Below are 144,179 nucleotides of genomic sequence, written 5' to 3'. Positions count from 1 at the left end.
TCGTTTGATTTTTTTCTGATATTGTTATTTCTACTTGAATTCCAAGTAACACGTTGAATGTGTTGCAAGGGATGAGGGGAATAATAACAAAGGACTACATATTAGAGCTTTTTGTTACCGGGAATGAATGGTTTTGTCCTTGACTTGAGATTGTGATAGTTGAAAAGAATAACAAAGTTTATATTCATTGTCATCAAGGTTACAGCTATAATGCTGCTTCAAGCAGCGTTTTTTTAGGTCTTTCTGATCAATTTTGTTGCTTCCTATTGAAACTTGATGAATGAAATTAATGTTAAACAGTGTCTAGAACTGGTAAAATAGAATTGGAAATGATTTGATGGATGAAGGGAACAACAAGATGTTTATGTTTCTTTGGATATGAAGGCACTTTGGTTTGTGTTGGAGGTGATGGGAAGGATCAATGATTAAATGTTTCTGTGAAAAATATAATTTGATAAAAAAATTAAAAAATATATGGAAACTGTGAACAAGGTGTTGACAAGCTCCAAGAGTTGACCACTTTAGTTCTTATAATGATGTGGTGGTACCTGAATGTTATCTTCAACGAAGTTGGCTTGGTACAGGAAAATTACAATGTCTTGCGAGTGGAAGAATGTGTTCATTTTACTCTTTTTTAATATAATTTTATCTTTACATTACGCAATTTGTGTGTATATGTCGAAATTAGATTAAGACTTCAGAATTGATGCTATGTTGTCCCTCGTGTCAGTGAAATAGGTTTACATAATTCAAACTACATTGGCTAATGATATAATTAAGAATTTTGTCTGATATTTACAGAGCATTCATATGCAAATAATGGTTTAACTTATAGGGCCAAAGCATCAAGTAGTTTGTTCTGTTGGTTTCGTGAACTTAGAATTTTGAAATCATATTTTAATTGCTTGGGAATTTCGTCTTGTTGAATGTTTATCCATTCATGGCATGCAGTTCCTTGGGTTGGAAGGATGCCATCAGAATCAGATAAATGGGGGTGGAAGCATGTTAGTGTGTTTGGTGGGTTTGATAAGGGAAGCGGTACAAAAAGATGGAAATGCAATCACTGCAATGTAAGATACAACGGATCTTATTCTCGTGTCAGAGCCCATCTTCTTGGTTTTTCTGGTGTTGGAGTCAAAAGCTGTCCAGCTATAGATAGGTCTTTAAAAGAATCATTTCAAATCCTAGAAGAAGAGAGGGTTGCTCGGAAAAAGAAACCATATTTTGGAACTGGAAAGAATGGCAAGCGTGTTTGGACTTCTCGATCAAGTGTCACTCGTCTCTCCAAAGATGATGTAGACGAAAAGCTAGCAAGATTCTTCTTTGCTGATGGATTGCATGCTAATACCATTAACTCACCTTACTTCCAGGAGATGATAAAAGCAGTTGCAGCTTTTGGCCCAGGCTATGAACCCTTTTCAATGCATGATTTGTGTGGCTCCTTTTTGAACAAAGAGAAAGAAAGAATTGATAAATATATGACTCTTGTTAAGGAGTCTTGGCCACATACTGGATGCACATTACTTTGTATTGGGCGCTTACAGGGTATGCTGGGTACTTTTCAGGTTAATATATTTGTGTCAAGTCCTAGAGGACTATCTTTCTTGAAAGCAGTAATTGTGGACAATATTGATGGAGCAAGCAATTCTGTTCTTAGTATCCTTGGAAACACAGTCATGGAAGTTGGGCCTACTAACGTGGTTCAGATAATTTCACGTCTAGGCCACGCTAGTGCATATTCAGAATCCTGTACATTGCCGGAGTTTCCTCATATATTCTGGTCTCCGTGCTCTTCACATTCTGTTCACATTTTAATGGAAGATATAGCCAAATTGGATTGGATAAGACCTGTTGTTTTGTGTGCTAAAGAAATTGAGAAATGTATAACCGCATTTCAGAATTTATTTCCCCGTGTCTTCACTCAAAATGTGAAAGGGACTTCTGACTCACTGTTTGCTAGAATTGCTCCTTCCTGTTACATAGTCCAAAAGATACATGAACTGAAGCAAGCATTTCAAGAAGTTGTTGTGAAGGAAGAGTGGAAGCGGTGGAAGCTTAGTATTGCTCAGGATATTGGAAGTGTTGAGGCAGCCATATTAGGGGAAGATTTCTGGAGCAGGGCTCTTGTGTTGTTGCAAATATATGAACCTTTCATCAATTTGCTTGCTGCACTTAATATTGACACAGACAGATGTGTCATGGGGGATGTCCATGATTGGCGCGTTCAAGCTATTGACGAGGTGAAGAGTACAGGAATAGATGCTAGTGTATTGAATCAACTAGAAAGGTTGATAGAAAACAGGTGGGATGAGCTGTTTTCACCTCTTCATTCGGCAGGTTATATACTAAACCCAAAATATTTTGGCAAAGGCCAATCTAAGGATAAAACCATAATGAAGGGTTGGAAGACCACGTTAGAGAGATATGAGTGTGAAAGTGCAGTAAGAAGAGTTCTCAGAGAGCAGCTCAGTTCTTACTGGCGGCTTGAAGGATCCTTGGGAGAGGAAGATGCTGTGGATTGTAGAGATAAAATGGACCCAGTTGCATGGTGGGAGAATTTTGGTTTTGAGATTCCCCACTTGCAAACATTAGCCATAAAAGTTCTGAGTCAAGTTTCAAGTGTTGCAATGTGTGAACAGATATGGCAACATAATGGTAATCCATGTGAAGACACAACTTCTGGATTGGGGTTAGGAAAGTGGGAAGACCTTGTTTATGTCCAAAACAATCTTAGAATTCAATGTCATAAACGGGATTTTCAGGCCAATCAGCTGCTTAGAGACATGGTGCTGAGCTCTCCCGCAGAATTGAAGACAAAAACTGTGCTTTGTAGTTCTGACAGATTATGCTAATTTATATTGACTTGGTGGAGTTCATGTGCAGCAATTTTTTTTGTATTTGTGTTAATTCAGAAAATGTACATGCTAGCTGATTCTGATTGCTCAAGTGCTCCCTCAATTTTATTTTTAAATCTACTACACATTCATGATTCTGTGCAACTGAGCAACGGACTTTAAAAATCAAAAATAAAAATGTTTGAGTCCTCAGAAGGGGCATTCCGAGAATTGAACTCGGGACCTCTCGCACCCTAAGCGAGAATCATACCACTAGACCAAATGCCCTATGTTAAGATTTTAAAAAAACGTTTTATTTATTTCTTTTGTACGTTGCACATGAAAAAAGAAATAGTTGAAAATGGAAAAATAATCTATATTCTATTGTAGTTCATTTCTTTGGTGATTTATCAACTAAAATTATAATTGTTGGATCTTTACCATTTTTGTGGTCCTTCTTTTTATGATTTTCATTTGTTTGTGTCAACACAATCAATTTTAGGTAGAGAATGTGTTTTCAATTCAAATAGTGGAACAAAAAAATTTATTCCATATAATTGTGTCACTCTATGTTGTTTGCTAGGTTTTGAGTAACTTAACATTCATATTAGTAACTTTATGAATAACATCAATATTTAAAAGTAATTTTTTTATCAACAAAGTTTTTTTTTTTAATCTATTGTATTTTAATACAAGGAAAAGTTTTATCATTGATAAAAATTTATAAATTATGCATGACTTTAGTAAATGTATTGTCATATATAATGTCATTATTGTTGTGTATTATTCTCATCAATGAAACATTTTACTAATTTTAGTAAATATATATGCTCCTACGTGATGCATGGTTGTTGTGTATTATTTTCAATAATGAAACATTTTAATAACTTTAGTAAATATATGTTCCTATGTATATTTATAAATTCCCCACTCTTAAATTCACATGACAAATGTTGAATAGACCCACTATTGATTATTTGTCACATCATCAAAGTTATTAACATATCTAACTCAGGGAACTAAAATAAGCATTTTGCAAAATTCAATAACTAAAAAATAAAATAAAAATTGGAAGACCAAAATAAATAATACCCTTAATTTAGTTTGCTAAAAACCTTTTATAAGTGATATTTTGACAATTTAGTTTGATTTAATATATAATGGATTTGTTCATTTTCTAGTTAAAATTTACCCACAATACTCCTAGAATAGTTAATCCTAACACTTAAGTTTTTACATGTATATCACACTTAATTAATTTTGAAAACCCTTATAATCATATGTCTAAATTTTGACGATATGTAATATTTAAGTGGAATCTCAAATAACATGTAATATTTACACTTTGTTCATGATTAATAATGTCACAAACAATTTCCTTAATTCTAATTGGTTTCGTGATGAAATTTTATTGATAATTAACATTGTTTTAAAAAAAATGATTTTGTAAAACAGAATATTTGAAAGAATGACTAACCATTTCGATTGGTTAAATTAATTAACAACAAATTATAATGATTTTATATGACAACAACTTTTTTATTCATATAGATTATATTCTTTATTTTAAGTTTATTGTTCGCACTTTATTAGATTAGGTGGAAGTTCACACTAATAATAGATAAAACTTAACTTTAAAATTTAGTTAAAGATAATTACTCTATCAAAGATAAATAATATATATTTACATTTTCTAAATTATTTTAATTATTAAAATTTATATATAGTAATGTATTTATTGTAATTCAGTGTTTCCCTAAAATTTCATATCAATTCAAAGTTATTATAATAATAATATAATAATATTTTCACAAAACAAAATATCTGCATTAGGTTCTTATAATTTTTTTTATCATAGATTATATATGTTAAAGATATCGAAAATACACTACATTAGCATTTTTATATATAATCTTTTAAAATTCAATGAATTATGGACATGTCTTAAGAAGACTCAAAATTATGTCTATTATTGCTATAATTTAATAAATATAAATATCTTATATATTAAAGAGAAAAGCCTGAATATATTTTTATATATTCATTTGCTATCCCACTTAATTTGTTATTTCAAAATCATAAACATATGTACCTAAATATATATATTACAATTAGTAAATATATATATATAATTGAAAAATTATTATAAATTTATAGTATAATAATATTATATAAAAAATATTTAAGGAATGTAGAGATACGGTGAAAAGACATGTATTTTTGCTAGTGTGAATAATAATTATAATATTATTATTATTTAATATTGGATGGAGATAAATCGACATATATTTCGATTTTGTAGTGGTTATAGATAGTTTTTTTTTTCTAAATAATTTTTATTTATGATTTCTAACAAAATTACATACGCATTAGTATGTATCTCCGCATTTTTATTAAGTTATTTTATGTTATCGAGTTAAAATTACTTGTCGTAATAATTTTTATTATTTTTTATTAATATGTATAATAATTTAAATTCTATAACTTCTTAATACATGTTTACTCATTTTTATGATATTTTGTTTAAATTTGAAATTAAAGAAATTTAAAGAAGACAAACAAAATAAAGATAGTAGAGAAGTTGAAAATTATTAAAAACAAACATAATGAAACCTTCGAATAACTTATAATAAGTGATAGCAAGTGAAGGAAATGAAAATAAAAAATATGAAAAGTGATATTATTTAAAAGGGTGAATATTACATAAGTTTATTTATCGTTAATAATTTTAATTTATTTATTAATCAAATAATTTTCTAATTTATTACTATTAAATAAAAATTATAAATATAAATGAATTATTTGTGACATTATTGTTTGCTTATAGTTTGGAAAGTATGTTTTACAGAAAAGATAAAAAAAATTGGAAAATAAAATAAAATTACAAATAATTATTATAATCAATTATTTCATTACATAGTAATCATCAATGTTTTAATAATATTTATATTACATAATTGATTATATATAGTAATTTTTCTTATCTATATAAATATCATCATATTATATTTTATTGATTGTTATATTTTTTATTATAATAGTATTTTTTGTAAATATTAAAAATAAAATAAAATCATTAATCTTACTTTTGACTATTTTATATTTAATTTAAATAATCTAATATTTTATTTTCACTCTTGTTTTCGATATTTTTCTTTTATTTTCCTTTTCACACTTTCCCTCACTTACTTTAAACAAAGGTTAACATCCCAATTTCTGAAACCCTAGGCAGCAACAAAGAGAAGAAGTAAAACGGCATCTGAACTGTGTGGTTGCGGCAATGGCGGAGCATCTGGCATCGATTTTCGGGACGGAGAAGGACAGGGTGAATTGCCCGTTCTACTTCAAGATCGGCGCGTGTAGGCACGGAGATCGGTGCTCCCGCCTCCACACGAAGCCCAGCATAAGCCCCACCATTCTGCTCTCCAACATGTACCAGCGCCCCGACATGATAACCCCCGGCGTCGACGCCCACGGCCACCCCATCGACCCTCGCAAGATCCAGGACCACTTCGAGGAGTTCTATGAGGATCTCTTCGAGGAGCTCTCCAAGTACGGCGAAATCGAAAGCCTCAATGTCTGCGACAACCTTGCTGATCACATGGTATGTTCTCTCACCCTAACCCTAATCCCAACCCCTCGCTTTGTCCATTTTTGTTAGAATTGGACGCTGTCGTTTTCAGGTGGGGAATGTGTACGTTCAGTTCGGAGAGGAGGAGCATGTTGCCAATGCTGTTAGGAACCTCACTGGAAGGTTTTATGCTGGTTAGTTATCTCCTTTTCTTTTGGCTCTCTGCAATTTCTCGTTCATTCTGTATTTATGAGCTTCGTCAAATTCACGTCATTCTTTCTCCTTAATTTAAATATTGAGCTGCTTTTGTGGTTTGCATGGGTGCAGGTAGGCCAATTATCGTGGATTTTTCGCCGGTGACGGATTTTCGAGAAGCTACATGCAGGCAGTATGAGGAGAATACTTGCAACCGCGGTGGTTATTGCAACTTCATGCATTTGAAGAGAATTAGCAGGTAAAACTTTGGTTTTGGTGTTTAGGTTCTTTTTTTTCCTTGAAGGTGGTGGTATTTGTTGCTTAAATGTGTTTAGAGGAGCCTTCACAGTTCGGATGGCTCTTATTCTGAAAACAGGGTAGTAGAAAAAGTCAGTATAAAAATCCAATTCAAAAGCCAAGTTGCTTCATCTCAAAACGAATTATAGACTGGATCAATTCTTGAACATGCGAACATTATCCTATGCTCATGGTAGCGAATATTTCAATTTGATTCTGGACCATCTTGTGTGAATCCAAACATGCTATAAAATTTAAAGCTTATATTTGTCTGATCCATGTTATATACAGGGATTTGAGACTCCAGTTATTTGGAAAGCACAGCAGAAGCAGAAGCAGGAGTCCTTACAGGCATCGGAGCCATGAGGATCGGTCCCATCGTAGTCATAGCAGAAAGTATGATGACAGGGACCACCATCATGAGAGTCGCAGCAGGAGACACAGGAGCACGAGCCCTGAACATAGGAGAGGAAGAAGTCCTGGACGGAGGAGACACCGCAGTCCAGTTAGAGATGGCAGTGAGGAGAGGCGCGCCAGAATTGAGCAGTGGAACAGGGAGAAGGAAGAGCAAGATCCTGGAAACAAGACTAAAGCTGAGGACATCGACAAGGTAACAGTGGGTACTCTCTAAATGCTAGCAGATCTCATGGGCATTAGCATCAAGAGCAGGAACAGCAATCTCCAAATGAGGGATATTGATTTGTTCTGTTGTTATGGTTTGTGTTTTCTTCTCTCCCTTTCGTTTGCCTATTCATTTAGTTCTAGGCAGGATATTTTATTCTAGAGTAGACCACCCACATGGATAAATACATCTCACCACCCATTTTCCACTGTGCAGGTGGTGCCGTTGCACTTCTCTAATAGATGGAATGTGTTACCTTCTTCCTCCCTCCTTCTTTTACTTTTTAGATTTTCCATTTTTTTTATAGACATGATCTTTGATTGCGTGTGGATGTTTGTGCAACTTGTGTAGGTTATTCATAACATTTCACTGTTTTGAGCTATGTTTTCATCAATCTTTCTGCATTATTTGATCACTCTTCATGATAGAATGTACTAGAAGCACTGATCAGCTGAGCCCTTTTCTTGTTTCTACTGTATGTACGAAGGTCAGCTAAAAACCTGTGAATATGTTCTTTTTCCTGCTCTGTGTTATTCTATTCCTATATAAGTGTCTAATAATCCTCTAGCCAAGAAATTTTTGTAGGTTCTATTTTCCAACAAGAAAATTATGCTTTGTTAATTATTAACTTTCATAGGGAATTTTGATTAATATCCTACCAGTTTCAACTCTTTCACATTTTTTTTTATTTCAATGAGTTTTCTTTCATTTTCCCACTTGAAATTGGATGATGTTACATTGTTATGAGTTTTGTAGGTTTAGGTATTCATTCCTGCTTTCTAAAGAAATGAGCCCTTTAGTTAATTGAAGTTCGCCTTAGTCATGGTACTACACTATTGGAGTACGTTTTAATGGATCTTTAAATATTTTTTCTTTACTAAGTTTGTTAGTTTTTATAATAAATATTTTTAAATTAAAATAGTACAATTTACAAGAAAAAATTAAAAAACTTTACCTTAATATTGAAAACAAAGAAAATAATGACATTTTCAATCTATTATCTGAAATCTGAAAGGGGTAAAAATGCTTAAAAAACCCATGTGCAGGAGATATCAAGTCTTTCCCTTAACTCCACTTGGGCAAACCTCCAACTTGTTGAGGTTTATACTTTGAAATTAATTTTATTTAACTAGTTTTCGATATTTCACAGAACTGCCTCAAAAGAAACGACCCTTTACCATCCTGGCACAACAAATCTCCTTCTCACAAATCCTCGCCGACGATGCAGTAAGCTAACCCTAACTCCATTTCCTTCTCCTTCCTTTTTATGATTTTCTGTAGTCCATGCCTCGAATTAAACTTAGTGTTTTTCAGTTGGAGAATGTGTGTGTTCAGTTCAGAGAGGAACGGGAAACTCACCGAAAGGTTTTAATTTGGTTAGTTATGTCTTTTGCTCTGTTTTGCTTGGTTCTCTGCAACTTGTCATTCGTATTGAAACTTTGATAATAGCAAGCTAGTTTAGATGGAATAAAAATCATTTTTAAATAGATCTCAATAGTTAGAAGTATTGGTTATTGATTTATTGTGCTAACATTCAAGAAAAAGATTGATAATTGATGAAAACTTTCTAGATTGTCCACACTTTCAGTAAAATATATATATATATATATATATATATATATATATATATATATTCGAATGTGATGTGAGAATTATTATGTATTATTCCCAATGACGAAAAGTTTAGTAATCTGAAGGGTGGGCGTGGCGTTCAGCGATCAAAAATCAATATTGGGGCTCCCTCTTGCGACTAGCTATCCTGGTTGCTTTTAAGGTTGAGAAACCCATTTGATTCCATGCCCTCTCCCTAGTCGATACTTGGCATCCCGAGGGACTTCCAATTTTCTCCAATTCCTGCATTTCACCTTTATGTCTTCTGATTCCATGCATTCCCTTTTCTGAAAAGTTTGAGCTGGTTATCAAAAACACATTATAGTTGGTACTACTACTCATAAGCGTTGTACACTTTACCAACAAATTAATTTTGAAGTTTTTTTATGTGCGTAATGTTATTCTAGTGTGTAAAGTTATCAATTCATTTTAATCCCTGATCAGTCTTTAAAATTGTAAAATAAAACTAACATGATTTAAATTTGATTATTCTTAGTAAAAGGATGTAGTTATAATTCTGATGCATTACATCCTATTTTCTTTATACTTGTGGGTGATTTGTAGCCCAGAGAACAAGGCATGGTTCTTAAGCAGATGTCCTGTGGGTAAATTGAATGATACAGATGATACGAGTTACAAATGGTGGTGGTATTGTGCTTTTGAATACTACTGTACTAGTTACCGTATTTTTGTCATTTTATGTTTATATTTTCTAATTTTATTTTATATATATACATACATTTTTAAAGGCTGTGAACTGATAGAAATTTGTAGATGTAAACTAACAGAGATGGTGAATTAAGATGAATAATGATTTTATAAAGGTGAATCACTTCCTCCCTCACACAAGAATGCATTCTTCAAAATTATGTTGAATCCTAAAGTATTATTGTAAAAATGTGATATTCCTTAAAACAATTTGCAAAATGTCTGATACCAAAAGGTAGACTTCTATAATATCTGACGACAAAAAATTTAAATTCCAAATGTAGATGATAATGCTTTAAATTGCTTCAAGATGATCCTGCATGTTAGTTAAGATTTGAGTGCATATATTGATGAGAAATGAAATTAAAATCTCTAAGTCCATAACTCATGCAAAATTTTGACAAAAAATACATTTTCAAGCTATGTATCTATATATGTTAATATATGTTAATGAGTAATAGAAACATAATTAGCTTACCTTATTGTAGGTCACGTACTGATTATTAAAATCCTTGGAATAAACTACCTTTTTGGTAGATGTTGATGATTATTGACTTTTTTAGAAGTGTACTATTGTCATCAATACTTTTAAAATAAGTGTCTCATACATGCGAATCTGTATAACGAAGCACAGTACTGGTTTCATTCGAAGGAAACAAAATTTAATAACTAGAATTGTAAAATTTTAAAGCCAAAGATCATAATATTTTTGGTACTTTTAAGTTGAAAAATGTCGGATTGGATAAAAATCTTTAATATAGATATCGTTGGAATTGGAATTTACTATTTCACTCTTTTGTTATATTAAGTTTATTAAATATTTTTTTTTCTCTTCACTATCATCAATACTTAACATGAATAGTTATATTCTAATATCTTAGAGCATATCCTATTTCATTGAATAACAATAATTTGTTAAAAATGATCAACTTTCATTAACTGTTTAAATATGATAAATCAAGTGTTTTTTTGTCTCAAAAAGTAAAAGTATATTAGACAATTTAGTAATTACATATAATTCTAACAAAAGAGAATTTAACTACTCTTGATGTTGAATGGTATAGAAACAAAACAAGAAGATGAAGAGGCAGTAAAGATTGAAGCGATGGTGGAAATTCTTTAATGTATGAATGACCTATTCTTTCTTTCTTCATATTTGGTTTTCCTCCAAAATGTTCTTCCAAATACCAGATTTCAAAATGGAAAATCATAACATGAGTTGATCATGAGACGAGATTTGTACACATTTATTTATGTTATCTACCTACAGAGCTCACCACGTAAGACCTAATACTTTAGGAATGTTGTTTTTAGTCTATAATTGACTACGCAAGAGAAAAAGGTTGTGTTGGCTGAGGAAGAAATCAAGTTAGTTGGGTTAAATATATTTTTTCCACGTTTTCATGTTTTATTTTTGTATAAAATTTGGCTAAGCCAAAATAGAAGTTTGGCTAAGATGAGGTTTGCATAAATATCCTTGCTTTCTTTGATTTCTTGTTCCTTAGTTTTGCTAACTTTTCTTCACCAAACTGTTCCAAAAAAATATAATTGATCTTCATTTTTCTATAATCGTAAATATCTAAATAGAAAACTAAAAAGTGTTTAAAAGAAATGGTTGAAGATCTCAACTAGATATGATGAAATTATAATATAGTGTAAATCTTATATTATAAGTCGACTTGAATTTGTGAGATTTAGTTATATTTAAATTTTATTTTTTAATATGTATTAGAACCTGTCATAGTTCATCCTAGTTAAGTTTATTGGACCAATTATGTCACTTACTATTGGGTGTTGTAAATCGAATGCGAGAAACAAAAGATATTGCAACAGCCAAAGATGTTGTCAAAGATACAAAATGAGACGTTGGAGAGAATCTTGGATGTTGCAGAAATCCCGCGAAAGTTATGAAAATCTTGTGTTGTAACATCTCATCTCCAGATTCAAATTTGTTGGAGATCTTCACGGCTAAGGGATGGGTTTTTCAGTGGATCTCCTCCCCGTTTTCCTTGGAAGGTTGAGCTGTTGGAAACCCTTGAATCATAAATGGAGCAACGACAATTGTTTTTTTCTCCCTCTCTAAATAAGGGGTCTCCTGTGTCTCTTCATCTCATCTCACTCAAGGCTTCCTCTCTTCTTTTTATTTCTTGCTTTCTTTATTTTACTTTCTAATATTTTTTATGTTTTGGGTTCTTACCCTACAATAGTTTACTTACTAGTTTTGATCATCAAGATATCTGAGAAGTTCCTTTTATATATCCTAAGAGACTTGCACAATACACCGCAGATAAGTTATTACAGACAATGATCACTCACGCCTCAAGAAATTAATCTTTTCGTGTTTTCAACTTAATTTTTACATTGGGTTCTCTCTAGTTCTGTGTTTGAGATGTGCAGACCTCAACGTGACGATGTGTGTTGGAGATCTCATATCGACTAAAGATATGACCATATTATATTATTTAAGTGGGTGAACTTTGTGAGTTTGAATTAGACTTAAATTTCACTTTCTTAAGATGATATCACAGTCATTCGAAGTCTTTCCTAGTCAAGTTTGTTGGGTCTATTGAGTCACCCGATATCGAGTTCCCTCCCACAAATTATAGTATGCAAACCTCACCTTACAAGCCGATTTTGTGAGGTTGAGTTAAAATTAAATTTCGCTTTCTTAGGATAATATCAAAGTCTATCCTAGTCAAATGTGTTGGGCTTATCATGTAACTTGTTATCAGGTTCCCTAGTTCCACACTCAAGATGTCCAATATTCAACGTGAGGGGATATGTTGGAGATCTCACATTAACTAAAAATATAGTTAATATAGTATATAAGTGTGTACAAACTCCACCTTACAAAACTAATTTATTGTGTATTTTGTAATTGAACTTGTTAAAGATTAAGACATTAAGACTATATTTAGATTGTTTACTTTGTTGTGTATATGTCATTTAAAATTTAAACTATTGTTAATATTTACTATTGAATATTAAGACAAACAATTTAAAAAGTTGTGGTATTAAAACAATTTTAAGTTTGGTATGTTTTGGTGTGATAAATTTTAGTTTAACAAAAAAAAGCATGTAATTTTATAAAAGATATTTTTTTTCTCAAAAAAAAAATTATAAATTGCATTGGACTAAAGTTTTGGTTGTTAAGGACAATGTGAATGATATATATATATATATGTATGAAGATATTCTTGTGGCAATGAAGGTTTGATCATATAAGTGAAAAAAAAAGTTTAATTGCTTAGCTAAAAAGGATGTTGCTTTTAGGATTGAAGAGTGTATGGTTGGAAAAATGTTTTCATTGCATAACTAGTAAACAAACTAAAGTATCCTTTACGAAACATCCTTCCTCAAGGAAGTCAGATATTTTTAAATTAGTGCATTCTCGTGTTTGTGACCCATTGAGGGTAAATTTGTTTAGTGGTGTGCACTTTACTTTGTTACTTTTATTGATTGATAATTGTTTCAGGAAGCTATGGATGTATATACTACAATAGAGAAAAAATCAAGTAGTTCAAAAATTCAAGAATTTCATGCATTGGGTTAAAGACAATTAGGCCAAAAGTTTAAATATATTTGTGATGATAATGGTGGTGGGCATTGTGAATCATTTGATTTTTATTGCAAGTAGTATGGTATTTGACATGAAAAGACTCCTCCTAAAATTCCTCAATTGAATGGCCTAGCAGAGAGGATCAACATCACCTTGGTTGAAAGAGTTAGATGTATGCAATCTGAAAAATAAGTTGTCTAAATTTTTTTGGGGAGAGGCATTGTTTGTAGTTGTGCATGTTATTAATATTAGCCCTCCAGTTGCATTGAATACTGAGGTGTTAGACAAAATTTGGTTTGACAAGAATGTTAGCTATGATCATTTGCGTATCTTTGATTGCAAGACATTTGTTTATGTTCAAAGGATAAAAGATCAAAGTTAGATGCACAAACAAGATAGTATATTTGTATTGGTTATGGTTATGATGAATTTGACTACAAATTGTATGATCCTATTGAAAAGAAGCTAATCAAAAATCCTGGTGTGCACTTCATAAAGGACCACACCATTGAAGATATTAACAACGTGAAAGAGACTACACTCGAAAAAGATAATAACATAACTTATGATAATATGAGAAGACTTATGATAACATGAGAAGTTGAGATCGATTCTAAAAATGAAGAACATCATGGTAATGTTGACACGAAGCGTGTTGTGTTAAACGAAACATTTAGTTTTTTTGTCCTTTAGAATTTGTTAAACAAAGTGTGTCAAATGAATATTTTAATATATTTGTTTTTTAGAGTTCGTAAGATGAATTTCTGAATTCATTTGTCTTTTAGAATTTGTGTGACGAAATTCTTGATATTTAAATATTTGATTATGCTTAAAATCAAATGTGTATAATAAAATATTTGAATGATATATCTTATTTAATATATATATATATATTATTTTATAAATTTGGATATGTTATTTCAATATTATTATTAACTATTAGTATTATTAGTATACTTTTTTTTTCAATAGGTAATATGGTGAATTCATTATTATTCATTCTTACTGAAAAATAATTTAACAATGATTATACCAGTACTTGCTATGGTAATATAAACACATAAAAAGCACATGAAACTGAAAATATAAGATACTAAGAATACAGAAGAGAGAATTGTAGTTGGAAATTATCATGTATTTGAATTGACTGGAAGGACACCCAAACACAACCTTCACTTTTATTCGAAATTAAATTTAAAGAAGTATCTAGAAAGATTCTTCTATAAGCCTTCTACCCATTACTACAAATCCCCAATTTCTGAAACCCTAGGCAGCAACAAAGAGAAGAAGTAAAACGGCATCTGAACCGTGTGGTTGCGGCAATGGCGGAGCATCTGGCATCGATATTCGGGACGGAGAAGGACAGGGTGAATTGCCCGTTCTACTTCAAGATCGGCGCGTGTAGGCACGGAGATCGCTGCTCTCGCCTCCACACGAAGCCCAGCATAAGCCCCACCATTCTGCTCGCCAACATGTACCAGCGCCCCGACATGATAACCCCCGGCGTCGACGCCCACGGCCACCCCATCGACCCTCGCAAGATCCAGGACCACTTTCAGGAGTTCTATGAGGATCTCTTCGAGGAGCTCTCCAAGTACGGCGAAATCGAAAGCCTCAATGTCTGCGACAACCTCGCCGATCACATGGTATGTGCCCTCACCCTAACCCTAATCCCAACCCCTCGCTTTGTCCATTTTTGTTAGAATTGAACGCTGTCGTTTTCAGGTGGGGAATGTGTACGTTCAGTTCAGAGAGGAGGAGCATGCTGCCAATGCTGTTAGGAACCTCGCTGGAAGGTTTTATGCCGGTTAGTTATCTCCTTAACTTTTGGTTCTCTGCAATTTCTCATTCATTCTGTATTTATGAGCTTCATCAATGCACGACGTTCTTTCTCCTTAATTTAAATATTGAGGTGTTTTAGTGGTTTGTATGGGTGCAGGTAGGCCAATTATCGTGGATTTTTCGCCGGTGACGGATTTTCGAGAAGCTACATGCAGGCAGTACGAGGAGAATACTTGCAACCGCGGTGGTTATTGTAACTTCATGCATTTGAAAAGAATTAGCAGGTAAAACTTTGGCTTTGGTGTTTAGTTTTTTTTGTTTTTTTTTTTTTCTTGAAGGTGGTGGTGTTTGTTGCTTACATGTGTTAGTAGAAAAACTCAGTATAAAAATCCAATTCAAAAGCCATTTAAGTTGCTTCAACCCAAAACGAATTATAGACTGGATCAATTCTTGAATATCAAATTGAACATGCGAACATTTGCCTTTGATCATGGTAGCGAATATTTCAATGTGATTCTGGACCATCTTGTGTGAATCCAAACATGCTATAAAATTTAAAGCTTATATTTGTCTGATCCATGTTATATACAGGGATTTGAGACTCCAGTTATTTGGAAAGCACAGCAGAAGCAGAAGCAGGAGTCCTTACAGGCATCGGAGCCATGAGGATCGGTCCCATCGTAGTCATAGCAGAAAGTATGATGACAGGGACCACCATCATGAGAGTCGCAGCAGGAGACACAAGAGCACGAGCCCTGAACATAGGAGAGGAAGAAGTCCTGGACGGAGGAGGCACCGCAGTCCAGTTAGAGATGGCAGTGAGGAGAGGCGCGCCAGAATTGAGCAGTGGAACAGGGAGAAGGAAGAGCAAGATCCTGGAAAGAAGACTAAAGCAGAGGACATCGACATTGGTAACAGTGGCCGGTCTCGGAATGCTAGCAGATTTCATGGGCAGGAACAGCAATCTCCAAATGAGGAATATTGATCTGTTTTTGTTGTTACGGTTTGTGTTCTATCCCTTTTGTTTGCGTATTCATTTAGAACTAGGCAGGATATTTTATTCTAGAGCAGTGGAACAGGGAGAAGACCACAGCTCACCACCCATTTTCCACTGTGCAGGTGGTGCAGGTGCACTTCTCTAATATATGGAATGTGTTCCATTCTTCCTCCCTCCCTTTCTTTTACTTTTTGGATTTTCCATTTTTTAATAGACATGTGGATGTTTTTCCAATTTATCTAGGTTATTCATAACGTTTCACTGTTTGTGCAACTTACGTAGGTTATTCACAGCATTTCATTGTTTTTAACAATCTTTCTGCATTATTTGATCACTCTTCAGTATAGAATGTACTAAAAATACTGATCAGCTGAACCCTTTTGTTGTTTCTACTATATGTACGAAGGTCAGCTAAAAACTTGTGCATATTTGCTTTTTCCTTCTTTGTTGTTCCTACAAGTGTCTTATAATTCCCCTAGCCAAGAATTTTTTTTTGGATCTATGAAAATAGTTGTTTTGCTGTCATTCAATCCATCCCTGTTTCACAGATTTCAAAATAGCCTTACGGCATTCTAGCTAATATAGTCCTTTAAAATATAGCCTCCTCTTGTTGAGTAGAGTTTTGTAACTTTTTCCATGGTCCTCTTCTGTCATTAGAAAATGGACGTCCTTTTTCTCAAGTGCTTAATTGTTCAAATTCATCGGGTCTCACTCTTGTTTAATGTATGCATCACTTTACAGTCAGGTACACTAACCAACATCATAAACGAAGACTAATGAACGACCAGTTTCAACTCTTTCATAGGGTTTATTTTATTTTATTTCAATTAGTTCTTTTTTTTGTTTTGCCTCATAGAAAATTGAAAAATTTAAACAGTATGATGTTACGTTGTTATGAGTTTTGCAGGTTCAGGTATCCCTGCATCTAAAGAAACAAGCACTTTTGTTAATTCCAGTTTACCATGGAATGTGTACAGGTTCATTCTTCTTGGTATGCTCTTTGGAGGATGTTTTAATGGGTCTTGAGCTGGCAACTAATCGTGTAGGAGTAGGATGAATTTGTAAGAGAGAACTTCTCTCATTTGCAGGCTGAGGAAGATGCTTTTCTTTTCTTTTTTGGCAGATTAGTATGTGTTTATCCTTTAGATATCTGGTACCCACCTTTCAACTTAATTTTCCGCCGTTTGTAAATTGTTTCTTTTATGATACAGCTCTCAGACACCAAAACACTATCGCCGAACAGAATGAGGAAAATTGCTTTATTATATATCTATATCTTTTATGCAAGGGAGTAAAATTGATTAGTCCTTTTAAAAGAAATAATTTTTTACAACTATGAAATGATAAATGACTAATGCAGGAATCATTTTTCAATCAATTTAATTGGTGTATATAATTTAATGTTTTTTAATTTAGAATTAGATAGTGGCAAAAAAAATTGTTGAATTTTTCTAATCACAAAATATGGTGTTCAAATCATTACAATGAAGTGTGGGAGGTTTTACGAAATGTAAATCGTCGGTACGAGTTTTGAGGAAAATATCATCGTTACGCCTTGCTTTTACATGAAATTTTTTTTATGCTTCTCGCTTTTTATTATTCCAAGAAATTAAATTTAGAGTAAAATATTGAAAGCACAACCTTTGGGCCTCTTATGAAATTTTTTAAAAATAAATTGATTTTTAATATTTAAACAACATGAAGTGTTTTTAATAATCTTTAATATTTTTTTTCAGAAGCCCTTTGAACATTAGATATTAATAATATCAATACTTGATGAAAGTACTTATACATTGACGTGAAATCTATCGGTAATTCAACATTAACACGAATCAATTAGTGAATTTAACGTTTATAAGTTATTATTGAGTGTTGCAACATATGATTGACTACATAGACAAAAACAAGTTTTATTTTTAACGAGAAGATTGATGTATAATTTCGGTTCAATAATTAATTATAGTTGAATATTAAGTGAGCATTTTTTCTTTAATACGTCCGTGTTCCAATTACAACATCTAAGGGGACTAACAGAAGTAAGTCAAACTTCTAAAATGACGAATAATCATTGTAAATTCTATTTTTGACAAGTTTAATAATATTTTCGTCACCTTGAAATACATATGCGACATTTACTACCTTTGAAATACCACAACTTTATACGAATTGAATTTGAAGCTACAAGATGAATTTTCAAATTCCATATTCCTTAACTAGAGAAGCAAATTATATTTACAAATTCAAATTTGACCTAAACATCAAAATTAACTACTATCACTATCATGACGCAATAATACCCTAAACCATTTTATGCTTAACATAAAACTTAATCCATAATATGACATTTCTGCAATAATATATTACAAATATTAATTTAGTTACCAAGTTATTCTAAAATATTATCGTCTTCAAGCCCTCAAAATTTTCCTTTGATATTAAGAAATTTAAAATAACTATAAATAATGAACGAAAATAATAAACACTTTTAATGTTATTAACCAAACAAATTTTTTAATCCTGATAAATTTTAGTAGGTACTATGTAACCAAACACTTTAAAGAATGTAATATGTAACCCCAGTGGCATAAATTATAGAAAGTATCTAAGAGGAAGCTGCAAAAGATCTAAGCGCAACAATTTAGACATTAGGAAAGGTTCTCATAACATATCAAACAAAACTTCCAAAACATGCATTCACCATGACACTTCAAGGGTTACTAGGCCAAAAACCAAGGACATAATCCTAACGTCCTTAAAATACTCTATTACAAATAGCGAAAAAATAAAGAAGAATAAGCTAACAAACTGCAAAAATATCACTGGCCACCGTGCTTTGCCTTGTTATGTTGTTGCAGACCACTATCGGAGTTGAAAGACCTGGTGCACAAACAAAATATTTAAATTAGGTCACGATGAATTTATTTAATAAAGCTAAGCTTTTGGGATTTTGTAAAAAGATCATACTTGCTGCAGCTTTTGCAACTAAGTCCTCCGGACTTGGGACTCTTGGCTTCACTGTTGGGAGTCTTTCCACCTTTCTTCGCAGAGTGTGGAGTTCCTACATTTCCAGTTTTCTTACCATCTAAATCACAAATTAAAGCAAAGGTTATTCATGATATTCATTAACTGCAGTAGGAAATATAAAACACATTCACTAACAAAGAACAGATGTAAAAAGGGCATTTACAAAGATTTAGCAAGAAATCATTAAATATAAGCTATGTGTGTTTACATATACACGCATGTTCTCACCATTCTTTTCTGGAGTAGCATTTTTTGCTTTCTTGGAGGAAACAGGAGTTTTTGATGCAGACTCATTTGGTCTCTTCTTTCCTAAATCTGCCTATAAAACATACAGTCAATTACAACTTAATTGCCAAGTCATCTCAACCCACCAAAGCCGACAACACTATCATGGAAATAAAAATTAAATACAAATACCTTTTTAGGAGGAGGGGTTTCTTCATCATCATCTTCATCACTGCCAGACTCCTCGTCACTGTCATCACTGTCAGCATCATCCATCTAAAAAGTTAAACAGAAAAAATGTTATGATAAAATATCGCAACCAAAGTGTAAAGATGAACACTTGCATTGTTAATTGTTACAATGTTGCAAGAATGTTATTAAGAGCAAGGTACTAGTACTTGGATAAAAACTTAAGATTCATCTAATATAAGTAGGATTTCAAAACACAAAGGATGCATGTAGATGAAATACTTGCAGGGTGGTACGGAGCTGAGAGAACTGTTTCATGCAAGTTGAAATTTAGTTGTAAGCAATTTGACCTCCAAAACATAAGAACAAAAGAACTAAGAACCAGTTACTACAGGTAAACAAAGGGTCAACTGGCCACCACATGTAAGGAACAAAATGATTAGTTTACACTAACATTTTTTTTGTAGAGCCACTTCAGTGACAAGAAATATCAACACGTTCTCTTTTTACAAAACCAGATTAAAATTTTAAATACATGAAATTTTTTTACAGAACATAATAAAAATCAATGCTTTAAAAACCAGATAACAGCTGGCCTAAAAAATGTTACAGCAAGATTGGCTATAAAACAATAACCACTATTTTAAAAAAAAAATCTTAGTAAAGTATACTATCTGAATATATAAAAATCATTAAAATTTATTAAAATTAATGACATCTATTATTATAATTAAAAACAAAGAGTCATGTTTGTCCTAAACAAAAGTAAACACCAGCAAAAGTCAAATACAAGTTTCCTAGATGAAAACCATCAGTAATCTCTTCTAAATCCAAGTCTACTTTATCATTTAAATGTTGTTGCATTTATAAAATAGCACATAGCTACAGCTTCCCCTTAGATGTCAGGTGCTGCTCCACACCATAATGGCAGCAAACAATTTTAACAAAAATATTTCATCCAAACAAATTGTGTATAATCTTAAAAAATAGAATAAAAATATTTCAGAGTAAGAGCAATTCAAAAGAAAAGCAAACCAGTACCTCTTCATCAGAAATTCCAAAAGCTTCATCTTCATCAGAATCATCATCAGAGTCCTCTTTGTCTTTCTCTGGCTCAACAACCTTGACTTTCTTTGATGGAGCAGCAGCTTTGGCATCTGGCTTTTTAGATCCAACTGCCTTCACTTCTTCAGATTTTTTTTCAGGTTTTCCTAGCATAAGATAAACATCATTTAATTAACTGTGTAGTGGCATACACTACCAATAATAAAATTAGCATTAAGAAAAGGCAGGTACCATTCTCTGTGTTAACCAATGGAATATCCTCATCGCTATCTATACAATTACAAAAATGCATGTCAGACCAAGCAACTCAATCCAAATGCAATAACTGTTTTCAGAGGTGAATGTTTGAGCCTTACCAGTAAATTCATCCTCCTCACTAGTGCGAACCAAAACACAATAAAAGTCAAGGAAAAAACGAAAATGGCAATGACAAAAATAAAGCTAACTAACAATATGCTTAGATAATAGCCTAACAAATATCTGTTCACAATCATACATTTGGATAAAACAGCTGTGCACATAAACTTCAAACATTAAGATATTAGTTTATAAACAACAATTTAAAAAGTTAAAAATAGACTAGTAATGTCAAGGATATTCATCTCCAGAGTAATAAGCCTTGTATCCACAGAAATGAACGGTTGCATTCTTTGAACTGTGGGATAATTCAAACTCTTTCTCCAGAACCAATTCTAGAGAAATTTGAGGGATTTTCTCCCTGGAGAGGGTTCCCAAGACAAATTTCTGCTCACCAACCTTCAAGAAGACAACCACAGGCTCATTTGGTTTCTCCTTCTTTGCCTCACCAAGAGCAGCCTACACAACAAAAGGTCAGAAATTTTGTCTACACATGCAAAAACATACACCAAAACATAGCATCCACGCAAAACCCTAACCTGAGAAAGGTGTATGCATGCCTCAAATTCAGTTGGGTCTACCTTAACAGACTCCCCAACCTTAACCTCAGCACCTACATAGACAAAACCCAAAATATCAGATGTCACTAATAGCAGTAATAGCCATCATTGATGACACAGGTTAAAGAAAGAAAGAAAAACCATGGCAAAATAAAAACCAGTACAGCAAATACATATAAGAATCAGTTTTGGCAAAATTAAAAAAAGAAATGGAAGTTTAACATTAGTTCAGAGAGCAAATTTACTCTGGTCAGAGAAACAACAAAACAGAAAAACCCTAAACAAAAAGAAGAAAGCAAAATCATTACCCCAAAACTCCATTTCAAATGAAGAAGAAGAAAAGTAGGGTTGGAAGAGTAAGAGGAATAGAAGAGTGGCGGGGAAGAAGAGTAGGGTTCAAGGAGTAAGAGAAATGGAAGGATTTAAGGTTTTAAGGGTTTTATGAATATTTATAGTGCTTTGGACTCTAATTTTATTGTGTCGCGGCAACTAGGGTTTTTGATGTCTGAGACTCTATGTGCTTTTTTTCTCTCTCCCATCCTATATCTATTTTTTGGCTGCTTCTTCCTCCACTCCTACATTTTTCTTCCTGCACCCCTACAATTTTCTAAATCTCGAAATTGGCTTTATTTTATTTGAAAAAGGACACCGTGGTTACTAGAAATAGGAATGTGGGAGTGTGCTATGGATTCAGCAATCCGGAACTGAATATTTTTTTTTTTCTGGATGAGGGGTGTTCCAGAAGCAATTTTTGCATAAATTATTGATTTCCAGATTGCTGAATCCAGAAGTCTAATTTTATTACGGATTCATGGATATGGAATACTTTTTTTTTAAATTACGAATTCTTGAATCCATAATGTATATTTCTGTTACGGATTGGTGGATCCAGAATGCTTTTTTGAATGATGCATATTTTGAATTACGGATTGGTGGATCCGAAATTTTTCCGGATTCCATAATCCCTAATGCAAAAAATAAATACAGTTCAAGTGCATTTTAGGATTTTTAAAGAATAATAGGGACAATTTGGTCTTTACATAACATTGTGGGGGTGCAGGAAGAAACTGTTTTTTTTTTTGTTGTTGTTCGTTATGTTCTTTTGGATCGTTTTCAATTTGGCAATTGCTTCCTACACCATTTCAATGCACCCAACTTCACTATGAAAAGACGAAAAGGCCCTTAAATTAAAATGGGGTACACATAAGATCACATTTTGGACTTTTTTTTTCGGAATATGTTTCCAGATTTTTTTTTCAACGGATTTTCTAATTCAGAATGTGATTTTTTTATTTCTGGAATACAATAATATCTTCTGAATATACTTATCTAAAATGTATTATTTTTAATTCTGGATTTTCATTTCTAAAATGAAGGGCATTTTTGGAAATTGAAAATTGTGTTGGTGTAAGAAGAATTTACCTTTTAATTTTTGTCCACTTAATGTACGCTATTTCCATTTGCACCTCATTGTTTAAAGCTGCACCGCATGGAATTGTAAAAATGTTTAATTTGTTCCTATTTTCTCCATTTCATCCTCTTCTTTCTCCTTCCACTCATACTTTTTCTTTATTCACTTCTATGAAAGTATTGGAAAATTTTAAAAAGAGATTGAAAGAAAAATTGTTATATGTACTGGAAGAAATATTTCGCATTTATGTTTTCAATTTTATAATTTGGTACACAAAATTTATATTTTAAGTTGTATAATTTAAATTATATTTTCTATTTTATATTCTATGATGTATAATCTTGAATACAACATTCCAAAATACATTTTTAAATTTTATTTTAATATTTTAAAATATAAAACTATTGATGTTTCATGTCTCCCAACAGAATCCAAAACTGAAATGAAGATTTTAAATAAGAGAGTAAATTGAAATTTTAAAATGTATGAGATGTAAAAATACAATGGGGTCTATGGTGCATTAGCCCTTAATGGCAAATTCTTTGTCCATACCATCTTTTTCTGTTGTACCCCATACTTCTTAAAATATATATTGGATTTTTTTTTTAATTTTAAAATGTAGAATTTAAAAATTTATTGAATTATAAAATCTGAAAATTAACATTTGTGATTTTGTGAAATATGGATTACACAATACATCATACAAATTCTACAAATTCATATTTTGGATTGTATAGTTTATAATACAAAATTTGTATTTCAAGTTATATAACCTGAATTACAAAATGGTTTATCTTAAATTACAACATCTAAAATGCAAAAATTTATACTCTAGATAAGATAAATTATTCTAAATTGTACCATGTGAATTTCATATTGTGTTCAAAATTGGGTCAACACATTCTAACTCATTTTGGGATATTTTTTAGAATATTCACCAGAAAAACATATGCTCATTAACAAAATATTTGAAAATGAATATGCTGAAGTGCTAATGGAACAATGTCTCATTAGTGAATATTTATTACCAAAATGTTCTAACTCATAAAGTGTGTAAGTTTTATGCATAATATGCGCGGTTGCAATTGAGCAGATGAAGAGAGAATGTTGTAGGGTTTATCTATTTATTTTATTAAGGTTTAAAATGGCAATTTCACCATCCTGTAAAGGTGCAAGATGAAACCATACGGGTGCAGAGAGTATTTGCCACCTTCAATTTATCCTGCAATTTGGGCCGTGTGTTTCAATTGGGACTATTTCTTCTTGTACCTCTACATATTCTTCTAGCACCCAATACAAAACACGAAAAATACTTTTTGTGTCACTCTCATATTTCAGATTACATAATCCGAAAGTTACTCTTTGATTCAGAAATAACTTATGGGATTGCACGACAACCAGAGACAGAGGAAAAAATACGGGGTACTTTATTACTTAGTATGGCTTTCCAGAGTATATTTTTAAATAATGGTATTCCGGATTATATAATTCATAAGTATGGATTTGAGAGTAGCTTCTGAATTTTGTAATCCGGATACGCATTTGAAAAAAAGTTTCTAGATTACATAATCAAAAGGTTAATCTCATATTAGAAAAGACTTTTGGATTATGTAATTCGGAAACTAATCATGCTTTTGAAAAAATATTTCAAATTATATAATCCAGAAGTTAATTATGAATTTGAAAAAAAACTTCCAGAGCCTAATTCAAAATATTACATAAAGGATATTTTAAAAAATAGCACCAAAAATTATAGAGTGAGAGAATAACATAAAAGTGCTAGAAAAATCAGTCTTCAATTGGTCTTGCATCAAGGCGACCCATTTTACAAATTTTAGGTGCTGCCTCTGGTGTGGGTAAAATAGAGTCTTTTTAGATAAGTACTAAATAAACGTCTTATTAGATAACACGAGATTAATAAGTGGAAATATGATAATAAGAAGCACTTGTTGTTGTTTCTGAATAATGATAAAAACAATTGATGGTATTTTATTCATGAAAATAACATGATGATATTAAAACAGAAAAAAAATACAATTTTCTTATTGAAATGAATATTCTTTTGAAAAATGGTTGAATGAGAATAATTGATGGAATAAAAGCAAGTGAGTTGTGGGCCTTCCCATGCACTTTTTTTCTATGTTAATGTCAATTATTATGAATGAAAACTTATAAAGTGCATTAAAGGAATGTGTAATAAGTTGTTTTATTAAGACACGATTGCAAGTTTGTTGTGATAAATTGTCCCATTAGATTAATTGTATCATACTCATGGACCCAACTAAACACTTTTTCAATGGAAAAGGGAAAAAGCTGTGAACAATCTTCTCCAAGCTAAGATAAGAAGATAAATCTTCTCCAAGCCAAGATAAGAAAAGCATCTTCTAGTGTAAGAAATTAATTTGATTCACCCTTCATTTTAAAGATGTGATGTATATCTTCATCATCGCCCATCTCCATCAACGATTGATAAACAACTTATAATGGTACACCTTAAAGTTCATAGATGGCTATGAACTTCTATTTTTTTTTAATTTAAATAATGTATGTAAAAAGGGCCATGTAGTTATTTCTCTTATTAATTGTTATTTTGATTGTGGGTTGTTTCTTCTTGTTTAATAAATGGTAAAAAGACACCAATATTTTTAGTTGTTGGGAGTTTATCTTTTTGTTGTTATATGAAGGGTACTATGGAAATATAATCTTAACTACTCAAAACTCATTATAAATTTTGAAATTATACTATCGTTGAGTCTATTGTAGCTGACATTTTATTAACATTTTGACATTTTAATATGTGATACATGACATCAGAGAAAAATCTAAAAATGTTATTAATGAATAATGTACTAAGTTATCCATAAAATATGATTAAGATGTGATTAAACTTCTTTTGGATCTAACATGCATATCTGTACCATCAAATGTCAGAGATCATTGTATAAATAAATAGGGAAGCATCCCAAAGTCAAAAAAATACGTAAAATCTAACCTAGTAGTTGCAAATTGTACTCAACCTAACTTAAGTTTTGGAATATATTTATAAGCATATCACACACATTACAACTTAAAGATCGAAGACCAAAATATGGAATAACAAAAACAAACAAAAGAATAAGACATTTACATATAAATTCAACAGAAGAGAAACATTAGTATTTTATTACTAATGTAAGAAGTAATTTTAGAAGAAAAAAAACACATGCTACTCAAGTAATTTTACTAATTGATTATTTTAATCTTATATAAAGCATATAAGAGAAAGTAATATAATTTAGATAAAATTTCTAAATTAATATAAGATGTGTGTAAAAAGTCATTTTTACAACTGTCAGAAGTGGTTTCAAGGTCTAGAAATAGATCTCTAACATAACTCCTTCACCTGCTCTTATTTCATTCCATGGAATTGATAGAGATAATACAAATTTTATATATACTAGTGGAAACACATGCGCGTAAATTCGCCTATGTATTTGTATTTTTCTCTTTTACTCAATTTTTATGATAATAGAAATTTAATATACATATAGAAATAATTTTAGATGAGTTAAAATTAAAAAACAAAGTGTAAAGAATGATTAAAAATGGAGGTTATTTTATTTGATATGTGAGATTTTGTGTCAAAATGTGTCAGAGTATGCTCTCTCTTTCTCCTTGTTGTTGCTTTAAAAATTAAGAAAATGGTGGGAGTCATATAAAAACTATACATTAATATTAATTTTAAAAAAAAATTAAAATAATTCATATGAAATGATAAACACTCAATTGTATTAATAAAATGAGATATATTAAATAAGGGTAAAATTGGAAAAAATTTATGGAGATAAAAAAAGGGGTTATAATGGAAAATCCTTTTTAGATAGGTGTAGATATTGAGTTTGGATTTACTCATTCAATTGAGTAGAACGTTGAAAATAATTAATATTAAAATGTTCTCTTTCTAGTGCATACTTGTATGAAATTTTTGTCATCCTTGTATATTTTTCTATATCTTCTCTTTCTTTTTAGGATAAATGTTACGTCACATATAAAAATTAATCGTATTTTAGATGGATAATCCTAGTAATATCAACAAAATTAAAATTAAAATGCCCACTGGAAAAAACAATTATAAATTATTATTATCATTTAACTTCGACTAGAATATGTGTTCTAATATGTCAAAAGCTCATATTACGAAATTTCGAAATAAAAATATGTTTATAGATTTTTTTTTCTGATTTTTTTTTTAATTAAAGAGAATAACACCATGATGCATAATATCCTAAATGTAATTACCCCAATAATAGTAATACTCTTTGAGGTAGAAACATTATAAAATTAAACTTTCATACAGTGTCAGGTAAAAAGTTTTATGCATAGAATTTATACAATTATAAACTTCACCGTTCCAGGTATGAACGGGTTATCATTACCCTATATGCAATTTTACAATTTTGGTTTTCTTGCACTCCAAAGCCTTTTTTTTACAATCAACGGCCCAATAGTCTTGGACAAAAAAAACAAACAAACAAAGAAAGAAACAATAACTACCCAACCAATCACATCATGAACTGCATGAGTTTGTACCACGCAATGCCACCACCACCACTACCACACTTTTCCCTCAATTTTTCCATTTCTTTGGCACAGGACGTAAACGGCGTCGTTACGCTACCTTCCAGTGTCGTGCAAGGGTTTCGCGGACACAGAAAGAAGTTCCTAGATCCAAGATCCACCAGATTCTTCTTCCTATCCAAACCTGAAACAACGCAGAATCATGAAATTAGTTTATCAACATAAGCCACGCAGTTTTATAAATTTTCATTTCAATAATTAGCGTAAATGAAACATCAAATTATTTTGAAGAATTGCATGTAATTGTTGAGACCTACTTTCTAGACTAAACTGTGAATAATGGAGGTCGAATTCGGAGGCTGTGTTGGCCGGCAAGATTGGGCGGCGACTTTCCTTCACGTACTGTCGCAGCGCCGCCACTATCAGGTCGCCGACGGTGGATTCCGGCGTCATCAGCAACTGCACGGGCGAGAGGCTTCTCTGCACGGCTACCTTCAGCAGCACCTTCGGCGGCTTTCTCCGTGGACAATCCGGCGCCGATCCGGCTACGCTTCTAAGGGATGGGAGATCGGGAACTGTTTGCGGACGGCGGAGCTGAGCGACGGACACGGCGGCCTGGGTGTGGAACGAGGACGATCTTCCCCGCCGGTGACCCTCATACTGCGCGTTACGGCTGCTCTTGGGGGTTGCCATGGAACAAACCTCACCGGATAGCAGCTCAGGAAAAAAAAAAGAGTAAAATAAAATACAGAGAGAAACGAAGGGCAGAGTGGGAATTTGAGATGCTCGTTATGGTTGCCACCGCGTCTGGCTGCGCTGCGCTACGCTGTGTTTTTTGGGTTTGTTGTTAACCTCAATCGGCGGTGGACGCCGACCGGGAGCTATCATAACGAGAAAGGTGTAACAATGAGGCAAAGAAGGGAGATAGAAAAGAGGGATTTGAAGAGTGAGGTTGAGTTTCTTTCATGCCAATTTATACTTCAACCAAACGGAATATAAGGGCTTTTTATAAGAAAGACTTCACTGGGTGTAGCCTGTTAAGGAAGTTTTCTTAGTGTATGGCGGAGAACCGTGGTTTGAGGGCTGCAGCTTAAGACCCAATTTTTCAGCGACACGTGGCGGTATACGTTGCCGTTCAAAAGGATAAAATTTAAATGAAATTTTAGTGGAAAAAGTTGTTAGCGCTGCAACTGAAAGAAACGTGGGAATATTAGGAAGCTTCGTTTCGAAATTTAAGGCATAGATTTTTTATTCATTTACTTAGAGGCTCTTTCTATGCATACAAGATAAATTAACTTATTAGGAGAAATCGAGTACAGTACCTTAATGATAGAACATTTACACCACACTACCTTTCCAATTATTATAATTTTTTATTATTTTATCAGAGAGACCTTGTTTGTACCATTATAAATATATTAAAACAGTGAAGATATTGATGTGCAGTTGTGCATGCATTCAATACACTGGTGGCAATTTTGAGTGGAATTTCTTGATTAGAATGGTCAAAGTGCTTGGTAGCAGTGGTGCAGAAAATCTTGTTGTTACTGTGTGCTCAAAGTGTGAGAGATGGTTTCTTGTTAGAGTTATTTATTTTTCTGTGCTTGAAGAAGAACAATAAAAAAAAAGGTAAAATCATTTGATGCCATGACTCTTTCTTTATTGTTTTTATTAGAATCAATTTTTCTTTATAGAATCATTTAAATTTTTCATGTAAACAACAAAATCTATTCAGATGCTTGTTTAACGACCATAATCGATTTTAAAAAAATTTCAGAAATGATGCAGGTTGATTTTAGACAATTAATTATATAACTTTTAAAACTAGAACAAATTGATTTTGGTTTTTCTATAACTACATACAAAATCAATTTTGTTAACTTATAATATTTTCGGTTGTGTTTTTTTTTTTTCAGATTGGATGTTGGATATTGTGGTTGCAAAATCTGGTGATTCTTTGTTTGTGTTGATCATACTTCTTCTTATTCACCAGTATCCTTCACGTAAACTCATCGGTCTTTTCTTATTTTTATAAATGTATTTAGACTTTTCTTTATTAGGTTTTAATTTTTAAAAATATTTACATGTTTTTTCTATATGTTAATAGTTTTTATTTTCAATAAATGTATTTTTATATTTTTTATATGTGTTTATTGTTTAATTTTTTTTATGTATTTTATCGTTTTTAATTTTTATAATGTATTTACATTTTATTTTTATTTTTATGTGTTTACTGTTTTATATTTTTTATTATCATGTCTTACTGTTTAGTTTTTTATTTTATGATTTTACTGTTTATATATATATATTTATTATTATGTGTTATGTGTTTATTTTTTTTAAAAAATTTAGTAATTGTATTTAATTTTTTTAGGTGTTTACTGTTTACTGTTTTTTTTTTTTTTTTTTTTTTAATTGTTATAAATGCATTTATATTTGTTATGTCTTTATTGTTTTTATTTTTTATAAATTTATTTACAATATTCTTATTCTTATGTGTTTACTATTTTTATATGTTTTTATTATTATGTATTTACTGTTTAATTTTTTATTTTATGTGTTTATTGTTTTTAATTTATATATATATATATTTTGTTATTATGTGTTTATTGTTTTTAATTTTTATTATTAACAAGAAACTGTTTAATTTTTTTTTATATGTTCACTGTTTCTAATTTTAATAATCTGAGTTTTTTTTTAGGTTTTTACTGTTTTATTATGTATTTATTATTTTTAATTTTTATAAATATATTTACATTTTTTAAGTGTTTATTATTTTTAATTTTTATAAATGTGTTGGAGATCTATATCTACTTTGTAATAAAATGTATTTAATTTTTTTATGTTATGTGTTTACTTTTTTACATTTTTATTATTTGTTTATTGTTTTTAATTTTTTAATATGTCTTTACTGTTTAATTTTTTACTTTATATGTTTACTGTTTTTAATTTTTATAAATATGTGTTTTTTTTTTCTTGTGTGTTTATGATGTTTACTGTTTTTACATTTTTTGTTATTATCTGTTTATTATTTTTAATTTTAATAATTGCGTTTACATTTTTTTAGGTGTTTACTGTTTTATTTATTTTTTATGTATTTATTGTTTTTAATTTTTATAAACATTTTTACATTTTACTATCTTTTATAAGTGTTTACTGTTTTTAATCTCTTAATATTTATTTACTGTTTCTATATTTATTATTATTATTATTTATTATTATTATTATTATTATTATTATTTGTTTACTGTTTAGTTTTTATATAAATGCATATGCAATTCATACTCAAAACAAGAAACTATAATTTACAATATTTCAATTTTTTTTTATTTGAATTTATTTTAAAAAACTAATTCAAAAATATTTACAATATAGATTAGTAAAAACAAATTAAAACATAATATATTAATCAAAGTCGAACGAATCACGTCACTCAACATCGGTGACAAACCAAATGAACTAGTTACATTAAATATCAAAATAAAGAGACATGCGACAAATTAAGTAATTTTCTAAAAATTCGAATAACACTCTATAAATCTGATAACTATGAGATAAATCAACTAATATTGTTTTATTAAAAATATGCACCTGTATAACCCATAAGCAAGATAGTCTACTATTAATATTATAAATAGACATTGCTACACAAGAGTAAGTTACATTTTTTTATCAATACATCAATCACTCTTATAGAGAGCACTTACTCGATCGTCGGATAATCTTTTGCAGGTTAACTCCCGACCGAATATTAAAGAGTGAGTACGAAAAAGAACGAGCGACTGAACACCGAGGACTAAATACAAAAAGGAATGACCAAAAAGATTAGAGACAAATGTTACAAGTCCGTACAAGGTACTATCTAAACCCTTTCAATCTCTAGAAGTACACCTAATAAAAAAAAATCTTTTAATTCAAAGTAATATATGTTAAATGCAAAGTACTTTATTTTAATTATTTAATTATTTTTTTTAAAAAGATTTACATTACATCACAACTGATAAAAATATGTTTAAGGAAGATAGTTATGAAAGAGATAATAAATATATTTTTGTTTATTAAAAATACATTGTGAATATTTTTTTTAAAAAACTTGCAAATAAAATATTTTGTTTTCACTTATTATGTTACTTTGATTAAACACATCTTTAGCAACTATATATATTTTGAAGGTTTTATTTTTTATAATTAATTGTTTTAGACAAAATTTATTACGTATGCAATGTGTTTATCTTATCGTCTACTACATACTATAGTTAAACAAAAAAACTATTACGCCATTCAAATTACAAATAAAACATTCATTTTAAATTTTGTTAAACAATTAACAAAGTCTTATTAAATGAACACGTAGATGTTTAGAGATTATGCTATATACTGCAATAACAGAAATCATTGTCAGAATATAAATCATCTACATTATCTTTATTATTTACTCCTCACATTATCTTTATCTTTTGATCAGACTCTCTAATAGATCATAAATCATTTAATTGTTGAGATTAGACATCAAAAAGCTTTTATCACGACCATTTTTAACTTGTCACTACTTGTGGTTATATGCATGACTCTTTCAATAGCATCTAATCTTTGCCTTTCAGAAAAATAATTGCATAAAATCTGCACGTAAGGATTAATATTAATAATATGTTGAGCGTTTTTTCATTTAGTCAATTTAGTTTACATTCAAGTTTGCTACTTTGCACAAACATTGTGAGTTTAAAATTGACAAATTTGCGTAAACACTTAATTTAGTAAGCATCCTCCATTAAGGATTGTCGATAAATTTACATACAAAATATAAGTAACAAACGAGGTTAAAAATAATATAATTATATTAATTTAAAATATTCTTTATCCTGTTAGTTGTGTCATTACTAAACTAAGTACAGTTATTGACAAAACTAAAAAAAAGTCATTCCAAAAATAACAAAAGCTTTTACAAAGACTAAAATAAAAAGTCATTACTACTTACTTAGAAAAGACAAAAAAAGAAGTCAAATGAAAAAATTGTTACATTTAAAAGAACAAAAACGTAAATTGAAAACTATACTTTATGGACAAACTTCCATTAAACCTTACGCCTCTAAATATGATGGACCAAATGAAAATATCTATAATGTATAGAGTAAAGGAAAAACATTCAAGTCCTCTAACGATGAAACTGATATTCCTTCTCAAGAATATTACTGGTTATATATCTTTTACCCGAGAGTGATTGCATGGAAAACAACAGCCAAAATATTGAATAAGAGAATCTGCTAACATGGAGGTAGAGTTTATGAACATATTCTTGGGGCTCATATATCTGACACTTTCAAGTCTTGATTATAATGATTAGAGATCACCTCAATCCCTCATACCCAAATCAATTTACAAGGTATAATGCTTCATACAACAATCAACCTCAGATTCTTTACCATGAAGTTGTGACAATTTACCGATGAACTTATTATTCCAGCAGGTCTTGCTCATTTTCCAAATCCCATACAACAATTCTTCCATCCAATCCTATTCAATGTGTAGGCATTAGCAAAAGCAGCCTTTTCGAGACTAACATTATCAGCACAAAACAATAACAAAAATTCATATGACCATCATTCTCCACTAACCTGACGTGCTGAAACGCCTTATCATTGTGTCATGATCCCCAAGAGGCATAATACAACTACAGAGTCCAAAAATCAAGCCAGTCGTTAGCATTTTATATGAACTAAGTTGCCTGAACCCCACTGTCACTGTTGCAGGTAGTACAGGCATAAAAATTGAACAGAACAATGGAAACCGCTACAATATTGTAGAATTGAAAAAGCTAGCATTTTACAAAGAAAATACGTAACAACCAATCACATTTGGAGAAAGTACGGATCCTGAAGGAGACATACTTTATACAGTTCTCATGAACAGTTCCACGAGTTCTTGAAGTTTCAACTGCATCGTTGTTCACTCCAAGCTTTGATTGGCCATAAAACTTACCAAATGCTTCAGAGAACTGATTAAAAGACATAATTTAACAAATGAAGAAAATAGTAAAACACCAGTTAATAACATATATAGAAATACTACAAGAATAAGCGAAATATCTACAAGCCTACAACTTATGACCTTGTGCGAACCTATCAAGCTTGATTCAGCTGTCATAGTTCACATTACAATGAGGTTTAGATAATAAGGAAAATATTTAATTACATTTTTCGTCTCTTGATAAACAAATGTGTAAATTATGTCCCTCACTATTTTTTTTTGTTCCAGTAAAATATTAAAGAGTTAAGTTGATGCATTGATACGAGGAGTAGATGACAGAAAACCAGTTAAGGTGGGTTGGATGGACACGTGCAAAATAGCCAGCGGTAGCACCAATGCAGAAAGTAGATCACATTGTGGTAGCTAGGCAGGTGTAGGGGTGCTTTAGTCAACGATGGATCAGTTAGTTTTATATTGGACAATTTCTTTATAACCAGCGTCTTTGCTTTTAAAAGACTAACCTTTCACAGCTATCTTGTGTTGCAATTTACTATAACAACATTCTAATATTCTGATTTTAGCAGTAGGTTAACCCGTCCTAAAGGATATACATCATCTGCTAATTGTACTTTCCCGTTTTCTCTAAAATAAAATTTCATTTTTATTAAAATATGTCAACTTTCTTATGCATGTTTCTGGGTAGGTAAAAACAACTTTCTTTTATTAATTTGTGGAGTTCAGCTAAATGCTGGCACGATGAGAGTATCTTCATTAGACATCAAAATAGAAGTTATGATCCCCTCAAGCTGACAGCATTATTTGTTGCTGACATTTCTTTTTTTTATCTTTCCAGTTTGACAAAATCTAAATGTGTTAGGAACTTAGGAAGATCAGGAATTTTCAAGTTCGCCATTACTATTAATGAAATTAATTTCCAGCAGGAGATTCATGTTTCTCATAGCTGAATACTGAATAATCTTTTGCAAGAAATTCAGTTACCTGTGAGCCATATCTTGATCCAGAAGATACTGCTTTCCGTTCCCCCAGATATCTGACAAAACTCCTATAGAATAAAAAAAAAAACACATCCAAAGATTCAAAAAAATAAATGAGGAACCAAAACAAACACTTTTTTCCACCTAGAAAAATAATTAAAAGCATCATTATGTGCAGATGAAAAAACACAATAATTCTATCTCTATTAGAAAATAGAAATATAGCATACAAATTGGCCTAAGTCACGTTGATAAGGAAAATCTTAAAAGCACAAATATCTGAATTTACACGTACCAAATTCCCCTTTCATCTGCCGCAAAAACCATTGGGTTGCAATCAAATCCTACACCTATCACTTTTCTCTCAGAAACAAATAGTACCTGAAAACATGTCATACACCAGTTCCAAAAAAAAATCAGTAAATATGCAAAAAAGACAATGGGAAACTAAAAATAGATAGACAGGGTGGATGCTGACCCACATCACGGAGGGGCAAATCACGGAACACAACATTTTGGGCCAAAGGAGAAGGACCAACATCATCAACAAAATATATCATAGAATTATGACCTGTACAATATTAACAAATACAGTTGGTCTGTTAGAATCTTGTAAATATACTAATGGTGGACATTAAGATTAATTAAATTGAGTCTATATCTATGTTATTAGCTTAAAATAGTGTAACTAAATATTTTGTAATTATGTCAAAATTTTGTAAATATGCTCTTCCCCCATAAATTCAATAGCTCCATTGTAGTCTAAGGACACGGAATTTATCCTATGCTCTCTTGTTTCTCTCTGTCTCAACATAGCCAAAAGTAAAAGACACAAAGAGACTTGATAAAATACAATAATTTCATAAGATTCCGTTATTTTATATAAAAGCCCAATATTTTATTTTAATATAATTAGTCGACAAATGCATTTGTGCGTCATGAAAACCTAAAATACCTGATGATATCAAATAATTTATACATAATATTCTTCTTTTATAAAAGATGATAACTCAACCTCAGCAGAAGCATCTAACTTGCAGCTATAATCTTAAGCTAGCACAGGGTAACCATCCAGAGGAAAGAATTTCCTCACCTACATATGCTAGAGTATTGCCACTTGGCGACCACTTGACTCCAAATGTCCAAGACGACGAGAGATCAAGCTGAACAATCAGCTGTGGACAACAAAAACAGTATTAGCAGAAGATACACTTGGCCAACATGTCTTTTCATTTCATATATGTCAACTTTCTTCTGTTTTCTAGGAGATAGAAGAAAAAAATGTTAACTGGAAAACTAATTATCAGTTCATTATTATAATCTTATACAAATCATTTTTTTTCAGCAGCATTCAGTCACCGATCAGATGCTAAAATATATAATTCCAGACATCAAACCTTTACCAAGTCTTCTTTTAAAATAATATCATTTCAACTTTACAATCAACAACAGGTAAATAGTATATCCATAGGATATTTAACAGGCTTCACAAGCAATGTATTTATTGCAACATGTATGCAAATTATCTTACATCAAGCTGATCATAAATATAAAAGATTCACATGTGGAATAAGAGTTAAAATTGAACCTCTCCAAATTTTGAATCTGATGAAGTACCCTTTTTTGAATCCCTGTGCCAATTCAACATTTAAACTTGAATGATATAAAAACATAAACAGAAAAAGTCGGCCCCAATCAAAGATCCTTTTATCATACTTTGCATCAACGCCTTTAATAAGAGTGGAGAATACTCGGCATTTCCCATCTGTAGATGTTGTTGCGAGAAGAATCTGCAGTTCAAAGAAAAACAAAGATGTTGTGCATTGGATTTTTTTCACATCACATAACAAATATATTTCAGAACACAGTTATCAATGTTATATAGAAAACACAATTATCTGAATTTTGACCCCAAAACTAATAATTTAACAGGCCAAGACGTTAGCTGGGTAAAACATTAGAGGAAAAAGGAATTAAACAGAAATACAGGAGATAAATAGATATCATATCATATATTTAAAATATATTATTACATATAAATCATAATAGCAAACAACAAATATGGCCATATGAAAAAAAAGCCTAATTAAAGAATTTTTTAGCAAGCAAAGCAAGTGCAACCTAACTTAGAGCTGACTTGGTATACAAAAAAGGCTTTCAATAACTACTATAAAATAAATAAAAACACATGTATATTTATTGAATATATATATATATATATATATATATATATATATGCATGTACATGAGAAAGACAGGCTAACATTATCTGGATGCCAAGAAACACTAGTCACTGAAGACTCATGTCTTTTCCTGATAAGTTTGCTGACCCACCTGCAAAGTAGATACATAAAATGAAGAAATAAACAATGAAAAGAAAAGAAAGTTCCTATAACTATTCTGAAATCTAATGTTCCAATTATCTTAACTATGTGTCCACAGGAAGGACCGGGCCGGGTCATGAAAGCGGTGGATTGGATTGAGTCAATTAAGGTTTGGGAAATACTATTTTCCTCCAACCAGATCCAAATTCAACCCACTCATGAGTGAACTAGTGGGTCTGTCACATAATAAGAAAATTTTCACATGACAATTGCTAAAATAATACCAAGATACAAATGGAGAATTCATTACAATAACAACTCTAACAAACGTCAACTTAAATCCCAAATTAACTAGAAAGTAGCATACCTCCTCAATTTGAATTATTAAAGGCAAGATTTATGAACAAGTTAAGGACATGACCAAGCCATTCTATGAAGCACAGACACAGCTCTTCAATTCAATGCTGTCCCCATGTTTGACGCTAACACACATACAACATCTATACATTCTGTCAGACAATGTTGAAGGGTCAAATTTAAAAAACGTTTTTTTGTGGGTCTCACTACCTTAGTGATGACAGACACGGAGAAAGTACCTATTAGTCATGGTGGAGTTACTAGGGGAAAGTCAAAATGCAGGTAACACATTTAACGAGGTTAAAACCACCGAAATGACAAAAACAACCACGTTAGATACATTTCCTTTTCTTGTAGCCAAGATGCTAAAGGACCCGGGAATTAAAGTGCAAGGAAACAAAGACAAACCAGTTGTTCTCCTGCTCATAGTAGCATATACAAATAGTTTTGGCTCCACTCCCCACTGCAAATTTGTTTTCTGCAAAAACAAAATTTGGAAATGCATCATAACCTTAACTTATAACTTTAACAACAATTTACAAAATAGTTAACAAAAAAGGTTTAGACAATTATTCTAGGAAAACCACAAAAAAGGGATATTACAAAGAAGGTGAAAGCACCTGAGTAAGAAAGAACAAAAGTGGCACCTTGAAGGATCAAACCTCCGAACATTAACATTACACCCAAGACTTGGGCGGGTAAAAATTTGATTGAATATAAAATTGCACCAGACATGCACGACAAGGGCATAACTGAAGTTGGCTTATGATAGCCTCTTAGTCATTACATCTTCCAATAACTGCAAGCTAATTGTGCAAAGGGTGGTGAAGGAAGCAATGCTTTCACTCCTACATATTTTAAATTATGGGATGACTTGAAACAAAAATTTCCTTATCTAACTCTAGAAGGTGGACAACTCATAACTTTCGGAGTAATTATTTTCCCTGCATGAACTTTCATGAATATATAAACATACCTCTACTTAAGAAGAGAAGCATAGAGAAAATGAACCATAGCAACATGCTTAATACCTTTTGGACTCCATTGAACACAAAGAGCAGCACGGTTTAGTCTAAGGATAACAAGAGTTGGCACCCATTCTGATTCTTCAAGGTTCCAGACATATCTACAAAGAACACGTGGTTTTAAATCTAAACTTGTTATTATGTATTGTGTATATATAAAAAATGCAATGTTAAAAAGTCACCAAGACCTAGGGTGACAGGTCTAATGTTCTAAATCACAAGGGCACTCACGAATTCCGATCATGGGATGCAGTAACTATTCTATTTGATCTTGCACTCCAGTCTATCCCAGAAATTACCTGGTCATGCTGAGAAAAAAGGCCAAGAAATGAAACTATTCACTAAATCTCCAACCAAATTAGTTAATCCATTATAAACAGAATTGGATTAGAAAAAGAAAGTCAATCATTATATTATTGGCATCAGAGTTGACTTCATGGACAAAGAATCAAATGATATTAAAGACACATATAGTAGTTCATAGAACAATATGATATACACTAAAAATATAGTACAACTCATTGCTTGAAAATTGCATTCATTCTTACTGCCAGTCCAATCATTTCTGACAATCAAACTTAACTTTTTAATCACTAAGCATAAAAAATATCAGTTTTACACATCTTCTACCGTGATCAAATCCAGAAGCAAGAGTACACAATTAATAACGTTATTTTAATTAAAAAAAGGAGGAATATTAGCATACTACCTTTTGAAGTACGTACACCTTTTCCCATTTGTCTTCAACCAACCTATAGATGTGCACTTCATTACTGTTTGGGCATAAAGCGACCACTACAATGGGAGATAAACATATTATAAATATAATACTTTAAAAAAAACAAAAGCAGTAATAATATGCCTTAAAGACAATAAAAAGTAGATTTGTTAATCTTAGAATATAATACGATACAAGAAATGTTAAAATGTTTGCATATCATATTAAAGAAATAGTAAAACTGTCAATATTATATTTGCATGAGAAAAGAAAATGTTGAAGCATCTTAAATTATTTCCACCGTTTGATAAGCTTTATAACAATTGTCTTGAGACAAAATCACCAGTTTGGTCCAAAACAACAACTTAAAATAAATTTCCTAATATTAATGCATTAGCAACTAGCAACTAAATATCAGAAAATATGCACACTATAAATCTGCTAATTGAGATCAAACTTCCAAGTTCAAACATATTTTGATTACACATTTCATGATCATAGCTGTCAACCGTGAAAGGCGCTATAAAAGGATGGTAGATAACGTGATGGCAACTATACCCCTTACCAAATAGTAATAAAAAAAGGATATTCAAAATCAAAGTCATATCCATATTTAATACATCACGGTCAAAAAGAATAAGACAGTGGGGGATTGAGTGACAAAATGTGTTCGGGTCACCAGAGAATGAGTGGATGGCCATAGGAAACGCATGATTGAGAAAACACAAGACTTGGTAACCAGAAATACTAGTAAATGCTGACAATGACCATAGAACTGCCAGCAATCGATGGACTTGAGCTCATGAGGGTAGATGAGACAAGCATGGGTTGTCAAACAGAAATGATTGCACAGGAAGAAAGGAGGGTATTCCACATTCTAAAGCCAAGTGGAATATGATAAATATTGGAGACTTCACATTGACTAGTGTTATGACTATGATCAAATATATTAGTGACTTGCAAGCTTCAAATTTCAAGTTAATCTTGTAAGTTGTGTTTACGTTGAAAATCCTATATCAACTAGTGGTATGAATAAATAGAGGGATGCAATCATTTCTTACAAACCAGTTTTATGAGATTAAATTAACCTAAAACTCTTTTTGAGATTAAAAATATCATAATAATAAGGTTGGAAAGGTCCAAAAATGGGGCTTTACCCTCCATGTGCAAAATAGCAATACGTATAGTAGCAATTTTAGTTGAATATTGCAATGTAACACGCGTGATATTAAAGAGCTCCAAAACCTTCCATTTTATGAACATTTTAGCATTGGATTGAGCGCTTACCACTGGGTCAAAAGTTATAACTGATAGTTAGGACAACTCATTCTACTTAAAAAGTGTAATTGCCCAAGCACAACAATTCGATTATAACTTGACTCACCCGATTTATACAATGGGACAATTGATGTCACCTATAACAACTCTCCCCTTGGGCAATTGTTCCACTAGGAATCAAACTCCTCGATTGTGACTTGACCCTCTTGACCTACTCCATAGAACAATTGTGCAACTTGTAATAATCTCCCCCTTGAACAATTGACCCACTGATGAAAATCGAACTCGTGGCCTTGGCTCTAATATCAATTGATGGATCGAGTGCTTATCATTTGGCCAAAAACTATAACTCGATTGAGACTTGTCCCACCTGGCCTCTGTCACGGGACAATTGATGTCACTTGCAACATTTAGGTCACACAAATCTGGACGATTTCAACCATCCAAACAAAACTTATTGCTCAACCTCCTAACTCCTCCCCTTCCCATGTCAACAAATTCCACATTGCACACTACAACTTCTAGTACCTCTCACTCAAGTTCTTCAAACATCCTATGCTCTGCTTTGGGTCCACAACTTAGTGCCTCTCTCTAAAGTTTACAATAATATAACCGAGTGAATTTTCCTTTTTTTTTTTTTTTTTTTTTTGATCAGCATGAATTTTCCTTCTTAAACAATAACATTCTCCCACCATCACAAAGCAGACTAGCCTGTGCAAAACTCAAATAAATTCAAATCACAAACGAAATTACTCAAGCTGATCCTCAAAAACGATCAAACAAGCTACACAACTTCCCTAGGCACTTAAACACACTAAAATGAACAATTTTCCAACTTTCAGGAACCAAACGCTTCCTAAATAAAGTTAAAGAAAACATCAACACTCGACACGTAGTGATTATCAGCTTCGCCATCGAACAATGTTCGTGCAGAACGTTTCCATTTTCGACTAACCACAGCCTCCGTTCGATTTCAAATGAAAAGCTCAAAAGAAAATTAAAAAAATCAGATCCAATCAAAATCGCATCTACAAAATCAGAAAACTCCACGTTCCATCGACGAACAGAACATATCAAATTCAAACCACCGCCGAATCGGATTTCCTAAAATTAGTAGAAGAAAAAGCGAAAGGCGAACTCTGTTCTCCCTCGAAACAGAAAATTTCTGTTGGAATCCAAAACGAAAAAAAATAAAGAATCGGAATAGAGAGAGAGAAGGAGGATAATTACTAGATTGATCGGCGCTCCAGGCGTGGCAAGTGATGCATTGCGCGAATTGGTGAACCGCCATGACCACCATTATTTCTCTTTCTATCTTGTGCAATGAGTGAAACAGAACGAGATCTGGCGGTGAAGTGGAGTGAACAGGGTGAGTTAGGGGTTGTTTGTGTATGAACTAGGTTTTTAATCCGTGTAATGCACGGAAAATAAGTATTATTAATATCAGGGAAACACAAGGCCCACTTCCGTTTGTGTGTCTTTTACGATCATAAATTGATTAATTATTATTTTTCTTCTTGTTCGAATTTTTTTTGAAGTTTTTTTTCTTTTTTTATTGATGTTCTGAAATTTTCATTGATGTTCTGGTATTGGAGAGTGTGATGATTTTTTTCTTTCGTTGATGATTTTGGGATTAGAGGATGTGATGATGTTCACGTTGTTAAAATGAAGTGGAGATGGTGATTGGAAACAGAGGTTGAAGAAAGATAGTTTTACCAAAAAAAATATAGTTGTTTTAAAATAAAGTGGAGATGGTGATTAGAAATATAAGTTATTTTATTTAATATGTGAGATTTGAATTTGATGTGGGAGCGGAATGTATTCTCTCTTTCTTTCATTCTCTTTCTTGTTGTCTTAAAATAAGGAAATAGTGAAAAGTTAGTTTGTATATAAAAAAATGTTAATATTAATTTAAAAATAATTTTATTTTTTAAGTAATTCATATGAAATGAAAAAAATACTTCATTATACTAATAAAATGAAATATATTAAATAAAGATAGAATCAGAAAAAAAATTATGTAAAAAAAAGATAAATCTCTTTATATATTGGTATAGATATTAATAAATAAATAAATTACAAAGTAAATATTAATATATGAAAAAAAAATCAGCATATACAAATAAAGAAACCAAACATACTAAAATTAATATAAACAATGCATAAACATAGATATAGATAGATACGTAAATTAATAAATTATTCAAATATAAAAAAATGACACAAATTTTGTCTATTAACGTCTTCTTAAAAAATAATCATATATTCTTTTTTGAAGTTTTTTAACATAATGAAATTCTTCCATGCCGTTCGAAGGTTTGTTGGTTTACATTACGCGTTTTCTTTTCTTATAAAAATATAATTTATATATATATATATTAATTTATTTTTTTTATTTAAGTAAAACATTAAATAATTTAGGTTTTGTATTTATTTAGGATTTTAAAAATTTTAGAAATTTTATTTCTTTGAGATTACTATTTAAGTAGAAAATAAAATAATCTAGGTTTGTATTTATTTAGAATTTTGTAAAACTTAAAAAAAAAATCTAAAAACAACATTAAATAATTTAGGATATGAATTTATTTAGAATTTTGATTAATTTAGGAATTTTATTGATTTTTTATTTTTATTTAAGAATAATATTACAAATTTTTGGATTTCTATTTATTTAGGATTTTGAAAAACTTATAAATGTTATTTATTTTATATTTTTATTTAAGTAGTAAATAAAATAATTTTGGATTTTGTATATATTTTAGATTTTTAAAAACTTTTAGGATTTGTGTTTATTTAAGAATTTAGATATTTTAGAATTTTTATATATTTCAAATTTTTATTAAGTATAATATTAAATAATCTAAAATTATTGTTTATTAATATTTTGAATAATTTAATAATTTTATTTATTTTAGATATTTTATTTAACTATAACATTAAATAATTTAGGAATTTTATTCGTTGTAAAATTTTATTTAAGTATAACATTCCGGATTTAAGATTCGTATTTATTTATAATTTTAAATAATTTAGATATTTTATTTATTGTAAATTTTTATTTAAGTATGACATTCAATAATTTAAGATTTATATTTATTTTTAATTTTAAATAATTTAAGTATTTTATTTATTGTAAATTTTTATTTAAGTATAACATTAATTTAGGATTTGTATTTGTTTAGAATTTTAAATAATTTGAAAAAAAATTATTTTCATTTAATTATGATATTAAATAATTTAGATTTTATATTTATTTAGGATTTTAAATTTTTTAAAAATATTATTTATTTTAGATTATTATTTAAATAAAAAATAAAAAAATTTAGGGTTCGTATTTATTTAGAACTTTGAAAAACATATAAATTTAATTAATTTATATTTTTATTTAAGAATAAGATTAAATAATTTTGGAATTTTATTGATTTTAATTTTTTTTAAGAATGTTATTAAACGTATACTTATTTAGGATTTAGAAAAACTTATAACTCATTTTCAAATTTAACATTTGACTTTCTCAAATATAATTGAAAATAATTTCTATTTAATTTGAATAGAAATGGTGAGTCTGTACTTCTCATAAAATTATTCATACTTTGAGAGGAATTAGAGAAAAGCACTCCTTAAAATTAAATTAAATACTACTTAAGGCTAACATCATTTTTTTATTATGCCAAAGGTTTTACTTTACGTTTGGATTAAGAATTTTAATGTTTACAGTATACTCAGATACATTAAATTTAAATTGATTTTATTTTAAATTATTTATTTTTCACATGTTTTATTTGAATAAGGTAATTGATAATTTGAATTTAGTGAATTTGAATTTCACATTTATAAATAAATAATTTCAATTACTGTATAAAAAACCTCGATTTTTATTTCTACCAATTTTAAAATTTATTACACTTTTTTTTTCAAATCCATTTACTCACAACGCTTTATTTGTTTATGATTTTTAACTTATTATTCAACAATTAGTTACCTATCAACTTACATCTTTCCTTTTCAAATTATATTTATATTTCCATATTTTGCTGTTACTTCACTTTTCCTTGAAATTTATTTTTCGTATAACTTTTTACATTTTTTTTGCCATTTTCTTGTTAAATTTTTTTTCTTTTCCATTAATTATTTTTCGTTAATTGTTTTTTTTTAACGTTCTTCTTGAACCTTTTTCCTTATATCTCAATATTAATTTTCTTGTGAACATGCTTTGTAATACTGGGTAAATATCTCAAGTTATTATATATAAATTTAATTTATAATATATAAGTGAGACAATTCTTATTTTATAAAAGAAAATAGATTTAAATATGTTTTTTGACATAATATTAAAATTTATATTAACAATTTTTATTTATCCGATGATTATGGGATCGGTCTATCAATTAATATTTAATCATACATATAAAATATTTATCTTTATATCTCAACTTGAAAAAATTGTATTAAATCATACTTTATAAATCAATTTTGTAATAATAAATTAGAGTCAAAGTGACTTTCTAATAATTTAGTAGAAACAAAAACATAGCAAGTTAAAATAACAATGTCTATGAAAAATCAGCAAAATGATTTCCCTACAAAGTTTAATTAATCGGTTCCTACCCTTATATTGCGTTTTTATTCAGTCACCTTATATGTTATTTGTGTTAGGTTTTCTCGAAAATGTATATAAACAAATTTACATAAAAAATAAATTATCATTTTAAATTAATAAATTTATAATTTTTGTATATAAATATTGTTTTTATCTTCGTAGACAGAATTTCCAACACACTTCATTTATGTTTGAGTCAATAAATTACTATTATAATAGATTTTAAATAACTTTAATATTATATTAAAAAATAAAATATAATTTAAATTTAATAATTCATAAAATGAAATTTTATATCTATTTATATATTATGAAAATGAAATTTTGTATCTATTTAATCAACTACATCAGCAAATAAAAAACCCACTGTAAGACAAAAAAGAACACGTGAAAGAAATGGGACAAGGACAACTCATGTAATTGTCATCATCTGTGACAAAAGGTCAAAACGTGGTCACAGAAATGATTCTGATTCGTGGGTTGTGAATTAGTTTGTTTAAACTTAAAAAAATTTAATTAAAATGTATTATTTTTTGATAGATTTGTGTAAAGTCATCTTTAATATTTGGAAAAAGTCTTGTTAACACTGCTCAATAACACTATTCAACAACCCTATATAATAATATAAAATATGATAATATTTTTAATTAAAAATTCAAATAAATATAGTTAAAATATTAATTTCTTTATTTGTTAGGAGTGTGTTTTTACTATATACAAGTGTCAGTGATATAAGGATCTTAATATTTTTAGTTGCTTTTAGAAGGTCATGTCCAGAAAGTATAGAGTTTGAATTAGAAACTAAAACTAAATTTGCTTGTAGATTTTGGATGGGTTAAGTTAAATGTATAAATTAAGGAGAAAACAAATAATTGGAATATTGTGCTATGATATTCAATTGCTAAAGGTAAGACAATTATGTTAATCTTTATTTTATTGTAAAGTGTTTTTGGCTTATCTTACCTTCTCATTACAAAACAAAAATTTCAACTTCATCTAAACTTTTAGATTACTTTATATAACTAGTCAGTGTGTTCGAGTAAGCTTTTATTTCCCCCAGTTAACATAAAAAACTTTTATAAATCAATTTATGAAAATATTTTTTATTTTAGAAAACGATTTCATAATAAAGGCAGCGAATAATTTCTGAATCAAAGTTTTAAGCCGTTTGAATTATTTTCTTATGAATAGTTTATCATGTGTGGTTAAAGATTGCATCATGTTAATAGTGTAAGAAAGTGAAATTGGATGAACATTGAAAAGTAAATGCAAACAGCATTCTACAATTCTATATCACTGGGTGCTTTTGAGATTTAGAACGACATACATATAAAATACATCAACAATTTTTATGTCTCTTCCCTCCCAAAAAATGCTAAGTGTGCTTCTTTTTGGTACAGAAAGGGCAACAATACAAAAAGGCCTTCAAAACTTGTATTTCAAGTAAAACTCTCTTATTTGGGAAAAATGGACAGAATACGATCATCAAACAATCTCTCTACGTTGTTCAAAATTATACAAAGATGAATGCAAAGACAGTATGCTGTCTAAATCCCTCTCAGGTGCTGCATGCAACCACACGTCACTGCTCGATCTTGGCCTCTGTAAGTTGCTTATGGAATTTGCAGAAGATGATAAATGTGATCGAGTCTGAGAGTGCACTTCAAGAATTTTCCCCCTTAAAGAGCTTCTTGCCTTGAGTTTCCCCACAGTCTTCAAGCTACCCTTCTGGCTGGTCAGAGAACGGAAACTGACTGAGCAAACTGTTTTCATTTTAGAGCGATCAATGCTCGGAGGGGGACCTGATTCTAGTTTCGATCTTCCCATGTTCCAGAACGAAAATGATTGTTGCAGCTTGGATGGAACCTGATAAACCAACCGAGAGAGAAAAATATTCATGAACTTGCCTGTCTTCAATTCAAACTCCTAAAACAAACAAGTTTCTCCCCTAAACATTGAAATGAAGTAAGAGTTAAGATGACCAATAGCACAAATGTACTGTGGCTCTCAGACAAGGTGGTGCAACTACATTAGCAATACACCATTACTAGCTGTAATTACCGCTAATCCCAAGGGAGCTCAGTGTAGTTATCCCATATTCCTTATCATACTTTATCTGATTATTCAAAACTGTGAAACTATGAGAAATATTTACAAGAGTATGGTTGCCAGATTTTTCAATACTTGGGTAGTTCTAATATTCTTATTTTCCACACAACCAGGGAAAAAAATGCGTTCAAGCAAGAATGCCAAATGAACTCATTGAAATGTATATGGTGGTATATCTCAGAAGAGATAAGTCAAATATAATCAGTTAACTTGTTCAATCAAAGAATAATTGACTGAAGCATAAAACTGTTTTATAAATCCATTAAAAATGCTTAATGATGTTTAAAAGGAGAAAATTATAATTGATGTTGCGTGATGAACAATGCAGCTCCCTGATTATTCAGTGGAACCAGGATATACATAAGAGAGGATATAATTTGAATACAAGAATCGGTTCCAAAATATAAGACGCAGTCATGCATAAATACTTGCATTGAATAAAATTTGGGAATAACTCACAGTAGAGATAAGGCTGCTACGAGCAAATGCAAGTGACAATGTAGAAAATGGAGATTTCCCAGGTTTTCCCTTCCACTGATCTGTTGTCTGTCCCTGCTCAACAGACCCGAAACTTGATTGTGCACTACCATCATCGTCTCCGTCATCTCCATCATCATCATCTTCCTCTTCCACCTCTGCAGGAGCTTCCTCTTCCACCTTTACAGGAGCTTCTTCATCTTGTTTGGGTACAGAAGCCGTATCATCATCACCATCTTCTTCATCTTCATCCAGCAAACCCATCTCTGCCTTCTTTTCTTCCTCTTTCTCTTTTATGCGCAGTAACCTTTCCATATCCTCAACAGCCTCTTCTAGTCCAATTTCAGCTTCCAGCAGTTCAAGATCTTCATCAATTTTTTTCTTTTCCTCTTCCTTAATTTTTTTCTGCTCTTCAGTCCATTTATCCAACTTATCAACCCACGGCTTGCAAGCATTTTCAATTGCAAGTATAATACGCAACAATATGCTCTCCTTTTTGTTATCCGTTTCTCCTCCATAAAACTCATCATAACCAAGGGGCAGGAATACAACCTTTTCAGGATCTACATCCTCACCTTCTTTCAAAGGTGGCTGCCAGAATAAACGTATCCCATATTCCTCATCCTCAATATAATTGATAATATTTCCGGTTGGTGTATGGAGGATCAAAGGATCCTCAGTATATATAAGCTTTGAAGGATCTTCAGGATCAGGTTCTGGTTCCTTATTAATAAGAACAAATTCAGGAACCTCGTGATTCTCCTCTGACCAAGCATTTGAAGGAAGAATAAATTAAGAACTTTTCATTTTCATTGCCTGACAGGAGAGGACTGTAAAAAGCATACCAATTACGTACTTGTTCATACAGAAAAATGGGAAGAACAAATACCAACCTTTTGACCACCAGTGCTCAAGCTCGGCTGGCATGGGTAACCTCAGAGGAGCTCTATAAAAAGAGTTCAACCACATTTCTCTTTCTTCATCTACTTCATGCACATATACTTTCCAGTGATCAGGGACCTGTGATAGAATCATACGCATGTTTCAACTTCCTTGCATAACAAGATGACAACAAGCAATAAATTAGGATAAAACATTGTCAATAAGCCTCACTTCATAAAACTGGTTAATGAAGCCTGGTGCCATCCACACATCCTCTTCTTCATAAAAGTAAGGATGCTGTGGATCAGTATAAGGGCCCCTCTCTTCTCTAACCACTGCAGACACAAAATATTAAAGATGTGTAAACAAAATAAAATCAGCATCACCCCAATCAGGAAAAGAGGTCAAAATTGCTTGTGTAGCTTAAATAATTTTAGATAAATAAATTGCCTACTTTTTTCAGCTTCAATAGAGCTAGGAAAAATAAACAATTGCTTTCTAGTAATAATCTCAACCAAACATATGCTAAACGGTGATAAGAAGTAAAAGGAAGAAAGTAACAGAACATGAAACTTTATGCCCAAATCAATAACACATGCACTAATCAATGGATCCAGCAACCAAAGAAATTGCAAAACCTAAAATTAGAAACACTCCCCTTCCAGGCCCACCACCACAAAAAAAATGCATATAACGTTTTCCAATATTTCCAAAGAGGTCAAATAGCATACTTCCATCTGGCTTGTTAATAAACATGCGAGCCTTTGCAGCAGCAACTTCTGCTATACCAGCATGCATCTGAAATTGACAGAATATCAGAAAGATTAAGATATTGACACAGGTCTTGGATTATTATTTTTTTTATTATACAGAGATGAAAAAGTAATGAAAAAAATACCGCCGAAATTTCTTCATCACATCCCTCAAACTCGTTCACGTATTCTCCAAAATAAAATCTACCCTGCATGCACACAAATTATGTAACCAGGAAAGAAAATAGGTCTACTAGTAGATGTCATAAGTGTGATGGAAGAAATAACATCATCCCTTATGTTGAGATACCTTACAATTCCCCCGATTAATTAAGTGGCAAAAATCATCCAAGTAATGTTGATCATACACCATAAACACAAAATTGAAGTATGTTGAGCAAAAAATAACAGTCTCCATAAGCATAAGGAATGTAGGACACTCCAAGAAACTAGAGCAAAACATGTTATTTCTGCAATCATTTTCCAACTGCAGAGTCCAGTTTTCTCTGCCCAGTTTAATAAAAATTGCAAGAGGTTGATTATAGTCAATAAGTTGAAACATAAATTTTGTCTAATCCATGCACCTACATGTAGGACACGCTCATTGACTTCAAATACACCACATCCATGCATCCTGCCATGCTTCCACTGACCAGCATAACGATACCGACCTTTCTCCCTGGACAATAAATATAAAACCTCTCTCAATACTAGTAATAATGCTCTTGTATAGATGTAAAGTGACAATGCAAGTAATGTCTAGAGAGAAGGATTGCAAAGTGGCACTTATCTTAAAGATAATAAAGTGATTCAAACTGAAAAGACTAAACAGAAATAGACAATTAAACTTACGGCTTGCTTCCATATTTCTTTACCCATTCCTCATTCTCATAATAGGGGATTTCGTACTCCCCATCTGCAAGATCATACATATCTTCAATATCCTTTTCAAGCCATTCTCTGTCTTCCGGGGACCAAAAATCCCTAGCTATAATCCTTCCTTCGGCTCGCATCTTTGCTTCAAGCCTGAGGGCATGGATAAAAGCAGCCCAAGTTTGTTCTCAAGAAAATGAATGCATATTCAAACTGTGCCACAGTCTAAGACTTCATTCAGTCTTAAGGGGGCAATTCAAAGAAAGATACATACTTGGACCCAGGAGCAGGCTCTATGACAGGTATATCAAGATCAAGTACACCATGACCCTCGATATCATTTTGAAACCATTCACCTTCATACCTATGAAAAGATAATACATTGCAAAATATCAGTGACATAAAAGAATTGTTGTATGAAGACGAACATGTCAAGAAATGAAGAGCGCTATGTCCGATGTGGAAAATGGGTAGATTCTGGCCCTAATTGAAATACTTAGCAAACAGAGAGTCATAGACCCCAACAGAACCCTAAAAACATGGCCAACAGATCCAGTTTAGCCTAAAGCGTAAAAATTGAATTCCTCAATTTGAGGTTGGCAGTAGAAATTTGTTGAACTTAGAGTTTGTCTTCGCTTAAAAATGCCAATGACTTGGTCATTGTCACCTCCCACAAATTTCCAAGGCAAATCTTCAAGTCAATGAATGGGTGTTGCACAAAGAAGCATGACAACAAAACAAGGGTACCACCTAAGCTAACCATTTTTTTAGTCAGCTTTCCTGTGCTTACGTTAACTGTGAGTTTTATATTGTGGCTGTGGTTTCATCTCTATTCTTGTTGTTGTGGGAAATTACAGACAAATGCAGCCAATGTGGCTGCAATTGCTATCAGTAATTCCAACAGTGTTGACATTGTGGCTGAAATTGCAGCCACAAACCAATATTTAAAACCGTTATCAATCAATAACATCTGAATTTTCAAACCTTTGTGTCATCAGACCAAGGGCACAACAAAAACCTAAACAAATTTCTCCCCTCTTTCCAATTACATTGCAAATTTAACATTTTAAGTGTTCATTACTTGAATCCATTCCTTGTATATATAATGTTGTTTTAGTTTATCATCGGCATTATCATCACTTAGTGTGTGTTAGTTTTACTTAATTATCGTTTTCTACAACGAGAATCCATCACTCACACGACATTCGCGTTCAACGGAACTCAATGAAAAAACAAACATGCCCTTAGATAAAACACCTCAACGGAGCAAAGACAAACCTGACCAATCCATCGTCAGAAACATAAACTCCTTTCCCATGAGCATAGTCATCCCAAATAGTCCCTTCATAGCTGAAAAAAAGAAACGCATAATCCATCCAACAGCAACAAACACGTAGCACATTAAAGTGAACATAAAAAAGAATCATGTAAGTGTTACAGTATAGAAAAATAAACATACGTGCTACCATCTTGGAAAACGTAGCTAACCCATTTGAGGAACTCCTCAATCCTATCCAACTCTTCGATAGTATCCTTGGGAGTGGCAATGTCGTAGTGGTTATCGGGAATTGGAGGGTAATGTTTGCGAAAAGGAAGATAGAACGGCGCAATGGGAGGGTCTCCTCCCTCCTCAAGCTGTTCATTGACGTAGCGAACCTCTTCCTCGGTGGCCCAAGCAGGGTCCCACCCTGTGCCACCAATTTCGGGGACCCCATCCGCCCAAAGCTCACGCAGGTCCTGCTCTGTCCAGTTCTCGGGGTCCTTGGGGAAGTCGAAAGGGTTTTTCTCCAACGCAATCAAGGGGTCCAGCTCTTCCTTCAGCTCCTTCGCCGCCGCGCTCTCCAGCGCTCGGCTGAAGTCTCGGAGGTTGCTCTCCGGGTTGTTGCCCTTATCATCCTCCGGCCTCTTCTCGTCCTCGTCCCCGCCTGACTTGAAGGCGCGGCGGAAGGCGTCATCCTCCTCCTCGTCGTAGGAGTAGTCGGACTCGGACTCGGACTCGGACTCAGACTCGGAGAAGGTGTCGTTTTGGAGGTCATTGGCCGCCGGAGAGTCTTGCGGTTGGTCTTCGTCGTTGTCCATTTGGGAAGAAACGGTTAGAGAGTGATGCGAATGGATAAGGTGAGTGAGTGAGTGAGTGAAGAAGATAACACAGTTACATTACATGAATCCTACCACAGCTACCTGTCGTTACAAACGACGATAGAGGCAAACAAAAGAGAAAGAGGGTTCTTCCCATACGACACCCTTCTCCGTCGTTTCACTCTCTTATCTTCCTAATTAACTTCTCACTCTATTTTCACTTTTTTACTCATTTATGGGTTAAACTTTTCGCTATTGATAAATTTAAAATTCAATTTCCCTCTTATACAAAAAAGAGCTCAATTAATTTTTTTATTCAAAATGCACTTTTGGTCACCTATGTTGTTTATTTTGTAATTTTTTTTCTCCCATATAGAGATTTTTTAAATTTTTTTTGAAAAAGCCTGAAATTTTGGTCAAACAAAATCTTCAAGTTTACAATTTTTTTTTTTCAAATTGAATTCTACACCTAAAATATTTATTTAAGGTACTGTAAAAATATTTAATAAAATTAATTAAACAAGTTTATAAAATGTTGACAATTTAACCAAAATTTTAATTTTTTAAAATAGAGGAACCAAATATCTATTTTAAGATGTAGAGTGAGTAAAATAAACAAAAGTTATACCCTTAATTTCTTTTTTGCCACTTAGGTATCAATTGAGTCCTTCGAGTTTAAAGTTTACACAATTTTAAAGTTTAAAATTAAAATCACTCTATTACTCTAACTAGAGGAAATAAAATATAATTAATTCATATGTATGTAAGCCTAGGTTTTTAGTTGAATTGAGAAGATTTAAAACTATTTTGTTTTTATGCATAGTTAATCATGTCACAAAATGGAAAGAAAAAAGTATAAAGATTTGTACTGGTACGATCGAACGATTCAGTAAGTCGGTCAGCACTCGAATCATCTAATCACTCGACTACGATAAGGAGGTGACGCGACGACACGTGGTCGACCGACCCATCACGGGTTGACCAAGTTAGCAGGGTTAATCCATAATTAAGAGTTGTTTAGCACAACCCTAAATATGAACCAACCTCCTAATCCGACCTACCAACGAATGTTCATTAAGGTAGTATAAATAACACAAATTTCAAAAACCAGTTATGTAGTTATCTACAGTACTCTGACAACCGAATGCTGACAAACTGACTTGATCGTCGGAGTGCCTTTTGCAAGTACTATCTCAGTCCATGAGACCAAACGACCGAGAGGAGGAAGGCGAAGCATGAAGCTGAGAGTGACAACGACCGACCGAAAGGAGGAGCAGAATAATCGTTCTCTATGCCTCGTTAATTCATATATTATATGTAAGCCTAGGTTTTTAATTTAATTGAGAAGATTTAAAACTATTTTGTTTTTAATGAATCATGCCACAAAACGGAAAGAAAAATGTATAAAGAATAATATTTTGAAATTATCTTCCTTTTTTTCAGTAAACTTTCCCTTAAATTATATTTTATTTTTGTTTATAGTTTTTGCTTATATTTAAAAAAAAAGTTAAAATCACGTATCAAGTTTTTTTCCGGAACACAAAGGTAAAATTTATTCCACTTGGTTTTCTCAGCGGGCCACTCTAAGCCACTATGGATCGGGCTCTGCATTCTGCACACCGATAAATTTATATTAAGCTTTTACTTCCAGCACTTCCCTTTTCTGTATTCTCATAATTTTTAAAATGACTATTTTTTTAAAGTAATTTCTGAATTACTTGTTCTAGAAATTTTTCTGAAACACACTTTTTTTAGTTTATAAAATACATCTTAAAACACGTTGTCTATAATAGAATAAGATTTTCATAACAAGATTTTTAAAATAAAATTTTCAAAATGCATGAAATACATTGTAAAACAAGCTTTCTGAAACCAAATTTTCAATTTTTTTACAATGTATATAATACCTTATGGAATGCGTTTTCCACAATGATTTTTTCTGGAAAAAACTTTTTATAGTAATGAAATGTGTTTAACTCAACCTTCTCCTTTTATTCTTCTTTTTTGGTAGTGGTGGTACAGAAGCAACGACAATGATGATGAGGTGTAGTGAGGGAGAAGCAAACACGACAATTCGTCAATTTCACTCAATTTATGGGGGTGTAGTTTCAAAAATAAGGAGATATTAGGAAGTAAAATCCTTTAAATTATACGCTCCTATATTTTAAAATCCATTTTCATCATTTTAAAATTGTATTTTAGAAGTATAATTTGTAACACATATTGTGTATTCAGGATTGTATATTGTGAAATACAACAAAAATTATCATGAATTGTACATTCAAGAGTACATCTTTGTATTTTCTATTGTACATTCTACAATACATTTTTTTTTGGATTTTTTAAATGTATTTATATTTTATTTGAATTAATTTCAAACGCAAGTAATTTATTTTAAATAGTCATTTTTGTATTTTAAACACAAATACTTTATTTAATATTGAGGTTTTTTAATATGAACAATATTCAATAAAAGTGAACACAATAAATGATGATAATATCTCATATATTAATGATAACAAAACTTGTACAAAATTATTGTTAAACTTAAAAATACAAACCTTCTAAAAGTATGTCTCAGTCGCCTACTCCATATAACATGAGCGTCTAACATAAAAATCCCTTATTTGTGACGCCACAAGCTAACTGCAATGCATGGTGGGTTTCATCCTATGTTGGAATACCTTTTGTCACGTGTCCACAATCGATCATTTGTACAATGTCAGTGCTTTTCCTAAATATACCTTGCATTTATTGAACCAGTGCACTAAGCACTCGAAAAAATAAACAAAAAATCATGGTAACATAATCATGAAAATAAATCACCAGACAAACATGTTTATGTTGTGACGATAGTCATGTTTGGGCACCATCTGAACTATCTGGTCAATGACATAGTAATACATACGGTTAGTTTTTGTTTACACAAGGAAGTATAATAGGTATGACATTGATTTGAACTAGTGTATAAATCCAAATGCACATGTTGAAGGATATGAAGTCAATGTCACACCAGTAACAAGATGGTCAGTAAAATGCAACCACCAGTCATCAATGACAACAACTACATCTCTTCTAAAAGGTGGGGGATGTCGAGGAATCGTCTATTCATACCTAAACTAACATAGAATACGCTCAAACAAATGGTGTTGTGAGCATGTCTCAAGCCATATATATCATGAGAACATGATTATCGCCTCAAATGGCTGACTAAGCCAATGGTTACCGTAAGGCCTTTATAGCACTACAACATGGGTAAGATCGTTGCTCTCTATGTGCATAACATCAAGTGTACACACATAGCGTCTGATAGCCTAACGACACGCCTATGAAAAGGAGCTTCTGATATATGAGAGTGTTATATTGATTCTCATCCCTCTAAGATGTTCATATATCAATGTTTTATCTATTATGAACTAAATATTATTCATATATTTAATTAAAAAAATATAAATTATTCAAATTATATACGTTTGCATGTACTAACATGACATAATATCCTAACTATTATGTTTGCGCAAAACAAGCATTCCCCAACTGGTCGTACATGTGGCTAAGTGTGACAAGTCCTCGTCCATACCCACCCCTAATCAATGTTGCACTTTTATCAACAAAAATCATGCAATCAACCAAATGCAACAAATATTTGCGAGTTGAGAACTTCCATAAGTGATGTATGATGCACTCCTCGTACACCTTGTGCAACCAACTCAATCAAACATGAGTATCTCAACACTACCTCAATTCGGTCACTACATCACCAAAATATACCACATGTAGCTCAACCAACAATGATGTCGCTAATATGAAATCCAACATCACATACGAACAAAACCGACCTACAATGTGGAGAAGAAGCAATGTGGACAAATCAACCAGAGTGATAGTCATCTCACCAACAAGGAGGTGAAAACTATTGGTGTTGCGATGTCACCTCTTAACAAATGTTGTTATGAGACCTTTATCAATTGCATAGTGACAACAACCCATTGTTGAACATCGTGCCCTCGATTTGAGGATGAGAGATCCCAAACTTACTTAGCTTTACCAACTTTAGTTTCCCTCAATCCTCACCCTCCCACTATCTACAAGCCACGTGGTCAGCGTAACTCTCGAGCAACGACATATCAGTAGGTCCCATAGAAAATCTTACTCCAACTCCCTCATGTTCTCTAGTAGCATTTGGTAGAAATACACAACCATTAATGGTAGCAACAACTTGTTCCCTATCCCTTTTATAAATCGACATTGTTAATCTTTGTCTAGCTTATGCTTACGATGATGGTTAACCTTTGGTCTTAGTCATATCTCCCATGATGATGATGATAATAATAATAATAATAATAATAATAATAATAATAATAATAATAAACAATTAATATTTATTTTAAAATTAATAAATGCATTTCAATTTGTGTAATTCATAATCTATTTTCATACATTTCAAAAATACATTTCAGAATCCACAATCGGAAATATATTATATACATTCCATAATGCATAATTCAAAATGTATATATATTCTGATTTTACATCCTAATATGTTTTTAAATTTGAAAACCAAATTAAAAGTACAAAACCAGTGCGATATCAATGGTAACCAATATAGTTCCAATAGGCTTTTGCACTCAGTAATTAATAAGGGAGGAAGAAAAAAATTTAAGGGGTGGAGGGAGGGGTGCAAAGAACAAAGAAGAAAAAGAAGTGGGGAGAAGAAATGAATAAGTAGATTAAATATAATAATAAATGAGGGTTAGTTTGGTCTTTTCTCAAACACTACAGGAGTGTAGAATGGAGCCCTTACCCTAGTAGGCCTTGCCATATTTTAAGAATACTATTTATTCACACTCCAATCCATTTCCTTCCTATAATAGTCATTATTAACATATTTGTTTCCACATCTTCACAAGATTTTAAGAACTTAATAATTATAATTTACATTTTATATTTGCTAGTATATGTAGCTTGTGCTTACAACATGATTTTAAATTAGGGGTGACAATATGAGACAGGTAATGTGAATCGGTTCGCGACTCACAATCAAAAAGTGCAAGACGAGTTTACTAATCTAGTCCACTGATCCACTTTGACCCGTCTCACATAACTCGTAACTCACGTGGGTCAACAGCGAGGCGGGACGGATTGGCCTGCCGACCCTCATAAATGAAAAAAAATATTTTTTTTTTTGTAAAAAAATCATACCTCATTCACCAGTGTGACATTTATTTTATTTTATTTTAAAAAAATTGAATTTGGTGTATTAAAAAAAAGAATGTTTTATTTTAATCATATAAAGAGGTTAGTATTAAGAGTGACAATGAATTTAGTTTTAAGTAAAGTCTTATATTTAAAATTTGTTAATAAAAAAAATAATATAAAGAAGAGATTTCAATAGGATAGTTAACAAATTAGTCATTTTCATTAAAATATTTTGTAGCAAAACTTTGATAAGATACTCTTGTACATTTACATACATATATAGGAAAAATATATGTAAAACAAAACTTTAATTATTTTTAATAAAGTCTTCTAATAACTCTAATACTTGAATTTATATTTTTATCTTAATTAAATGAATTGATACACAAATAATTTTTCTTTTGAGTAGTAGGATAAGTTTTTTTTTTATAATTAATAAAATTTTAATTTATAAAAAAAAATTCTCATGTGGACTGACCTACAAACTCACAAATTACTTCTTATACGGAATAAATCAGTAAAATGAGTTCGCACTCCTAATCCAAGATGGTACAACCCAACCCACATTTTATAAATAAAAATGGAATAAGAGGGACGGATCAACCGTATTGCCACCTAATTTTTAAACTCATATTTATGTTCATATTATTATTCGTGTGAAACCAACAAAAAGTGATAAAAGCTACAGAGAATATAACTCTGAACTTCATACGGATCAAATCTTCATATATTTCATATATAAGTAATGAGAAATAATCAAGAAATAATGTGTTGATAACTTTTTTTTCACATATAATTAATTGATGACTTTTTATATAATATAATAATAGTGATATTTAATTAATATTGATTATCAATATATATTATATATATATATATATATATATATTGTAACTAAACATACACCATCTAAATCAAAAAATAATATAGACATTATACGAATAAAATAGAAACATACACCTTATCTAAACCCCAAAAACAATATAGAAATTATTCCAGTAAATAGAAATTATGCTAGCAAAGTAAAAGTACCCCAAGAACTTGTAAAAATAAGAAAAAGTTAGTTGATAACAAGAGAAAATTAGGATAACTAAGATGGTGTAATGGAATGTTACATAAACTAAACTTTCTAATTATAAAAAAACATATCTTTAAAAAATAATAATCATCGTCTAAATTATTAACACAATACTTATTAATAAATGATTATTAAGTACTTCGATGAGAAAATGTTTGATAATCGATAATAATGGATATCTCAAATCAACTAAAAATATATTCAAAATAGTATGATAGATATAAATTTTATCTGTTAATTAAATTAAACACAAACTCACTCACGTTTTTTAAATCAATAATATTATAGATATCAGCTTAACTAAAAGTACAATCAAAACTGTATGCAAATCGAAGTAACATTTTTATAAATTATTTTTAATATCGTGATTGATAGAGTAGATATATTTAATTAAATATAAATTCACTTTCTAATGAATAAATCCTATAAAAAAAATTAAATAAAAATCAATTTTAGAGAAAAAAATAATTAATTATTATAGTGACTAAATTAAAAACTATTTTAAAGACTAAAAAATTATTGGTTTTTAAATTAGTTTCTATTATTGATAAATAATTTTAAAATTAGTATCTTATTAGTCACTAAGGGTTTTTTACCAAATTTAGAATTTAAATAATAATTGGTAGTTAAAACTTCGATAACTATTTATATATTAATTTATAAACTATTTATCAATAATATAAACTAATTTAGAAACCAATAATTTATTTTAGTTTCTAAAATAGTTCCTAATTTAGTCACTATAACAATTAATTATTTTTTTATCTTTAAAATTAATTTTTATTTAATGATTTTCTTATAAGAAAATTAGAATTAGATTCAACTAATATTCTTTATTATTAAAAAAATATTTTCTATAATAATTTGTGACGAATCCTCATTTTATAAGAGAATAGAAAAATGGTTTCAAAAATTTCTAAAAAAGTTTGTTCCGATATATCAGTAATCTCACGTGTTTAAGAATAAGAATCGAGATAAATAACACTTTAAATATAATATCTCTCTTAGTTTTTCTAGGCAACTCTTAAAACAAAATTGTGACAAAACTAGTTTCAAAACAGACAATATATGGAATCCACTATTTTTCGAATTGCTTATGGCGTCTTATCCCCTCTTGGTGGATCCGTTGAAACAGCAGATTTGTGATGGTTGCAGTTGGAGAAACTCACAATAACTATTACCATATGCAAGCATAACATGGCTAATAAAAGTAATCAGATTTTTGTTATGTTTATGTTCTGCAGCTGCATTATATCAAACAGATATACCCTTATACCAGTTGAACAAAGACTTTTGCAAAGCCACAAGTGTTGTAGTGAAAACAAAAACAATTCTAGCTTGATATTATCTATAAGTTAAATTATGAAGATTGTGTACAAAATGTAGGATTTATGATTCAAGGCTTATGGTGCTGGCTGTAAATGTAGTCCAGGTGAGCTTCTAAAGCCATTCTTCTCTGCAAACATTCTTCATCTCCACCATTGCAGTCCTCCACCCCCAGCAGCTGCTGCTTTCAGGACAGAAACAATTGCAAGATAAACTATAAAGTTCAATTCACTCACAAGGAGGAGAAAACAAACAGTGAAATAAATCTTATATGTTTTATAACAAGTTCTTTGGCATTTCCATTTTAACATTCTACTGATAAACATTTATATTGAAGATTATAGCACAAATTTTTAAACTCTAATAGAAGAACAATACCAAGATATAGCATCTAATAAACATGTAAGTTTTGATCTCATGTCTCCTACCTTCAAAGATTCACCTCCTTCCAACTCCAAAACAAAGTCCTCCCCTGAGACCTCATTCAGTTTTGATCTGTTCCTCCCTAAAGAAACCAAGTTCTATATCAGTAAAACACATTTCATTCCACAAAGGAACCATTAATGGTTGAGATTTAATAACAACAGCTTAATTAATTACCTTGTTCAGTGAGTGAACGAGCATGTAATCTTGATGAAGAAACTAGGAAAAGGAAAAACAAGAGAGCTCCAAGGTGCAGATTAAGCTTCATGTTTGAGGAGTTGAATGAGAGAGAGAAAAGGGTGTCAAATAGGAGAGATATAGTTGGGTGTTGGCTCCAAGAAGCATGAGAAAGAAGGAAAATGTTACTTTTTTGACAATAGCAAATTGAAAGACACCAGTTATTTTTCTTCACAGTTGTAACTGGTGCAGGATTGTTAGTATATCAATACTAGAAAGAATAGATATAAAAATAAATACATGCAAGCAAAGTGGTCAATGTTTGTTACTCACGTGAAGGTTCCCAAAAAGAAAGCACTTCCATTACAATTCCAATACCTGATAAACTGGGCCCAGTCACCATCTTATTATTATACTACTCTCCATGCCAATGTGACCAGACCAGACCAAACTACTATTTCTATATGATGTGTGTGGAAGTGCTTTAGTCATTGTCTGCCATAGTGGTCCAACCACACTCCAAAAAGCATTCATAAAACACACATGCAGTAGTGCTTTGACAGTGCTAGCAAGTCAACGTTTAGGACACTGACAGCTGTTGTCCACCTTTTACCCCTGTTGTTCAACACCTGCCACACTTTCCACTGCCTCTCAAACAAAGTCATTATTCATCCACATCTTGTTTAAGTACTAATTAGCCTCTCTATCATCAGTAATTTATTTGAAGTGTTGAAAAAGCATGATACAAATAGAGATAGAGTACTTAAAAAACTCATTCTAAACCAGAGATTTTCCAAAGACTAATATCATAATGTTTGCAGCTGCTTCCCCACTTGTGATGAAAACGGTGTCAGTGGCAAAACCACAGTGCCTGCCACCTTAGACTATGTTCTTATCTTCTTTGGCAGTATTATTAATGTCGAATGTTTTCTATGTTTCTGCTACATCCACGACTCTTGTATATGCATGCTTATTATGAGCTAATCCATGTAAATAATTTAATCTGAGTGTAGTTTTGCATGTGGGGTTGCAAGTTTATTGAAAGTGGTATTTGGCAAGCTTATGAAGCTTCAATGTATCTGTCATTTTTTATCATGATAGTGGTTCATCAATAACTGTGTGAGTGCCTCTAAAATATGGTAGATTCGGTGTCTCAGTAAGTGCACCGTGTTATGGGAAATTGTGAAGCTGATTGTTACTCCACTTTGGAATTCCTAGTTAGAGGGTCTTATTTATGATTTGTCCTTTCCATGTAATTAATTGATAGCTAGATTGAGGCAAAGATTGTGCTTCTCTTTTGGTGGATTTGCATCTTGCTGTCTCTTGCAACAAACATAAAGAAATTAAAGGAAGAGCCACTGTCGGATTGGGATTCGGCACAAACATGTTTTTTTAATCGTGTAAAGTAATTAGTTAGAGAATTGAGTTAGATTATTAAGAGAATGATGATACGTTTACAATTATGCACCAAAGAGAATTGTAAATTGTTGTATTTTAATTTGTAGTTGTGAGTTAACATTTTCTTCAATTAAAAAGCTGATTGATTAGCATGCATGATTGCAACCATGACATGATGTCTCTATCTTCTTTCTGTTGTGCCACGTTGAACAAGTCCTGTTAGAAAAACAATGTCCAAAACCATGAAAAACAAAGTAAGGTGGGTGGATCAGATTCCAACATCTTTTGAGGACAAGAGAAACATTAGTAAAGAAAAATGAATGCAGCATTTCACACATATTTGGTGATAGAAATCCTATATGCGTTAGAAATCCTATTTCAACTAAAGATGACAATATTTTATTTCAACTAAAGATGACAATATTTTAGAAAGTGTTAGAAATCCTATATCGACTAGAGATGAGAATATTTCAGTAGGTGTAAATCTTACTTTATAAGCTGATTTTGTGATTGAGTTAGACTTAAAGTCTACTTCTTAATATGATATCAAAATTATTTTTTAGTTTATCCTAACGAAAATTTATTGAGTTTATCAAGCTGGCGCTCGCTATTGAGTATCCATAATATAATATTTTGTTCGACCCATATATATAAAATGTGTATGTATCATTTTCACTTTGGGAAATGGGAATGAGATGCCTCAAACAGTTTATAGTTGGTAATGATTTGAGTTTTGGTATCGGTAATTACATATATATATATATATGTATGTATATATAGTACCACAAATGGACAACTCATGTTGACTCACCAGTCTGCAATTTTCCAGGATATCATGTGGCATGTCATAGCTCATGCTTGCAAGAAGACACACCAAACTTTGTCCACTTCTCCACAAGATTAATTCATGGTAGATCCCTCTAAAATGATTCCTTTTATTTCACTATAAAAAAAAAATCTTGTGATTTTATGATTTTGAGTTTGATAAGAAGAATATTATTTGCTCTGTTACCACTGATAATAATTTTTTCACAGAAAAAGTATACAGATATTTTTTTCCTACCTTTTTTCATCGTGGCAAGGCTGAAGTGGCATGTGCATGGATGTGAGATATTTGCGGTAACATGGTTGTTTCCAACTTGTGAACACAAACCTGGTAAAGCTAAAATGAGACTAGTGAGGATCCTGATTCTTGGTTCAAGGTTCAAAGATTCTTATGAGAAAATAGACTGTGTAAAACAGTTTTCTACTGTTTACACATATATTAAGTATAAATCTTTATAATAACTAAATTTAAAAATAAAAAATAATTAATCACTATATTTATAAAATTAAATATTAATTTAAAAATTACATATATTTAATGTAGTTTTTATTATTAATAAAATATTATAAAATAAATTTTAAATTAGATGTTAATTTAGAAACTAGAATCTATTTTAGATAAAAAAAAAAAAAGTTTATAAAATGGTCTTTAATCTAATCAATATAATTACTAATTATTTTGGTCTCTAAATATAGTTTCTATTTAATGATATTTTTTTTGCAGTGTTTGTACCCACCTATTCTTATTTGTAAGAGATGTGAAATCTGAAACACATGTTGCAAATGTATTTATGAATGGTCTAATGGTAACCCTTTTTAAATCTAACTCAATCTTATAAAATTGATTTATACGGTGATATACTATGAATCTTTTTATCTCTAGTCGTCGACGTCGACATGAGATCTTCAACAATATTAGTTTCTTTTTCGATTAGTTTTTGCTGAAAAATGATTTTGTTTGATTTAACTCCTTATTCTTATAAAACTAAATAATGTTAACGATCATGCTAAAAATAAGAATAGAGGAAAGGTAAAATGAAAGCTTGGTATACTTAGAAATAAGCTTTATTGATGGTGGTAATGATAATGTTTAAACCTATAGGATTTTAATGTTTTTGCATAGATCAAATTAATAATCCATGATATGTATAGAGACTAGTTATATTGTGGATAAAAATAATAATATATTATAAATGAGTTTGTAGTTAATTTATTATCAGGTTTCAACGAAGAATATTTCATCAACAAAGTAAGTGGATATTAAGGTGATAAAGTGGGGTGAGCCGGTCTGCGGCGGCATGTGGTTAAAAATGCGGGGTGGGCTAACGTTTTCAACCCGCTGATCTGCATTAGCCCGCTCTGCATAACCTGCGGTTCGCGCGGGGCAGGGCAAGCTGACCCGCTTGTCCGTAAAAGAATAAAAATAAATTAATTAATTAAATGACTTGACAACAATGGTCCAGTGGAAGAATGACAACTTTGAGTGAAAGAAAATTAGGTTTTCATTCAACACAACGCAGTTACGTTGTTAAAAAAAAAAACGGCACACAACACAACGCAGTTACGTTGTTAAAAAAAAAAACGGCACACAACACACGACGCACTCTCCTTTACTCTGCTTGCGACTCCGCGTAACTTCGTCTGCAACTATCGCGCGCTACTGCCGCTCCGCAACTGCACACCGCTACTGCCTCTACTCCTCCTCTACATTCTAAAAAAAAAAAGCAAATCGACCCGCAAACCTACAAGCCAACCCACATGCAAAGCGGATCATGAAAACCAATCTACATTTTGTATGCGGGATGGGTCAACCTGACCCACATTTTGCACGCCTATTCGAGACGGGTCCGCTTTTTCACCCCTTAGATATTATGTATAAAAAATAAGACTATTCAGTGCTAGAAACCTGGGAAAGGAATCTCTTAAAAAATGATGGGTTCAGTGAAATTCTAAAGGGGAAAAAATGTAGAAGAATAATTAGGTAGGCAACAGTGTGAGGTGTGAACAATGATGAAGTAGTGATTTTAGTGCATTTTCAATCAAATCAAGTTCATAGCTTTTAGAAAAGCCACTGAGTGAAGGACAAACACGTGATATTCTTTTGCAAGTTCATATGATTAGCATTGATTTTTAGTTGTTGAAAATAAAAGAAAATGAGTTATTTTTACCTTTATGGGACACAAAAGGCATCTTGAGGACTCTATTAAGGGTGCAAGATCAAAGCAATGCCAAAGTGAGTTGAGTGGTGGTGGTGCCCAAAGACACTCTTTTTTCTTGAACAAAGACGTACAGACTTTTTTAAAAAAAAAAAAACATTTCTTTAACATAAAAAAATAAAACACAAATAGTTAACAAACCATTATAATAATATAATATTATTTTAAATTTAAAACTAAATTAAATATAATTAAGATATTAATTTATTAAATTATCAATTGAATGTTTGATAAAAAAAATCATAAAAACTTTCATGTTATACATTATTATGCAACTTGACATCTCAACTAACCTGAAGTAACCACAATCATCGGCCGTCACATGAAAAAAATATTATTAAAAAAAGAAAAAAAAACAAAAATATAGGAAAACTATACCAAAATTTATATGTTAATAAATTCTAATAATATACTATATGAAAATCTATTATATCAATGAAATGATTATCTATCAATAAATTCTAAATTAGCAAACTTATAAGCACAACGCATTTTCTTCAAAAAAAAAATATGAGTAACAATAAACATGATTTTTTCACCGTAATTAAGACATACAAGTATTCCATTAAGCATCCATAAATTAGTCTTAGTAGTAAATGCAACATAAACCAAGGCAGAATCACATTCAAGTCAAACATTAATAAGTCCCATCTTTTGAACTTCCTTCATAGCATTTATAACTCCATAAAACTCAGCAAGCATAACAATCTGAACTTCAAGAAACCTAGAGAAAACACCAATAAATTCTTACATACTCCTACGAAAAATACCTTCACAAGTAATAAGACCAAAATACTCCTAACAACCCTATCACCGTAAGATAAGTTATGTGATATTAAGATTTCAACATCATTCTTGATGATATATTGTTAAGATATGGACATCCATTCTTTTTGAATGATGATATGTTGATAGTTCTTCATCAAATTATAACTGTAATTTATTATTATTATTATTAAAATGTAGATTTCAAGAGATGAAATAATTTTAAAAAATAATTACAAAGTGACTTTTTTAACTATGCACATACCAAATTAACATTTGTCTTTACTCTTATAATTTGGTGTAGATGAACATATAATCACGCCGTCCAATTATCAAAATAGATTTTTTTTTAAATTGCATTTTTTTCTGAAGAGTTCTAATCTCCCTTTCCTCCCAACCTTTCCTTAATTTTCTGTAATTAAATTATGAGAGGGTGATGATATTTTGATATTTTGCTCCATCTTACACCCACAACAAAATAAAATATTAATATTTATAATAAAAAAATTAAAAAAATCTTTTTAATAAAAATAAAAATAAAATATAAAATATTAAAATAATTTTAAAAATTTATAAATTTATAAATTATTAAAATATTAATATTTTTTTGGAGTGTATGATGAAACATTGAATATAAAAAAAAAATCATTTTTGTTATGAGAATGGGAAGGTAGGGATACCAACCCCTCACACTTATCAGTTACTCTTCGTCTGAAAAAATGTCTTATTATTCATCTCATTTGAAAAACTTGTGTATGTAGTATATATATTATGCTACGTCTAGAGGTATGTATGAACACACACAGTTTTTAAAAAAAATTAAAATAAATTATTTAAAAATTACTCTTTAAAATATAAACTCAAATAAAAATTAAACTTAAAATATAATTCAAATTAAACTGTAATATAGAATACTACAACAAATGAAATTATTTAAAAGAAATCAAGTAATTTGCACAGAAAAATATAAATTTATATAATTTTTCATAGATATAAATAAAAAATATACATGAAATTAAATTGTAAATAGTTATCAAGTTATCAATCTTTTCAGTATGATAACTTTACTTTGATGTTTTAATTTTTTTTAAATATTCAAAAAAATCTTTAATGAAAAAGGATAAATATATGTATAAAAGGTATTGTTACTTGTTTATTGTGAATTTGACCTATCTATAGGTTAAAACTTTCTTGTTATCCCTATATATGGAAAACAGGGGTCTTTTAAGATTTGGTTAAGAAGTTTAAAACATTTCTTTTTAAGCGAGGAATAACATTTATTTAAAATTATTTTTTAGTAGTAGTACTTTTTTATTTTACGAAATTTAAAAATCAACTAAGATTCTAAAATGGAAATAAAAATAAAAATTATATGTCAACAAAATATTAATGTCAGCAAATAATAAAATCGCTTGTTTTGGTTGATTAAAGAATAATGAATAATGAATATTTTATCTATAACCTATACCAATAAAAACTATTTAAGTATTATTTACTCTTTTATAATACTTATATCGATACAGTTTTGTTAAACTTATCGGTTATTATTTGTTTAAAAAATATATCTCACACAAACTCGTCTAAGATTCTTAACTTATGTTTGGACCACATATTTTTAATAAAAAAATTGAAATTTTAAGAAGTTACGAAAATAATTCGATTCTTTGAAATTAAAATATTTTAAATTTCACATAAAAGTTTAAGAATTTGAATATATAATTTTATCTTACTCTCTCCTGAGTTTATGATTTTTTCGATCTATTTATATTTACTTAGGACTTCATTAACTCAATCAAAGACCTCGTTAATTTAATGTTATTTTTTTCAATACGTAGAAGATTAAAGTCAATCATATTTATATTTCTACCAAAGTTATTTTTTTATGGATATAAATTAGTGTTAAAAGTGATAATATAGGTTGACTGGTCCTATTTTAGTCTACCAAGTATTATGTTAAGAAAAGTTTGAAAAGACACTTGTGAGTTAACTTGATTTAGGGTATGAATTTGAGGGAGTAAATTTGTAGTGATTTAAGAGGAAAGTGTGAAAAAAAGTGAGGTTGTGTGCATTAAGGTATGTTAGAGTGGATTTGTAAATACAGTTTATTAAAGTTTGTGAGTGAGGTGATGATTGTAAGAGTATTTTAAATTATTTTTAATAGTGTGAATTACAAAATTATAAATTTACCCTTGTGTATAAAAAAGAAAAAAATAATAATAATTAATTTTGTGTATATTTTAGTTGATTAAAATAATATAAAATTACAATTATAAATAAAAAAAATGTAAAATTAAAATAAAGAAATAAAATTATATTAATTTTATTTTATTAATCTAAATTACATTATGTTATATATATATATATATTAATCTAAATAATTATAGTTATTTAATTTATATTACATTACATATATATATTAAGTACATTTTTTTTTATATAAGAAAAGTAATATTAATGATGATTTTTATTATTATTAATATAAGAAAAATATTTTTGAGAATGTTTTCTATTCAAATATTACACTCGACAAAGCACATTTATTTAGGGGCAAAAACGGAAACTAAAAAAATCTTACATGGCTTTCTTTGTTGGGTTTCACTTTCTCTTCAACTATGAGAAGATACCTTATACCCTCATTCATCTTTCTTCGACTTTATATCCGTCTAAATGACTAAAAACAAACAAAAAAATTATGTTTTTTTTACATCCGCATGTATAGTGTATACGTAGATACAAACAAAGCATTAGACTTGTGTATAATTATGATCTATAAAAAAATTCACAAATTTTAAAAAATATTTAAAAAGTCAACAATTTTTTTTTCTTTTTAATTCTAAATTTGAATATGTTATGAAAATAAGAATTTACAGCAAGTACCAAAATCATAAAAAAAAACTTAAATATTAATTATTTACTAAAAGTATATATTAAAGTATACATAAATTGAAATATATAGTTGTACTCTTAAATATATAATATTAATAAAATAATAATAAAAATATTTAGTCATATTCAATTAAAAAACAATACTACATACAGAATAAAAAATTAAACGAAAAAATGGATTGCAAGGCAGTGTGAGTTAACCTACATTTTCACCCCACGAGTTGTTGATTATGTATGGTTATATAGTGCGGGTATGTAGTACGTTCCACATTATTCTTATTACATTGTTATTCCTAATCATAATGATTTTTGGTTGGTGTCTTACTTATTTTTTCGATTAACATCAATACATATTATTTTGATTTGATGTCATTTGGGTTATTTATAACCAATGTTATAACATTCTTATACTTTTCCGACTTCTGTCTGTAATGTTTAAAAATATCTCTCTTTTAATAAGATTTTAAGTATTTATATAAAATTAAAATAATTTTTAAAAGAAAATACAATATTTTCATCATCTAGCTTTTCACTGAGAGTTCGGTCACCGGTAACATCATCTGCTTCCTGTAAATACACAATCATTACAGATTAAAGAAAACAATCACAAAACAAAAACAAAGGGTAAACGGACTATTTTAAAAACTTGTAATATAAATATAACTTTAAAGATCTACATAAAACCATCAATTTTCATTCATTACACATAACCATCAAGTGTCTATCAAAAATTCAAAATTTGTATTTCTCATGATAGACTTCTACTGACTCACAACATATAGACACTTGACTCTATTTTTGTCATACTACTCGATGTGAAATCCACACAGTCATACACATACTCATCTCATCATCCCATATGACAAGGTGAATCCATTTGATCTGCTCTGATCAGTTCTTTCAAACCTCAGACTCAGCCAAATGGACCTCCTTCAACTCTCACAAACTGAATAACTTCATCTATGTGATTCCCTTACATCAGTAGAGTCAGGGTCGTCTCATTCACATGATACTCACAAATCAATACACCTTAATAACAATCTCAACAGGATATTTCATTTCCTAAAAATATTATGACTTGATCACACTTTAACACCATTCCACATCTCATGTAACACATCAATGCACCATTCAATCACATCATATTTTAAACTTTTCTAAACAGTCCAAATATCTCAAAATTTACTTAAACATATAATTAAGTTCCCTTAGTCATATTTTTCAATAAGATATAGAATTTTCACTTAAAAACAATATGCAATAATAAACTAGGATTTCCAAAGCAAAAATAAAAATTTTAAGTTTACCTTGAGACCGAGTGGTAGTGGCAATGTTGCTAGCCTCTATTCTCATTTTCTTCCTACTCCCTTTAGCGGCCGAGAGACCAACCCTGGATGAGTTTTCAGCCACAACCGTCTCCAAGCTGCCCTTATCTTTACCTTGTTGAAGGGCCTTGGCACAAAAGGTAGACACCGTGCTGCTATCTTGAGGACGCTCTTTAGTCATGATATCTAAAAGGAAAAGAAAACACATTAGCCAAAAACCAAAAGACCGATAAAGACAAAAAATCAATGCAAACATACCTTGGAAGGTCGTCCATCATTGAAACGACTTGTACACGACTGACAACTTCCATGTAGGGAGCCTTCGAGGGAGCTAGTCAAAGAGAGAGTAAATCTCTTGCTCCTCAACACTTGGAACCGAACGAGGCCACTCCTTGAACCAGGTAGGGTTCCTAGTCCAATACAAAGGAAACCAAGACCGACCGGCTTCGTCAAAGAAAAACCTCGTGCCATCGGACTCAACAAAAAAATTGAAGAATTTTCCCTTGAAATTTTTGTACGATGTAGTGAAAAGGCTAACAGGTTCGATCAGGTGAGAGGTATAATAACTTAAAAAGGTGGAAGGAGTAGGGGACAAACGGAACACATCGTATATAAGACGAAATGTTTGGAGAGAGGCCCAGATATTTGGGTGAAGCTGAGAGGGAGCCACGTTGAGCGTCTGAAGGACACCCATCGTGAAATCGTCAAAAGGGAATGCAGGGCGTAAGTCAGAAAAATGACAAGAATAGACAGAGAAGAATAAACCCTTTGAAGGAGATCGATCCATACATATGGTATCGGTCGGTCGACAATAATCAACGGCCAGAATACCATCATTTGTGTATGACTTCAAAATAGGGTATTTCCCTATAAATGAGGAAATAAAAGCCTCATCCAGATAGACAGAAGTAAACCCAGTTACCTTAGGGTCTACCTAGTCAAGTCCCAAGAGGTGGGACGATGATTCTGAAGGATCCGACCGGTCCGCAACACCTTCTGGATCGTCGACCCTCACAACCTCCACATGGGGCAATATCTGAATTGCCCAAACCGACAGAGGCTCAACCGTAGAGGAGCCAGAAGAATAAGAAGAGGAAGAAGAAGGAGAAGAAGAAAAGGAAGACGAACAAGATAGGGAGGACATGACTAACCTTTTGGGACATAAGGTGATCAACACACCAGGTCGACTGACGGTTTCGGATGTCGGAGCAAGTAAGAGTAGTAACTCGACACTGTAAAGGACTACTATTTATAGCCTTTGAAGGACTCGGGAGACGAAGCGTCACTTTCATCTCAATCGTTAGATCTTCCTCAATCTAACGATCCTTGTCAAATGGCGCCAAAAAAACCTTGTCATTAATGCATGTCACGCCACGCGTTCGGCGCTACCAACGTCACGTCAGACCTCAAGAAGCCCAACCTTCACGACTGTCTTGGATAAAGACTTTTCAGATTAACCGTCCTCGAGCCTGGGTCAAGTGTACTGGTAGGGCCTGCACGACCGAGATTATGACTCATCACCCGGTCCAAGTTGATCGACACCACAAAGACCAGTACGCCTAAGCAGAGTTAGTAAGGTTGATCAGCAATCAAGAGCTAGGTAATGCATTTCTAAACATGACCTAACTTCATAACCTGATTCAATAGGAAAAGGCACATAATAGCCACATAAATAGGCACAAAATCTAAGAATCAGGTACGTCATTATCCAATGCTCAGAGTACTGAGTGTCGAATACTGAATTCTAACTTGAGCGTCGGAGTGCCTTTTGCAGGTACCATCCGAGCCTGGACTTTGTGGAGACCGAGAGGCAGAGTGACAAGAGGAGAATAAGGAGCTTGCTTGGAGAGGAAGAGAAGTGCAAACCGACCGACCTACCAGGAGAAAGAGGAAGGCTCCAATCGTTCTTTTGGTTTCCACCTGTTCGAGAACAAAAATGATAAATTATTAAATTATGAATTAAAATATATATAAATGGAATATCGTGAGTTGAAATGGCCGAGTTGCTCTAAGGCCAATTTTTTTTTTCTGAAAGGAATTTTTTGTATTTTAAAATTTTAATTCTGAAACAAAAAGTAATTTAAAATTTTGAAAATTTAAAATTGGATCGATGTCGATGCAGGAAGAATTAGCCATTGTGTTTTGGGTCAGAAAATAATATGGGCCTTAATGGACCATAGCATTTGAGTAGCGGCCCAAAGAAAATGTTTCGGCGTAGGATTGGTCTGCAGTCTGAATAATGTGAAACACATAGGGTGTGTTTACTTTCATTACTGTTATTATATTATAAATTTATATTGTCACTCTTATTTAAGTTGTTTTTTAATCTAAATTACTCATTTTTAAAATCAAATTATAAACAAAGGTTTCTAAATAATTTTCTCATACACAATAACAATATACACGTATAAATGGTAATTGACATTTTTTTTTTCTTTCTGAAACTTTTTTGCAAGTATAATAATTTTGATTTTAATTTTTTTTATTAATAAGTGCATTTTTTTAGGGAGGAAAGAATGTTGAGTCCCAGTAGATAAAAGTTCTAGAAATAAAGAGTATTTATATTTATCTCATCTTAAAAAATAAATAGAATTTCAAACTTAAATCCTATCGTATATACAATGTCTAATTTTAATATACAATTTTCTTCCAGTTTTCTCTATTATTATTATTATTATAAGTATAACTAAAATAAAATATCAACCAGAAATTTTTTGTTTGGACGAAGATTCGTGAAATTATTTATATTTAATATTTTGATATTGATAGAAAATTTATTGTTAAACTTAGTTAAAAAAAATAAACTAAAATAAATGTTACTTTTTATCACGTATAATCCACATAAAATTTTGACACAAAGTTAATTTACATAAGAATCATCAAACATTCACATTTTTATAAAATAAAATTTAAATAAAATAAAAATATAAGTTAAATATGTTTTTCATTTCTTTATTTTTATATAAAATTAGTTTTTTCTTTGATCCAAAATTTTAAATCTCTTAAAAGTAAAAAAAAAACTATTAAAATAATAGTTTATATACGAGGAATGAATCTTCAAGTAGATTAAAATGTTAAATATTTAATATTAACTCATCATAAATATTATAATATAATTTATGCTAAAAATTTATTTATTATATTAAAAAATAATAAAAAATCATTTTAATAATCTTTTATTATAAATATTAAAAAAATCTAAAATTGAAACTAAAAAAACAATCTTATATTATGAAAAAACATATTTAATCCTAAAAATAAATTCTCACTTTTTTCCTAATTCGCAATGCATAAAGCTTTCTTCCCAAAGGCTAGAAGTTTCCAATAAATTACGTGTAACTTCCAACTAGACAAGTGATTGTCTTTTGAATAGTACTTTTCCATTTTCTATGAAATTTCTTTTCAACCACCACAATTCTGTTTTATTGGAGGCGTAGTCAATTTAAGAGACTGTGTTTTAAAATAAAATGTATATATACACAACAGAAAATACACTGACAAAATATAAAAATAAGAGTTCAAGATCGTTATTTAAATTAAAATGCATCTAAATGCTGAAAAGGGTTGAAAAGTCTCATTGAACTTAGTTAACAATAACAATAAAACAATATTGAAATTTTTATTTGCTTAATATTTTCTATTTTCCCATATTAATTATTACACATTCTTTCATTTTCTATAGTTTTTTTCATTTGAATCAATAAAAGTCTTTAAAGTGCATTTCACTCACAATCAAGTATCTTTGACACAATTTCACTTTAAGTCAATGTCAATTGTCATGGTTATAGTATATGCCATTTTTTTACTATAATATGTGTGCGTATATTCCATTTTTATCCTTCCTTTATTGCTTTTTGAAGGAAGAATTGTGAATTTTATTGTAATTTAAAACCTCACATTCTCTTTTTTTCAAAAGTTTGGAGAAATCTCTTTCCCAAAGTAACAAGTTTTTCTTCTTCTTTTTCTTTTCTTTTCTAATAGTGATATTTGAAATAATTGTTGAAAGTTTTGTTAGGTTTTCCAATTTCCATAGAGATGATAAAAAATTAAAAAATATACTTTGTAGCTTTTGTATTGGTTTAGATGGTTGTGTTTCTTTTTTTTTAATTTATTTATTTAGATTATATTTTCTATGTAAGTTAATGGGCAATATGCTACGCTAAAAACAAACATGTTTGGATTATTTTTTTCATAGACAGATATAAAACTTAAGTATTTTTGGGTAAATTGAAAGTATTCTCTGTATAAGGTAAATAATCTAATTTATGGAATTTGTTAAAATTAATTATTTTATGATATGACTTATTTTTTATATATAAGTTCACTTCGGTTTATATAAACAAATTATCTAAAGGATTTATTGAGAGAGAAAAATTAAAACAAGTTCTTAATATATTTTGATGCATAAAATATTTATTAATGATATTTATATTATTGTATTCATGTTGATGATTTGAATATTACTCTTCAGGAAGAAGGGACCACATGTGGGACCGGTGGAGCGCAGATTCTTTTTCTCTATTTTATTTAAATTGTTATATTCAAAAAGACTAATTTTTTTTAATATGCTTTACTTCAATTATGTAAATAAAAATACCCCTAATATTATAAATTAAACCATAAACACTTATTAATGAAATTCTCTCTCTCTCTCTCTATGTGTATATATATATATATATATATAAATAAATAAATAAATAAAACAAAAAATGGCAAGATTTTTCAACTCACTTTATTATGGTGAATCAAACAAAAATAATATATATATATATATAAAAATTGTTCTGTTTTCACATTCATAATTATAAGTGAATTGTATCTAAATTATAAACTCAGTAAACTCGACTTAACCTAATTATATTTTTATGGGCTTGGATTGAATTGAATTTTGCTTAAGATATCTAATTAGAATTAGGTTGAATAATAAGTTTGTGAATTTCAAATTTCATGATCTTAATAAAAATTAACTATACACTAAATATATAATAAAATATTATTTATCTAATTATTTTATTATAAAAGTATTCACAATTTATTATATGATTTTTATTTTTGTATTTATCATAAATATTTCCGTTACCTTGTAATATTATAAATATTTATTTTGAAGTTGTTTCTAATAATTGATATTTTTAAAATTACTTAATCCAATGTTAAAAGGGTATAGTTCAGTTGTTGGTGACATGTGTTAAGTTGTTGATAAAACCCTTATTTGACCTATTTGTCCAACCTAACACCAAATACAATTAAGTTGAATAGAGATGAATTGTTCAATAAAAAGACACTCACACAATTCAACCTAATTAAATTAAATAAAAAATTAGATTGCACTTTATCTAAATCCACCTACTTTTCTTCTTAGTTTTTAGTATTCACCCAAAACAATTATCATAATTGTTTTATTTTTATGTTTTAATTCAAGTCAACTCACACTATTTTTTTCTCCTTCTCTCTCACACACACATATTATACATATAACTTTTTACTTAAAATTGTTTTAATGTAAATAATTAGGTGAAGTTCTAATTATGTAAAGTAAATAATTGTGTTAAATATTTTGGAGATAGATAGTTTATAGTTTAATAAAAAAAGTTGTCTCACTTTCTAATTCATGCATCATCAATGTTTTCCTAAAATAATATTTTTAGAAATAAACTTTTATGGTTTAATCATAAAGTTTCACAATAAACCTTGAACTTAAACAGAAAAATTGAGTTGAGTGGAACACAGTGGTTACAATTATCATTGATTCAACACTGTCATCCACCTAATCATTTGATTTATGCTCCACTCCATTTTAAAAACAATTCCTCATTCAACAGGAAGATCCATGCACTAATACAAAACTACCACAAATAAAAAATAAAAAAAACTATATAATGCCATAATTTATATAAATTACATCACTTAATTAAGTTTATTATTTGGATGTTTTAGTGTTGATCCTTACATATACATTTTTTTAATTTCAGTTGATAGTCTTTTAAAAATTGCTTTTGCAGTAATTTTAATTATTAAAGTTAATGGCATCATCATGTCATCAAATGCGATATTCATAAAAATGATCAAATGGGTGATGCTGATATTATTAAAAGTATCACATTAATGTATCCATCATCAATAATTACAATAAAAATAATAATTTATAAGGATCAAGAAATTATATGTATATTTTTTTTTTATAAGTTTAACTGTAGAAAGTCATCTAAACATATTTTTTTCTATGCATATAAGACTTTTTCTCATGTATCTTGACTCAATGATTACCTTATGAAATTATTTAGATAAACATGCAAGAAACACAATAATAGTTATATTTATTTATTTATTTGCTCTTTAAGTAAATGAAAGCACAGATTAAAGTACATTTTTAATTTTTAATCCAAATTTTAGATCTCTCATTTTTTATTTATTTCAATTCTTAAACTTTTAAAAATTCATCATTCGCTCCTCTTGTACAATTTTTAATTCTAAAATATTAGAAAATCTTTAATTAGAATTTAAGATAAATTTTAATATCATATAAAATATTATATTTAAATTTATTATAATATTATGCATGTCATATCTTCTCACAAATATTCCTCGACCAATTGACATTCCTATAACTAATAATTAAATTAAAATTAAAATATAATTAAATATTATATCTCATACTAATACGGAAGGTTAATGATGATAATAACGTTAATCAAATTCAACACTTTAAAGACTTAACTTCATTTTATGAATAGATTAACCATATTCATTTTAAGTAAATAATATTTATCATCATCCATCTTCAATATATGTTTAGTAACATTTATTTTTATTAATATTTAAATTATATTCAAATGTCAGATAATTTTTTAAAAGTGTCTTATCATAATTCTTTACAATCTTCATTAGTAACATTTATTATTATTAATATTTAAATTATATTCAAATGTCAGATAATTCTTTAAAAGTGTCTTATCATAATTCTTTACAATCTTCATTAGTAACATTTATTATTATTAATATTTAAATTATATTTAAATGTCAGATAATTTTTTAAAAGTGTCTCATCGTACATAACAATTTTCATTATCAAAATAAGATTGTGGAAGATTTTTTGACAATAATATATAATAACATTATAAAATTGATTTATAGAATAGTAATAATAAAACTTAATTTAAATTTGATTAGCTATCCTTTTGTTATTAATTAAATTAGTTTATGTACCGTGAGTATCGGACGATTAGATCGACCGATCAAAGTAAAATAACAACATAAAGAACACAATAAATAACTATTATTACTAGCAGCGACCACTATCATTAAATAGATAACGGTTGTCATTAGTAGTTATGAAGTGTCATTAATAAAAACCATTAGCATTAAATGAATCAATGATAATATCTCCAACGGTAACGGAGGGAGAGGAAGAGACTTGTATAAAGGGAGCAAAGGAGGAAGATACGTTTTTCATATCCCATGATAGCATACTTGAAACAGAACACTAACTTGAACGTTAGAGTGCAATCGTATATACTCTAGTCGACCGAACGACAACAATAAAAAAAAAAAGATTGACGAAAAGATATAGACACATCAACCACTCACCAACAAGCATAAATACTGTTTGGACCCCTTCCTTACATAATAGTTGCACTATATTTTTTACTAGTGTATAAATAAGAATTTTTTCTATATGACTTCATGAGATAATAATATAATAACTCTGTTTCAGTTAGCCCATTGGGATGTCATCAAAGTGAAATTTCAATAAGAAGCATAACAAGTAGAGTTGTGATGTCTGAAATAAGAAAAGGAAGAACTCAAACGACCCAAAAGAAGATAATTAAAGAAGTTACAAAACAATGATGTGATAATAATATTAAAAGTTTTGGGTTGATGGCTTTTGAAAAATAGAAAAAAGTGGATTATAAAAAAATGAATTGGTTGGTGCAAAGGCAAGAAAGAAACAACGACCAAGCCACGAAAGACAAGTCATTCTGCAGTTCAAGTTTTGACTTCTTAATGCTTTGCTTTAGCAATCAATATTGAATTGGGAAATGGTTGGTGGCCATTTTCAACACCTTCCTTACCCTTCATTTTCAACTTTATTCACACTCCTAATTGAGTAACTTTTACACCAACTTATTATTTAACTCACTAATAAATAATGGGTTACATTTGGTTAGGTTTATGCATTTTAATCTTCAATTTAATCTCCTCTAACCTACTTTTTAAATGGGTCTGTTTCAATTAATTCAATCAAAATTTTGAAAAAAATTATAAGTTTTAAATATCAACCTAATTATGAAATAATATAATTTTATAAAAATTAATTCAAGATATAAAGTAAGTCAACGCGTAAAGTTATAATAAATTTGTCAAAATTAATTTAAGATATAAAAAAAATAACATAATTTATCTATAATACAAATATAAAAGTGGATTTCAAGTTATATATACTAAACATATTATTCAAATAGTATAATAGTGAATTACTTTAAATTGAATCGGATTTGACCCAATTATAAAAAAAATCTAATCTACTTTTAAATGAATTAATTTCAATTATTTGAGTAAATATTTTAAAAAAAATAAAAATTGTAATTTTTAGATATCAGCCTAATTATAAATTAATGTGATTTTATAAAAATTAATTTAATGTACGAAGTAACTCAACACATTAAGTCATACAAAATTCATCTATGAAAAAAAAAACACAATTTATCCATATCATAAATATAAAAGTGAATCTTCAGTTAGATTTCGAGTTATGTATAATAAACATATAATTATTTGAAATGGTATAATAGTAAATTAGTTTAAACTGAACCAGATTTAACTCAATTATAAATAAAAGTGAACCAAATCTAAGAGTTAAATTGAGTTTAGGATTTAGGGTTAGATTGAGTTTACTTTAGTCATCCATTAACTTGACCCACCCTACTTAATTAACTATGCATTGATTTGTGTTTTGTAATAATCAAAACCTACTTCATTAGACTACTGCTACTGTGTAGTTATTTCGTAATATTCAACACTTCGTTTTCATGTTTGCAAGTTGTGTGGTGCGTCTGCCCCACTACTAGTGCCACCACCAAAAATAATTGTACTACCCTCTTTGCTTTTTCTCACAAATAAAATGAAAAATGTTGGTTGTGAAATTAATCAAAATACAATATATAATTTTTTTTTGCTTAAGATTGTGATAATATGTCATGCATGAGTTATTGAAGAATAACCAGGTTATGCTAATGAGTGATTGAAGTCCATTATTAGATAATTAAACCACTAATTAACCACATGTAAGAAGTGTTTCATGCAAGTATATCATTTCACTAAGTATCTCTATCTTAACATTGATTGATATAAATAGTAATAATAATAATAGTTTTATATAAACAAAAGTGATAAATGCCGTAACTTTTAGCTTATATATTTGAAAAAGTTACTTTTACTAAAAGGGATTCAGTGATAAAAGTTGGCTTTGCAACTTCGTAATTTTCAGGCACAACAGATAAACACTCATAACAAAATGGTTTTTTTTGTTTTTGTTTAATAAAGATAAATTAAAAGAAAAAAGTGCTTATAAAATACATTTTTCTTGTACTTTTTCTAATTCCAATTTCGAACTATTATGTGATTCCTCACTCTTTCTACCTCCCAAGCCACTCTTTCTCCCAAACAGAGGCTGAAATTATAATATCTAAAGAAGCATAAGCGTTTGAAAACATCCAATTTTCGTGGTTATTATACTCTATGTCACGTTATCTTATTAAATTTAATAATATATATATATATATATATTATTAATATTATTTTGAATTTGGTAATTACTTACATGCTAGCTTTTCATCCATTCACTGTGCTAATTGAAAAGAGGCATTGCAACAAAATGAAAATAACAATAAACAGAAAAAGAAAAGAAAGAGAGAAAAAGGATGAAGAATCCCTCATCAAATATTGGCGAAAGGTACTACCACCACCACCACCATTACACCGCCGCCGCCACCACCACCACCACCACGTATTCTCTTAACATAAATAAAATTGATAAAAAAAAGGAAAAAAGAGATATGGTGTGAAGAGAGGGATAATAAAAATAATGAGGTTTAATTGTGTTTTATTCACAAAATTCAGAAGGGAAGTGTGTAGAGAAAGAGAAAAAAAATGGAAATCAATGTGGGGGAGAGGAAGGGGACCAGGGAGTCATGTCCATTGGGTAACTTCCCAACACTCGCAAGAAGGAGGTGAATTCCTGAACCTCTGCAAGCGCGTTCTGAGCCCTCACCTCAGCCATAGAAGCCTCGAAATCAACGTAAAACAAGTACTCGAAGTGCTTCGCGGTTCCCACGTTGGCGTCATCGACAAGCCGAATCGGACGGTTGCGGTGCGGCCGAGACTCGATCTTCGTCAAGCTGATGTTGCGAAAAGCAAAGGCGGAAAGCACTTTGAAAAGCACGGAGGTGCCTTTGTCGTGCGCGAAAACAATGCTGGTCTTGAAAGGACGGTCGGTGCGGGGAATGATGGGCTCTCTGGCCAGCATCACGAAGCGCGTCACGTTGCTCGGGTCGTCCTGGATGCCGTCCGCCATCACGTTCAATCCGTAGAGCTCCGCCGCGCGTGCGCTCGCGATGGCGGCGGTGTCGCGGAGGTTGTTAGTGGCTACGAACTCCGCGGCGCCGGCGGTGTCGTCGACGGCCTCGCGCGCCACGTTGAGGCCGAGCTTGGTGAGCGTGTGCTCGCACTGCGAGAGCGCCTGCGGATGCGAGATTACGCGCGTGAGGAAGTCCTTGCGAACGCCGGGGAGAGCGAGGAGGCAGTGGTGGACCGGGAGCTGGACCTCGCCGACGATGTGGAGACGGTGGCGGAGGAGGAGGTCGTAGTTGCGGTGGATCGAACCGCCGAGGGAGTTTTCCACCGGTAAAACCGCTCGATCGGCGATCCAAAGCTCCACCGCCTGGAACGCCACCTCGAACTGGTCGCACGGGATGGCCTCGCAGTTCGGATAGGCTTTCCCGGCAGCAGCCTCGGAGTACGCGCCGGGAACTCCCTGGTACGCGACTCTGAGCTTCGAGCCGTGCATAGGCGCCGGAGAGAAGTCAGATATTGTAAGCGGCTTCGGCGGGAGCGGCTTGTTGTTGGCCTCAGCGAGGTTACCGATGGGAACGAGTTGGAAGTCGCTGACGGCTGCCTTATGGCCATTAACGGCAGCGACGTGGTCGGCAGTGCCACCGTTCTTGTCAACGGATGAGGATTGTTCCTGAGAAACAACCTTGCTGGCTAAGATGGCGCAAGAACTCTGCCAATCGGCTCGGCTGGAGCCGACCCCGTAGCTGGCCGGTTCGAATGCGTAAGCGCATTTGACGGAGAGTCGGGTTGGGGCGAGGCGGCGCGTACGAATAACGTGGTTGAGGTTAAGCGCGTTGGAAGTGGGGGGCGTAAGAGTCTGCATATCGATGTGGGAGTGAAGCAATAATAGTTTATGAGATGATAAAAATGGAAGTAATGAAGTGAGTTAGGTGAAGCTTGTTGTTCTCTTTGGAGAAGGGAACCTCAAGCTGAGAGAGAAAAGAGGTGGTTGAGGTGTTTATATATTGTTCTGAGTGTGAGTTTGGAGGCTGAGGAAAAACTCAGTGAAGCTGCCTAACAACTCATGATGACCATGATGATGTTGATGTCCATGTCGATGATGGATAGCATGGCTTCATGGATGGATGGTATTTGTGGTGGTTCGGTGAATCTCACACCTACCCTCATTTCCATCTATTCTTACATTTACTTTTTTTTCTTTCTTTCATTTTCTCCACTCCTCATTTCTCCACGTCTTCCTCTTTCTATCTGCATATCTTTTCAAAAATAAATATATTATCATTTTTTTATACAACACTGGGTAGGTAAGAACTAAGAAATATCTTAATTATCTTTTCATTTCAGATTAATAACTGTGAATCAAATTAAATAAATGCATCTCAATCAGTTTATTAAATCCTTTTACTGGTTCTTTTTATTTTTTACTTCTAAAATATTTAATATATTGTTCTCGGAAGAAACGATTCCTCTTACCTTCACCTTCAATCGTTTACTGATATTTCAAGTTTTTTTTTTTTTTCTCAGTTTGATGAAGATATTATCTACATAAAACACTTAAACACTTCAGTATAGTATTAACACTTGTGTCAAAATACTGAATAGTGTATATAATTTAAAAATACATCTCTTTTTATTAAGTCTTCAGCATAATGGGAAATATATAAAAAAAAATGTTATTTTATTATAAATTTAAAAGGAAACAAAAGTTATACAGCTTTAATTCATTGGAATCAAATATTTCGTTCAAAACAAGACGAGTTCTCGAATATCGATACATTTCTCTTATTTTCTTTAACAGAGTATTAAGTAAAATAAAGGACATTTACTTTTATGGTTCAACCTTAAATTTTACAAAATAAGCATTTATTTTCTTGGTAATAAAATTAGGTCTACGAGGTAATTAAACTAGTTTTCATTCCACCAAAGAAAAACGACTTTTAACTATCCTCAATTCAGGAAATAATTACGAATGTGATTTTAGAACTTAGACCTAAATAGGCAATTAGTTTATGTCACATTTATGTATGTAAAAAGCTCAATAAAATTAAGTAATTTTCTCTTCCATTTATTCTTTTTCTTCTTATAATGGGCTTCACAAACCCCAGTGGTAAATAGGGATAAAAATATGCTAAAAAGATTCATACAGTGACTCTTGGTTTAACTCATGTTAAAATTAAGTCAGATGAAATCTACTTATTAAATAAATTAAGCAGCTATTTAAAAAAAACACCTTTAATTAAGAAGAAAGGTATTAAGCTAGTCGGAAAATATTTAAAACCTAATAGACCAGTCTGGTTTAATAATAATGTATTCTAGGAGTTTCGGATTTTTTTTTTAATTATACAAGTTTCACTATAAATATATAGTTCAAAACAGAAAAGAATAAAAAAGTTACCTCAATATGTATCCAAGTAACACATATATTCTCTTTCTAACCCATATTATCTTCAATCTCAATTTAATGATTTTTTAATTTAATAACCGATTTAATGTAAAAATGTTTTAGTTTTATGCTCGTTCTTGTTTATTGCGATGTTAATTTTGGATAACTTTTATAAAATCGAAAAATCTTATTAAGATCAATATGTTTTAGACTCTATTATTTTTAATAGTGTATTATTTGACATCTTGACATTTCACATAAACCTTCTTCCGTATAACAAGAAAGAATTAACGATATAATTAATGATTATTGTACTGGGACGACTGAGTGACTCAGTGAGTCGGTCAGGAACTCGACTATTCAACCAATCAATCACAATGAGAAGGTCATGTGACGACATGTGACCGACCGACCCATGAGAACGAGTCATGGATTGACCAAGTCAGCAGGGTTAATCCACAATTAAGGGTTGTTTAACACAACCCTAAACATGAACTAACATCCTAATCCGACCGACCAACAAAGACCCATTAAGGTAATATAAATAGCACAAACTCCAAGAACCAAGTACGTCATTATCTACAGTACTCTGACACCCGAGTGCCGACACCCTGACTGACTTGAGCGTTGGAGTGTCTTCTGCAGGTATCATTCCAGTTTGTGAGACTGGAGGACCGAGAGGAGGGAGGCGAAGCAAGAAATTGACAATAATAGTGACCGACCGAAAGGAGTGGAAGAGAAATCATTCTCTAGGCCCCAACACCCGTTCGAGAACAATTATTATACAATAAACATTCACAAATCATAATTAAGGGACAATTGAATTCTATTGGATCTGATTTAATTGTCCGTACAATCGAATGATGAACATCCTAAGTCAAAGATAATTATAATTAAGTATAACCACAAATATTTTTATAAAGATAAATATCCTAAAAAAAACCCAAAGGAGACAAAAACATCTCAACCAGACAATTACATGTAGCAATATCTATATAAGTTTTTATTAAAGTAGTATAGTAAATTTAACGTTAGTGTTTCTTACAACATTCTCCATTTTTTCAAAAGAGGGACTATACTTGTTCCACTCAAGTCTTCTACCTAAGACCTTGCAAAACTAAAGCATCTCTTTTGTTTCACACATAGACCGTTTACAAAAGAGAAAGACTAAAAAAGTAAATATAACTAAGTACAACAAAATATTTTAGATAATTGGCAAGGAGTGAAAAAACTTTCACATAAAACATGGAAAATGTTGAATAAAATACAGTGTAGTTCGTTGTCTAAATTATATGCAAATAAGGCAGAGAAGCTTAAATTTACACCAAACATCAAGGGCTTGTAAGGTATAAAAATATTCACTGCCTTCTTAAAACTAGAAAAATCACTTTAAAGAACAGTAAATTATATTTTTGGTAAAGCCTGTTTACTTATATATGTTTTAAATAAATTAATTTGATTCTTTTACGTAAATAAAGTCATTTTTTTATTTGGTAAGTTCGAAACTATCACCATTAATATTTTATATTTAAAAAAAATTAGTATTTAACTTAATTATAATTTTCTTAATTCTAATTATTATTTGTGTACTTTTACTGATAAAGTGAGCATATATAGTACCTGAATATGGTTGTACAATTATTAATGTGTTGGTTATCTTTTTGTTTTTCTCTTCAAATCTCTTCCTTTTTCTCTCTTCAAATCTCCTCCTTTAACGGTTGGTGTTCTGTTGGAGTTGACATGAAGAATATACTCCGACGATCAAGTAAGAACTATGTGTAAAGAGTCTATAGTGAAAACTAATTAAAGCACATTTTACATCTCTTTAAATGCTTTATTTATAGTGTTTATTCATGAGTCTCTGTTGTAATGGACCCCGAAATCTATCAAATATCAGTTTTAACTGATTTATAGTATGATTTCCTGATTTATAGGGAGGTATATTGGTATATTTGGAGAATATCTTTAATGGAGTAATATCTTTCACTAAATCACTATTAGCTGATTTCTCGGAGCTTCATCTTAATTTGGTGGAACATGGTGATAACCGGTGACGAGCTTCCATAACTATCGTTGTTACCATTCATAAAGTGTTTTAAATATACTTTGACACAGTCGATCGATCACCAAAACTGAGTGATTGACTCGTCCAATACCAATTGGTACAATTTTTTTTAAATCAAACTTAATTATTTAAAAATATTATTAAAGATTGAAAATTTTTAATCCTTACAATCTTAATTTTATTTTAAAAATTATAATTTTCAAGATCTGTTAGCTACATGCTAAGAGTTTGTTTGGATCCATAAAATTAATATGTAAAGAGAAGAGGAAATACATAAATCATTGGAAATTGAAAAACACAAAAGTCCAGAAAAAAAAACATTTTGCTAAATCCAACATAATCAATTATACAATTTAGTATATTTGATTATATAAACATAAATATTAATTAAATATTTATAAATATATTTTATTATATTATAATAAAATAAATAAATAAAATTTAAAAATTAAATAATTAATAATTTAAATAATAAACATAACTTATATTGTAAAAGGTTATATTTAACTTACAATAATAAATGTTACGTTTTTCTTCAACTTTATTAGAATTATGCTATAGAAATAAATGTGTTATTATCTCAAATATAAATGTGTTATTATCTCAAATATAAGGCTTAATTATGTATACCACCTCAAAAATTTGAGTTAAGTGAATTTCGGTCCACATCAAGACTAAGTTAAGTCAGATTAAGGTTAAATTAAATCAACTCCGGTCCATGTCAAGTTGAGCACACATCATACAAAATTAAGTCAAGACCTATTAAGGTCAAGTTGGATAAGTTAGTGAGGGTTATGTCAATATACAACTAGTCAACCCAAGTCGAGCTAAATTAGGAAAGATTCATATCAAGTCGAGTTAGTTTAGGTTCATATCGAGTTGAATAGAGCGAAAACCAGGTCAAACTGAGTCAATCCGAGTCTAGGTTGAGTCAAGCAGCTTAGGCTCAGGTCAAACCAAGTAAACCAAGGCCATGTTAAATCAAGTCGAAGAAAGCCCATGTGTCGACTGAGTTTGGGTGAGGCCCAAATTACGATGAGTAGAAAGTTGTTTAAATCAGGTCAAGTCAACTCAAGTTTGGGTTGGGTCCACATTTGTCCTAATCAAGTTAAGTCCAAGTCAGGACAAGTCGACTCAGACCTAGGTCATAAAATGTTGGGTTAGCTCAAAGCCTTGCAAGGTTAGATTTGGTTGGGCTGAGTCCAACTCAATTTAAATTGAGTTGTGCCCTAACAAGTTAGGTTGAGTTGGACCTTAGCAGGTTAGGTTAGGTTGGACTCGAATGATATTGTGTTGATTCGACCTAAGTTAGATTTAACTATATCAAATTCAGGTTAGGTTAAAACTAAATCGAGTTGAGTCACTCATGTTAAGCTTGGTCGAACCTAGTTCAGGTCATGACGAGTTGGATCTAACCCAACTTAGGTATAACTTGATTGGCCATCTCGAACTCAATTCAAAATCAATCAAAGTAAATATATGTTAAATTAGATCTTAAAAAGTTGAGTTGAGTCCATATTAGATGGTATAACTGGATTGCATCCATATCACACTAATTTAAGTCTAAATTTATATTTAATTTAAAAAATTATACAAACTCAATTTAATTTAATTTAAATTAAATTAAATTAAATTTTATATAATCAAAACGAATCTAAACTTTAGACCTTGATTACACTTATTTCATATAATCCATCATAACTTAAATAATGACTAAAGAGCATAAAATTGATATATTCATGATAAGTTTTTAAAATAAAATTAACCAATTTTCTTATTTTTATTGGGACGTTAATTATGTTACAAGTGTCTTATACAATGACTAGAAAAATATTAAAAATACATTAAATTTGAATTCCTTAACAAACCTTCACATGTTATAAAGATGAAGTTGTGAGAAGCCAATTTAAAAAATAAGATAGGATTCCAAAAACATTCTAAAACACCTTATTCGCCATGAATAGCTTCTAGTTCTGCCTTATGTCAAGGATTAGAAAATATATTAAATGAAAATGTTTAAAATTTTATTGCAAAATATTTTTGAAATAACATTTTCTTTACTTCAAGTGTCTTTCTAGTATTTTTTTAAGTCAATTATATTATGATAAATCATAAATAGTTAAAAATGATACCATCTTATAAAATATTTATCGTAAATTTAAAATGTAATTCCATATTAATTTTGTTATTATAAATTTATTTTAAATTTTTAATTATATACTCATTTATGTTATATAAGAATAAATTATCAATTTTTAATAAAATAAATTGTAATTTGGATTCTTTTCCCGTAATTTTGATCTTCCTATTTTTTTTTTTTGTAATTTTAGTCCTTGAATTTTATTTTGAAAATCTATAATTTCAATTTAACTTCAATTTTTTCATATTTTAATCAATCTTAGATCTAATGTATTTATTTAAACTGTTTTAAAAATGATTAATTTAAAAATTATACAATTTTTTTAACTCTAGAGATTAAGATAAAAAAATAAAGTTATAATATAGTTTTTCAAAATTTTACTTAATACTAATTTTAGTTTAAGATCTATTATTTTTTTTAATCTTAAGAGATTAAAAAAATTTATAGTTTTAGTTTCTAAACCCTATATTTGAGATTTTTTATAATCTTCAAAATTTTATCTAAATTTAAATAATTTATTTTATTTTATTTTAAGTGATTAATAGACCGTGTTTTTCACCTCATAATAGCCTCTCACGCACCTTTCCCTGCACCTTTCTCTGCACATTTTACACACCTTATCCATTTTTCTCTTACTTTTCCTTTCTCAATTTTCTTATTCTTTATCCTTAACTTATATTAAATAAAAAAACTCCGTGAACATTAATTTTGTTATTATCTCTAATATATTTATGAATTATACAATTATGAAAAGATAAAATTTAACATGTCAATTATTGTATTTAATAAATTATTTAATTATAACAATTTGATAAGTTTAGAAAATATTATATAATTAATTAAAAATAAAATCATATAAAACAATATATATATAATAATATCTGTATAAGATGAAAAATGTATTTCAATTTATTTTCCAATGCTAACATTTATTTTTTAACTTTTTATTTTCCTATTCATTTATTGATTTGAATATGAAAGTACTGTATAAAAACTTTTCTTTTGTGTTCTTTTCAACAATTCATATACCAACTTATTATTATTATTATTATTATTATTATTATTATTATTATTATTATTCTATTTCTAATAATAACATTTACTAAAATATTTCACATACAAATCTATGATTTTAAAATCGACCTAATAACTGCTTGTTCAGTGTCATTACAATTATTTTATTTTGTTTATAATAATTAGTTAATATATATTAAACTAACATCAATTATATATTTTTTTCTTATAAAATATTACCATAATATTAATAGTATTAGATTATTAAAATAATTCATTAAATATAATACTTCATGCTCTATTTGATATATATATATATATATATATAAAAGTATTTTGAAGAAATTCAAATAAATATAAATATTATAAAAAAATATTTAAAATATATGAGGTTTTGGGATGTTATAGAAAGTCTTAATATACTTAAATTTATTGATTTAAAATAAAAGTCATGTTTTTCCATATCTTAGTTTTGCATGAGGAGTGTTTATATTCTTTATAACTTTACCAAAATAGCTACATTACGTAAACAAATTCAATTAATAATGACATTAATGAATAATTACTTGAATAATAATTTTTGTTATGCATATTTCATTTATGCATTTTAATAATCAGAGCTCAAAACAGTGCAGAAAGTAGGTGAGATACACATTAGAGAAATTTAGTTTAAAAAAACTTAAAAATAAAATTATAACTAAAAAATCACTTTATTTTAAAATGGACCAACTGGTTTATAAATAATGAGTTGAAGATTGAATTGAAGTTTCCTGATTAATAATCTCTATTTCTATATTTGCCAAGTGTGTGACATAATACATAACCACAACATCCATGAATCATTGTGCATTTATTTGTCCTTATGTTGCTTAATTAATTATATCAATCCCCAAGTAACTTCTTTCAAGATTTTGTGTTGAACATAATTTAGTTTAGGAAGATCCTAAGATAAGTAAAATTATATGTATGAGATTTTTTATTTTATTTATATGTTCTTATGATATACAAAATTCTTAAATAAAAATTAAATATTATTAATGTTTTCAACATGTAAACAAACTAAATATCTATTTTTATATAGCGTGCAAGAGGATTTATTTAAAAAAAGTATTATAGATTGTATTACTAACTTGATGATACATGATCAACAGTTACACACATAGATTGATATCATAAAAGTCACTTAATACTTTTATGGTTTATATATATAACATTTTTATCAATCATAAAAGTCACTTAATATCATATATATATTTATGTGTGTATTTAACTAGGTAGATTTTTTTTAAAATTGATTAAATTTATAAATCCTGAAAATTATTTATTTATTTATAAAAATGATTTCATATTTTTTTTAAATAAATCATTTTAGCATATAGGTCACACACTGTGAATATATATTTTGAAATAGTGCTTTCTAATTAAATTAGATCAAAATATATATATATATATATATATATATATATATATTTCCACAATTAAATTTTAAAAAACATGTATATATATGTTAATTAGTGTAACAGTTAATTGTAATTTAATATCTTATTACAAGTGTCTATATAATAAAAAGACCAAGAAACATTACATATATGATGTCTACAAATATTTATAAGATTAGTAAACTAAAGTAGATTTAACTTAATACGGAATATATTGTATGAAATACATCTAAAACACTGTAAACAAAAAATGCAAATATAAGTAAGGTTTAGTTTATGTTTCGATAAAAAAAAAATTAAATCATTAAAGTTAAATCTAAATTAATTTATATTATAATTGTAAAGTTTCGTCCTCTTTCTGGACGGGAGTTTCTTTCACCGGGTTTAAAATTAATACTGAGGGGTTGATAGGGGATATTCTGGTCTCGCTACTTGTGGAGATATTTTCGTGGGAGTATGAGAGAATTTATTGTTGAATTTTACATGCTATGGTGAAAACTCAAAAGATGGGACTTACTAATGTCTGGTTGGAATGTGATTCTGCTTTGCTGCGTTTACTGCTATGACCAATGTTCATTGAATGTTTCGTAATCGATGAAATATTTGTCTTAATTACTGTGGGAAAATCAGATTTATGATTACTCATATTTTTCGTGAAAGGAATGCATGTGCTGATAAATTAGCTAATCTAAGATTTATTCATAGAGAATCTTTTCATTGGTATAATAAGTTACTATTTAGTCAATTCTTATAATTCTTTTATAGATAGGTATAGTCTACTTGTGTATAGTTTTTGTAGGTTTAATTTCCCATATTTTGTATTTTCTTTTTTAATAATACTTTTTTTCATGTGATGACTAATGATTGTTATTACTTGAGGTTTTAGCATAACTGAGATATAAGTTGCATAATAATGCCTAACATAAAAGTTTTTATTTTTTTAAAAAAATAAACTATAATTTTCATTAAAATGGTAATTTTATTTAAAAGTAAAAGAAGAAAATACAACAAATGTAGAGAGGTTGCTAACTTCATTGACATTTGACAACTTCTACTTACATAACACGTGTTTATTGTGCCCGTATTTCGTGTTTAATTATATGACCAAACAAAAATTAGAACATCATAGGTACTAGTCGTTCTTTTTTCTTTTCGTTTGCTTTGACTATTTCATCAATTAATTTTTTAAATAAATGTGCTTTTTGCTAATGGAGAAGTCTTATACGTAAAGAGCAATACGTACATGTATGAGAGAGTATTGAATAATTGATTTTTTTCACTGTGTTGTTTTTCTTTTTCTTACTAAGTTTTAAGTTTTTATTTTCGGTACATAATGTAATTATTTTATGTGTTTATTTATATAATTTATAATAAACTATATTATTAATAAATCATATTTAATGGGTATAATTATAAAAATAAAATTATTTAATTTCTCGTGTTTCTTTTTATATTTGAGATTTTCGCCCTAATTGTGGATAACTTCTAGTTGTCGATAACTTCATATACCAAATATTATCTGATCGTCTCGGTAAAAAAAAAAAATATTATATAAGTATAATAGTTGTAAAGTGCATATTATATGTTGAAATGAAAAAATATTTTATAATAATATATTTAGAGTCAAGGGTTGAACACGTGCGTGGCTGCCGCTAGCAGCTGCGTCAATTGTAGTTAGTTGACCGTGATGACCACATTTTTTTTTTTCTGTCTATTTTGTCGATATAATCTTAGGGTTTACATAATTTTATATTTGCTTTCAAATTCATATAATCTTAGGGTTTACATAATTTTATATTTGCTTTCAAATTCTTATACATTTACCAGTCAAAGTATAATTTCCAGCTGTACTCAGAAAAAAAAAACTTTTCACTTGTTGATGTCAAAGTTATATTATGGCTAAATAAATAAATAGTTGTGCTGTTCTGATAGATATTTGATATAAGTATTTGTCCTTTATGGTGAATCCTTCTATGTGGTCCATTTACAAATTTGATTTCTTTATTCATGGCTACAACTTAAAAGGTAATTTCTTTTAATACCTCAATATTTTTTAATTTTGTGGACACGGAAAATGTTTAAATTATTTAAAATTTGAAAATATTATAAATTATATAATTCAAAAATTTATTTTGAATTCTGGAATTTAAAAATTCGAAATAAATTTTTGAATTATATAATTTAAAATATTAAAAATGTATTACATATTCTGTGATATAAAATATATTTTAATGGTATAATCTAGAAATATAACTCACAACTCAATATATTAGACAATTCAAAACTACATTTCAAATTAGATAATTTAAAATTCAGAATATTTTTCTAAATCTAAAATTGTATCCAAATCCAAAATGTGTTTTTAGATTAAGTAATTTATAAATACATTTTAAATTCTACAATATATATTTTTAAATTACACAGTCTAACAGTATATTTTATATATATATTATGGATTAGATGATCTAAAATATATTTTCTAAATTTTACAAACCAAAAATTTAAAACATGAGACTTTTTAGTTTTCTAACACCTTATCAAAAGTGCAAGAAGAAACTGGCCTCTTGTTTTGGCTGCAGGTCTAAATCTTTTAAAGGTCCACAACCCTTATAATTTATTGGACAATGATATATGAACAACCCTAATTTTTTATACAATCACCTTACAATTCCAATACTATTATTTTAATATTTTTTTATATTGTTTAATTACAAATTTATTCTTTATTATATATATTTATTTTTAAATCTATCTCATCAAAAGTTGTATACAACTCCAAAAGTTGTCAACCTATCATTTCCCTAATTTATTACAAGTGGGTTTTTCTTCTCAGTTTCTACAAAAATCAAGACACCTATTCCTTGTCATAGGAAAGGTATTCTGGAAAGCAATAAATAATATTTCAAAAGAGATATTATGGAATTCAATTTTGTAGGGTGAAAGAAGACATGCCCTTATAGGTGAATAGATTATTGTAGATTGGGTTAAAATACAGAAAGGTTCACAACAAGGTAAAATACTTAAGAGAATCCACAACCTTCATAATTTGAGTAGTAGGTAAAGGGAGTTTGTGAGAGTATCATTTATATTAAAATAGGGTTTTGTAAGTTATTGTTGGGTGTAGCTTTTGCCTTAATTGTTCTCTAAGATAGGGAAAGAATCTAATAAAATGCAACCAAATGATGAGTTGACATAAAAAAAATAATAATAATAAATTTAAGAGACTATTGAGTGAGTTGGATATTCTAATCGATTAGAGATAAAAACATTTCAAGTATTTATGTAAATTTTTTATAAAATTGAATTAAACTTATAGTTATTTTTTAATATTATATTAAAAAAGAAATCTTACAATTTTAGGTTGACTAAAATTGAATTAAACTTATAGTTATTTTTTAATATTATATTAAAAAAGAAATCTTACAATTTTAGGTTGACTTAATGAAATAGTCTAAGATTCTTTGATTCTCTTAATCATTATTTATATGTTTTTTGTTAACTACTTTGGTGGGACTAATCCTAATTCAATTTTAATAAATTTATATTAAGCTTAACAAACCTAAGTTAGGAGAGTACACAATTCCTTAATCCAAGACAATACATAGTTCTCCTATCTCAAACTTTATGAAGGAAGTGGTTGCAAATAAGATTTTATAATAAAAAGAAAGCACAAATATATTATTTAAATTAATAATAATTAATGTAGTAACATGTTCTAAAAATAAAACTTATTGATTAAAAAAATTACTAAGCCCAAAATTGAAAGATAATGGCAAGCTAGTAAAAAGAAATAATTATGCTCTATGGTGCACGTCCTTTAATCCAAATGTTCCATTTTGTTGTAATCTCCTCAACACTAAATTTCCATCTTCCAACTATGTGGGTACATCTTTGAAATTACAGTCTCAGTTGTCATTTATTTGTTGGTGACCTCTTTAATGTGAGTTATTTCGATTTCTTCCTTTATAATGTGCACATTAACTCAACTCTTCATTTGGGCAACCCTACACATTAATTTACTTTGTATGATACAAATTGGATGACTAGGATTGCTACGACCACAACACACTGATAGAATAGTGTTTTAATTTTGTTGGAGTGTTCTTTTATGTCAAAACAAAAAGAAGAATCCAAAATGGCAACTAGTATACAACAGGTACGTGACAAAGGTAATAGGTGGATGGGAACAAATATATTAAGCAAAAAGTTTGAAGTCCCGATTGAGAAGGGATAATGTGTTGATATATAATATATACATAACCAGGATGATTTGTCAAAAGCCGCCTTAAAGCAAGGAAGAAGAAACTCCATGTGGAGATTTTGAATGAATCAAAACTAGATACATGCTACTCTAACAAATTTTGAAATAAATAGACCCTGATAAAATTATAACACAAATAGAACCCCTCCGGAACTTCAATTTACACAATGTAACTCTGTAACATGACCAACTATACTACTACCCATGATTGAACCTAAGAAGATGTGAATGCAGACTTGGAGCAGTTTCTTGGTTGGTTGATAACATCCAATGAACTGAAAATGTTCAACCAAGAAAGCACTTATCATTTACAAGCCAACCCACTTCACCCATCTGAAAATCCGACCAACTCTCAAGGGTAACTCGTAGTCATTGGCAACAGCAGGCTCCCTTCTAGCAACTTCAGTTTCCGACCAGACGTATACTCCACGTTCTTGCTTACTGCCAGGCACGGTATTATCCAAGATGACAGCAACAAGAAAAGCAACTACCATGTGTAGAGAAAAGGTTGTGTTCAGGAAATAGTTTAACTGCAAAAGAAAATAGTGTTAGAAAAAGCTGACATGTAAAAGAACAGCAATTAAATTTGCCTTAAAAGAGGTAGTACGGTAATTTTTAACCAGCATTCAAGCGCTAAAGTTTAAAAAGAAACGAGATGGAAACCACATTATGATGACTTTCCAATACTAGTGTATTTATTATGAGTTAGTTCACTGCATGAATTTATGCCATATAGTATTATAGTAGTTAATGACAATCACTGCTACATTTACAAGTTGGCAACCATGAGGATTCAGTTAAAAAAGATGCTGCACACGAGCAGAAATGTTATCAAACTGGCTAGTGAGACAAACAGATCTTAAAAATTACTTGTGCGGGCAAACTACTTATATGTCACCATTGAATATGAAAGTGGTTTCTATTCATTCACCCGGACAGACGAATTTGCTTCAATTTCAGTTATGTCTTTATACCAACAAATTTTGACCACAGAAAATAACGGAACGAAAAACAAGTATATTATTCACAATAGTAAAAGGATATGACACGAGGGCATACCCCTCCATATTGGGTGCGGAAAGGCCCATGAGAAGCCACAATGTAGGGTTGAAAGTAACTGGGCACTGACGAGTTGGAATTTGGGGAGATGCCGTATTGTTGAAAGTAGGCAGGTATGGAAAGAGAGAAAAACAATGATAACCCAATTATGATGATGTTGCGAGAGCTTCCAGCCTCACTATAGCGTAGATTTGACAAGCCCAATGCTGTAAGCATTGCCCACATAAAGCATAGGAGACCAGCAACCATGACTTCAGGAATTGAAGCAATAAACCCTCCCACCTTACCTGTTCAATGCAAGTAAAATTAGACATGTTATATTTGCAATGAAAATTTCTATAGTTGTGTACAAATTGCAATAGATAGAAGAAAGCTTCTATATAATTAACATTCCCTACCCAAATATCCTCCTAAAACCTTATAAATAAACCACTCTGACAATAATTAAAACCAAGGATTCACTAGCACGCCACAAACGAAATTGATGAAAACTATTTGCTCTACTACCTATTATTCTTCAGAAAGGCTCCGTGCTAGAGATGATGTTACAAGCATCTCATACATTTTGCTAACTGTTCTAAACTTCTAATAAGGAAAAACCAAGATATATTACAAATGACATTTCATCTAAAAATTCACGTAGTAAATCTACTTCTATCAGTGGCTATTCATCACAAGTAGACTGATAAATTAAGATGCAAGAAAAGAAAGACACAAGTGACTATACACTTACCCACAAGAGACAACACAATCAGGAAGCATGCCCCCAATTGAATAGCTCTGCGGCTTCCCATTTTAGTGACAGCAATGGTATGAACATTTTCAGTTAAGGTAGTAGCCCCTGTACCAGTTCCCCACAGACCAGCCAAGACACTAGAAAGACCTTCCAAGCCAATTCCTCGACTAAGAACTCCAGGAGTTGGAGGTCGAGATGCTACCAATAATGAAGATGCATGATATGAACCAACCTACAAAATTTAAAACAACAGGAGGTGATTATATAATCCTGCATATAGAAAAAAAAGAATCATGAATCCACTTTTGATATATTACATTGTTAATCTCTCAGATAAATGCTATTTTTACATACTTATCCTGACAACATCTTCAAAATAAATAAAATCCCATAATGGCATTTGCAGTGTTGAAATTTTAGTTTAGTGATTACGCAATCAGTGACATCAATGCTTTGATTTCCTAAACTAAGGTATAACCCATACTGCATTACCCTTAGAGATGGTATCTACTTAATGTAAACATTTGTTAGGGAAAAAATTACAAATGTCAGTAGGTGAAATCAGCAAAACAAGATGGCAACCATTGATTTTAACTTCAGAGATCATATAAACTATAAGACAACCTCTAGTCTCTTAAGTACCTTTCGATGTCAAGGGTTATAATCAAAATCAAACGACAATACTAATGAAGTGAATATCATATTCAGGTTTCTTACTTCAGCATAGTCAAGCAGTCATATATTAAACACATAGCTCTGTTAGGCACACATTTCTATTTCTTTTAGAGCTTGCATCAAGCAAAAACCAGAACAGCTTTCCACATATAATATTTGCTAGCACATTAAGAAGACAAGAGTATCAACATATTCAGAGTCTAGATAAATAAAATAATAAATGTAGTCCAGGACACAAAAGGAAAAATAATAAACAGAAGCTAACCGAATCCACAGATGAGATCAAGGAAACCACGCACATCACAAGAGCCATTTTCCAATGGAAGACAGGAGTACCCCATTGTAACGGATAAGGAAATCTAAACCATGGGGATGCTTCCAACGCATAAGAAGTATCAACTCGACATTGCTTCATTTTTGAGACATGCTTTCTGCAGTGCTCAGAAATCATATTTGAGGCGGGTATATTTATGTCACACCCATTGTAGTTGTATACTCCAGCTTCAGTCAGCAAGAAAGCAACTGCCCATGTAATTGCGAGACCCAAAGGAACCTGGCAGTTAGGTGAAGCAAAAAAAAAAAACAAACTTAAAAAGAAATCGATTATGTTCACTACTAACTCAGAAGGATATTGTACGTTAAACTTACTGCATATATGAGAAATATGCGGTGTCCAAAAACAGATATTTTACGAAGATACTGCAGAAAACAAGAAAAGGGATACATTAAGAATGTTAGCACATTGCAGTGATCCATCAATAAACAGTAGGAACGTGAATTACACACTTACAAGAGAAAAAACAATAACCACTAATATCTGCACTGCACCAATCTCCAGACACGTACCAACTAGCGGAAAACCATAACTGTAAAATGAAAGTCCAACTGCAGCAATAGTTGGGGATACAACCACGGGATTGATTAACCTGAAAATTCAGATATGACCCTTAGTACTTTCATTTCAGACAACTCTAACACTATAATCATTTAATCACGAGGAAAGGTAAATGGCATAAGTCTGTGGTACTACTGACATGTTAATATCATCAAACTGCAATCCACAAGAGAAAATACCCAGTAAAGTTAAAAAATATGATCTCTCATCTCTTCCTCTGGCATGCTACCATTAGACACACTCATTACAGCAGACTAATGCAAGAGCTGAAACTTACAAAAAATAGGAGGCAAATACAGCTGAATTCATTACAAAAACCTATTGGCAATGAGATTCCTTCAAATGCAGGCTGAATTGACTGAGGGGAATGGAGGATTGATAACTCTGTTAGGAAGAAACTTTTAAGAGTGCATGTGGAGTGGACTCAAAACCTCCCATAAATAGAGGGTTATTTACATGCAATTATTTTGCAAAAAATTTCAATAAAACCCATTGATGAATTAATTAATGAATAACTACACCATCAAAGAAAAGAACAAGAAATTGTTGGCCACAACACATAATAGAAAGATTGGAAGCCTTAGAACTTGCTATGCGCTCTCTAAAAATAAATCAAGAGGAATTATACACATAACAGCAAGGATGGAAGCATGAGAAATGGCGTGGAAAAATTATACTTTAACACACTATGTTAAATAATTTAAAACAGCACATTTTCATGTAAGAATATTCTCAATTCGATAGAATTAAAGTTCTAGATGCAAAAGTAAAGCTATACATGTATTAAACCAACCAATTATTGTGGGTATTAATTATTATGGATCAACTTCAATAAATAGTGAAAGAGAAACATACAGTCCTCTTAAATGGTCATGCAAAGAACACCAACATATACAATATTTAAACTTTAAAGCACAAACATTTATGAGAAACTAAATTTCCTTATTGTTTCTATTCTCATTATTCTTTCCTTCATTGTCTCTCACGGTTATTCTACCAGTATTTCTCAAACTTCAGCAGTTGGAACTACATTTTAAATAGCCTCAATTTACAAGAATAAATGCCGTGAGATAAAACAATAAATTACGTACTAAAAAACAAGACAAATATTCGGGCAAAAAAAATTCCACAATCATACCTTACTAACAGCGACATAAGTCCTGTATATCCAAGGAATGCTTGAAAAGCCGATCCAATGATTATAGCCCCCTGCAGCTCCTTCATTATATGTTTGAATTTCTGAAAATTGACACAAAATAATCCCTCAGCGGTCTTAGTTTCAGTAACTCAACCAAAAGGCTCACAATATACACAAACAAAAGCTCATGACATCTTACAAACAACCAACAACAGAAACATAATCCGAAACACATAGAAAAGTGAAGAAAAAATAATACATTTTCATTTAATCCTTGAAACTCGGAGGAGTTGATGATCGCTAAGGCTGGAGCCAGATATACAAAAGAAGACCCCTGTATCAAGGGCAACCTCGACCCAAAATTTGAATGCAACAGTGTAGTCATTCCTGACACAAAGAGCACAGTCGACACCACAGCAGAAGTATCCTCCTACACCAACAAACGCATCAGAAAATACTACCCCGTAAGAAATAAATTCACCAAAACATACATATAAAAAGGTAATTCAGTTAATTACTTTTGCTTGGATAAACTTATAGAAGAAGAAAGCAAGAAAGCAAATTGAGTTCTCCCATAATTAAAATAAAATCGTAAGCTTAGCTTTTACAGAAGTTCTAGCATCAAACTTCTCCACAAGCAAAGACACATAAGTTAATCTAAACTCGTGGAAGAAACTTAATTCATTTTACATTTTTGTTTTCTTAAGTTTATGATGATTTACCCAAACAGAAACTTAGTTAAAAACTTGAAATCACTCACGCGAGAGCCTCCCATTGCCGGAACCATAACAAGCGGAACGAGAATCAACGAACCCAATATCGAAACGTAATGCTGAATGCCGTACACACCAATGGGAACTAAACAAAGCATACATGAAAAAAAAAAACCATTAGCGCAAAAATTAAACTTTATAGTATCAAAATTTTCAAAATAAAAGTAAGTACAATACAACTAACAGCACAAGCATGTATAATATTTTCTTTTTCTTTTTCTTATTCCTATACTCACCTAAACCAGGTGAATCTCTGAGCTCATACTTCATATGCGAATGCCTCGACACAAAACCATCGTCGTCCACAATGTCCTCATGACTTGGCGCGCGCCGCCCCGGCGGAGGAGGTGGCGGCGGCGGCGGCGCCTGGCCATTGGTGCTGGAAACGGAACTCTTGGGGACTCCTTCGGAGTCTCTGCGCTTCTTCTCGACCTGATCCTTGGGAGGAGGAAGCGGCGGGACCTTGTCGCGGTGAGCCACGCCGTTGGCCGTCGTTGTTGCCCGGGCCCGACCTGCTTCGAGATCCACGTTAGTGTCGGGCTCCTTGGGCTTGGGCTGGAGGCTTATCTGACCCGAGTCGCTGGCATTGGCCTCGCCTGAGAACTTGGGCTTGAAGCCCGTTTTCTTGGCCCAGGTAGAAGGCGGCATTGCCTTAGCGTCCGGCAAGGTTGCCGGCGGCCACGGCCCCGCACGGTGTGGCGGTTTGGGATCGGAATCGGCCATCGCTAGCAGCACATAATGGCTTGAGTCGGAAGTTGAAGTGTAGATCTGAAGAGTAGAGTGGCGAAGCGAAGGTTTAGGGTTTTTGTAGTGTTCTCCGGAGGATGAGAGAGAGGAAACTCCGGCACGAAAGAGAGAGAAAGTGAGAAGAAAAACGTGCAGTGAGTGAAGTGGGAAGAGAAGAAGCTAAGACTGAACTAAAAGCGCGTTGTTAGAATCATTTTTTATTATTTACTTTCGCAGTTTTGTTTTGTTTCTGATTTTGTCTTCCTTCTTTCCCTCCTTCTCTTCTTCTCTCCCGAAATAACCGGTGCTGCTTACTGGCGTTTGGATTGCGCTTTCAAATTCAATGCCAACAAAACAAAACACCAAGATTTTCTTTCTAACACAATGGAAAATTCCTTTGGATTTTTTTCTTGGTAGATATTTATGAATATAAATGCTACTTTTAGTTTAAACATTCTATTTATTATTCTTTAATCAATGTTTTAGATAAGTAACATTGTGTTTATGAGATTTTGTAATATTTGGTCCAATTTTACAAGATAATTATAAAAAGGGTAAAATTTTAAAACATGAAAAATGGTTAATCGTGTTAGAATTTCGGTTGGAATTTGATTAGACGAGTTATCCATTTTAATAATTTTTTAAAATTTTATTTATTTTAATAATTAATAATTAAAATTACATTAAAATTTATTTATTTATGGTAGATTTTTTTTTTCAATATTTTTATTACAATCTATCCAGTTACAAGTTAATTATATTGAACTCGTGTCATCTTGACTTACACATTAATAGTTTTTTAAAATTTTTATCATTTTAATAATTAATAAGTAAAATTACATCATTTAGATTTTTTAGATTTTAGAATTTAAAATTTAAGTTTTAAGGTTTAAAATTTAGTATTCCTTCTTTCGTCTATGCATAAATATTTCCATTTTAACATATGTTCAACAATTGAATTGCGAACTAATTTAGCTAAAATTATATAAATTTAACTTTGTTAAGCACTTTTTTTTTCATATTTTTTCCGTAAGTAACAGTTTGCACAATGATTTTTTTTTAAATGTAACTTGTTCTATAATTACAAATGCTTGTGAAGCCAAAAAAAGGCATGAATTTGATTTAATTTGTTTATACCATCTTTAAATTCTCCATTGAGAGAATATGCCATGATGAAAAGTTAGCTTGGACTGCTTTATGGGTTCAGAAACTTCACAAAATTATTCCAAAGTGAGACCTGGTTTTGTGTTGGATAAAGCCAATACAAGACAAAAAGTTTGTTTTAGAGCTTTCAACACATAAACGTGAAGAAAAAGGTTTGAAATCATCTCTCTATTACAAGTGTGTAATTAATGTAATGTGACATTTTTTTGGCTTAATTTTCGTGTGGGTCCTGGGCAAGTTGGTTGAAGGGATGACTTGAAGGTTCAAACAAAATGCCAGCTATATGCATTTAACAGCAAATTCAGGGATGAAAAATTGAATTCAGTGATGAGTTAGTGAGGAAGAATGTGATTAAATTCATATCTTCATTGGAATTGGAATTACCCAATGATAGTAACCGATCCACATGAAATTTCAGAACATGGGGAAATGAACAAATTGTTTTGTAAGTTACCAATTTTTGTGGGCATGATGATGGTAAGTAACGTAAGAAGGTAGAGGAAAAGAGATTCCCAAATTGCGTAAGCCATGGCACATTCATTGAAAAGGTGTGAGGTTTGTTTGTGAGATCATTGGGGATCTAACTTCATCATCATCTCTAAAAAATGTTTGTTCCAAAGCATATCAGTCATCACAACTAGGAATTTGTCTCCTTCCAAGGAGAAACCAGCTCTATTAAGAGTATACCTTAGTTACAAATATAATATTGAAAGAGTATATAAACTGTCATTGACCTCGGTTTGTGAGATTATATTAAGTATACCGTAACAAATTTTTTAATCGAAATATAAGAGGAGTGGATTCCCTTAGTTGAGGGGCTTGATACACATTTTAGTCAGAGAGATAGATAGCTAGGATCAATCATTTCAGTCGAGGTCTTGTTTGTATCGGAGGTTGGTGTTTCGTCACAATTTTGTCTTTAAAAACGCCTCAGCAGATTGGAGGAGGAAAGATATATAATTATAACCTCAACTTGCGAGTAATGTGAGACTATATTGACACATTTTTATTTTATTTACAATATTTATGAAAGGATCTTAAAATGTTTTTAATGTAAAGATTTATTTTGAGATCTTATACCACCTTTTTGGTAAGGTTCATTGTGCAACATAAAATATAAGATTTTATTTAGTTTTTGCTCTAATGGTATTTTTTTCAAAGTGAGATTTTAAGTGCAACACAAAATATAACATTTAATGTTTTTAATGTAAATTTTAATTTTTTTATTATTATTGTAAGAATGTAAAATCATTTTTTTTATATATATTGAGAGTTTTTCTCTAATAACGTTTATTCCATGTTATAGATATTGAATGTTCCTTCCGTAAAACATCTTGTATTTAAAATCTTAGATGAAGATCTTGGTAATCTTATAATACTCAACACTTATAGTTATTTATTGATAATCTTATTATAAGCACTGCAGAAATGGCTTAGGGTTCACTCCATATATTCTTATATTTGTTTTAATTTTTTTTATTGTTGATAAAAATTAAATGTGTAAATTTTGAAAACATTCATTGCAAATTACGTTTTGAACATAAAGTTGACACGTGTGCGAAGTTCAATATTGCACGTGTAATTATTAGACAACAAAAAGGTTCATTAACACTAGAAAAGAACAAATAAACCGTTTGAGAATTTAAAGTGAAAATTAAAAATAAAAAGATTGCTAGATAATTTTTTTTTTAAAAAGTATTAGATGAAAAAATAAAAGTGATAATGGTGTTATATAAGAATTTTTTTTTTATATAGCTTTGATAAATAGTACTTGAATTTTCTTTAGTTTTTCTTATTTTTGCAGATTTTACAAAGCTACTGTTCTATTGTCACACAAATAGTTTTGCCACCTTTTGTGTTTATAGCTTTGCGTCCAATGGTGTTTGGGAGTATTTTTTTTAAGTCGTAGATAACTAATACAATTTAAGTATAAACTAATAAAACTGAAGTCATACATAAATTTAATATAATTAAAGTTTTCATTTAATATAATTAAAGTTTAATAATACAATTTTGGTTATATTAAATTGATATTGAAGTTGTGACAATATAATCCATTTTTATAAATATAAATCACAAATATAATCAAAATTGTGCAACTTTTATTACACTTCTATATAAATTAATTTCAATTAAAGTTGTAGGACGTGACACGAGGGATAATCATATTTTAGATATAAATAATGTATTTATGATATGATTTTTACTTTTATTTTTTAAAATTATAAAGTTTTGCCACGAGATACTATTTAATCAAAGACGTAATAATATTTCTTTTCAGATTTATAATAACCAATACAAATTACATCATACTTATAAAAAAAAACATATAACTATATTGTTTCGTTGTATCTTTTTATTGAAATTGTGAAATTCATCTATTTCATTAAAAAGAATATGAAATATAAATCACTATTCAATGAAATTGGACACGTGAGTATAATTTTTGCTACTTCGTCCTTTTTATTGTTACATGGTCTATTTATCTAGGGATGGCAAAGCGGGGCGGGCCGGCCTTTTCAATCCGCTAACCCGCATTAGCCCGCCCCGCATTAGCCCGCAACCCGCGCGGGTCAGTTGCGGGGCGGGGCGGGCTGGCCCGCAAACCCGCAAGAAAAAAATATTGACACTTAGTAGCAGCAGGGCAACCTACTGGGTCATGCCAATTAAATCAATTTCAAACACGATAAAGGAGCAAGACACTAGTTAGAGGAGGAGAAGTAAGCAAAGGGTATTTTAGAAGTTATCCATGACCAAACCATCAATTGAGCCAAAAATTATCTTATTTTTATTGTATTATTTTTATGAAAAATTAATTAATTAATTGTCATTGTTTTAATATATGCAGATGACGGGAAGATTATAATTATGAAAAAATGGACGAAGGTTCTACTAAGGTGGCATGCAATGTTATTGAAATGGAAGAATGTCAATAATGTTTATGTTTAATGTTTTTGAATTAATGTTTATGTTTAATGTTTTGGAATTAGGTATTTTTAATGTTTCGGAAGTGGAAGAATAGTGATATTTGATATTTATCTTAATGTTTTGATGTTTGACTATATTTGAAAAGAAAGGAAAAAAAATTAAGTTTGATAATAACAAATATATAGGTTTAATTTGACAATTTTTTAATAACAAAATGTAAAAAAATAAATATTTAATTTTTTAAAAAAAAAGCCCGCAAACCTGCGGGCCAGCTCTTATGCGGGGCGGGTTGGGAATTCTAGCCCGCAATAACTTTGCGGGGCGGGCCAACCCGTCCCGCATTTTTGCGGGCCAAGCGCGGGACGGGCCAATGCGGGGCGGGCTGGCCCGCTTTGCCATCCCTATATTTATCAGTAGATGTAAATTTTTTAAGAACTTTTTTTACTTAAATATAGGCAATGAAACAACTATTCACAATAATTGAAAATTTGAACTTAAAAAAATAAAAAGAAATTGTATTTGACTTTCATTATTAATCATTAACAAAATCAATAAAACACATTCCTTTGAAAATTTAAATTAATCACAACTAAATATAACTTTATCTTAAAAATGAGTTAAAACCCTTAGTCATATATAAAAGAAATTAGGTGGAAACAAATTGATCCTTAGAAATCAGAATTTTATCCTCATTAAGCCAATTAGAGCAATTCTACCAATAACATTCTTCATGTACCTAAGTCAACTCCATGATTTATGTTAAAAGCTTAACAGATACTCCAAACTTATTTGTGTTTAATCAATCCCCTTTAACTTAATAATGAGATAGTTAAACCAGTTCTGCTCACACACATATATACACATTTTGATATGCACACATCAGAACAAAAGTCCTTTAACAAAACCTCAAAACACAGCAGAAACAAAATTACTTGAAAGTGCAACAACAGAGAAAGCATAAAGTCTGCAGGCATAGCAAACTCAAAACACAGTAGAAACAAAATTACTTGAAATTGCAACAACAGTGAAAGCATAAAGTCTGTAGGCATAGCGAAAATATAGTTCAATCAACCATACACAGAAAATCACCCTACTTTAAGATGAATGGGATTGTTAAGTTAGCAATTTGACTGTTATGCTCATTGCTTTGAGAAATTTCCTTTAAACTAGTCCAAGATTTTCTTCGTCTTTTGCTGGATGTACCTGCAGATTTTGCTACTTCTTTTGAAGACATGTTGGTAGTTTTAATAGCATTCTTGGACAAGGAACTATCCTGCTTTCTCTTCCTTCCTTCAATCAAAGATATTGTATTTGTACTTGAAGGGGTAGCAAGACTGTCCACAAGAGTGACATCCTTGGCTAGAACTCGTGAAGGAAACACATTTATCTCATTGATTTCATCATTACTTACTATGTCTTTCTCTAATTCAGAGGACTCACTTGTGATGTATTTTGATGGAGTTGTCTCTAACCATGATTTATCTTTTGATGGATAGATTCCTTTTATGTGTCCCTTGGGAGTCCCTCTCTTCAGATTGTGATGCAAACAAAAATGACACTTGTACACTACGTTGTTTTGAGAGATGTTACCAGACTTCTTGTGCCTATGCCTGACCTTCGACTTATTCTTCTTAATTCGCACACTCGAATTAAACCCAGGTTGAAGAACAGTTTCGCATCTGCAAAGCAGTCAAACAATGATCTGGGTTGATAAACATATGTTCACACACAAATCTTATGAAATTTCCGAGCATAAACTGTTTAAATTTAAAGACATCTCAGAACATGAATCTGATTAGATATTCAAAACTTCAACATTTTTAGCTGTTGATGTTTTTTAATTTTATCAAATTAAATTATTATTGTTATTATTGACGAAAGATGATTAAATTCTTCAACAATAAACCATACAGATAAGGTAAGTAAGCAGCAGAACACTTTATAAGCTATTGAAACTTCTGAAGAACAAAACAGCCTAGAGAAGAAGCACAAGAAAACACTTCTGCAAACCATTGCATAGTTTTCACAGATTGGATAGTTAATAGGAACGTTGAAACATATTATATACGGAACAGAGTTACTATCCACCAATTATAATTGGTGACATAAAATATAACAGTGGCTACTTTGCTAATTTTGATCAGATAATAAATAATAAATTGATCACGTTGTTCAGCATTACTATTCAAAGTGTGGCAGCAAGATTACTGTTCCTCACTAGTGTTAAAGCGATTATATTGCTTATTAAAGGGAAGAGTAATATTGACAACCTAACCGTGAATTGTGTTGGATTACATCTGACAAAAGTAGAAGGAGAAATAATCTTTTTGAAAGATTGGAAACCAGTGACTTTGAATAAGCACTTGTGTAACATTCTTCTAAAGGAAAAACTTCTGAACCGAAACTAAATGAAAGCATAGAAGGACAAAGAGAAAAAAAAATGGTAAGCAAAATTGAAATGGTGACTGAGCAAACCAGACCTTTGGCAAGTTATTAGAGAAGAATCAGGTGGTAGCCCGTTGGCCTCTCCAAAGGTGGCCAATTGGTGTCCATAGAAGGCACCCAAAGAGGGTATGAGAGGGTCATTGGTGGTGGACCATACTGCTAGGTTCTTTAAGTGATCAAATCTCAATTTGGACTTGGTGTTAGTGGTTGCCTTGGTTTGTATTTTTCCAGTGGCTTCTTCCCTCAATGATACTGGAGCATGAGACACAGACTCCAAATTTTTTGCCCCTCCTTTCTTCCCCATGGTTAGGAGGAATTTCTTCAAACACCTGCTATGCACACACAAACTAACACAAAATATAACATAATATTCAGCCAATGACCTGAAACTAGATAGTGTCTTGTGTAGATTGGTACTTCAGTGAATGATGGCTTTTGGGTCTATGATAAGTACATCCAAAGGATAAAACTTTCACATTTAAGTAGGAAGTGGTTTCCTAATGAGTCATGCATAAAAGTTAGATTAGAATCATGTTTGGTATACCTTAAATACTCACAATATATATAAGAATATTCACATGGTTAATAAGATAACATTGAGCTAGTAAAAGGTTGCATATTTAAATTAAGAGTTGATTAAATAATATATTTAAGACAATACTCTTATTTGGACTATGATACTGAATCTTATCTAAATTTTAGGATTGCAAAAATATTTGGAAATCAAACTTAGTTGAATTACATAAAAAAATCAAAACTATTTCATAAAGTTGCACTCGATTGTTATATTAATTTAATTTTTAGAAAAATAATTATTCTAAAAAAAGTTATTTGGACTAAACTAGATTGTAATATAACTAATAAGATTATAAAATATACTTCAAAATATTTATTGATAAAAGTTTTAAAAATTCATATAATTCAACCAATTTAAATTACTCAAATCACAATATAATTATACAATTTCAGTCCTCTCAAACTACTTGTAAAATTTAATTTTATAATAATTCATTTCAATTCATGTATTTTGTTCCCTACTAATAATAATCTTTATTATCTCTGAAAAAATATGCTTATCTATACACTGAAATAGTATGTTATATTTTATTGTACAGAAAATTAATACTTTGGTGATCTTAGGTATCAAAAATATTGGTAAAGGAAAACCAACACACTCTTAAAAATGAATTTGAAAACAACTCTTCCCAATTAGAAATTCTTTATTATAAATTATGTTGAGATACCTGAAAAAAATATTAATTTTTTCCTTTATTTCTCAACCAATGTCTTAAGGTTACTCATTAACATCTTTACAAAAATTAAATTAAATTGCACACACATTCTTTGTTAATTACTTTTGTTCTTTCTCTTTTCCGTTTCCTCTCAATCAGACAAATAGTTAGAAAATAATTACAAATTGAGTTTTTTTCTGAAAATATTATAAGCAAAATATAATACTTTTTTTTTTTAAATAAGAAAAACTAGACGTAGTCTCCTGTGCGCAATAGATAATAAATTATTATTTTTTAACTTAAATATCATAAAATGTTAAATTTAAAACCAGTATATTTTTATATTAATAGTGCCTATAAATATTTAAATGTAAAATAATTATCAGAGAAAATATATAATTTTAATATATGAAAGTTAACATAATCGACCTCAAATTACTGAAAAACTAACAATGGAGCATATATATTTTGGGTCTTGGGCCTTGTTATGTGTATTGGGTTAAAAAGGCCTTTAATAGAAACGGGTTTTCTGTTGGGTCATGAAGTCAGATTTGTCAAATTGATTCGGGTTACATACTCTAACGGGTTAACCCGCAACAGTCCATTAGAAATAATGAAAACACGTTGAAAGGGTTTTAGAATTAGGGCTTTTTTAGTTCTTCCCTTCTGAACCCACCACCACAGCCACCGCGAGGCGTGGTCAGAATCGGAGTTCAACCATAGCAGCAATCATGTAAGTGCAAAGCCATAGCTTCAACTTTATATTTCAATTCCAATCGCGTCGATATCTTTGTTAGGGTAAATATTCAGAACGATGTTGTGTAGATTTCCTTTGATGGTATAATCACTGTATGTTTTAACATTTTCGAATGTTATAATTGAGATTACGACGATGATGATTAGGATAATTAGGTTATGCGTATTCTGTAGTAACGTAGACACTTTTTCTGTGTTATTGGGTAACATAAAGAACAATACTTTGCTACTGCTGCCCTCAATTTTCTGTGTTTTTTTACGGGTTGTTCTAAACAATAGTGTTTTTGGCAGTTCACGGGATTGGTTTTATTGGATGATGTTGGTTTACCGATTAATAGTTTCTACTGCACATGTAGTGATTTAAGAGTCGATTCTGTTGCATTTTTTTATATTTTATTGGCTCCTTGGGGTATTTAACTGATGAACTTCCTGCCAGTGATACTTTGATGATATTAGTTGGGGCTAACAATATATATCTCAACATGTCATCTGAGTGGATTGTGCTATTTTATATATATCTTATTGTTTTCTGTTCTGATCGTTTATTTTTTCTTGTGAAGTGCTGCTCTTTTCTGAGGCACGATGAGATTGGAAAAATGCTGGTTTTGCTCTTCAACCGTATACCCTGGACATGGAATCCAGTTTGTTCGCAATGATGCGAAGGTAAAATGAAGTCCACTCTTTCGCTAAGTTCTAACTGTTTTTGAGGATTCTACACTTCATCTATTCATCCTCTTGTTACTGATTGTTCTTGTTAGATCAGATGAAATTAACTGTTATTGTTTTGCAGATTTTTCGGTTTTGTAGGTCTAAATGCCACAAAAACTTCAAAATGAAGAGAAATCCCCGTAAGGTAAAATGGACCAAGGCATATCGTCGAGTGCATGGGAAGGATATGACACAGGTAATTATTTGGATACTAGGTACGCTCTTAATTTAATTGCCATGTTCTGGGAAAACTTAACAGCTATTATTTTTTGTTTTAGGACTCGACCTTTGAGTTTGAGAGGAAGCGAAACAGGCCTGAAAGATATGACAGGAATCTTGCGGACAATGTCCTGAAGGCTATTCCAAAGATTGAGAAGATCAGAGTCACCAGGGAGGAAAGACACCATAAGAATAGGTTCTCTTTGATTCCTTATTTATTTATATTGGAAAACTTTACGAAGTATTTTTTTTTGGCCTTTTGCTGATATTGTATAAAAACTCAAATAGGATGAAGGGCAAAAAGGAAAAGCTGCTGAAGGAGGCAGTGAAAGAGTTGGAGCAGAGCATCAGTTTGGTCAAAGCTCCTTCAGTGCTTCAACAGGACCCATCTCTCACTTTACCAAAGATCAAGGTCAAGGTTTCTCAACAGCAATCAGAGGAGAATCGTGCCATGGAAGAGTAGTTCTATCAATGTTGCATTTAGTTTTTACTGTTTTAATATCTGTTGCTAGATTAGTTCCCCACAAGGCCCTGATTACCAGTTCCATTGTGATCATTAATGTGATTTTGATACAAGATTTTTGGGTAAAGAAGTTATGATGTGTTTGTTGTGTCTTGAACAACGGTTTTGTTAGATAATATTTTTGAAAAATCATCTGAAGTTGGAAAATCAAGCATTTTTTCTCTCCCATTTTAATCTTTCTTTTATTGTTGATATAAAACTAGTTATTTGTGGAACAATCTATATTAACTGAAAAATGAAAAAGTTAGAAAATTTTATGGATAAGACTGTAAAGTGATGATATATTGTGTTTACTAGGATCCTCTATTTTTCAGTCAGGAGAATTTTGATACTTGGTAAATACGGTTAGAAATATTGTAGTTTTTTTATTCTAAAAAAGTATAAACATTTCTTGCATTGATTCGTGGCATTATTTCTGTTATCGCATGGATTTGTAAAACTAAGCTTTTCATCTATTTTATACAAGTTTTTAAACTTCATAATGTACTGTCATTTTATTTTCAAAGTGTTATAATTGTTTCCTAATTTATTTATTTCGATTTTTTTTATTGTGATCATTATATTAAAAATATCTTTAATACTTTCTTAAATTTAAAGATTAATGTAACAATAGACTTTTTAACCCGTCTGCTAAATAATACAGAAGGGTATTTCTATCTCCACCCCATCATTCTTCTTCCTGCACCCATTAGAAACAAGAAAGGCAAAAATAACCCTGGGAGGTTTAACCCTAGCCCAGCGTAGCACTCCCCTCCCTCTTCTCTGCGTTTTGTGTTGACATGATTCCTTGTGATTAAAGAGTTTTTCCTTCTGCATCTCCTCATTTCTAATTACAAGCAAAATTAATTACTCTTACACTAATTAAGGTTTCTTCACATATACTAAATAATATAATAAATGTTTTTTTTATTAATATAATAATGTTTTACATTCTTCAATGCATATTTGAGATGTTGAAGCATTGTATCCATTCTCAAAGTTTTTAAAAATCATATTAGACATCATTCATTCTCAGTTCTTTACTATACAAAAGATTAAGATGAAACTAAATGAGATTAAGAGAATTGAAAATTGGTGTACTAAACATACCCTCATTTTTTTTCTGAAATTTGAATAAAGATGAAGTAATACCTAATCCTAGTCCTTTATTTTAGTTGAGTTTATATCCTTAAATATTTCTTTCATTCACTAACAGGGACCCCATTATGCTGAACAAAATAACCAATTTTCAAGTTATTTCAGGATATCTGTCATGTAAATAAATACGATTACACAACACAACCAAACACACAATCTAAATAAGAACTGCATTATATTTTTTTGTAGCTGCACATGTTGACTTTTGGGTTTATAGCTAAAATTGCATAGGAAATGAAAGACAAATCCATGGTGGTTCTTTAATTTTATTAGAGTTTTACTAAATTGAACTATGCACTACTCTGCTGTTACAATCATTGTTCTCATGTTTTAATTTTTCTTTTGTTGGGTTGATCTGCTCTTGCACATTGTTTTATAATTTAATACTCTGTTGGGTGCTCTGTTAAGAGAACACACTTGAATTCAATGGTGCAAGTTTCCATTTAATCTGTCTAATCATACAAAACTTGCTGTTTGATGTTGATTTTTAAGTGTTGCTTGTCGACATTATGACGCAGTACAAACAATTTCTATTAATTAAGGAAAATTTAGGGGGTTGAAGGATCCATTGGAATTTCTAAGTGTCATTTTCATGAATTAAATTAAATGTAGGTTCTCGTTAAGGAGAAAAAGGACTCTTCACCAAACTTGAAAGAAACAACAAAATCCTAACAAAGTACTCCACAACACATACAGTTGTTTCTAAATTGGCTTCCAAAACAAGGCATTTATTATTTTGATTGTGCCTTTGCATTTTTTACTCCTCTTTGGAAGAGATTTAGCTTGCAAGACTAATCTTGCTCTTGCACATGCAATATATTAATGAACCACTCAGGACCCACCATAATTTACAGATCTTGGCTATGAAGTTATAACTTCAAGGGAAAAAAAATAATGAAAATTTGGTCCAGAATTTAGGTCCCTTTGTCTAATCATATTTCTTCCAATCTTCACTTTCTTTCATTTATATGAGGTTTTTTTTATCATCAATTCTATTTGTTATTTTTTGAAATGGATAATTTTTTTGGATTAAATATGTTTTTTTTTTCTGTATTATATGAGGTGAGGTTTGCATCCACTTATATATAATAAAATGTCTTATGGGTGGTCCGATAAGAGCCTGATAAGGCCAACAAACACTCGCTAGGATAGATTCGAAATGGTTCTCATACCATGTTAAAAAGTGGGTTTTAAGCCTAATTCAACCACATAAAACCAGCTCATGAAATAAGATTTGCATCCACTTATATATAATGAAATGTCATAATCTCTAGTCGATGTGGGATCTCTAACATTTTGAAAAAACTAACAATCTTTGAAAACAAAAATAATAATATTTTAATTATTGTTTAATTTCTGGAGTCAACTCATTCTAATCATTATGATTTAAAGTTTAAATCAAGCACAAAAACCAATTCCATATTATAATATTAAAAAAAAAATTAATTTTTTTATTCCAAAATTAGATAAATCGTATATGAGAAGTATCTAACAATTACAATTTGACTTTAACATTTTACATGATAAATACGATTTGTACAATGCCAGAATAGTTTTTTTTTTTGTCAATTACATAAAATATTAATGGAAGCAACCTCTAAATGAATTCCAATATCTTAATATTGCAGCAAAAATTGGCAACTGAAAAACATAGTTATTTACTTAACTCGGTCATGATCACCAAAGTGCAAGTAGCTTAAAACACTTGATGATACAAATTGTCTAATAAACAAAAGCAATAGATGTCATGTCACCAAGAGAAGAAAAAAAAATGTTTGGTTAATTAATTCACTTTTATTGGTTAATTCTTTCTCTTATTTATTTATTTTTCAATTTTTGTTCCAGCATCATAGATCATAGTTAGTTCCGAAGCCATGTTTAGTAATATGCTTCTGACAAACGTATTTCTCAAGCTAGTCATGTTCATCGTTTTGAAGAAAAGAGTTTGAATTGTTGCCAAAAGTGGAAAAGTTGCATCTCTTATGAAAATTTGTATATCATGCAAAAAACTTAGATTTATTTAATATTGTTTTGAAATTGAAGATCTTTTGCAGTGAAGTGTTTTATTTGGTCCTTGAAGCTGCTGCTGAAACCTCCACTGCGGCCCTCAGTGACAGCCATTGGCATTGAATATGAAGTGTTCTCATAAATTTGTTCACCATAAAGTCCACGTGATGGAACATTAATAATCAAAGTTTTGTTTAGTACTTCAACAACCATGGTGTTAACACACAACCCAAAATTGCATCTTATTCAGAGCATTATAGTACAGTCAACGAAACAGCTTTTTGCCCTAATGATTTTTATAAGACAGATTGTTCTATATATTGGGACAAAACCATATTTAAAAGCTACAAGTGTGTTTCTTTTATTTTCATCATTTTTGTAACACGATTTTTAGGTTTATGAATGATTATTGTTCTTAATTTTGCGCGCAATTATGGGTACTGGCACATGAGTCCAGACTCACATGGAAATACCTCCACTTCTCTTCTTTTATGAGACCCAACTGCCAACTTAATTTCCATCTTAATACAAAAAATTGATTATAAAAGGAGATTTCGAGTTTCTTATATATAATAAATTATATATAATATAAGTATGGTTTTTTTCGGGTATTAAGACTCCGAGAATTATTGCTCAATGCACCTGTCGGTTGGTTGTTTCAGTCTTCTATCCTCCTCTCTTACCTCTTTTCTTTCTCTCCACGTCTCATCTCGCGGTCGTTCGGGAGCACGGGCTGGGATGGTACCTGTAGAAGGCACTTCGACGATCAAGTCAGTAAAGGACTCGACTCTCGATTGTCAGAGCACTATAGATAATGACGTACCTAATTCTTGGAATCTGTGCTATTTATATTATCTTAAGGTGTTTTCGTTGGTGGGTCGGATTAGGAAGTGGTTCGTGTTTAGGTTGCACTAAATAACCTTTAATTATGGATTAACATTGTTGACTTGGTCAATCCATGACTCGTCACCATGGATCGGTCGGTCACGTGGTACCTCGCGGCCTTCGTTATCATGAGTGAGTGATTGGATGGTTTGTAACACTGACCGAGTCAAGGTGATCGTCCGATTGTACCAGTACAAGTATTATGATACATGTAATGTAATAGTTTCATAACGCTTAAAAATCAATGTTAAAGAATAATTTAAATACGTATTCATCTCTTAATATTTTTCAATGATCTTTTAAAAATATAATTGTAGAGAAATTCTTTATTTTAAAATAGACAATACTTTAGATACAATGATTAACTCTACAAATACGTGTAATAGTTTTACCATGTCTAAGAGTCGACGTTAAAATAATTTAAATACATATTTTTCTTTTAATCTTTTTAACCATTTTATAATAACATAATTGTAAGAAAGTTTTAATCTTCAAAACGAACAACACTTCAAAAAATTAATTAGTGATACTATATCAAAGAATATGAGATTAGAACAACATGAAATACAAATTACCATATCCAAAATATTAATCTAATGTAAAATATTTTTTTAGAACATACCAAAACATGAGATTATCCAGAGTTTAAGACAAACGAAGTAGAAAAAGAGGTTATTTTACTTTGTGCATGTTCTTGAATCGATATGGTTGCAAGAAGATGGATATTTTAGGTTTTTAATTCTTAAATAAAACAACCTTGAAGGGAGACTGAAAAAAACTTTTCTAACTTTTTTGTTTTTGTTGAAAAACTTTTGTATGTTAAGATAATAAATCTGATGTCAGAAACCAAAGGGCCACTCTGTCATTCGTTTTGCACCTTGTATTCATTGAAGGGAATGAAATGGCTGTGATATTGTCTTTGCTCTTTCTTTATCATTCTCATCAATTGCAACTTGTTAACATGCAGATGCAGTTTTTAATGTTGCTTTTCCAACAAGTTCAACATTCTCTTTTCCTTTTTTTTTCAATCTACACTTTAACATCTATCACCAAAACAATCAATTCCTCATAATACAACTTTATCCATTTTTCATTCAGAAATAAAAGTATATACCTTCACATAAGTTGAATTTCTCATTAAAAAAAACTGTTCATATTTAATATTTAAACGTATTTTAGATTAAAACAAATGTCTTTACAAGAAGAAAAAAATATTAGGTGTTTATTGATTATCATATGTCTACAATTTTTTGATCAATATTTGTATGATACTATAGTTATCTTTCATTATTTCTTTTATTTTAAATATTTAAACCAATCTTTGTATGAAACTATAGTTATATTTCCTTTATTCTTTCATTTTAAATATAAGAACTTAAATATGTATTACCTACCCTAAAATAAAATTATTAAATAAAAATTAATCTTAAAGATAAAAAATAATTAGTTACTATATTAATTAAATTATATACTATTTTATAAACTAACAAAATTATTGGTATATAAAATAATTTTTATTATTAATAAATTTATAAATTAACTTTTAAATTGATATCTAATTAACTACCAAGATTTTAACTATTAATTAATTTAGATTCTAAAGTTGGTAGCTAAAACCTTGGTAGGTAATTAGATACTAATTTAGAAACTAGCTTATAAATTTTATTAATAATATAAATTTCTTTAGGTACCAATAAATATTTTTTAATCTCTAGAATATTATCTAATTTAGTTAGTTATTATAGTAATTAAATATATATATTTTTTAAATTAATTTTCATTTAATGATTTTCTTGTAATACTAAACAAAACAATTGCATGTAGCATCAATTAATAATTTATATAAAAAAAAGTATACAAGTAAGAAAATTAAGAGATGAGAGAGATATGTATTAAGAGATGAGAGAGATATGTGTAAACTTTTATCTTCATTAAAAATGTAGGTTTATAAAATTCACTATACACTACAAGAAAATCATTAAATAGAAATTAAATTTAGAAAAAAAAATACCAGTTAGAAACTATTTAACAATAATAAAAACTAATTTAAAAACCATTTTTTTTTTAGTTTTTAAAATATCTTTAATTTAATCACTATAACAACTAATTATTTTTTATATATAAAATTGATTTTTATTTCATAATTTTTTTAGTGATAATTAATAATTAATAGGTTTTTATTGTGTGTCACCTTATAAAATACATATTGAAAAATATCTTGTTATATGTTACCTATAATTTGATATATAAATACGAAGAGAAGTTTAATGGAATCATGCAATTTTTTTGTGTGGTAAAAGATGCCTTGGTGGACATCTTTGTGAAGAGAATTTTTTGGTATTTACATAAGGCCAAGACACAATAATTTGCTTTTCAGTTTGATTCTTTATCCCTTTTGAATTGTCACCTTCACGTTTAGTTGTATATCACCCTTTGGAATCTTCACTCAATTAATGTTAAATTAACATGAATAAAAGAAAAAAAATAGTGGGATCCAACTAATGTTTTGAACACATTTTATAAGATTTTCCTAATTAACTAATTAAAGAATTAATATATTTATGTATTAGATTATCTATTATATTATTTTATATTTATGTGTTAGAATGATCTATTGGGTTCTTTGTAAGATAATACAAAAGATTTAACATAAATAATTAAATTTAAAATATAGTGAGAGTACTATTTATAAATATTATTTTCTTCTATTTTTATTATTATTCAATGTGACATTTTCTATCACTACAAGAAAATCATTTTTAAAAACCAAAATAATTAGTTGTAATAGTAAATAAAGTAGAGACCATTTTAGAAACTAAAAAAAAATAAAATTAATTTCTATTACTATGAAATAGTTTCTAAATTTGTATCTAATTAGCTACCAAAGTTTTAACTACCAATTAATTAGATACCAATTTAGAAACCATTTAACAATAATAGAAACTAATTTAGAAACCAAAAATTTATTTAGTCCCTAAAATGGTCTCTAATTTAGTCACTATAGCAACTAATTATTTTTTGTCTCTAAAATTAGTTTTTATTTCATGATTTTCTTGTAGGGAATTCATATTTTAATATGATCATCTTATTAAGAAAAAAAATGATAATAAACAATCATATTATTATTATTATTTTAAATAAAATAAACTGTTATATGATAAATTAATTATCCCTTTACTAACATTTGACACTCCTTAATTTTGTCAAGAAACAATTCACTTAATTTGTAACAATTTATATTATATATTATAGAAAAGCTTGAAAAGCAAAATTAACTATCGAAGTGAAGCCTGCATGCCTTCTTCCTAATTCACAAAATTAAACTACATGCAAAAATTCACCATTTTATGTTTACCTTTTGTTAAGATTTTTTTTTCTTTCCTTATAAAAAAAAAAGATTTTTTTTTCTAAATTATAAACTAAAACTCTATTATTGCAAAGTAACTATATCACTGTAAGAAAATCATGAAATAAAAACCAAAGACAAAAAATAATTAATTACTATAATGACTAAATTAGAGATCATTTTAGAGACTAAAGACAATTTTGGTTTCTAAATTAGTTTCTATTATTGTTAAATAATTCATAAATTAGTATTTAATTAGATACTAAAATTTTAATTATTAATTATTTAAATTATGAATTTGGTAGCAAAAACCTTGATAACTAATTAGATACCAATTTAGAAACCATTTAACAATAATATAAATTAATTTAGAAACTAAAAGTTTTTTTAATTTTTAAAATGTCTCTAATTTAGTCACTAGCAACTAACTATTTTTGTCTCTAAAACTGGTTTCTATTTCATGATTTTCTTGTAATGCAAACACATTTCTTATAAATTTGAATTAGATTTAACATTTACTTTTTAATAATATTCTCAATAATAAGTAAAGATTATTAATAATACCAATAATACATAGAAACTCTGAATCCAAAATTTAAAAAAAAAACAAATTCAGAATTACCAACTACTTGTTAATACTTACGTTAATGATAAGTAATCTAAAAATTTTGGATGTGTAAAAAATTAGAGTTGATATTTAATGAGGAGAATGGGTATGGTGGAGAAGAACAGAGCATGGGGTCCATAAACCCAATACTTATGGCTTCACACTTGTACCTCAATACACGAACCAAAATAATGATGATGTCCCTGTTTTATGTTCTGTATGACAGGTTTCCCATTCTTTTTTCCCTTCTTCATTTATTTCCACTCTTATCTCATCACATTCTTATAAATCCCAACACAGTACAATAACTTACACTAACTTCTTTTATAGTTATTTATGTCATGAGTGAATTAAAAAAAGTGATTATTTTAAAAAAGTTGTTGCCAAATACACATCTATATATTCTTTCACTTCTCTCTTGCCTTTAAAAATTGTTTCTGCCATTTTCAATTAAGCCTCATCCATGTTATTCTACTAATCATGCCAACTTGTTCTAATTTGTTTTAAAATGTTTAATGTGTCAGATGAAAAGGTCAAAATTTGACCATTTATAAATAATTATAAACTTCATTAATTAATTTAACTCTCACTTCAGTGTTAGGATAATGTCAAGTTTCCCTTACACGTTTTTTCCCATTTAATTTTGATAGAAACAAATAAAAAATAAATTTTGAAGTTTAGTGTGAATTGTATTCACACTAAAATAATGATTATTGTTGGAGATCCCAGCATATTTCATTGTATAATAAGTGGATGCAAATCTCACCTTATGAGTCAATTTTATAGAGTTAAGTTAGCTTTGTAATATGGTATCAGATCCATTTTGAACCCATCCTAACGAGTGTTTGTTGGGTTTATCAGACCACTCGCTATCAGACCGTTATCGAATCACCCATAATATGTTATCCAACGCACGAATTGTCACTCTCGACGTGAGAAAATGTGTTAGATATCTCACATCGACTAGAAATTAAAACACCTTGTAAAACTTATTAGAGAGGAAATTAAAAAAAAAATGGAACTCTTATACCAAAGTTTTAAAAACTAACAATTCTATATTTTTTTTATATTTTCTTCTCAACAATTCTCTCGTTATTTTATAACGGAATCATTTATCAAAAGAATAAATGTATTTGGTATTTTAAAAAGGTTAGAAACATTCAATACTTTCTCCATTAAACAATTATAAAGAACATTAAGAAAGTATTAGAAGATTGTTTATAGTAGTTATTTAATAATCATTGGCTTGGGATGATTCATGTTGAAATGTCTTTCTTTCTCAACTACACCAAGTAGAGGGGTAGCACTAATTAAAAAAAAAAAAGTAGTTCCACCCCATTATAATGATTTAAATATTTGATTCTTGATTTTATTATCCATGAGAGTAAATAATAAATAAATGGGGAAAATTAGAAAAATTGGAAAATTTAGAAAAAAATGTTTTGTCTTGTAGGAAGTGTAGTGCTTTTAATCATAGGTATATAGGGAGTAGGAGTTGGTGTGTCTTCAGGCCAAATTTATTTTGTGGGCCAACATTTATTCATGGGTTCCCACTGACATTTTCATGTTTCTGGTTATCACAAAAAAGGTAAAAAAGTTGGTAAAAAGGTAAAAGAACCAAAAAAATTATGTTGTATCCCACAAACTTTGTTTGCTTCCAATCTTTACCTAATTTTGGGGTTTTGATTTTTGGTTAATGGGTGTGTGGAAAATTTGTAGAAAATTTAGCTTACCTATCTCTTATTATATGCTTCAAGAGTTTTCAAGATGCTTTACCAACTCATGCAGAAAATTAGGGTTGATAGTGAGACTTAAATTAAAAGGTTATCAATATTAGGTAAAGATTTTGTAGTAACAATTTTAGGATAATGACAAAGCTGAAAAATTTGTAGCAACAAGTGGTTAGTTATCAATAATAGCTTTGATAAATAGTATAACTTGAATTAGTAGAATCAACAAACAATGTACTTAAGTTGCCTAAGTTCAACTAGGGTTTTCCATTAATGGAAAATCAAATTTTTCATTTTTAAAGAAAAATAAGTACTTTAATAACAATATTCTTTTATCATTATTTTAATAACACTATATAATTTTTACTTTTATGCAAATTTTTGTTTTTTTTTTCTATCACATGAAAAAAAATATTATTAAAAAAAAATATGGGGACTAGACCAAAACTCATATGTTAACAAAAACGTAGACTATAATTATTTATAAATAATTCTAAGAATAGACTAGATGAAAGTCTATTCTACCAAAGAAATGATTCTCTATAAATAAATTCTAAATTAGCTAATTTATCAGCACAAACATCCCCTTCACGAAAAATATGAGTAACCCTAAATTTGATTGTCCCAAAAAATTAATACAAGTATTCCATACTTTTGCTTTGTTTTTATGTTTTTGAATTGATAAATTAGTTCTTACATTTAAAAAATTTAAGAATTGATTTTTTTTATTAAATATTAATTTTAATATTGATCTGAAGATACATAAACTAAAATCAAGTTAACATAATAAATAGTAAAAACATATTTTTAAATGAATATGGATTCAATTATATTTAATAAACTAGAATTAATTTTATCGGATCCCATTATACTCATTTTAAACTGTTTGGTTGTTATTAACAATTCTTCTACGCGAGTATTACTGAAATTTTAATTTCTTCACACAAAGTGTTTTGTGAATAAAGAATAAGCAGTCTTGCTAAATACTCTTTCGGTTCTTCTTTTTAATACATTTTTTTTCTTTCTTATTTGATATTTTTAAAATTTTAAGATAATAATTTGTTTTCTAATTATATCCTTAATTTATTTAATATAAACACCAAAACTAGTCATGATAATAGAAAGAGAAAATACAATAACATATAGATAGAGATTAAAATAAATAAAAATCTGAAAGAACTTATTTAAGATTATCTTTAAAAAAAAATGAAATATTTTTTGGTTTATTGAAAAACCTTCAAACAAAAGCATGATGTATAATAAAGAAATCCAACTAAAAAGCTATGAGGGAAATTTAATGTAAATGCATAAAATTGGTTAATATTTTATGATGAAAATTGAAGAGTGAGTGATAGAATAGAAGTAGTTAAAAATTGAAAAATAGAAAGGAGGATAGGAACAAAGTGATGCATTCATTTACTTTTTACAGTTGGTAGTTATCAGTTGTTTCATTATTTTCATAAAACATCTTCCAAAAACTAATGTAAAACTACTGATACACTTCTCAGAACAGAGTAATAATTCATGAGTAAGTAAATAGTAAGTTCATAATGCTTGTATTCTAGGACACTCTTTATTTTTCTCTGTCTCCATCTTCTTGTCATACAAATATTTATAATAATTTTGTAAAGCATGGCATGATGATGTCAAAGAAAGTACTGAAAAAGAAGCATAGGGTAGAGAAAGATAAACTTTTTGGTAAGCCTTTTTTTTTCATCTTTTTTCCAACTTTCAAATAATTGCAGCTATTAACTGGCAAATTAGATTAAAAAAGCACCCCACCTAGGTTTGTGTATCATTCTTCTATTCTTTTCTTCATGTTAATTAATTAACATATTGGTATTATCATTATTTATAGGTATATACAGGAACATAGGTACATAGTTTAAGGTAAGAGAGAAGAGAAAGTAATGTTAATGGAAATTAAATGGTAATGGTCCTTTTCAGGAACAACACTGTCTTCTCTTCTTTCTCTTCTCTTCTCATCCCTGCCCTTTTTGTTGATTTTCCTTCTCCATTTTTCTTCCCTTTCAGAAAACCAAACCAGCACAAACACAGTTCAAATCCATTCTTCTGAGCTCATGATTTCTCCTTAGATTCTGAAAAACAAAAAGCACCCACCATTCCTTTAGTCCAAAACTTCAGATCTCAGCTTCTGGTTGCTCTTATTATGCTAAAATGAATATGGCAGATTATATATCTTGCTTCAATGAGAACGCAGTGAATGTGTCACAGTCTTCGTGTTCTAGCTACTCAAAAAACGCGTGCATATCTCCCAGTGTTACACCTTCAACACAAAACTCGGTGTCCTCTGTCTACAAAACCACCCTCTCCAACCAAAAGCAGGTTCTCATCACAGTCACGTGGTGCAAGAGCAACTCCAACCAAGGACTCGCCATAAGCTTCGGCGAAGAGAACCCTTTGGCACCGTCTTTCAGGCTCAACACGAATTCACGGTTTTTCAGGAAAAAGAAGGGAAGCAAGGTCCTAGAATCCGAAGACTCTAAGGTTGAAGTGTTCTGGGACCTCTCGAAGGCCAAGTACGAGACTGGTCCCGAACCTGTTGAAGGGTTTTACGTGGCGATTCTTGTTGATGCAGAGATAGGCCTTGTTCTGGGAGAAGAAGATGTGGTGAAGAAGTTCAAAACGAGAACCCTTCTGGCCAAAGTGTCGCTGTTGTCACGGCGTGAACATTGCTCTGGCAACGCCGTTTACGCCACCAAGGCTCAGTTCTGCGACACTGGAACTTGGCATGACATTTTGATCCGATGCAGTGGCGAGAATGAGGGCCTCAAGGCTCCTGTTTTGTCCGTTTGCATTGATAAGAAAACGGTGATCCGTGTGAAGAGGCTGCAGTGGAATTTCAGGGGCAACCAAACCATTTTTGTTGATGGGTTGCTGGTGGATTTGCTGTGGGATGTTCATAACTGGTTTTTCAACCCCGCTTCTGGGTATGCAGTGTTCATGTTCAGGACCAGAAGTGGCTTGGACAGCAGATTGTGGTTAGAGGAAAAGATTGCACAGAAAGATAAAGATAGAGTTGAATTCTCCTTGTTGATCTATGCATGTAAGAGCACATGAGGAAAACAAAACATCTTTCACAGGACACAATCTTGTTCGAGTATTCAACACAACTGTATACTAAGAAAGAACTCAATCTCGAACTCAAGCCACTACTTGCTAAGATAAGGAACATGTTCTTTTAACATCTTTTTTATTTCTTGTGTATTTTTTTTTCCAATTCTTGCTTTGACTCTTTGTTTTTTCTTTCCCCTTTCTTGTTGAAAGGATACATACTTATTATTTTTTATCATAGGAAACAGAAAGAAAATAAATTTGAGTTGCAGAAATTTGAGTGATATTATGAGAATAGTTGGTTGAGCATGTGCCTTTTGTTTCTCTGTTTTCTCCCCTCGGGACATGGATGTGCTGATACTTCGTTTGACTGTTGGTTCTTAGAGCAGTGTCTGGTACTCCATCTCTACCAAACTTGAGAGAAAAAGAAACAGCAGAAATGAGTTATAAATTTTCAAGAGAATCTAAAAAAGAGTTCTTGGATTAAGACATGAATATCAGTGAAGATTTGATAAAAGGGAAATGAGATCTTGGTTGGCATAATTGAGTTGCTTTTAGCCTTTACAGGGGAATAAAGTTAAGAATCTTGCGAATGAATTGAAACCACATTATTCTACCTTGTCCTTTACAATTTTGTTTGTAGTTGTTCACTGTAAAGGTTCTAAAAAATTATAACCATACACAAGTACTCAACAACAAGGTATGATTTAGTTCCACTTGCTTCTCAAAGGAATTTGCACATAATCAACCTTCTTGCAGCAATTTAAAAACAGCACTTAGGCATGAACAAGTTCAGAAGCAAAATAGTTAGGCTTAGTTGAGTCACTTTCTTATCAGAATCATTAAGACCAAGCTACAACATTTTAAATAATGTCATTGTCCTTGGTGCAACCTTTCATTACATGCTGGTCTAGTCTAGTCCAATGTCCACAAAATCCATGACATGTGTTCGTGATTCCTTGGTCCCTGAATTCTCTAATCCACACGCAAAATTCAATGATTGTCACCACTGTCTGTAACATGGTAAAAGATAGAAATAGCTTTGTTAGGTAGAAACAATGATCCTACTGTTCTGGCACAGTCTTTCACCTTTGTTCTCAACAAATGCAAAGATATGTTAGGAATCTACCAACAGTATACTTAGGGTATCATCCTTCAGCAGATGTTCTTTCACTGATTATGTAATTCAGTAACTATTTCTTACCTAAGAGAATGTCCTCCCACTTCACACAGATTTGCACAACCTATAAAATTGGAACATAACTTCAAATTTATTTACTTTCCACTTAATATCAAATCAAACTTAATACTGAACTGCTACAAGAGTTTATCATATTAGAAATGAACAATATTACTGTTTTGACAAAAATTATTTTGTAAAGCATCAATGATGACCCAAAAGACTCATTCTTCATAAATTCTCAGAACTTCTGAAACAATCTGTATAACAAGTCAAATAGTTTAAGAATCAAGTGATTGAAACTTACATAGAGAGAAAAACAGAAAATTGAGCAATATTATAAAAAATATATAAAAACATGTTACCTTAAATTTTTTAGGTAGGAGGTGATGTGAATCTAAATTTAAGTTATGTTTGAGTCTCTTCGAAAGATTGATGATTGGCATTGCATCAATAGTCTTTTCAAATTGCTTTGTCCAAAACACGCATAAAAGGAAACCAAAACCTAATGTATCTGTATTGCTTTGTTAGACATACGACAAAAAAAAAATCCTGTTTTTTTTTTATCATTTGAAGTTATTGACACATCAAGAAATACAATAAATGATGTTTGATATACTCTTGGTTCTCTCTCTTTTCTGATAGGGATATAATTGAATACAAAGCATTTAAAATTTTAAATTTTAAATGTAAAATGATAGATATTTTAGAAAGTAACAGATGATAAAAATGGAGGAAGTAACAAATAAAACATGATTGGCAAATTCTTTCTCTGCTCCCTATACACTTTTAAATTTTCAAAAATGCCATTCATTTTGAAAATAAAAATCCGAAATTAAATAAATACATTTTGGAAAAGCAAATTTGGTGGAATAGTTTATTGTATTTGAGAAATGAAATTTCATAATAGAATTCAAAAATCAAAATTTCATTTTGGAAAAACTATTTTAGAATGAAAAAATACGTTATGGAAAAAAAATTCTGGAAAATAAAAAATACATATTCCAGATAAGGGATTTCCAATTTAAAAATTAGTGTTATGCAAATCCAAATTCAAAAAATATTATGGAAATGAGACTTCAAAACATGTTTACTTGCACTCCCTTTTGCTTAAAGGCATTTTTATCATTCCATGTAAAAATTGGACGAAGGTTCAAATTTGATTAAGTCCAAGAAGTAATTGCAACATGTTGGAGGTTTTATTTCTTACTTGCGAACATAACTTGGACAATTTCTTCCTCCATCTCCATATTTTCTTCTTCCACCTTCATAAATCTTTTAATTCCAAAATTACCTTTAGGCTAAAGGTATAGGATTTGTTGTTTTTTCTTATTTTCAAATTCTATAATCCCTAAACCTTCCAAACTCTAGAATTTGAAATACAATTTTTTATTCCAAACTCTAAAATTTGAAATTTTAGAATCCAGAAAAAGGGATGTCAGTGAAAAATATGAAAAAAAAAAAAGTTGTCTCGAATGGAGGTGCAGGAAGAAATTTCCTACAAACTACTGTGGGTCCAAGCCTTTAAATTATGAAATTGGAAGGTATTGGGCTCTTTAGTTTATTATATTCAAACAATCCCAACTAGACTGCTTCTTTCTGCGCCCTCATGTGTTCTTCAAAACTTGGTAGTTTCTTCCTGACCCCTACATTTTTCTTCTTGCACCTCCACAAAATTGCGCAAAGACAACACTGTTTCTATATGAAATTGTACATTTTTTTTTTTTTGCATTCTGAATTATGAAATCTGGTAAATTTCCAGATTGTTGTTTCCGGTAAATTTTTGGATTGGCACGTCCGGTACATGAGTGGCAGTGTTAATCCAAAATAAAAAAGGCAGAACATCCATAATTGAAAAAAAGCATTATGGATCCACCAATTCTTAATTCAAAATATGCATTCTGGATTTAGAAATCCATAATTAAAAAAAATCATTCTAAATCCACCAATCTGTAATAGGAATTAGGCTTTCGGATTCAGCAATTCAGAAATCAACAATTTATGCAAACTTTGTTTCCAAAACATTCCCTCGTCCAGAAAGCAACATGATTCACTTTCGAATTGATGAATCCGTAACACACTCCCAGATCCCAAATTCAAATAACATGTAAAGGTCAGTTTCAAGATTTATTAAATTGTGGGGGTACAAAATGAAAAATGTAAGTATACTGGAAGAAACTGCCTCAAAAGTTTTGCTATTGTATCAGGAACATATTAACATATTGGGCCTTTACAAAATTAAACCAAAAAGCATTGGGAATGCCTCTTATTTTTTACTTTTTTTTTTTACTGAAAAACAATTATGAAATTTTAAAATTTATGGTATACCTGAACAACACATGGGGTGCAGGAAGAATGACTACTATTAATTTTCACCTATAATTTGTTTTGGGTGCATTCTTCAACTAGTCAGCATCTGCATCCAACCTTCTTTAGCCATTATTATAGATGAATGAATAATTTTCAGAAATATTATTAAAATTTTTCAAGTATAAATTAAGAAGTTTTAACATTCAATAGAAATGAAAAATTTAATAATATTATTTCAATATAATTATTATTTCAGTGTAATTATTTAATAAGTATAATTTTGCAAAATAAGTGATGCTGAATGACTATTTTCTATGATGATGGAATTGAAGAAGACAAAGTGATAAAGGTGATTTTGGTTGATTCCATTATTGATCAATAATATTGGATAATTAATATTTATGTATTGTTAAAAGTACCATGACAATGATCAATAAAACCATACATCACTCAAATAAATTAGTAAATAAATTTTATATAATTCAAATGATAATTCTTATAAAAATAAAATTTAAGTTTATCTTAATCTTATAATTCTAACCTGATGCTGGACTATTTCTGAGATATAAGAAAAAAAATATAATGACGAATGATGTGTTAAATTTTAATTTTTTATTCATAACAAATAATTAAAATTAAAATAAAGTATGTTAAACATACTCAGTCTTATTCATATAGATTGATACAATGGTAAATACATGACTATTAATAAGTGAATATTTTTCTCTGACCATAATTAATTAGAGACCAAAATAGAAGTCTTTAATGAAATAAATATAATTTCTAATGATCAATACATGATAATATCTTATTTTTAATAACTGTCTAAAACTAAAAGTTTTTAGTTTCTAAAATTCTCTAAATCATTCTCTGTAGTGAATAATATTTCCTATAGCTAAATCCATGTTTACTAAATAAAAAAATATATAGTGTAAGTCTTTGCAATAAAAAAACACTTTTTTTAAAAGGTGTAGAATGGTGATAGAAAATAAAATAAAAATAATTTAATGCCTATAGTGACAAAATTAAAGTAGGTATTGTCATGAAACAATGATTAAAAAAATGTTTTATTGTATTATCTGTTACAAATTTTATAATATTTATTTTTACTATATCTCAATTCATCCCATTACAAATCTTATTTTACATTATCTTTTTCATCTGTTCATATCTATCTGATTATAGTTAGATATAATTTATTTACAGCATGAGAACTCCATTTTTTTCCTTCGACCACAAATGTATATAATTCAGCTCTACTCGGTTTGAAAGTAAATTATATTATTATTTTTTACAGTGACGTGCATTATTAAACTATGTAATTGTAAAAAAAATCTTAATGTAATGATTAATGTGAGTTTATTTTCTTATTTGTTACGTTCACATGTAAAACTTCAAACTCATACATTGAATTTTCAGTACATTTACATTTCCCGTTGATGACAATATTTCGAATCTCATTATTTTGATAAAAAATATTGAAGAAGTCAAATTTTCAAAAGAACTTTTTTTATCTTGTAATTATACCATTTTTAATTTTTGACTCGATATTTACTTTATTTTACTCTTATATATATATAGATAAGTTTTAACTCAATATTTTCTACTTATAGATAGATATAATATTTTAAGAATAAAAAATGTTGAAGAATAGTTATTTTATAGAAAATTTGGTGAATCATATATTAGTAGTGACTATTTTTTTTATTAATAATAAAAAATTAATAAATAAAATAAAATATTCTGAGTGTTTTAATCCTTATACAAAAGGTATGGTATTTAAGTCCAACACTCACAAAATTGGATTACATACTATTAAGGAATATATTTTTTAGTCTCTTTAATGCGTCTTTCTCTTTGTTATATATACTCTTTTATCTCCTCTTTCTAAATACATTTTTTCAATAATAATCTTCTTCTTTTCTCTTATTTGAATGTTCACTCAACATCACATCTTTACATGGTATCAAGAGCATTGATATTTTTTTTCCTCTACACCTCTTTTCTTTTCTTCTGTTCTCATCTTTATCATCATGCCTGTTACTTCTTCTTTTGCTGCCTCTTCTCAAACCTCCATGCCTTCTTCTTCTTCTTCCCCCACACAACTACACATTTTCTTCGTTCCTCTCTTTTTAAAACTTGACAATGATAACTACCTATTCGACAACAACAAATCCTTGCTCATGTCAATGGGCTTCAAGTTTTTCATTTTCTTAACGCATCTGCTTTACCTTTGCGTTTTCTCACCATCGAAGATGCTACTGCTAACAATGTTAATCTTGCATTTTTGGTTCATCAACAACAAGACCATCTTTTGGTAGCGTGGCTTCTTGGCTCCATGACAACACCAATCTTGACAAAGATGGTAGGGTTACACTTTACCTCACAAATTTGGGGGAAATTTTAGGTTTATTATGCTTCTCAAACCCGATCCAAAATCATCAAATTAAAGACGCAATTGAAGGCTCCTAAGCGTGACCAATCCATATCTACATATCTTCTTGATATCAAGAAGATTATAGATATGCTTGCTGCAAATCGCTCGTCTCTCACTAATGAAGAACATCTTGAAGCTATTTTTTACGGTTGACCTGAGGAGTACAAATATTTCATTACCATTGTCACCTCCCATCTTGATCCTTGCACGGTGGAAGATATTGAAGCTTTGTTGACGACTCATGAAGAATGACTTGAACGGTATAAAACTCAAGATCAACTTTTGCCTCAAGCTAATCTTGCGTCCACTCAGTCATCATCCAATCATATGTCTATACCCATGTATGGGTTCCATCCTTCTCAGAATCGTGGTTCCCGCCCCCCTTTCAGACACAATAACAAAAATAAACGCCTTAATGGTCCTTTTTCTCCACTCGCGTTTAGTGCCAACTATGTAAGAAGTTTGGTCATATTGCTCTAGAGTGTTGGCATCAGTTTGACACTAATCTTTCTTCTCATATTAATGCTAATTCTTCTCAATTTTATTCTTCAGATATTGACTCTGTTGAGCCATCTTTGTTGGGTACTCCATCTACTCTTAGTGACCCATGACAGTAATATCTTTTCTTCTAAAACTCCCTACATTGGGTTTGAAGTGGTTCAATTGGGTAATGGCATAGGTAAGAATATACGTCACATTAGCTCAGCTAAGTTTACTAATCCTAACACTATGACCACATTACACTTACATAATCTGCTGCATGTGCCTTTTATAAATAAAAATCTCATGAGTGTCTCTCAATTTGCAAAAGATAATATTGTATATTTTGAGTTTTTTTCCTAACCACTGTTTTGTTAAAAACCAGGACACCAAGGAGATAATCCTCCAAGGAAAATTTAAAGATGACTTATATGTGTTTCCCACAATACAATGTTCCCTCAAACCTTCAGTTTCACATACTACTCTCAATCCTGCATCTAATACTTTTGAGTTGTGGCACTCTAGGTTAGGGCATGCTTCCTCTAGATTTTTTCATAATGTGATGAAACTTTGTAATGTTACATGTAAAAAACATGATTTCTTTTGTCAAACATGTGCTATAGTTAAATCTCATCAGCTTCCTTTTAATGATTCTCTTACTGTTTACACTAAACCACTTCAATTGGTTTTTATTGACATTTGGGGACCTTCTCATGTATCTTCTTCTAATGGATCCAAATATTATATATTGCCTTTCTTGATTTTTTTTTTCACGTTATACATGGATTTATCTTTTGCACTCAAAATCTCAAGTTATGAATGTCTTTATTCAATTTAAGTTGTATGTTGAAACTCAAACTAGTCATATTTTGCAATCAATTTAAACTGATAATGCAAAAGAATTCTTATCTCTTAAAACTTATCTTGCTTCTCATGGTATTCATCACTGTCTCATTTGTCCACACACACATGAGCAGATGGCTTAATCGAGCGCAAACACATGCATATTGTTGACATGGGTCTTTCTTTACTTTTTGGTGCATCTTTGCTTCTCAATTTTTGGGGTGAATCTTTCTCTTCCACTGTTCATATTATTAATAATCCACCTACATCTGTTTTAATTAATAAAAGCCCTCATGAAACTTTATTTTTACATAAACCAGATTTTAATTTTATAAAGGTTTTCGGTTGTGATTGCTACTCGCTTTTAAGACCATATAATCATCATAAGTTTGATTTTCGCCTCTCTCTATGTTTGTTCTTAGGTTATAGTACTCGTAACAAAGGCTATATTTGTTTACAACCTTTTGGAAAAATTATTTTATCTCATCATGTGTTTTTTAATGAGTATTTGTTTCCTTATTCTTTATCTTATAATTTTTTTCTTCCTACTATTTCTTTTGCTTTTTCTCCTTTTGTTACTTTCACTAATCCTTTAATTGTTGTTTCCCTTTTTTCCTTATGTAACTGACATTCCATTTTTTGCTCATAATAATGTTACTAGTAATATTCTTGATAATTCTTCTGATAGTAATTCATCTGTTTCTGCTAGTACCTCACCCTTTTTTGCAGGCACCATCCCTTTTTCTTCTGAACCACATCCTAATAGTACTAATATTCATCCGATGACAATTCGTGCTAAGGTTGACATCTACAAACCCAAAGTTATTCAAACCTCCACTACTCAAAAGGATTTAGAACCAACTACATACAAACAAGCCATGCAACAACCTCCATGGTTACATGCCATGAAAGCAGAGTATGTAGCTCTGCTGGCCAACAAAACCTGGACGCTTACTCCTTTACCTCCTGGTGCAAATCTTATTGGTTGTAAGTGGGTTTTCAAACGTAAGTTTAATGCTAACGGTACTCTACAAAGGCATAAAGCAAGACTGGTTGCCAAGGGTTTTCATCAATACGAAGGTTTTGATTTCACTGACACATTCAGCCTTGTTTTCAAGCAAACTACTATAAGAGTTGTTCTTATTATGTCATCCACTGACTCCACTCTTGTTTGCAAGCTTCATAAGCCGATTTATGGCTTAAAACAAGCCCCACAGTCTTGGTTTCTTAAACTCTCTAACACTTTTATTAGTTTGGGTTTTCATTCCTCTAAAAGTGATTCATCTCTTTTTCTACGTTTTATACCTAATGGAACTCTCATTATTCTTATTTATGTTGATGATATCATAGTTACTAGAACCTCATCTAATTTAATTGAATGTTTCATTACACAATTAAATGAGAACTTTGCTTTGAAAGATCTAGGCAAACTTCACTATTTTTTGGGTATTGAGGTAGCTGGGTTTGTTGATGGCTATCTTCATTTTTCTCAAATAAAATACATCAAAGATCTTCTCCAACGTGCTGCAATGTTGGACGCCAACCCACAACCTACACTAATGGTGTCAACTTCACAGTTAACCATTGATGGCTCTACAATTGTTGATATTCCAACTAAGTAGCATTCCATTTTCGGAGCTCTTCAGTATATCACTCTAACTTGCCCTGAACTTTCCTTTTCAGTTAACAAAGTCTATCAATTTATGCGTTCCCCTCACTTACACCATTTGGAAGCAGTCAAGAGGATTCTTCGCTATCTTGCATGCACCTTACATCATGGCCTTCTCCTTCGTTACATCACTAACTTCTCCATCATTGCCTTTAGTGACTCTGATTGGGGCTCGACGAAAGGAAGTCAACATCAGGTTACTGTATATATGTTGGTCGCAATTTGGTTTCATGGTCATCTTGAAAACAAAATGTTGTCTCTAGGAGTCACACTTAAGCAAAATACAGAAGTCTTGCGGTTGCAATTGCTAATATCACTTGGCTTCAGTCCTTATTCACTGAGCTTCATCTTTCAGGTTCCATACCAAAGATATATTGTGACAATGTTGGAGTTGTTCTCCTTGCCTCTAATCCAGTTCTCCACTCTAAAACTAAGCACTTTGAGCTTGGTCTCTTTTTTGTGCAAGATCGTGTTCAACAACAACGTCTCACTGTTGTCCATCTTCCTTCTCAATATCAAATTATTGATTTGCTGACAAAACCAATATCTGGTCCTATGTTTTGAAGTTTAGAAGTAAACTCATGATTGAACCTATTTCCACCATAAGTTTAAGGGGGGGATATTAAGCAATAGATGTTAGTCTGTTTTAGTGGGTCTTTCTCTCTATTATATATACTATTTTATCTCCTCATTGCAAAATACACATTTTCAATAATAATCTTCTTCTTTTCTCTTCTTTGAATGTTCACTCAACCTCATATTCCTTACACATACAAAGCTGGTGTTAAATCTTCAACCAGCATAAAAACAATACTTGTAGTGACTTCTCTTATTTTGTTGTTACAGTCCAATGCTATTGTAACAAGAATCTAATATGAGTTTGTGTCAAATAGTTTATAGGTGGGAGCTACAACTATGTAGGGAAGAACTTGAGCACAATTAGTTTCTAGAAGTCATTAAAGAGGCACACAATACATTACAAAAATTTAAAAGACAATCTAAAGCTGCTACATTTTCTTTCTTTTGGTTTTACTCTATTGATTTGATATGTTCTCTAGTTCACCTCCAAATGAAGATGTAAATGTTATCATAGTATATCCTAAAGCTTAAACCAATGCTTAGTTATAGGTTAAGTGGATATACACTTTTCTGTATATTTTGGCCTTAGAAACTTTGGGTTTCTGGTTTTTTGATCATGTGGATTCACTTGAGGGTGATATGTAGAGGATTCAAACCATACATGGGTTACAATGACTAGATTTTTGTATAAGGGTTGAAGTATCCCTTAAATGCTTATATTAATTCATTCTTTTATTGTTGATAAAAAAATAATCCTTAGCATATATGAGTGATCAAACTATTTCATTACACCAACAACCACTTAAATTAAAATTCCTTTATCAAATTGCCCTTATTAAAAGGAAATTCTCCTTCATTATTGACCCCTATCAATCCAGCAACATCCGCTCCAACAAATAACATCAAAGGACAAATCCAAATGTTAATGGAAATCAGTTCCCACGCTCTGAAGCGCACTAGTTGCATCAAAGGTGAATACATAATACCTTAGTCCTATCGGTTGCCAAAAATTATTTGGAGTCTAGGCTTGACTGCATGATAAAGTTAGCAAAACAATTAAATGCATGTTGTAGAACTTAAACACCAATCAAAATAAGAAAAGAGAGTCTTTCTGAATTTGACAATTATCTAAGCCCAAGATTTGACATGTACCATCATGAATATGTTGAAGTAACATATAAAGACTACTTATATCACTACTACATAATTATTAAATAGAAACTAATTTAAAAAAAAAACAATTAATCACTATATTGATTAAATTAGATATTATTTTAAAAACTACAAAATTATTGATATTTAAAATAGTTTCTAAATTTATAAATCAGTTTCTAAATTGATATCTAATTAACTATCAATATTTAACAACCAATTTTAAAATCTAAAATAGTTAGTAATTAAAACCTTGATAGATAATTAGATGCTAATTTAAAAACTAAATTATAAATTTAGAAACTATTTTATATACCAATACTAATGTTGGAGATCGCACATCGACTAGAGATAAAGACATTTCATGGTATATAAGTGGGTGCAAACCTCAACCTTATGAACCAGTTTTATAGAGTTGAATTAGGCTTAAAGTCCACTTTGTAATAACTAATTTACTAAAATAAAACAATTTTAATATTAAATTATATTAAATCACAATTATAAATTAATATTTTTTAGCCATTGTGAAAGTAATATTTTTAATTAATAAAAGATTATTCATTAGTTACGTGAGGTTAGAAGATAACAGTATTGTGTGGCTAAGAAACTGTGTCATTTTGCCGGCGTTTCTTCCGTTAGTTTTGGGGGCTTAGCCTTTAGTAACAAATAAAAAAAAAAACATTGTTAAAAAGTTGCTAACATTAATTTATTTCACAATGAAAAGGACATATAAGGATACATGCATTGAAATTAATGATCAAATATCGCTTTCGTGGTAAAGTCATTATAAATTATGTGACCTTGATAAGGTTGTTGAATGATTTGATATGCTCACATTTGAAAAATAACATATGAAATAAATGATTATAAATATTTGATTATTTTTAATAATAATTAATTAACTTTATTTTTAAGGTAGGACTGAAATGAACCTAATGAAGTTTGACTCTACAAATTACTATTTGTGCCTAATTTTACAAGAAAAAAATTCTAAGGAAATAGAAATCCATGAAAAATAAAACCTCTTAATGTGTAAGAATATTTTCTCTTGTTATACTTCTAATTATTCTTATGTTCTTACTTGTTTTCTTCTTTCTCAATCATGCATTCATCAGCTTCTCCTGGTTGAAAAAGTTTTGTCTACAAATTTGTAAAACCTTTTCAAACTCATTGTAAGAATTTATTTTTCCTTCAATGTAACCTTATAATTGTGTAAAAAAATGTTTTTAATTTTTTTTATCGATAAAAATAAATAAAATAATATGAAACACTTGAAAACTGTTCTATCCTATTATAGTTATAGTGAGAAGGTTTAATAAAAAGGGTTTCTAACTAAACCTAAAAAAATTTAAAGAGAATTACATAATTTTTTTTAAAATAAACGTCATCATACTAAGTTTCTCCAAAATATTTTTTAAAGTAATCATGTAAAACTCTTTTTTTATTAGTCAAATCAATTTTTTCTATCACTGTTTTTATTAATCACATTAGTACAACTTCTTCTTTGAATAATAAATTAGCATTATTTTTTATTAAATACACTAAAAATATTATTAAATAAAAATTAATTTTAAAATAAAAAATATAAATAATTATATTTTTATAAATTAATAATTTCTATTTTCAAAAACAAATTTTAAATTAGTTTTTAAATTAATATTTATATAATTATTAAAATTTAACTAGTATTCTAAATTAGTGTTTATAGTCATTAATTTTGAATCTAAAATAGTTAATAACGAAAATTTTGGTAGTTGTTCTCATATATGAGAGTTGAGACCTAAAAAACTATTAAGAGGATTCTTCTATCGGTCGGTCGTACTGTCTATAAGTTTTCTTTCTTCGTTTTTTTTTCTAACCTCGGTTCTCGGTTTTCTCGTTATTCAAACTCAGAACTACATAAACAAAACTATATATATATATATAAAATTATACCATAAAATGGTAAAATTTAAAATAGAACAAATTAGAGTTATAAATTAGAGAAATAGAACTAAACTAAAATGCTAATATGTACACTGACAACGTTAACCACATATTTATCTTCTTCCATCGTTGCATCAAACTCCCTATAGGTTAATTAATCAATCAGTCCATAAATTGAACTCTGTGAAATAAGCATGATCATCCCAATCAACTATTGAAGGTAGTGGAAAAAGACATAAACTCTCTGCCATTCTATCCAACAGTCCCGGCATGTTAAACAATGCCTCCTCATCGAAGAACATGGTTGAAGACAAATCAAAATTGTTTTTCTCCTTGCCACTGTTGACAACATCACATTTTTCAAGATCCAAACTATGCATGTTATTCAAGGACGATTCCAACACTGTTTCCTGCGGCTTCTCCTCCATTGGTGGAACCTTTTTAACTCTCCTGCACTTAGCTTTGCGACTAGTTTTCTTGTGATGAGAAGTGGAGAAGGAAGAAAGCATGATTGGTCTGAAACTCTCAGCAGCTTTTACTGCAGCTGCTCGAATGTCTTTAGGTGAAGAGGAGGTAACGATGGGAAGAAGAGAAGCTGAGTTTGGAAAGTTTAGAATCGCTGAGTTGCCCCTGATGGCTAGGGCACCCACATCATGTGCCCTAGCTGCCATTTCAGGTGTAGGGTATGTCCCTAACCAAATCCTTGTGGTCTTCTTGGGTTCCCTGAGCTCACAAACCCACTTTCCCTTCCTTTGTCGGACACCCCTATAAATTGGGTGGCGAGTTTCCTTGAACTTCTTTCTCCCATCTTTCCTTTTGTGTGATACTACAAATTGTGCATGAAGTAAAGGATGTGAAAGTGGGTGAGGGTTAGTATTATTAAGTGTTGTGCATGGTGGTGATTGGGAAATGGTGGATGAAGATTGAAATGAAAAAGGGGATTCGATCTCAAAATTCATCATAGATAATTGTGAGTTTTGGTGGTGATAATAAGAGAAATTGAGAATGTAAGTTTTGTGAATTTTGGTGTAGTGTTCATGGAGTTGGGTCTTTATAAAGAGTGAGGAAAGTGTTTTGGAGTTACAATGATTTGACATATGCATGTGCCATAAATCATTTGCCATCGTATTCGAGGAAGAGGAGACTCAACCTACTTTAGTTTGTTTTATTTTCACACACTATATATCTTCAATAATTGATCTTTATACTTTATTTCTTTAGAGGAAAAGATATTTCTTTGAACTTGTTTTTGTTATGGAAAATAGTTACTTTGATACTGCAAAAACAAACCACATTCACTTCACAAAGTAATATAATAATATTTTTAATTAAAATATTAATTAATGGAATTGTTAAGTGAATGTCTTTTGCTGTGAAGGTGAAGTTGTAAAAATGCAAAATGGTCAAAATAAAGTTTTAATGAATAGCTAGGTGGATGCACTCTTTATGTTTTTTTTTTATAAAGACAATGTATCCATGAACTTAAAGTCTAAAAAATAACGCTTCACAAATCTTAGTTGTAAAATAACTGTCATTGAATAAACTCATGGGGTGGGGGAATAATATGCTATTTTGGAATTTCGTAAACAAATCAATTTCTCTTATTCTTAAAACTCAACAAGTGTCGTCTTTGCCCACCAAATTTCATCTATCAAATGAAATAATCTTTATTTTCAATCACTTTCTACACACCATTTTAATTCACTATATTTTTTGGTAAAATTATTATTATTTTATATCTACCATCAAGTCAATTCTAACTTTAAAGTGGACATTATCACACTCTTCTATCCATGAAAGAAGAGAAAAATTTGAAGAAGAAGAAGAAGAAGAAAGACTCAAACCGAAGAAGAAAAAAAAAGATTGTTTGATCAATTCATCATTTTTTTACATGTTATTTTTTGTTTTCATTTTCAACTCATCCAAAATTTATGTGTGTATGTTAAATTTTTATCATCATGAAAATTGAGTAAAAGAAGAGAATGCGGATACCCAAACATACTGTTGCGCTTGTGTTTTCGCTATTAATTATAAACTATACTAGAATCTGAGTTTCAGATCAACTGGAAATTTGACCGCTAATTTTGAAGACTGATTTAATAATCTTATTTTATAACAATAAAACATAATTTAAATACTGACAAATCTTAATTTCAAAAATAATTTTTAAATCAATTTCCATTTAATGAATTTCTCATAAATCAAAATTTTATCTTCTTTAAAAAAGTTGAGAAATCGAGATAGATTGCAGATATGTAAGTAGTTTAGTAAAATGCAAGGATAAATATAATGAAATTTTGATAAAGAAAAATCGAAGAATTACTTAGGTGATATTATAATTTGAAGGAGAGAAATTTTTTTCATGTTATATAAAATTTAATCTTTGGTTGGTAAGTTTCGAGTGAAATAAAATTGAAAATAATTTAATCAATTCTATTTTATAATTTTAAAAAATAGAAAATAAGAATTTTAAATAATATAAACTAAGAAAACATAATTTTAACAATATTAAACAATTCCTGTGAGAGTTCTTAATTACGTTCTAGAAATATAAAAGCTAGAAAAGGAATACGAAAGTGACGTCGTCTCATAATGAATACATACAGTATTACGGACTTTAAAATAAAATAAACTGATAGTGAAGTGAGTATTTGAAAGATGATGGTCAAGTGCATTGGAACTACACATATGCTTCACGTTTTCTGAACAAGTACGAAGAATACTATTTTCATCATTTTTCTGGGTTCATACTACAGAAACATTTGGTTGATTCTAAGCTAAATCATTAACTACGTCATGTTTATTGTGTAATATTTTAAATTTATACTATAAAAAAATATTAAATAAAAACTAATTTTAAAATTAAAAAAATTTAATTATTATATTAATTTAAAAAAAAATATAAAATAATTTCTATTATTAATAAAAACATATAAACTAATTTTTAAATTATATATAATATAAAATCAATTATTAATCTTAATTACTAATTATTTTAGAACTTAAATAGTTGGTAATTAAAATTTCAATAACTAATATTAAATACTAATTTCGAAAATAATTTATAATTTTTTATTAATAATAAAAATTATTTTAAATATTAATAATTTTATTTTAAATATAAAATAATATATAACTTAGTTAATATAATAATTAATTGTCTTTTATTTTTAAAATTATTTATTATTTAATACTTTTTTATAGTATTTATATATATAATTTGTTATTTTAATATTATTATTTATTATTAATACACTTAATATTATTATATATTTATTATTAAAGTTAATATTAACATTTTTCTGAAAGAGGAAAATTAATTCATTTTAATTATAATAAAACCTATGATTATAAACTCTAAAGCAAATAAAATATTATTGCAACATAAAAAATAAGGAAAAGTTCATATTATAATCTTAATATGTATTTACATTGTTGTTATTATGTTAACACAAATTTAGAAATCATCCTTTCATTTTGAAATTTAATTGGAAGGATTAAAAATAAGAGAAGTGATGGTGATGGAGGATATAGAGAAAAAGTGATTAACGATGATAGTAAAAAATATAAATGATTTTACTAAATCTCTACATGTATAAGAAAAGAAAAAAAAAGAAACATATCTCGTTATTTTCTTTTATATTAATGTTAATTAAATAATTCATAATGAATTTTTTGTTTATGAGATTTGAGAAAAAAAAATATACAGAAGAATAAAACCAAGCTGCGAATTTTGACTAAAATTTTGAAGAGAAACTGATCCAATTTCACTTATCTCCTGCACGTTTTTCATTCTTTCAAACAACATAAGTTACACTAATATATAAAAAAACTTTCATTTCATAATTTTATCTGTTTTAAATCTTAAATAAATACCTACATAGATTGTGTATCTTCAGTTTCTCTTAATTTTTTTAATGTAGTTGTTATTCAGGGAGTAATATATAATGCAAAGGAAAATGTATTAATTAAGTTTAATTTCCTTAAATTTCAAAAAACAAAGGTACAATTAATATGCCTTATCAAATCTTGTGTTACAATACATTTTTATTTCTGTATCTATCTTCATCTTTCCAAAACCTCTTATATTTTGATATTGTGTTAGTGTATAAATCAAACATTTGCAAGTTCCAAAAAAACTCATCATCAACAATAAAAACAATATAAAGAAAGTCAACAACAGTAATATATTATTATTATTATTATTATTATTATTATTATTATTATTATTATTATATCATCCTATTTCACTAAAACAAACATATACATACTATGTCAGAGGATTACCCATGCTTTAGAAATAAAAGTATTTTTCAAAAGTAATATGTACATATATGTATTCATAACAAAATATATAAAAAGATATATCAGTAAAAAAAATTATTAAACAAAAATTAATTTTAGAGATAAAAAATAATTAATTGATATATTAAGTAAATTAGATATTATTTTAGAAATTAAAAAATGATTACTACCAAAGTAGTTTATATTATTAATAAAATTTATAAGTTAGTATCTAAATTGGTATTTAATCTTCAGTTTAAATCAAACTTTCATTGAATTTTCACATCTACACAATACAAGTCATTCTAACAATGAAGTCGTGTACCTCATGCACGACTTCAACCATAATTCAGTAAAACTGAAATTATGTCATTCTAACATGATTTTAGTGTTAATAAAAAATATAATTAAGTAAATGGAAATATCTTTAAACAAAGTTGTGTTTGTGCCACACGACTTTGACATCAACACAAAAGTCATCACTTGAAATCCAACAAAAATTATATTAAGGTAACACAACTTCTTCCCAATGAACTCATGTCATAGAAACATTACTCATCCATATGAGTAATTTTTCTTAAATATTTATTTTTTGGTGAAATTTGAAGAAAATTACACTAGTTTGGTAATTTTTCCTTCATTTTGTATCATGAAAAGTTGTCTTTAGATTTTTTTCTTTATAAGTTTTAACAAAATATATATTGAATTTTAATTTCTTTGATTTGAATTTTAAAAAACTTGGACATCTGAAAACAATATTTTCTGCATATCATAATCAGCCCCCTGACACTATTGTTTGCTCCATTCTTAACCCACTCTATTTCATTAGATTCCCACAACATAAAAACACTCTCCTTATTAAACTTCGAACATTTCATCCTTGTATACACACCATATCCGCCTACTCTTTGCTAATCAACGTTCTTAGTTAACTTCTTTTAATGGAACTTCCTATCCCCCTTAAATTCATATTAATTATCTTCATCAACAGTCACACTGATCTTCCCTCGTTATTCCTCAATTTACCGTTCTCCCGAGCTTCCAGAGATTGAAGCCTACTGATGACTATATTTTCTTGACCAGAACGCGTGAAACCCATATCCTTACCAACCGTCCAAACTTTGACTGCCTCATACTCTTCATTTTTCATCTTTGAGATCCTGTTGCAATTCTCGATTGCGCTATCTAACAAAAAGATAGGGACTGACCTCAATACCAACTGCTGATCTAGATAATCCGCCTTAACCACCCTCATATCAAACAAATTGTTCTCTTTAAATGGAGAAGACACTACACCCTCACTTACAACCTCCTCATATACCTCTCCCCTGTATTGCCCACAAAGAAAATAACCATCTTGTCCCAACTGAGGCCACACCCCTTCATCTACTTTCAAAATCGATACATTCGTCTCCTATCTAACTCCACCCACCATATGTGTGGTGTTATTTTGCATATGTTTGTGATGAAAAGAATAAACTAAATAGTTTGTTTGAATTATTTTTTTAAAAGTAATTCAATTTTATGTAAAAAATATTAAAATACTTTATAACAAAATATGTTGTTTAGAATAAAGAATTTTGAAGAAATTCAAATTGTAAGAATTTATGAAAGTCAATTTGATTAATTAGAATTAGATAATTTTAAAGTTTATCTAAAAAAATAAAAATTTAAAATTTATCATACCATATCCTTCATTAAATTTATTATATTCTTTTCATATTCTTTCTTTAACTAAGACTTAATTGGAATATCATCGATTCAATTTAGACTAAATCATTATCAACTTAGCATTTTAACTTTGTTTTTTCAATTACTATCAATTAGATTTTTTTAAGATTAAAATTGACTATGATTATTTTTTATCATTATTGTTAATATTTTTATTAATATGTGCTAGTTTTATTTAACTAACATTAACCACAAGTTTTTTTTAATGTTCTTTAAATATATTTTTTTTAGCTCTCATGGACTATTATTATTATTATTATTTATTCATCTATTTATGAAATATTTATTGATTGATGTTTTCTCGAAGTTTTTATGATGAATGTAAATGGGTTATTTTTTTGTGAGAAAGAAAAATATATTTTAATTGAAATTAATTTGTATTTATCTTTTATTTATATTTACAAAAATTGTTATATTTGATTAATATGATTAGTATTATTTATGATAACTTTTATATTTAGTGATAGGGAAAATATATTTTATATTTAATGATAATCGAAATACTCTGTATATATACTAAAACTAAAAGAAAAATATTTTAGACAAAATAGAGTAATTATGATCCTAGGTTGAGGTCGATGTGGAAAGAGAACATCTTAGAACACGTGTTAATCGATATAAGTTTGAATTTGAATTTGAGTGAGAGTTGATGTGATGGTAAAAACTCCTCAATTGTGAGTTTTACATAAAGGTTCTTTTAAAAAAAGAGACATTAATAGTTGAAGATGGTAAATAATATTTTTGATAAATAGTAAAAGTATTGAGACGAAAACATAGTATTTGTATAAACTTAGTCTCGTGACAGTTGTTGGTCCTTGACTCGTTGATGTTAAAGAGGGTGTGTGTTATATGCTTTTGACTTCGGAGGCTCTGCACGTGCTTTCGTTTTTATATTCCGACGCTATTGCTTAGAGCATGCATGAAGATGAATAGAACGTAATGGGTTTTTCTTCTATACATACCGAGAAAGTACATCTCGTTCCATTAGAGCTTAATCAATTATCTAATGGAGTAATTAATATTATTTATAACGTAATCAAGATTCTTAGATTCTTTACACAATTTAAGAATATTAATATTATAATAGTTATTTTTTAGGTTCTGTTTGAGAAGAGGATTTGAGAGAGTAAATTTAAAATAATTTGAGATAAAAGTGTAAAAAAAGTGAAGTTGTTTAGATTAATGTATCTTAGAGTATGTTTGTGAGTGATATAATGATAGGAAGAGATTTTTTATTTTTTTTTAAATGTGTAAAATGTAAGTTTATTAATTTATTATTATTTTTTAAATATTTAAATAATAAAATATGAGATATTTTTTGTGTAAATTTTAGTTAATTAAAATTTTATAAATACATATAAAAAATATGTAATAAAATCAAATCAAGATTAAAATTAACTTTTATTATTGTTAATATTATTATTTTAATTATTATTGAATATATAATTTATATTTATTATTATTGTTGTTTATAATTTATTATTATTATTTTAAAAATTTATTTTAATTACAGTTATTATTTATATTTTTTTATATATTCCTATTTTAAATTTTAAATATATTATTATTTCATAGATTTTACATTTATATTGCTAATTTATTTTCTTTTACTATTACTATATAAATACATTTATATTACTATTATATAAATATGTTTATTTTATTACTATTATATTATACTATTATAATTAATTTTTTTATTCATATTATAAATATATAATATTTTTTTATTATAATATATATAAAGTGTTGTGCACATATAATTAAAGTCAAGGACAAAGTAGTAATAGACAAACTATCACCTATCTTTCTCCTTTTTTTCGTTCACCATAGAGGGGCCAAAATCTCAACATTTCTCTCCTTTCTTTCCTCGCATTTATGCAAGAATTAGTAAAAACAAACATCCAAGATCGGCCCTTCCATTCTACGTGAACAGTAAATACACATAAACAAACACAACATTAATGTTTGACAAATGAATTGGTAGTTAAGTAAGTCCTTTTAGCGTGTATAATATTGTAAAAGGATTGAAACACCTTTAAAATAATTCATTTTTCTATTGATAAAAAAAAATCTACACAAACAAACATTTAATAGGGAGTATGTATGAATTATTCATACTTTACTTCTTCTATATTATATTATACTTATATATAAACCTTTTTATTTACTTAAGCATCACATGATCTTTTGTTTTCTCTATATATTTACTTCTCTGTATATTTATTTGTGTTGGAAATCTCATATTGACTAGACATTAAGACATTTCATACTTTATAAGTGGGTGCAAACTTCATATTATAAGCTGGTTTTATGAGATTGAGTTAGATTAAAAATTCACTTTTCAATAATTTGACTTATCTTTATTTCATACTTTATAAGTGAATGCAAACCTCACCTTATAAGTTACCTCAGATTATAAGTTGGTTTTAATATATTTTTCTACATACTTTTTCTCTCTTGTTTTAACTTTTGTTTATATAAAACATATAGTGTTAATTGATATTTTTTAAGAGAAAATTGATATTTACATTTTTTTATAAGAATTGAGATATTTTTAAAAGTTTTCTTTTAATTCAATTCATTATTGTTAATAAAAAAACTTCAGAACAAAATTGTCTAAAACATTTTCGATAAGAACACCTTCTATCTATATCATCTATTCCGTCATTATTTACTAATTTTATTATTTTACTACATTATAATATATAGTTTAGTAAGTTAATTGAAGTTTTGGTTCACCAAATCTATAATATAAGTAATTTCGGCAGCATTAGCAATGGGAGCCACAATTATCCTCTTGTGTACAAAAGTCTTGAAAGAAACATCATGGATAAGAGCCATCAAGAGAGACAGAGACAACGCACAACAATCAAATTAAAAAAAATATATCTGACACGCGTCGTACAGATATTTTTTAATTTAAAAAAATAATTTCAAATATAAATATTTAACATTATATATCATTATTAGCTGTCAAATCATGTCAATAATGAAAAACACATACAACTATCTAGTAAAGAAGCCTCTAATAATCTAACACGTGCACTAACTGTATTTAGATTTAACTTAACTTTTTTTAACGGAATTTTATTATTTTGTTTCTTAACTTCTTTATATATATAGAGAGAGAGAATTTTATCTTTAGATAAATTATATCTTATGAACAAACTCTTGAATATAAATTTTTAGTAAATAAGTATTTTATTACAATTTTATCCAAGAAAATTTTCAGTAAATAACTGTTTTATTACAATTTTATTGTTGTACTTTCTTATTATTCTGGTCTTCTTATTTTGGCAGGGAACTATTTGTTTCCTCATTCATGTTTTCTG

General features: G+C 29.9%; 14 protein-coding genes, 1 long non-coding RNA gene and 1 other non-coding gene across 23 annotated transcripts in view; 5 read left to right on the top strand and 11 right to left on the bottom strand.

Moving 5' to 3' along the window:
* Positions 1-2,999, top strand: part of LOC137835665 (uncharacterized) — a 3,390-nt gene extending 391 nt beyond the window's left edge. Inside the window, exon 2 of the mRNA XM_068644268.1 lies at positions 952-2,999. Coding sequence (XP_068500369.1) covers positions 969-2,852 — 1,884 coding nt within the window. The 5' untranslated portion in view covers positions 952-968 and the 3' untranslated portion in view covers positions 2,853-2,999. The remainder of the gene's footprint in view (positions 1-951) is intronic.
* A 51-nt stretch (positions 3,000-3,050) lies between these two features.
* TRNAP-AGG (transfer RNA proline (anticodon AGG)) lies at positions 3,051-3,122 on the bottom strand. Its single transcript has one exon. It is a non-coding gene; the product is annotated as a tRNA-Pro (tRNA).
* Positions 3,123-6,004: 2,882 nt separating this feature from the next.
* Positions 6,005-16,437, top strand: LOC137835664 (splicing factor U2af small subunit B-like). Of its 5 annotated transcripts, none has more exons than XR_011085108.1 (8): positions 6,005-6,438; positions 6,518-6,599; positions 6,733-6,859; positions 7,189-7,613; positions 7,736-8,006; positions 8,670-8,746; positions 8,834-8,895; positions 9,695-9,982. XR_011085108.1 is itself a non-coding variant. In XM_068644267.1 (4 exons), the coding sequence occupies exons 1-4, from the start codon at positions 6,115-6,117 to the stop codon at positions 7,526-7,528; spliced, it is 873 nt and encodes a 290-aa protein (XP_068500368.1). In that variant the 5' UTR covers positions 6,005-6,114; the 3' UTR covers positions 7,529-7,784. The 5 variants fall into 5 exon arrangements, 1 of the variants encoding a protein (XP_068500368.1); XR_011085109.1 differs by lacking the exon at positions 9,695-9,982 and adding an exon at positions 9,217-9,526; XR_011085107.1 differs by lacking the exon at positions 9,695-9,982 and having other exon boundaries at positions 8,834-9,006.
* LOC137835662 (splicing factor U2af small subunit B-like) lies at positions 14,477-17,443 on the top strand. Of its 3 annotated transcripts, none has more exons than XM_068644264.1 (5): positions 14,477-15,043; positions 15,123-15,204; positions 15,337-15,463; positions 15,771-16,182; positions 16,299-17,443. In XM_068644264.1, the coding sequence occupies exons 1-4, from the start codon at positions 14,720-14,722 to the stop codon at positions 16,162-16,164; spliced, it is 927 nt and encodes a 308-aa protein (XP_068500365.1). In that variant the 5' UTR covers positions 14,477-14,719; the 3' UTR covers positions 16,165-16,182; positions 16,299-17,443. The 3 variants fall into 3 exon arrangements, with proteins under 3 accessions (XP_068500365.1, XP_068500366.1, XP_068500367.1); XM_068644265.1 differs by having other exon boundaries at positions 14,492-15,043; positions 17,154-17,443; XM_068644266.1 differs by having other exon boundaries at positions 14,497-15,043; positions 17,084-17,443.
* A 1,358-nt stretch (positions 17,444-18,801) lies between these two features.
* LOC137835661 (histone deacetylase HDT1) lies at positions 18,802-22,111 on the bottom strand. Its single transcript, XM_068644263.1, has 10 exons — positions 21,905-22,111; positions 21,576-21,649; positions 21,278-21,495; positions 21,036-21,058; positions 20,911-20,949; positions 20,656-20,825; positions 19,618-19,701; positions 19,429-19,519; positions 19,141-19,258; positions 18,802-19,053 (listed from the first exon to the last, which is right to left on the bottom strand). The coding sequence occupies exons 1-10, from the start codon at positions 21,915-21,917 to the stop codon at positions 18,993-18,995; spliced, it is 891 nt and encodes a 296-aa protein (XP_068500364.1). The 5' UTR covers positions 21,918-22,111; the 3' UTR covers positions 18,802-18,992.
* A 5,234-nt stretch (positions 22,112-27,345) lies between these two features.
* Positions 27,346-28,615, bottom strand: LOC137835660 (uncharacterized protein At4g22758-like). Its single transcript, XM_068644262.1, has 2 exons — positions 27,882-28,615; positions 27,346-27,748 (listed from the first exon to the last, which is right to left on the bottom strand). The coding sequence occupies exons 1-2, from the start codon at positions 28,255-28,257 to the stop codon at positions 27,549-27,551; spliced, it is 576 nt and encodes a 191-aa protein (XP_068500363.1). The 5' UTR covers positions 28,258-28,615; the 3' UTR covers positions 27,346-27,548.
* Positions 28,616-32,717: 4,102 nt separating this feature from the next.
* Positions 32,718-41,917, bottom strand: LOC137835659 (actin-related protein 2/3 complex subunit 1B-like). The gene is made up of 15 exons (XM_068644261.1): positions 41,456-41,917; positions 38,939-39,024; positions 38,461-38,537; positions 38,236-38,330; positions 37,613-37,682; positions 36,788-36,857; positions 36,240-36,313; positions 36,112-36,154; positions 35,617-35,698; positions 35,006-35,094; positions 34,819-34,904; positions 34,528-34,591; positions 33,450-33,556; positions 33,177-33,232; positions 32,718-33,075 (listed from the first exon to the last, which is right to left on the bottom strand). Exons 1-15 carry the CDS (start codon positions 41,523-41,525, stop codon positions 33,017-33,019), a joined length of 1,128 nt encoding a protein of 375 aa, XP_068500362.1. The 5' UTR covers positions 41,526-41,917; the 3' UTR covers positions 32,718-33,016.
* Positions 41,918-46,080: 4,163 nt separating this feature from the next.
* LOC137835658 (protein TIC 100) lies at positions 46,081-52,232 on the bottom strand. Its single transcript, XM_068644260.1, has 11 exons — positions 51,378-52,232; positions 51,197-51,268; positions 50,193-50,282; positions 49,898-50,071; positions 49,634-49,724; positions 49,192-49,254; positions 49,025-49,091; positions 48,525-48,628; positions 48,305-48,431; positions 47,394-48,175; positions 46,081-46,691 (listed from the first exon to the last, which is right to left on the bottom strand). Exons 1-11 carry the CDS (start codon positions 51,995-51,997, stop codon positions 46,311-46,313), a joined length of 2,571 nt encoding a protein of 856 aa, XP_068500361.1. The 5' UTR covers positions 51,998-52,232; the 3' UTR covers positions 46,081-46,310.
* A 7,239-nt stretch (positions 52,233-59,471) lies between these two features.
* Positions 59,472-60,473, bottom strand: LOC137835657 (putative phytosulfokines 6). Of its 2 annotated transcripts, none has more exons than XM_068644257.1 (3): positions 60,201-60,473; positions 60,029-60,105; positions 59,472-59,781 (listed from the first exon to the last, which is right to left on the bottom strand). In XM_068644257.1, the coding sequence occupies exons 1-3, from the start codon at positions 60,289-60,291 to the stop codon at positions 59,671-59,673; spliced, it is 279 nt and encodes a 92-aa protein (XP_068500358.1). In that variant the 5' UTR covers positions 60,292-60,473; the 3' UTR covers positions 59,472-59,670. The 2 variants fall into 2 exon arrangements, with proteins under 2 accessions (XP_068500358.1, XP_068500359.1); XM_068644258.1 differs by having other exon boundaries at positions 59,472-59,778; positions 60,201-60,439.
* A 19,215-nt stretch (positions 60,474-79,688) lies between these two features.
* LOC137835656 (arogenate dehydratase 3-like) lies at positions 79,689-81,469 on the bottom strand. Its single transcript, XM_068644256.1, has one exon. The coding sequence runs from the start codon at positions 81,047-81,049 to the stop codon at positions 79,772-79,774; it is 1,278 nt and encodes a 425-aa protein (XP_068500357.1). The 5' UTR covers positions 81,050-81,469; the 3' UTR covers positions 79,689-79,771.
* An 11,920-nt stretch (positions 81,470-93,389) lies between these two features.
* On the bottom strand, positions 93,390-99,887 carry LOC137835653 (nucleobase-ascorbate transporter 12-like). The gene is made up of 10 exons (XM_068644254.1): positions 99,002-99,887; positions 98,753-98,850; positions 98,252-98,422; positions 97,993-98,093; positions 96,750-96,885; positions 96,608-96,658; positions 96,225-96,512; positions 95,282-95,516; positions 94,549-94,835; positions 93,390-94,019 (listed from the first exon to the last, which is right to left on the bottom strand). Exons 1-10 carry the CDS (start codon positions 99,486-99,488, stop codon positions 93,798-93,800), a joined length of 2,076 nt encoding a protein of 691 aa, XP_068500355.1. The 5' UTR covers positions 99,489-99,887; the 3' UTR covers positions 93,390-93,797.
* Positions 99,888-104,534: 4,647 nt separating this feature from the next.
* Positions 104,535-106,556, bottom strand: LOC137834525 (uncharacterized). Its single transcript, XM_068642552.1, has 2 exons — positions 106,064-106,556; positions 104,535-105,262 (listed from the first exon to the last, which is right to left on the bottom strand). The coding sequence occupies exons 1-2, from the start codon at positions 106,330-106,332 to the stop codon at positions 104,674-104,676; spliced, it is 858 nt and encodes a 285-aa protein (XP_068498653.1). The 5' UTR covers positions 106,333-106,556; the 3' UTR covers positions 104,535-104,673.
* A 1,298-nt stretch (positions 106,557-107,854) lies between these two features.
* On the top strand, positions 107,855-109,617 carry LOC137835655 (probable ribosome biogenesis protein RLP24). Its single transcript, XM_068644255.1, has 5 exons — positions 107,855-107,993; positions 108,577-108,679; positions 108,807-108,920; positions 109,003-109,139; positions 109,232-109,617. The coding sequence occupies exons 2-5, from the start codon at positions 108,599-108,601 to the stop codon at positions 109,404-109,406; spliced, it is 507 nt and encodes a 168-aa protein (XP_068500356.1). The 5' UTR covers positions 107,855-107,993; positions 108,577-108,598; the 3' UTR covers positions 109,407-109,617.
* An 11,246-nt stretch (positions 109,618-120,863) lies between these two features.
* Positions 120,864-122,562, top strand: LOC137835651 (uncharacterized). Its single transcript, XM_068644253.1, has one exon. The coding sequence runs from the start codon at positions 121,357-121,359 to the stop codon at positions 122,257-122,259; it is 903 nt and encodes a 300-aa protein (XP_068500354.1). The 5' UTR covers positions 120,864-121,356; the 3' UTR covers positions 122,260-122,562.
* A 277-nt stretch (positions 122,563-122,839) lies between these two features.
* LOC137835652 (uncharacterized) lies at positions 122,840-124,573 on the bottom strand. Its single transcript, XR_011085106.1, has 2 exons — positions 123,458-124,573; positions 122,840-123,266 (listed from the first exon to the last, which is right to left on the bottom strand). It is a non-coding gene; the product is annotated as an uncharacterized lncRNA (long non-coding RNA).
* Positions 124,574-134,987: 10,414 nt separating this feature from the next.
* LOC137834403 (dehydration-responsive element-binding protein 1F-like) lies at positions 134,988-135,953 on the bottom strand. Its single transcript, XM_068642459.1, has one exon. It carries the CDS (start codon positions 135,951-135,953, stop codon positions 134,988-134,990), a length of 966 nt encoding a protein of 321 aa, XP_068498560.1.
* Between the last annotated feature and the right edge of the window lie 8,226 nt (positions 135,954-144,179).

This window comes from Phaseolus vulgaris, chromosome 5 (genome assembly GCF_000499845.2).
Source record: "Phaseolus vulgaris cultivar G19833 chromosome 5, P. vulgaris v2.0, whole genome shotgun sequence".
Lineage (NCBI taxonomy): Eukaryota > Viridiplantae > Streptophyta > Magnoliopsida > Fabales > Fabaceae > Phaseolus > Phaseolus vulgaris.
This window is presented reverse-complemented; position numbering and strand designations above follow the sequence as displayed.

Coding starts and splice junctions, on each gene's coding strand:
- LOC137835664 (XM_068644267.1), top strand. CDS start 6,115: ATGGCGGAGCATCTGGCATCGATTTTCGGGACGGAGAAGGACAGGGTG. Junction 6,439..6,517: donor ACAACCTTGCTGATCACATG/GTATGTTCTCTC, acceptor TGTCGTTTTCAG/GTGGGGAATGTGTACGTTCA. Junction 6,860..7,188: donor CATTTGAAGAGAATTAGCAG/GTAAAACTTTGG, acceptor TGTTATATACAG/GGATTTGAGACTCCAGTTAT.
- LOC137835662 (XM_068644264.1), top strand. CDS start 14,720: ATGGCGGAGCATCTGGCATCGATATTCGGGACGGAGAAGGACAGGGTG. Junction 15,205..15,336: donor CGCTGGAAGGTTTTATGCCG/GTTAGTTATCTC, acceptor GTATGGGTGCAG/GTAGGCCAATTATCGTGGAT. Junction 15,464..15,770: donor CATTTGAAAAGAATTAGCAG/GTAAAACTTTGG, acceptor TGTTATATACAG/GGATTTGAGACTCCAGTTAT.
- LOC137835661 (XM_068644263.1), bottom strand. Junction 21,496..21,575: donor CATGCATACACCTTTCTCAG/GTTAGGGTTTTG, acceptor TTTGTTGTGTAG/GCTGCTCTTGGTGAGGCAAA. Junction 20,826..20,910: donor ATTGGTTAACACAGAGAATG/GTACCTGCCTTT, acceptor ATCTTATGCTAG/GAAAACCTGAAAAAAAATCT.
- LOC137835660 (XM_068644262.1), bottom strand. CDS start 28,257: ATGGCAACCCCCAAGAGCAGCCGTAACGCGCAGTATGAGGGTCACCGG. Junction 27,749..27,881: donor TTCACAGTTTAGTCTAGAAA/GTAGGTCTCAAC, acceptor GCGTTGTTTCAG/GTTTGGATAGGAAGAAGAAT.
- LOC137835659 (XM_068644261.1), bottom strand. CDS start 41,525: ATGGTGGTCATGGCGGTTCACCAATTCGCGCAATGCATCACTTGCCAC. Junction 39,025..41,455: donor CTGGAGCGCCGATCAATCTA/GTAATTATCCTC, acceptor CTCCCATTGTAG/TGGTCGCTTTATGCCCAAAC. Junction 33,557..34,527: donor GATCAAGATATGGCTCACAG/GTAACTGAATTT, acceptor TCTTTTAATCAG/TTCTCTGAAGCATTTGGTAA.
- LOC137835658 (XM_068644260.1), bottom strand. CDS start 51,997: ATGGACAACGACGAAGACCAACCGCAAGACTCTCCGGCGGCCAATGAC. Junction 48,629..49,024: donor TATTAACAAGCCAGATGGAA/GTATGCTATTTG, acceptor TTGTGTCTGCAG/TGGTTAGAGAAGAGAGGGGC. Junction 48,432..48,524: donor TCATTAACCAGTTTTATGAA/GTGAGGCTTATT, acceptor ATTCTATCACAG/GTCCCTGATCACTGGAAAGT.
- LOC137835657 (XM_068644257.1), bottom strand. CDS start 60,291: ATGAAGCTTAATCTGCACCTTGGAGCTCTCTTGTTTTTCCTTTTCCTA. Junction 60,106..60,200: donor TCGTTCACTCACTGAACAAG/GTAATTAATTAA, acceptor TGGTTTCTTTAG/GGAGGAACAGATCAAAACTG. Junction 59,782..60,028: donor AAGGAGGTGAATCTTTGAAG/GTAGGAGACATG, acceptor TCCTGAAAGCAG/CAGCTGCTGGGGGTGGAGGA.
- LOC137835656 (XM_068644256.1), bottom strand. CDS start 81,049: ATGCAGACTCTTACGCCCCCCACTTCCAACGCGCTTAACCTCAACCAC.
- LOC137835653 (XM_068644254.1), bottom strand. CDS start 99,488: ATGGCCGATTCCGATCCCAAACCGCCACACCGTGCGGGGCCGTGGCCG. Junction 98,851..99,001: donor CAGAGATTCACCTGGTTTAG/GTGAGTATAGGA, acceptor TGCTTTGTTTAG/TTCCCATTGGTGTGTACGGC. Junction 96,659..96,749: donor TGGTTATTGTTTTTTCTCTT/GTAAGTGTGTAA, acceptor TGTTTTCTGCAG/TATCTTCGTAAAATATCTGT.
- LOC137834525 (XM_068642552.1), bottom strand. CDS start 106,332: ATGGGGAAGAAAGGAGGGGCAAAAAATTTGGAGTCTGTGTCTCATGCT. Junction 105,263..106,063: donor TCTCTAATAACTTGCCAAAG/GTCTGGTTTGCT, acceptor ACTGCTTTGCAG/ATGCGAAACTGTTCTTCAAC.
- LOC137835655 (XM_068644255.1), top strand. CDS start 108,599: ATGAGATTGGAAAAATGCTGGTTTTGCTCTTCAACCGTATACCCTGGA. Junction 108,680..108,806: donor TTGTTCGCAATGATGCGAAG/GTAAAATGAAGT, acceptor ATTGTTTTGCAG/ATTTTTCGGTTTTGTAGGTC. Junction 108,921..109,002: donor ATGGGAAGGATATGACACAG/GTAATTATTTGG, acceptor TTTTTGTTTTAG/GACTCGACCTTTGAGTTTGA.
- LOC137835651 (XM_068644253.1), top strand. CDS start 121,357: ATGAATATGGCAGATTATATATCTTGCTTCAATGAGAACGCAGTGAAT.
- LOC137834403 (XM_068642459.1), bottom strand. CDS start 135,953: ATGGCAAATGATTTATGGCACATGCATATGTCAAATCATTGTAACTCC.